Source organism: Triticum aestivum, chromosome 2A (assembly GCF_018294505.1).
Source record: "Triticum aestivum cultivar Chinese Spring chromosome 2A, IWGSC CS RefSeq v2.1, whole genome shotgun sequence".
Taxonomy (NCBI): domain Eukaryota; kingdom Viridiplantae; phylum Streptophyta; class Magnoliopsida; order Poales; family Poaceae; genus Triticum; species Triticum aestivum.
This window is the reverse complement of record NC_057797.1, coordinates 718,507,884-718,652,062: the sequence shown is the minus strand read 5'-3', so window position 1 is coordinate 718,652,062 and position 144,179 is coordinate 718,507,884. Positions and strand designations below refer to the sequence as shown.

At 47.3% G+C, this 144,179-nt stretch overlaps 5 protein-coding genes and 3 pseudogenes across 6 annotated transcripts; 6 read left to right on the top strand and 2 right to left on the bottom strand.

Annotated features, from left to right (window-relative positions):
- Nucleotides 1-2,002: 2,002 nt before the first annotated feature.
- Nucleotides 2,003-3,877, top strand: LOC123186171 (BTB/POZ and MATH domain-containing protein 2-like; annotated as a pseudogene).
- Nucleotides 3,878-49,994: 46,117 nt separating this feature from the next.
- On the top strand, nt 49,995-101,810 carry LOC123191915 (BTB/POZ and MATH domain-containing protein 3-like; annotated as a pseudogene).
- Nucleotides 101,811-107,041: 5,231 nt separating this feature from the next.
- Nucleotides 107,042-108,135, top strand: LOC123191914 (BTB/POZ and MATH domain-containing protein 2-like; annotated as a pseudogene).
- Nucleotides 108,136-110,535: 2,400 nt separating this feature from the next.
- Nucleotides 110,536-110,913, top strand: LOC123186169 (BTB/POZ and MATH domain-containing protein 4-like). Its single transcript, XM_044597955.1, has one exon. It carries the CDS (start codon nt 110,536-110,538, stop codon nt 110,911-110,913), a length of 378 nt encoding a protein of 125 aa, XP_044453890.1.
- Nucleotides 110,914-111,006: 93 nt separating this feature from the next.
- Nucleotides 111,007-111,480, top strand: LOC123186168 (BTB/POZ and MATH domain-containing protein 2-like). Its single transcript, XM_044597954.1, has one exon. It carries the CDS (start codon nt 111,007-111,009, stop codon nt 111,478-111,480), a length of 474 nt encoding a protein of 157 aa, XP_044453889.1.
- Nucleotides 111,481-119,398: 7,918 nt separating this feature from the next.
- LOC123186167 (BTB/POZ and MATH domain-containing protein 1-like) lies at nt 119,399-120,841 on the top strand. Its single transcript, XM_044597953.1, has one exon. The coding sequence runs from the start codon at nt 119,435-119,437 to the stop codon at nt 120,509-120,511; it is 1,077 nt and encodes a 358-aa protein (XP_044453888.1). The 5' UTR covers nt 119,399-119,434; the 3' UTR covers nt 120,512-120,841.
- A 1,402-nt stretch (nt 120,842-122,243) lies between these two features.
- LOC123186166 (uncharacterized) lies at nt 122,244-124,202 on the bottom strand. Its single transcript, XM_044597952.1, has 2 exons — nt 123,136-124,202; nt 122,244-122,598 (listed from the first exon to the last, which is right to left on the bottom strand). The coding sequence occupies exons 1-2, from the start codon at nt 124,155-124,157 to the stop codon at nt 122,589-122,591; spliced, it is 1,032 nt and encodes a 343-aa protein (XP_044453887.1). The 5' UTR covers nt 124,158-124,202; the 3' UTR covers nt 122,244-122,588.
- A 3,963-nt stretch (nt 124,203-128,165) lies between these two features.
- On the bottom strand, nt 128,166-131,594 carry LOC123190507 (uncharacterized). Of its 2 annotated transcripts, none has more exons than XM_044603159.1 (7): nt 131,417-131,594; nt 129,664-130,724; nt 129,237-129,290; nt 129,091-129,150; nt 128,931-129,011; nt 128,596-128,643; nt 128,166-128,499 (listed from the first exon to the last, which is right to left on the bottom strand). In XM_044603159.1, exons 2-7 carry the CDS (start codon nt 130,643-130,645, stop codon nt 128,423-128,425), a joined length of 1,302 nt encoding a protein of 433 aa, XP_044459094.1. In that variant the 5' UTR covers nt 130,646-130,724; nt 131,417-131,594; the 3' UTR covers nt 128,166-128,422. The 2 variants fall into 2 exon arrangements, with proteins under 2 accessions (XP_044459094.1, XP_044459095.1); XM_044603160.1 differs by having other exon boundaries at nt 129,664-130,706; nt 131,417-131,590.
- Nucleotides 131,595-144,179: the final 12,585 nt, after the last annotated feature.

Genomic DNA, 144,179 nt, shown 5'->3' with positions numbered 1-144,179 from the left:
GGTGGGCGCCAACTGTCGTGGATCTAAGACTGATAGTAGAATGGGGGGTAGGTATGAGGAGGCAAGATCCTAACTATGGAGTAGTTGTACACACGAGTTTTACGAGTTCAGGCCCTTCTCGGAGGAAGTAACAGCCCTACGTCTCGGTGCCCTGAGGCGGTCGACTGGATTATATGTGTGTGTGTGAGTTTACAAAAGTGTGAACCCTTATCCCAAAGGAGGGGGGTGGCTTATATAGAGTGCGCCAGGACCCTAGCTCCCCTCCGTTACACAGGGTTCAATGCTCGTAAAGGAAAGGCATTACTGGTAACGTCTACAGTAAAGTGTCATAAATGCTCATAATGCTATGATTTAAGTCCCAACCATTGCAGAGTGGAGGGTTCCTCATCTTCTGGTGGTCGAGTGTCTTCAAGGTGGTCGAGTGAGCGCATCTCCACGATCGAATGGATGATGGTTTCTCTTCGACTGCTTCTGATTCTTTGTAAAGATGTCCTTGGGGAGGGTATGCTGGACAGATCCATGACCCTACCCTAGGTACATAGCTTCATCACCGCCCACGTGCAATTGCATGTCCGTTGTTCATGTGCAACTTAAGTGTTTTTCTTTTTAAAAGAATATTGCCATCCGATTGGACACATATAGTCCGCATGCATTTGCAGGTCGGTCGATCATGCCCGTATGATTATTATTATTTCCAAAAATATTTGCCAGTAGCTACATATATGTTGGCCTAACGCAATTGCGTTCCGTTGGCCATGCACAATTAATTTTTTTTTGTCTGCTGTTTTTATTTCTTCATCTCATAAAACATTACAACAATACAAAATAACTTTTGAAGGAAATGATAATAAGAAAAGCAAAGGACAGGAGGAGAAAACAGAGCATGAGCGAACCGATATAAAAAAACAAATGGGCCGCGTCCGGCTCAACAAGTAGGGATCAGACATTAGTTGGTTGGCTAATGAAACTAGCGATTTCAGGGGGTGTTTGTTTACAGAAACTTATTAATGTAGGGACTTAAAAAAAATCCTTTTTAGTTCCATCTAAATTAAACAGGGGGACTTATAGGAACTTAGTATTTTAGACTTATGAAAGAAGATCCTTAAGAAGAGTTTCTTTAAAACTTTTAGTTGTAGAGACTTTTTAGTTGGGACTAAAAAGATCCTTTGACTTATGAACCAAATATGGCCTCGGTTTGTATCAACCACAAAAAAACTAGCGATTTCATCAGTTTAATAAATACTAGGACGTATCAGCTGACTGAGAAGTACTCTAACAAAGAATCCGGAAGAGCGCAAAAGAAGAAAGAACTAGGACACGATTTGTATACCAAGTATGCGATGCCCGTCGCCGAAGGGAAAGTATAGGCAAGCAAGGACAGCTTTGGTACTACTTGTATCGAAAGGAACTGCATATTAGAGCATCTCTAACAGCCGCCGAACGCGTCGCGCATTAAAAACTACTTTGTTGTGTGTCCATCGCCTGATTTGACGTTGCGGGCGGCGCTGGCTCCAGCAGCCGTGCTAAAATATAACGCGCGTAGCTCCAACAATGCGCAAAAATGCAGCGTGCACGACTCTCGCACAAACAACATATACATTCCAAAACAAAAGCAAAAAAGATCCAACACAAAAAAAAATTCAAAATAAATAGTTCAATTTTGTTATTACAACTCAAACAAACAGTTTATCGTTCAATACAACAAATAGTGCAATAAACAAAACAAATAGTTCGACAATACTATCAAACGCACAAATCATGATGCTCTTTGTCATCCATTCCATGCCCACCAGTCCTCAATGAGATCCTTCTGAAGATCATTATGCGCGGCGAGACATCGAATGGCATGATAGGAGGCAACAAAACGGGCCACCCTTCAGCCCTCCGTCGCACTCGCACGGGATGTCCCAAGAGCTCATACTGAGAGTAGTCTACATTTTGGCCACGCTCATTCTCGATGATCATGTTATGCATGATCACACAAGCGCGTATGATGTACCAAAGCATTTTTTTGATCCCAAAATCTAGCCGGTCCTCTCACAATAGCAAATTGGGCTTACAAAATCCCAAAAGCTCTCTCAACATCTTTTCTAGCCACCGCATGAGCATTGTGGAAATCAAGATTTTTCTTTCCTTCCGGCTTTTTAACGGCTTCACAAAGGTTTGCCATTTTGGATAGATGTCATCCGCTAGATAATAGCCATAGTTGTATGTACGGCCATTTGTTACAAACTGCACCAGTGGCAAATCACCATTTGCAATCTTATTCATCAGTGGTGACCTGTTGACAACATTGATGTCATTCAAAGATCCAAGCATTTCAAAGAATGCATGCCAAATCCAAGTTTTTTGATCCAGGCATTCAAAGATCCCGGGCGCTGTTCGTCGAAGGACGGACGCGCGCGAAGGGAGGCGGTGACTAGAGAGGGGCGGCGTCGCGGCTGGAGGGGGTGAGTTGCGAGCGAGCGCGCGAGAGTCCAGCGCGCGGGAGCGGGCGCAACAAATAAGTGGCGCACGATGAAGTTTCGGCCCGCGCGCTGAACTAGATATGCCGTGCGCACGGTTTTTACGCGTCCACTGGAGGTACTATATCGGTTACGCGCACGTTAAAATGGGCAATTTTGCAACGCGGTGCTTATTTGACGCGGCTGTTGGAGATGCTCTTAGCAGGGCACACGAGCGGTTAATAACGAGTTAAACATCGCGTCATTGTGCTATAAATATCCCGTGATTCTCCCCGCGGAGGAATCACTTTTCGCCTACGGCATGGGCAACTTCATCCCGAGCTCCGTGCGGCCGGCCGAGACGTCGTCGAGATGCGTGACGGACAGCGTCACCGCGAGCACGACTTCAAGGTGCACAACTACCCGCTGCTGGACGTCCTAGGCGTCGGCAAGTACGTGAGCTCCAGCACGTTCAGCGCCGGCGGCTACGACTGGTGCATCAGCTTCTACCCGGACAGAAACAAAGAGGAAAACGCCAGCTACACGTCGGCGTTCCTCAGCTGCGTCAACCCACCAGCTGATGGTGTGAGGACAAAGGTCACCATCCAGAAGAAAGAGGACATGGCCCAAGCAACCAGACTGGGTGTCCACGACAACACCTTCACCCCGGCGAGCTCCGGACCTGGCTTCCCCAAATTCGTCGAGGAATCTAAGCTAAAATCACTGTCCAACGCTGACGTCTTGACCATAAGGTGTATGGTCACCGTGGTACAGGAATCGCGCACGGAGTCGACGAGGGATCTTATCGTGGTTCCGCCTCCGGAGCTGTAGGGCCAGCTCGAGCGCGCCCTCAGGGCCGGGAAAGGCGCCGGCGTCGCGCTTGACGTCGGCGGCCGGGTGTTCACCGTGCACAAGTTCATGCTCGCCGCGCGGTCGTCGGTCTTTGACGCGCAGCTTTTCGGTCCGATGGCGGAGAAGGACACGAAGCACATAGAGATTGGCGATGTTGAGCCGGCCATCTTCGAGATGCTCCTTCACTTCGTCTACACGGATTCATTACCACCGTGCGACGGCCGGCAAGGTAATGCCGCCGCTGCCGGCATGCAGCATTTGCTAGTCGCGGCAGATCTGTACTGGCTTGACAGGCTGAAGGTGATGTGCGAAGAGAAGCTGTCCAGACGCATCGACGTGAAGACCGTCACTGTTGGCTTATGATCTTGCTAGATCAAATCACCCGGAGCTGTGTACGTACGTGCAAGCTAGCAAGACGCAGCTTGATTGATTCTCAAGCAACACAGACGTACATGTAGACGTACACGTGAACTTGACCTGGCCGGCGGCCTCGGCGGAACGTCTCGACGTAACTTTAGCGAACGGAAAAACTAATCCATGGCCAGAGGCTCGTATCGAGCCTTGCTTTACTTTGTATTGCTTTGAACTTTTCGTTGTTGTACAAAAGCTACCCTGCCGGTGCTTTATATACATGTCCACACAAGGACTAGATATCCGACTAGAACTTCTAATCCTACTAGAAAACTCCTCTAATCTACACGGACACAACAAGGTTAATCTCTACATTCACCTCCTTAACCTTGTTGATCTTCAATTACGACCTGGGTCCCAAATACGAATAGTACTACCCATAGGTATTATCCTTCGCATTGCTTTTGCCATTTCTTATAGCATTTCACGGATCGTCTTTCACTAGTAGAAAAACGACTTTCAGTACCGGTTCTTAAGGACCTTTAGTACCGGTTCTGGACCGGCACTAAAGAGTGGGGACTAAAGGTCCCCTTTAGTTCCGGTTCAACATGAACCGAAACCAAAGGCCCATCACGTGGCACGAGGCGTGCCGTGGTCTGAGGGACCTTTAATCCCGGCTGGTAAGGATTTTTTTATTTTTATTTTTGAAATAAAGCAAAAACAGCCCGCCTACTGGGTTGGCACGGCCTACATACGACTAGAAATCCAATCTCTAGTTGGGCCAGGATGCAGGCCCGTACGGCCCAGTAGGCCCCATGGTGCAGAAGACTTGCAATAGGCCCACAAAGGCCTGCTTAGAGAGGAGCTCGACATGGTAGCCACGACGAGGCTTATAAACCGGTGTGAGCTTCTCTCAACTAGCGAGGTGGGACTAAAATTGTGCACTGCGGGTGGCAGCGCACCACCTTTAGTACCGGTTGGTGGCTCCAACCGGTACTAAAGGGGGGGTGGTCTTTAGTACCAGTTGGAGCCATCAACCCGTACTAAAGACCACCACCTTTAGTACCGGTTGGTGGCTCCAACCGGTACTAAGGACCCCCCCCTTTAGTACCGGTTGGAGCCACAAACCCGTACTAAAGGCCACCACCTCTTTAGTACCGGTTCGTGGCAGCCACGAATCGGTACCAATAAGCGTCGCTCGCCTAGCTGTTGGAACCAGCACTAATGGTCACATTAGTGCCGGTTCAATTACAAATCGGGACTAATGAGTTTCACATTAGACCCTTTTTCTACTAGTGTTCACTGCCATCAGCTTGTCCAATGCTTGACGCCAACTCTTCTCCTTGGTTGCGTCGATCTTCACCTGTTCTCCGATGCTTGGTAGATTGTCCTTTGGATTATCGAAGGGACATCTTTTGAACCCGTGTGAGACCAAACTTCGGTCTAGCTTTGAGTTCCAAGCTCTTGGCGCTTGCTTCGGCTCGTAAAGTGCCTTCTTGAGCTTGTAAACTTCTTTTTCTTCGCATTTTTTCTCATAGCCGAGGTGTTGTTCCACGTACACTTCTTCTTTGAGGTCGCCTTTGAGGAAAGCGGATTTCACATCCATATGATGAACCTTCCAATCCTCTTGTGCTGCCAAAGCTAGGAGCACTCTCACCGTCTCGATTCGAGCAACCTGTGCAAACACCTCTTCATAGTCAACTCCTTGACTTTGTACGTAGCCCTTTGCGAAGAGTCTTGCCTTGTACTTCACAATAGCACCCTTCGTGTCCTTCTTTAACTTGTAAACCCACTTCAAACATATTGCCTTTTGGTTCGGAGGTCGGGTTACCAAAGTCCATGTGCCATTGCTCTCGATCGCCTTCATCTCCTCATCCATGGCGTGCATCCAACTTGAACTTTTGCTCGCCTGTATGAAGTTCGCCGGCTCCTCAACTCCGAGTAAACACAAATCGGAGTACTCGAGCATAACTGGCGTTCCATACTTGTAGACTTTCTTGAGGGTCTTGTAGCGACGAGGCCCGGAAGAATCCATTGTGGCTTGCGAAGGAGGTGACACAAATTGTGTCGGCGTCGATGCACTTGAGGAAGATGGTTGAGTCTCGGGCGTGGTAGATGTCGGGTCATTGGCATCCGAGTTGTCGGCGTAGTCGTCGTGATCGTGACCATCATCTTGATTGTCATCATCACTATGCGCCTCGTTGTCGATGTCGTTGCCGAGATCTCTACCTGTCTCTTGCGCGTCGTTGTCGCTATCACCTTGCGACCCATGCACGTCGTCGTCGGTGTCGGGACCATGATGATCACTACCATTGTGGTCACCTTGGTTGAGTGTCTTGCCAACCACCTGGACGTCCTCCCCTGCATCATCATCAGTTGGAAATTCAACTGTGAATATGTTACCGTTTGGAGCATCATTGGCTACTGCGCTCCAATTCCACACTTGATTTTCTTCAAACACGACGTCGTGTGAAATCCGTAGACGCTTGGTTCGTGGATCGTAGAAGCGGTATGCCTTGGTGCCGGAACTCCTCTCGTATCCGATGAACACCATCTCACTACTAGGGAAAAGCCTAGCAGTAGCGCGGGTAAAATGCTTATTAGTAGCGCGGGCAGCTGCGCTATTGATATGACGCTACAGCTAACGCTTAGCAGTAGCGCATGCTGACCCGCGCTACTGCTATCTAGGGATAGCAGTAGCGGTCATCGTAATAACGCGCATCTACTAATATCTATAGTGCCCTAGTATAAAAGACACTACTGCTAAGACCTCGCTGCTACTAAAGCCATACCCCGCGCTACTGTTATTAGTTTCTGAATTTTTTTCTGCTCCATATTTTGTGCTGCTGAATTTTGTTTAGTGTTTTATACAATAGTCTCTAGCATATCATACACATACAAATCTGGTCATATCATACACATACAAATAGCCTCATCAAATCGATCATGTCATCACCATAATCATCATCCAACACAAAATGACGTCTCTCTCGAAATAGCGATACAAGTTATGAGATGCCTCAAATACTTGCAACTACATCTTCATCCATCTAGACAATGATATAGACAAGAAGAGCTATCACTATGAGTGAGAGCGGAACTATGCAGTACATGAGACGGCGGTTATGAGTCCTCTCTCGCGTTAGCGTAAACCTCAAGTAACTAGCTTCTGCTTCATGTCTGCTTTTGAACCATTTATGGCTGGCGCCCGAGAACCGCTCGGATCATTTACCCTGCACATAATCATCATTTTCTGAATATAACATGTCCAAAACATCACATGTACAAATATGACATGTCCAAATTCCAAATGTGACATGTCCAAATCACATGTCCACATATCACATGTCCACTTCAAATTTGCATATAGCAGGAAGAAAAATATAGAACTTGAAGAAAAATGCAATGAGTTTTTTTAAATAGCAACAATTGCTTTAACTAAAAAATAATAAATAGCAACAATTGCTTTAATTAAAAAATAGCAATAGTTTGAAACCTAGGGTTCATACTAAGTACCACTAAAAAATAGCCAATAATCTGTCCTAGGTTTTTTTAACTAGGGTTCATACTAATTGTAATTAACTAGCTAGCACTAAAAATAGCCTAGGGTTCATACTAACTAGCACTAAATAGCTAGGGTTCATACTAACAGAGAGAGAGAGAGAGAAGAGCAGAGAGTAGAGAAGAGGGGAGGGGAGAGTGCTTACAGAGGGCGGAGAGAGAGATTGTTGGGGAACGTTGCAGAAAACAAAAAAATTTCCTATGTTTTCACCAAGATCCATTTATGAGTTCATCTAGCAATGTTTGATCGGATGCATCTACATACCTTTGTAGATCGCGAGCGGAAGCGTTCAAAGAACGGGGATGAGGGAGTCGTACTCGTCGTGATCCAAATCACCGGAGATCTTAGCGCCGAACGGACGGCACCTCCGCGTTCAACACACGTACGGTCAGCGTGACGTCTCCTCCTTCTTGATCCAGCAAGGGGGAAGGAGAGGTTGATGAAGATTCAGCAGCACGACGGTGTGGTGGTGGATGCAGCAGTCACCGCAGCAGGGCTTCGCTGAGCTTCTGCGAGAAGGAGAGGTGTAGCAGGGGAGAGGGAGGCGCCAAGACTTCGGGGTGCGGCTGCCCTCCCCCCCTTTATATAGGCCCCCCTAGGGGGTGCGCCGGCTCTAGCAGATGGGATCTCCTAGGGGGGCAGCGGCCAAGGGGGTGGAGTGCCCCCCAAGGCAAGTGGAGGCGCCCCCTCCCCTAGGGTTCCCAACCCTAGGCGCATGGGGTCCCAAGGGGGGGGCGCACCAGCCCACTATGGGCTGGTTCCCTCCCCACTTCAGCCCATGGGGCCCTCCGGGATGGGTGGCCCCACCCGGTGGACCCCCGGGACCCTTTCGGTGGTCCCGGTACAATACCGTTGACCCCCAAACTCTCTCGATGGCCGAAACTGCACTTCCTATATATAATTCTTCACCTCCGGACCATTCCGGAACTCCTCGTGACGTCCAGGATCTCATCCGGGACTCCGAACAACTTTCGGGTTACTGCATACTCATATCTCTACAACCCTAGCGTCACCGAACCTTAAGTGTGTAGACCATACGGGTTCGGGAGACATGTAGACATGACCGAGATGACTCTCCGGTCAATAACCAACAACGGGATCCGGATACCCATGTTGGCTCCCACATGCTTCTCGATGATCTCATCGGATGAACCACGATGTCGAGGATTCAAGCAACCCCGTATACAATTCCCTTTGTCAATCTGTACGTTACTTGCCCGAGATTCGATCGTCGGTATCCCAATACCTCGTTCAATCTCGTTACCGGCAAGTCACTTTACTTGTACCGTAATGCATGATCCCGTGACCAGACACTTGGTCACTTTGAGCTCATTATGATGATGCATTACCGAGTGGGCCCAGAGATACCTCTCCATCATATGGAGTGACAAATCCCAGTCTTGATCCGTGTCAACCCAACAGACACTTTCGGAGATACCCGTAGTATACCTTTATAGTCACCCAGTTACGTTGTGACGTTTGGTACACCCAAAGCACTCCTACGGTATCCAGGAGTTACACGATCTCATGGTCTAAGGAAAAGATACTTGATATTGGAAAAACTCTAGCAAACGAACATACGATCTTGTGCTATGTTTAGGATTGGGTCTTGTCCATCACATCATTCTCCTAATGATGTGATCTCATTATCAATGACATCCAATGTCCATAGTCAGGAAACCATGACTATCTGTTGATCAACGAGCTAGTCAACTAGAGGCTTACTAGGGACATGTTGGTGTCTATGTATTCACACATGTATTACGATTTCCGGATAACACAATTATAGCATGAATAGAAGACAATTATCATGAACAAGGAAATATAATAATAATCCTTTTACTATTGCCTCTAGAGCATATTTCCAACAGTCTCCCACTTGCACTAGAGTCAATAATCTAGTTACATTGTGATGAATCGAACACCCATAGAATTCTGATGTTGATCATGTTTTGCTCTAGGGAGAGGTTTAGTCGACGGATCTGCGACATTCAGATCCGTATGTACTTTACAAATATCTATGTCGCCATCTTGAACATTTTCACGAATGGAGTTGAAGCGACGCTTGATGTGCCTGGTCTTCTTGTGAAACCTGGGCTCCTTGGCAAGTGCAATAGCTCCAGTGTTGTCACAGAAGAGTTTGATCGGCCCCGACGCATTGGGTATGACTCCTAGGTCGGTGATGAACTCCTTCACCCAAATTGCTTCATGCGCTGCCTCCGAGGCTTCCATGTACTCTGCTTCACATGTAGATCCCGCCACGACGATCTGCTTGCAGCTGCACCAGCTTACTGCTCCACCATTCAACATATACACGTATCCGGTTTGTGACTTAGAGTCATCCAGATCTGTGTTGAAGCTAGCATCGACGTAACCCTTTACGACGAGCTCTTCGTCACCTCCATAAACGAGAAACATGTCCTTAGTCCTTTTCAGGTACTTCAGGATATTCTTGACCGCTGTCCAGTGTTCCTCGCCGGGATTACTTTGGTACCTTCCTACCAAACTTACGGCAAGGTTTACATCAGGCCTGGTACACAACATGGCATACATAATAGACCCTATGGCTGAGGCATAGGGGATGACACTCATCTCTTCTATATCTTCTGCCGTGGTCGGACATTAAGCTGAGCTCAATTTCACACCTTGCAACACAGGCAAGAACCCCTTCTTAGACTGATCCATATTGAACTTCTTCAATATCTTATCAAGGTATGTGCTTTGTGAAAGACCTATGAGGCGTCTTGATCTATCTCTATAGATCTTGATGCCTAATATATAAGCAGCTTCTCCAAGGTCCTTCATTGAAAAACTCTTATTCAAGTAGGCCTTAATGCTGTCCAAAAGCTCTATATCATTTCCCATCAAAAGTATGTCATCTACATATAATATGAGAAATGCTACAGAGCTCCCACTCACTTTCTTGTAAACGCAGGCTTCTCCATAAGTCTGCATAAACCCAAACGCTTTGATAATCTCATCAAAGCAAATGTTCCAACTCTGAGATGCTTGCACCAGCCCATAAATCGAGCGTTGGAGCTTGCACACCTTGTCAGCATTCTTAGGATCGACAAAACCTTCCTGCTGCATCATATACAATTCTTCCTTAAGGAAACCATGAAGGAATGCCGTTTTGACGCCCATTTGCCATATCTCATAATCATAGAATGCGGCAATTGCTAACATGATTCAGACGGACTTCAGCTTCGCTACGAGTGAGAAAGTCTCATCGTAGTCAACCCCTTAAACTTGTTGATAACCCTTAGCGACAAGCCTAGCTTTATAGATGGTCACATTACCATCCGCGTCTGTCTTCTTCTTAAAGATCCATTTATTTTCTATGGCTCGCCGATCATCGGGCAAGTCAGTCAAAGTCCATACTTAGTTTTCATACATGGATCCTATCTCGGATTTCATGGCTTCCAGCCATTTGTCGGAATCCGGGCCCGCCATTGCTTCTTCATAGTTTGAAGGTTCACCGTTGTCTAACAACATGATTTCCAAGACAGGGTTGCCGTACCACTCTGGTGCGGAACGTGTCCTTGTGGACCTACGAAGTTCAGTAGCAACTTGATCTGAAGTTTCATGATCATCATCATTAACTTCCTCTCTAGTCGGTGCAGGCACCTCAGGAACATTTTCTTGAGTTGCGCCACTTTCTGGTTCAAGAGGTAATACTTCATCAAGTTCTACTTTCCTCCCACTTACTTCTTTCGATAGAAACTCTTTCTCTAGAAAGGATCCATTCTTGGCAACAAAGATCTTGCCTTCGGATCTGAGGTAGAAGGTATACCCAATAGTTTCTTTAGGGTATCCTATGAAGACGCATTTTTCCGACTTGGGTTCGAGCTTTTCAGGTTGAAGTTTCTTGACATAAGCATCGCATCCCCAAACTTTTAGAAATGACAGCTTAGGTTTCTTCCCAAACCTTAATTCAAACAGTGTCGTCTCAACGGATTTCGACGGAGCCCTATTTAAAGTGAATGCGGCAGTCTCTAAAGCATAGCCCCAAAATGATAGCGGTAAATCGGTAAGAGATATCATAGATCGCACCATATCTAATAGAGTGCGATTACGACGTTCGGACACACCATTACACTGAGGTGTTCCAGGCGGCGTGAGTTGTGAAACTATTCCACATTTTCTTAAGTGTGTACCAAATTCGTGACTCAAATATTCTCCCCCACGATCTGATTGCAAGAACTTGATTTTCCTATCACGTTGATTCTCAACCTCACTCTGAAATTCCTTGAACTTTTCAAAGGTCTCAGATTTGTGTTTCAATAAATAGACATACCCATATCTACTCAAGTCATCAGTGAGGGTGAGAACATAACGATAGCCACCGCGAGCCTCAACACTCATTGGACCGCACACATCAGTATGTATGATTTCCAATAAGTTGGTTGCTCGCTCCATTGTTCCTGAGAATGGAGTCTTGGTCATTTTACCCATGAGGCATGGTTTGCACATGTCAAATGATTCGTAATCAAGAGACTCTAAAAGTCCATCTGCATGGAGCTTCTTCATGCGTTTGACACCTATGTGACCAAGGCGGCAGTGCCACAAGTATGTGGGACTATCATTATCAACCCTACATCTTTTGGTATTCACACTATGAATATGTGTAGCATTACGCTCGAGATTCATTAAGAATAAACCATTCACCATCGGAGCATGACCATAAAACATATCTCTCATATAAATGGAACAACCATTATTCTCGAATTTAAATGAGTAGCCATCTCGAATTAAACGAGATCCTGATACAATGTTCATGCTCAAAGCTGGCACTAAATAACAATTATTGAGGTTTAAAACTAATCCCATAGGTAAATGTAGAGGTAGCGTGCCGACGGCGATCACATCGACCTTGGAACCATTCCCGACGCGCATCGTCACCTCGTCCTTCGCCAGTCTCCGCTTATTCCGCAGCTCCTGCTTTGAGTTATAAATGTGAGCAACTGCACCGGTATCAAATACTCAGGAGCTACTACGAGTACTGGTAAGGTACACATCAATTACATGTATATCACATATACCTTTCATGATGCCGGCCTTCTTGTCCGCTAAGTATTTGGGGCAGTCCGCTTCCAGTGACCACTTCCCTTGCAATAAAAGCACTCAGTCTCGGTCTTGGGTCCATTCTTTGGCTTCTTCCCGGCAGCTTGCTTACCGGGCGCGGCAACTCCCTTGCCGTCCTTCTTGAAGTTCTTCTTACCCTTGCCTTTCTTGAACTTAGTGGTTTTATTCACCATCAACACTTGATGTTCCTTTTTGACTTCTACCTCTGCTGATTTCAGCATTGCAAATACTTCAGGAATGGTTTTTTCCATCCCTTGCATATCGAAGTTCATCACAAAGCTCTTGTAGCTCGATGGAAGCGACTAAAGGATTCTGTCAATGACCGCGTCATCCGGGAGATTAACTCCCAGCTGAGTCAAGCGGTTATGTAACCCAGACATAGTGAGTATGTGCTCACTGACAGAACTGTTTTCCTCCATCTTACAACTGAAGAACTTGTCGGAGACTTCATATCTCTCGAGCCGGGCATGAGCTTGAAAAACCATTTTTAGCTCTTCGAACATCTCATATGCTCCGTGTCTCTCAAAGCTCTTTTGGAGCCCCGGTTCTAAGCTATAAATCATGCCGCACTGAACGAGGGAGTAATCATCAGCACGTGTCTGCCAAGCGTTCATAACATCTTGTTCTGCAGGGAGAGCAGGTGCTTCACCTAGCGGTGCTTGTAGCACATAATCTTTCTTGGCAGGTATGAGGATGATCCTCAGGTTCCGGACCCAGTCCGTATAGTTGCTGCCACCGTCTTCCAGTTTGATTTTCTCTAGGAACGCGTTGAAGTTGAGGACAACGTTGGCCATTTGATCTACAAGACATGTTGTAAAGATTTTTAGACTAAGTTCATGATAATTAAGTTCATCTAATCAAATTATTCAATGAACTCCCACTTAGATAGACATCCCTCTAGTCATCTAAGTATAACATGATTCGAGTTGACTAGGCCGTGTCCGATCATCACGTGAGACGGACTAGTCAACATCGGTGAACATCTTCATGTTGATCGTATCTTCTATACGACTCATGCTCGACCTTTCGGTCTTCTGTGTTCCGAGGCCATGTTTGTACATGCTAGGCTCGTCAAGTCAACCTAAGTGTTTGCATGTGTAAATCTGTCTTACATCCTTGTATGTGAACGTTGGAATCTATCACACCCGATCATCACGTGGTGCTTCGAAACAACGAACTGTCGCAACGGCGCACAGTTAGGGGAAACACTTTCTTGAAATTATTATGAGGGATCATCTTATTTATTACCGCCGTTCTAAGTAAACAAGATGCAAAAACATGATAAACATCTCATGCAATCAAATAATAGTGACATGATATGGCCAATATCATATAGCTCCTGTGATCTCCATCTTGGGGCTCCATGATCATCTTGTCACCGGCATGACACCATGATCTTCATCATCATGATCTCCATCATAGTGTCTCCATGAAGTTGCTCGCCAACTATTACTTCTACTACTATGGCTAACACGTTTAGCAATAAAGTAAAGTAATTTACATGGCGTTTCTCAATGACACGCAGGTCATACAAAAAATAAAGGCAACTCCTATGGCTCCTGCCGGTTGTCATACTCATCGAAATGCAAGTCGTGATTCCTATTACAAGAACATGATCTCATACATCACATATATCATTCATCATTCATCACAACTTTGGCCATATCACATCACAAAACACTTGCTGCAAAAACAAGTTAGACGTCCTATAATTGTTGTTGCAAGTTTTACGTGGCTGCAAGAGGGTTCTAGCAAGAACGTTTTTTTACCTACGTTAAAGCCACAACGTGATTTGTCAACTTATATTTACCCTTCATAAGGACCCTTTTCATCGAATCCGCTCCAACTAAAGTGGGAGAGACAGACACCCGCCAGCCACCTTATGCAACTAGTGCATGTCAGTCGGTGGAACTGGTCTCACGTAAGCGTACGTGTAAGGTTGGTCCGGGCCGCTTCATCCCACAATACGGCTGAAGAAAAATAATACTAGTAGCGGCAAGAAAGTTGACAACATCTATGCCCACAACAAATTGTGTTCTACTCGTGCAAAGAGAACTACGCATAGACCTAGCTCATGATGCCATTGTTGGGGAACGTTGCAGAAAACAAAAAAAATTCCTACGTTTTCACCAAGATCCATCTATGAGTTCATCTAGCAACGAGTGATCGGATGCATCTACATACCTTTGTAGATCGCGAGCGGAAGCGTTCAAAGAACGGGGATGAGGGAGTTGTACTCGTCGTGATCCAAATCACCGGAGATCCTAGCGCCAAACGGACGGCACCTCCGCGTTCAACACACGTACGGTCAGCGTGATGTCTCCTCCTTCTTGATCCAGCAAGGGGGAAGGAGAGGTTGATGAAGATCCAGCAGCACGACGACGTGGTGGTGGATGTAGCAGTCACCGCAACAGGCCTTCGCCGAGCTTCTGCGAGAGGGAGAGGTGTAGCAGGGGAGAGGGAGGCTCCAAGACTTCGGGGTGCGGCTGCCCTCCCCCCCTTATATAGGCCCCCCTAGGAGGGTGCGCCGGCCCTAGGAGATGGGATCTCCTAGGGGGGGCGGCGGCCAAGGGGGTGGAGTGCCCCCCAAGGCAAGTGGAGGCGCCCCCTCCCCTAGGGTTAGTAACCCTAGGCGCATGGGGGGCCCAAGGGGGGCGCACCAGCCCACTATGGGCTGATTCCCTCCCCACTTCAGCCCATGGGGACCTCCGGGATGGGTGGCCCCACCCGGTGGACCCCCGGGACCCTTCCGGTGGTCCCGGTACAATACCGTTGACCCCCGAAACTCTCCCGATGGCCGAAACTGCACTTCCTATATATAATTCTTCACCTCCGGACCATTCCAGAACTCCTCGTGACGTCCGAGATCTCATCCGGGACTCCGAACAACTTTTGGGTTACTGCATACTCATATCTCTACAACCCTAGCGTCACCGAACCTTAAGTGTGTAGACCCTACGGGTTCGGGAGACATGTAGACATGACCGAGACGACTCTCCGATCAATAACCAACAGCGGGATCTGGATACCCATGTTGGCTTCCACAGGTCCTCGATGATCTCATCGTATGAACCACGAAGTCGAGAATTCAAGCAACCCCGTATACAATTCCCTTTGTCAATCGGTACGTTACTTGCCCGAGATTCGATCGTCGGTATCCCAATACCTCGTTCAATCTTGTTACCGGCAAGTCACTTTACTCGTACCGTAATGCATGATCCCGTGACCAGACACTTGGTCACTTTGACCTCATTATGATGATGCATTACCGAGTGGGCCCAGAGATACCTCTCCGTCATATGGAGTGACAAATCCCAGTCTTGATCCGTGTCAACCCAACAGACACTTTCGGAGATACCCGTAGTATACCTTTATAGTCACCCAGTTACGTTGTGACGTTTGGTACACCCAAAGCACTCCTACGGTATCTGGGAGTTACACGATCTCATGGTCTAAGGAAAAGATACTTGACATTGGAAAAACTCTAGCAAACGAACTATACGATCTTGTGCTATGTTTAGGATTGGGTCTTGTCCATCACATCATTCTCCTAATGATGTGATCTCGTTATCAATGACATCCAATGTCCATAGTCAGGAAACCATGACTATCTGTTGATCAACGAGCTAGTCAACTAGAGGCTTACTAGGGACATGTTGGTGTCTATGTATTCACACATGTATTACGATTTTCGGATAACACAATTATAGCATGAATAAAAGACAATTATCATGAACAAGGAAATATAATAATAATCCTTTTATTATTGCCTCTAGAGCATATTTCCAACAGAGATGGGGTCGGTGGAGACGACGGCACCGAGGCGCGGCGAGGAGGAGTCGGGGAAGACGGTGGTGAGGCGGGGTCGGGGGAGATGGCGGCGAGGCAGGGTCGAGGGAGACGGCGGCGAGGGCGGGTCGAGGGAGACGGCGGCAGAGAGCGAGGGCAGGGGCTCCGGCAAGGTCGAGGTCGAGGGGGAGGAGCACAGGCGCACAACGACATCGAGGGCAGACTCCGACGAAGAGCGAGGGCAAGGGCTCCGGCGAGGGCGAGGGCAGGGGCTACGGCGGAGGTGACGAGGGGAGAAGAGAGAGTGGGGAATTGGGGGAGAAAGCAGAGGAGTGAATCCCACATGGGGGTTATGTCAAAATAGCTTTAGCCGTAGCATGGGAAAAGAAAATGCGTTGCTGCTAAAATCCGTAGCAGTAGCGCGCTCCTCACAAACTCGCTACTGCTAAGCTGGGCCCGTCCTGTGGACAAGTTCAAACTTAGCAGTAGGGCCCTACCCTAAAAGCGCGCTACTACTAATTTGATAGCAGTAGCGCGGTTTGTCGAAGGGCGCTACTACTATACCTAGCATGTCGGCAACGGTGTGGGAATTATAGTAGTAGTGTGCTTTATTCCTGCCGCGCTACTGCTAAGTGGATAGTAGTAGCGCCCTTTCTGACCACGCGCTACTGCTAAGTGACAGTAGCGCCTCATTTTAACACGCGCTACTGGTAAGATTCTGTGTATAAGGTTTTTCCTAGTAGTGTCTTGGTGCTGCGATCAACAAGCTTTGAGAGATGCGGCTCTGACGTCTTCACATGTGCCACACACCCAAACGGTCCTTAGATGAGACACATTCAGCTTCCGTCCGTAAATTGCTTCATACGGAGTCTTGCCGATCACTGCCTTCGTTGGAGCCCGGTTGAGAAGATAGACCGCCGTCGAGACAACTTCTCCCCAAAAAGTTCCAGGCAGGTTCTTGCTCTTGAGTAAACTTCTCGCCATGTCAACGACGGTTCGATTGCGCCTTTCAACAACCCCGTTCTGTTGTGGTGTATAAGGTGTTGTGAGGAACCTCTTTATGCCAATCTTCTCACAGTAGTCGTTGAACTCGTTTGACGTAAACTCTCCGCCGCGATCTGTCCGTAGAGCGCGAACCTTCAGCTTGTGTTCCATCTCCGTTGCAGCCTTCAACTTCTTGAACGCTTCAAACACCTCATCTTTAGATCGTAGGAGAACGACCCACATGTATCTCGAGTAGTCATCTACCACAAGGAAGTACTTCTTTCCTCCGTGAGTTGCTGGGGTGATAGGTCCACATAGATCACCATGGAGCAGCTCGAATGCATCACTTGCACGATAGGTAGACTGAGCAGGAAACGGCCTGCGGTGTTGTTTTCCAACCAAGCACCCATCACATACTCGATCAACATGGTCGATAAACGGCATCCCAGATACCATCTCCATCTTCGACATCTTCTTCAAGGCGTAAAAGTTGACGTGTCCAAATCTAACATGCCATAACCATGAATCATCATCACTCTTGGCGAGCCAACACTCCGGTTGAGATTGATCAAGGTTGAGGATATAGTGCCTGTTCCGTGTGCGATTAATACGGGCTAGCACGTTTCGGAGGTTGTCGAAGATCGTCATCACTCCGTTCTCAATATCCACCTTGCATCCATTCTCGTCAAGTTTCCCGACAGAGATGATGTTGTTGCGAAGCTGTGGGATGTAGTACACTCAGTTGGAATATGATGTTCAAGGCTCGGTCAATTTGGGTGATGGTTCAAATGTGGATCTAATCCTACACGGACACAACAAGGTTAATCTCTACAGTCACAAGTACAATGGCGTTGGCTGATCGGCACTACTGCCGGCTGCTGATGGATGCCTGCCTGGCGTTCATATCACCGCCGGGCGTAATGCGTGCCGTCGTGGGGACCGATGGGTTCAAGCACATCACGGGAAATTGCCCGCTGCTAGCATTCAAGGAGGAGCTCCATGAAAAGTAATCCAAGCCACTAATTGTGGTGTCATATGGACATCTAAATTTTCATAAGCAGTTACGCACGAACCAAATCTAGTTGAAAATTGTGCCTGTGTTCGGTCATATGTTGTTCCTCGGTTGTTTAAACAATGTTGATTTTTGTGTTAGTGTTGTTGTGAAAACTAGAGATGATATCCCGCGCTGCTGGAATTGGCAGCAATTATTTCAAAATATTTTGGTTGTATAAAATATTGTATAGTTGTAGAATATTTACTGAATATAACTAACAGGCATAATGGATGTTTAAGGTGGGTTCCCTGCAAAAAAAAAAGAGAAGATGTTTAAGGTGGGTCTTTCCAATGCAGGGTGATATGCCAACTATTTAGGTATACATGATACTTGTATAACATTTCATCAACTGAACTATAATGTGTCGTTCGGAGCTCATCTGATCAATGGTTGAGAAAATATAAACATGATGCTTAAAAGAATGACATTCACCAGTTACTTCGGTAACCGTACTCAACGCACACCCCACCACAACAGTCCGACAACTAGGCCGACCCATATAATGTGATCGGTTTATGTTTGTTTAGCTTTCTGGGCGGTTTTCAGAAGCTTCACACCGGTTTTGGAAAGATCCTAGAAGCTTTTGACCAGTTTTTATTTCTTTTTTCTTTTTTTTCCTTCCTTTTCATTTTGATTTTAAGTTTTCATTAGAAAATTAAATCCGTGATTTTTTTTCAAAAATAACAAACAATTTTTAAATTCATGAACCTTTTCCATTTTTTGTGAACAATATTCGAATCGGTGTTCTTTTTACACGCCAATAAAACAATATGTTTAGCGCACACATATAAACGGCTTCCTTGAGGAATTAACCTTTTGCTGGATGGTTAGGAGGACAGAGGAGAATATCAGGTGATACCATGACTCAAATGCTGCCATGATACCATTTTGAAAATTTCAATTTTAGATGTGTCAAAAAAAATTTAAAAAGTTGTGAATGTTCGTCATATATGTGTCTACAACCCCTAAAAAATTCAGATCAAAATCTGAAATACACAAAGAGAAACAAAAAAGAGAAATCCAACATAAATAGTGTTAATAAAGACAAAATGTTGAATAGTGGCAAAACGACACTATTCATATCTGGATTTCTCTTTTTTGTTTCTCTTCAGGGGCTACAGACACCTATGTGATGAACGTTCACAAATTTTTTCGACTTTATTTTGACTCATGTAAAATTGAAATTTTCAAAATGGTATCATGTGAGCATTTGAGTCATGGTATCACCTGATATTCTCCCAGGACGATAGTACTATCCCAGCCCACCAGTCACCAGAGTTCATGTTTTAGGCTTGACACCATGCTTGCATTTTTCTGAATTTATTTCAGTCCTTCTGGCTATGTGTGTTCTGTGAGAGTAGACTTTCCCGTTGACTACGAAGACTTTTGTGAAGATTTCATCAATTTTAAGATGATTTGCCCTCTTAGTATCTTAGAGGTGCTCATAGGGTAGGATGTACGTGCTTGTGTTCATAGGAATGAGTATATGTGCATATGTATGAGTGTGTGCCTATGTACTACTATGTTCAATTATTATTATTTATTATTTTGCCCATGCCACTTCGTTGACAAAATAAAATCGCAGGGCATGCACAGGCAAAAATCGTGGGGCAGGCGGATAAAAAATACGCACGTTCCATGCAAGACAATCAGCAACGAAAAGGAAAGGAAACGGCACATGTCCCGTAGGAATAGTGTACGCGAGTGCTTGATCGGGAGCACGAATCTTGAAGGTTCAGATCATGCGGCTGAGAGATTAGATGTGACTTTATTAATATCTCGTGTAGATGAAAAATTAGCAAATCCATTGTTACCACTTATTAATTAATGGAGATTATGACCAAGGACAGTCAGTATGCGGGCAATGCAGCAGCCATCATTGATGATTGTTACCACTTGGCATGTGAGTTTAGTTCAATTCGGTTTGAATTCCGTCCTAGAGAAGCAAACGTTATTGCTCATGAATTAACTAGTGTAGCTAGATCTAAATTCTGCAGTGAGTGGATTGAAATGGCTCCTAGTGAGCTTCTTCCTTTTTTACTTAAAGATGTAAGTGTTATCACCAATGAATAAAGAAGAAACTTTAGTTGTCAAAAAAAGAGAAGCAAATCCATTGTTACAACTTACAACATGGAATCCCCTCAAAAAAAAAAAACTTACAACATGGAATCTAACTGAATCACGACGACCCTAGGCTACATATAGGTGTATGCATATATCCCTAGATATCCGGAGGAGAGACATCCCATTAGTTGACCGATACCGTTTTCGCTCGTTTGCCATGGCTCACAACTGGACCTCTCCAGCAAGTCACGTCGAGTTACTGGAGACGTCGTCGAGATGCGTGACGGAGAGCAGGACGCACAACTTCGACGTGGCCGGTTACTCTCTCGACGGCATGGGCGTCGGCAAGTACATTAGATCGAGCAGATACAGCGTCGGGGGCTACCACTGGTGCATCAGATTCTACCCAGACGGAGAGAGCGTGAACGATGCCGGCAACACATCGTGCTTTCTGTTCTGCGTGAGCCAGAAGGAGGTGAGAGTCATGTTCACCCTCAACATGCTGGAGACATGGCGCCGTACAGGTAACCAACCACCGTGCGCTAGAGCATACTATCTGTCCGCCACATTATAATTATGGCCTCCCTTATTTCGTCGAGAAATCGAGGCTAATATCGTCGGCCCTCGCCAAGAATGGCTACGTGACGATAATGAAGAGGAAAAGTTTGCTATGGGATTCAACACACGCTTGCATTAGCTCTGCGGCTCAAGTTATATACAGTTACAGAGATGATCGTGTGCCACTACCAGCAGGGACGTGGGCTGGCTACATAACCACTAACTCACGCGCGTGCACTGACCATAGGTCGTGCTACATACACTGTACATACGTAGGAGAATACATACACTCTAACCCACCCCCCACCCCCCCCCCCCCCCCCCCCGCGCGCGCGCAGTCTTGGCGTCGGCCGGCTCGACGCAAAAGACTGGCCCGGAACTGGAGGTAAATGTCCGTGGGCAAGCCTTTGGTCATGACGTCGGCGAGCTGTTGCGTGGTGGGGATGTGAAGGACGCGGAACTCGCCCAGTGCCACACGCTCCCGCACAAAGTAGATATCGAGTTCGACATGCTTGGTGCGCCGATGGTGCACGGTGTTCGCGGAGAGGTAGCAGGCGGAGACGTTGTCGCAGTACACCACAGTCGCCGTGCGCACTGGCAGGAGGAGCTCGCCGAGGAGTTGACGGAGCCAGACGCATTCTGCAACGACATTGGCGACACCACGGTACTCTGCTTCAGCGCTAGAGCGAGAAACCGTGGCTTGCCGCTTCGATGACCAGGATATGAGTGTGTCGCCGAGGTAGACGCAGAACCCAGACGTGAAGCGACGGGTGTTCGGGCAGCCGGCCCAGTCAGCGTCGGTGTAGCCGCGAAGACCCATTGTAGACGAGGCGCGCAGGTGGAGACCGTGAGCGGGCGCCCCACGCACGTAGCGCAGAACGTGCTTGACGAGAGCTTGATGACATGCCCGCGGATCATGCATGTGTAAGCAGATCTGCTGCACGGCGTAGGCCAGCTCAGGCCGGGTGATGGTGAGGTACTGCATAGGCCCGGCGACGCTGCGATACTCCGACGGGTCATCCACACGCGGTCCTTCATCCTGAGGAAGTTTGACCTTGGTGTCGATCGGCGTGGGCGACGGCTTGCAGGTGCCCATGCCAGCGCGCTCGAGGACGTCCTCAGCGTACTATTGTTGGCAGAGGAAGAAGCCAGGGGCGGTACGCGTCACCTGGATGCCGAGGAAGAAGCACAGAGCGCCCAAATCCTTCATGGCAAACGCACCGGTGAGCCAGAGGACGATCCGTTGAAGAAGTGCCGGGGTCGATGCGGTGAGCACAATGTCGTCGACATAGAGGAGGAGGAAGGCCGCGTCCGCACCATGAGTGTAGGTGAACAGCGAGGAGTCAGAACGTGTCGCGACAAAGCCGATCGTCTTGAGGAAGCCGGCGAACGTCTGAAACCAGGTGCGCGGGGCCTGTTTGAGCCCGTACAGCGACTTGGCGAGGCGGCAAACATGATGAGGTCGCTGTTCATCGACGAAGCCAACAGGTTGGAGGTAGTACACCTCCTCAGCAAGCTCCCCGTGCAAGAAGGCGTTCTTCACGTCCAGGTGATGAACCGGCCAGTTGCGGGAGGCAGCAATGGTGAGGACGGAGCGTATCGTCGCTGGCTTGACCACTGGGGAGAAGGTCTCACCATAGTCGGCGCCGGCGCGTTGGCGGAAGTCGCAGACAACCCACCGCGCCTTGTAACGCTCGGGCGAGCCGTCGGCGTGGAATTTATGCTTGAAGATCCATTTGCCGGTGATCAAGTTGGCGCCAGGCGGTCGTGGACCAAGCTCCCAGGTTTGGTTGGAGGTGAGCGCGGTGAATTCCTCGCACATCGCAGCAAACCAGTGAGGGTCGCGCATGGCGGCGCGCACGGAGCTGGGCAGTGGCGAGAGCGTGGTGGGTGATGAGACGATGGCGGCGTCGTAGTACTTGGGGTTCGGCCGAAAGACGCTGGACTGAGCACGCGTAACCATGTGGCGCGGCGGATCGGCTGGACCAGGCACGGCGGTCAGAGGACAGAGTTCTGAACTTGAGCGGGAGCTCGCAGACGAACCTGACGACGGGGAACCGCAGCCGTCGGATGCGGAAGGAGTGGTGCAGTTTGAACGAGCTGAGCGCGCGCTTGGGGCGGTGTTGTGGGAGCCGTCCGATGTCGATCCAGCAGCCGAGTTTAAAGGCTGCAGAGATGCGGGTAGCTGCGAGGTAGCGATGCCGTCGGAAAGTGATCCAACGACCGTGTTGGAGCACGGTGGTGCAGCAGGGAGGATCTGTAGAACTGACGGCGAGCTCAGCGGCGGTGCGGGCAGGGTGTCAGTTGCATGGGTGGTGAAGGGAAAGATATCCTCATGGAAGTAGACATGGCGCAAGGTGAGAACACGTTTGGACTGAAGATCAAAACAGCGGTACCCACGATGATCGGCAGGGTAGCCGAGGAAAATGCAGGCCACGGAGCGGCAATCGAGTTTATGACGCGCGGTGGAGGCGGTGTTTGGATAGCAGAGGCATCCGAAGAAGCGCAGGATGCTGTAATCAGGAGCGACTCCAAGCAAAAGCTCATGGGGCGTGCGCGGCGTGCTGTGGTGACGGGGACGCTGGTTCAGCAAGAAAGTGGCGGTGTTTCAGAGCTTCAACCCAGAACCGCGGCGGCAGCGACGCATGGAAGAGGAGAGCGCGCACACTGTCGTTCAGAGTACGAAGTGTGCATTCGGCCTTGCTGTTCTGTTGGCTAGTGTAAGGACATGACAGGCGAAGCACGGTGCCGTGGCGAGGAGCTCACGTGAGGCATGGCTGTCAAATTCCCGTCCGTTGTTAGTTTGGACAGAGAACACTGGCATCTGAAATTGGGTGCGAGCATAGGCGTAGAAATCACGTAGAATGGGCAAGATATCAGATTTGTGTTTAAGTGGAAACATCCAGACGTAGTGTGTGTAGTCATCAAGGATTACTAGATAAAACTGATAACCAGAGATGCTCGAAACTGGTGACGTCCATACATTGAGATGCAGTAGTTGAAAGGGAAAATAAGTACAACTGTCTGAATGCGAAAATGGGAGGCGCACATGCTTGCCAAGGCGTCAGGCATGGCAAGGGTGTGGCGCACTTTTGCTGAAAGAAAAACTATTGTCGATAAGCCGGAGCTGTGCAGAGCCAAGGTGACCAAGCCGCTGGTGCAGACGGGCAGTGGTGACGACGCCGGCAAAGGGAGAGGCAGTGTGTTGGGGCGTCGTCACTGAGTAGAGGTCGCCGGTGGAATCACAACGCAGGATCACCGCCCGAGTTCGAAGGTCCTTGGCAGAGAAGCCAAATAAGTCAAATTCAACTGAAACGGGATTGTCACGACAAATTTGACGAACGGAAAGGAGATTTTTTATCAAAGAGGAAGAGACAAGTATATTGCATAGTTGGATGGGTGAGGTACCGGAGATGAGCGAGTCGGTGCCCATGTGTGTGATAGGAAGATGCTCGCCGCTACCAACTATAATGTGAGAGTAGGAAGTAGACGGGAGAAGAGTGTGGAGAGTACCAGGGGAGTTCGTCATGTGCGATGCCGCGCCGGAGTCCATGTACCACTCGGGAGCGCTCCTAGACGACGACGGCCCTGCGGTGGCACTGTGGAGCGCGGCCTGAAGGGAAGTCATGTCGAGGGGCTGCTGTGGCGCTCTAGGAGGGGTGGCGTAGGCGGGCGGCGGCCCATAGCCGTACGGTGGTGCATAGCCGTAGCCGTATGCACCAGGAGAAGTTGGGGCCGGAGCAGCATACATCGCCTGTTGGGGTGGAGTCCCAGGGAGAGGCCCAAGAACACCAGAGCCCGGAGCGCGCCATGGCATCGGCCACGCCTGGACGAGGCCGGTCCATGAGTTGGTGCTTGGTGCAGGGGCGGGAAGGCCAGGGACGCGGGAAGGAGCGGACGATGGTGGTGCACTACTGTTGCCGCGGCCGCGACGACGCCCACGCCCACCGCGCGCACGCCCACCGACGGTGGCATCAGGCACGACAGGGGGGCGACAGGTGGTGAGGGAGGGGGCGGCGCGGCGCCCGGCGAAGAGCGCGTGCGCGCCCTGGAGGCGCGCTGTCTGCTCGGCCCGGTGCTCTTCGAGAAGAAGGAAGGAGCGAGTCTGGAGGAGCGAGTCTGGAGGAGCGAGGGCAGCGGCGACTGCGCCATGATGTGCGGGATGGTGCTGTGGTATTGGCGGTTGAGGCCGCGCAGGAGGTGGAAGACCTGCCGTGGCTCTGACATCGGCTGACCGAGATCCCGAAGCTGATCAGTGCACGCCTACAACTTGGTGCAGTACTGCATGATCGTCAGATCGCCTTGTACCACGGCGTGGTACTCGGCATCGGTGTAGATGGCCCGGGCAAGTTGGTTGTCTTGGAAGATGCCATCGATAGCCGTCCAGACGGTGAGGGCGGTGTCTTCCTACGCCATCACGGTGTCTAGCAGGTCAGGCGCGACGGTTGTGTTGAGCCAGTGAACAACGGTGTGGTCCGCCATCGCCCAGTCAGGGTCGTCGAAGCGTGGGACGGCAACAGCGTCCACATGTTCGCGGAGACCGAACATCCCGATCGCGGTGTCGAAGTGGCGCCGCCACTTCACGTAGTTGCCTGCAAGCAAGTCAAGAGTGACAGAAACGTGGCGGCGAATATCGATGGTCTAGAGAACATACGAAGCGACGGTGACCACGGGCGATAGGGCAGCAGGCCGGGTAGCAACAGAGCCAGCCGCGGCAGCAGCATCGGTGGAGACGGGGGCGACCGGAAGGAGAGCGGGAGCTGGTGGAGACGGCGGAACAATGGCAGGAGTGCCGGAGTCGTCAGAGGCCATAGTTTGAGGGGAGTCGGGGTTGCCCATAGCGGCGGAAGCGGGATCGCCCATAGCGGCGGAAGCGGGATCGACGGCCGGAGCAAAGGGATTGATCCGGGCGGCGGTATCTAATACCATGAAGAGGAGAAGTTTGCTATGGGATTCAACACACGCATGCATTAGCTCCGCAGCTCAAGTTATATACAGTTACAGAGATGATCGTGTGCCACTACCAGCAGGGAGAAGGGCTGGCTACATGCCCACTAACTCACGCGCATGCACTGACCATAGGCCGTGCTACATACGCTGTACATACATAGGAGAATACATACACTCTAACAGATAAGGTGTGCCCTCACAGTGATCAAAGAGCCGCCCGCGGAGCCGGAGTGCGAGGAGAAGCGTCTCATGGTTCCTGTAAAGAATCAGTGCGATGAACAGTAATGATCGCTAATCCATTGATAATGATGTTGTACATATTTATACCTCCTGAAGAGGCGCATCGCACAAGCGCGATGGTTACAGAGAACGGGAATAGAGGGACGCGTCCGTTAGATTAGGATCGCGACTGTTCAGAAAGAAAACCGCATGTCGGTTCCATAAAACAGAGATTTCCTTAATTAAACTAATTAATTAATCCGAACACTCCCCCTAATCTCTGCTTCAATTATTCTTGTAAACATCATCATCAACATCTTGATCATCATCATCATGATGATTAGTCTCCTCCAAAAACCCTGTAGGAAAAATATGAGGAGATATGTACAATATGCCATCAAAAACTCCTTCCAAAAACCCAGTGGGAAAATAAGGAGAAACTAACATATCACAATGCCTGCATTACTATTGCCTCATTAAAAACCTTCCATAAGAAACCATTTAGGAAAACTTATAAAGGAAAGGAATGCAGTATTAAAGATCCGAGGATCACAAACAGATTTCATTCAGGGAGACACTCCCCCTGAACTTTGCAAATCCCGAAGTCGTTTCATACCAATTCCATTGATGTACTTCTCAAATAAAGAACTTGGTAATGACTTTGTAAACAAATCAGCAAGATTATCACATGACTTCGTTTGCAAAATATTTATCTGCCTGGTCTGCTGTAACTCATGGGGATAAAATAACTTAGGAGAAATATGCTTTGTAATATTACTCTTTATATAACCTGTTTGCATCTATGTAATACATGCATCATTATCTTCATAGATAATAGTGGGTGATTCCAATGATCCAATCCCACTTGAACTTTCAATAAAGTTAATCATTCTGCGAAGCCATGCACATTCACATGATGCTTCAAACAAAGCAATAATTTCAGAATGATTCATGGATGTAGCCACCAGAGTTTGTTTTGTCGACTTCCAAGAAAAGGTCGTACCTCCACTCAAGAAGACAAAACCAGTCTGTGATCTGGCATTATGAGGATCCGATAGGTATCCAGCATCACAATATCCCACCATGGTCTTATCTTGATTTTTCCGATAGAACAAACCAAGATCTTTGGTGCCTTGATATCTGAAAATGTTCTTCACACCAACCCAATGCCACTTTGTTGGTGATGCACTGAATCTAGCCAATAAATTTACTGCAAATGATATATCTGGCCTGGTGCAGTTTGCTAGATACATTAGTGCTCCAATAGCACTGAGGTAAGGAAACTCAGGCCCTAATACCTCTTCATCATCACCCTTAGGTCTAAATGGATCTTTATCTCTATCAAGAGATCTAACAACCATCGGTGTTTTTGATGGATATGCTTTATCCATATTAAATTTCTCAAGAATCTTTTGGATATAAGCAGACTGATGAACAAGTATTCCTGAAGGAATTTGTTCAAGTTGTAAGCCCAGAAAAAATTTAGTCTTACCCAGATCTTTCATCTCAAACTCCGTCTTAAGATGATTACTTGCCTCATGTATTTCTTGTGTAGTCCCAATGATATTTAGATCATCCACATACACAGAAATAATGCAAAATCCATTCTTAGATTTCTTAATAAACACACATGGGCAATCACTGTTGTTTGAGTAACCCTTCTGAAGAAGGAATATACTCAGTCGGTTATACCACATTCTTCCCGACTGCTTCAAGCCATGCAATGACTTCTGAAGCTTTACGCAATACATGTTGTGATTAGCCTTTGGATTCGGAAGCTTCATTCCCTCAGGAACTTTCATATAAATATCCAAATCCAGTGACCCATATAAATATGCAGTCACAACATCCATCAGTTGGATAGACAAATTCATTTTCACTGCTAGTGATATTAAATATCGGAATGTTGTTCCCCTCATAACAGGAGAATATGTTTCATCACAATCGATGTCGGGTCTCTGCATGAACCCCTGTGCTACAAGCCTTGCCTTATATCTCACCACCTCATTGTTCTCATTCCTCTTACGAACGAAAACCCATTTTTCTCCCACAGGGAACACATGCTGAGGAGTGGGCATTACTGCAGTAAATACCCCTCTTTTTATGAGCGATCACAATTCATCCTCAATTGCTGCCTTCCATTTGGACCAGTCTGAGCGCTTCATGCACTCTGCCATGGACTTAGGTTCTCGATCCAAATGAAGGCCTTCTGCAATTCTAGAGGCGAAATAAATGTCGACAACTATAGTCTTTCTATTGTATGATTCTCCTGAATGAATATAATTAATGGATATTTCATCAATACCTTTTGATCCTTCGTGATTTCCCTCAACAATTGGATCAAGGTCTTCCGATGTCCCAACACCAAAATTTGTGTGCACACTCGTGTTGGGTTCTGGATGTCCAACATCCTTCAGGTGTCCTTCAACCCTAGGTTGAATATCAACATCTTGTTGACTTGCATTTACTTTTTGAGGATTCCTCATTCCCCTTGGACGCTTCTATAAAGCCTTGTCCTTTGTGTCCAGATTACTCCCCCTCTAGGGTGGCTGAGTTGATCTATGGGTCACATCCACTCTCTCTGGCACATTCATAGCAGGAACATTTGATTTTGTGACACCTTTCTAATCAGTAAATGCATCTGGCAGATTATTTGCAATATTTTGCAAATTTATAATCTTCTGAACCTCCAGTTCAGACTCATTCGTACATGGATCTAAGGACTGGATGCCTTTCACATCCCAATCTATTTCTCGGCATTCTTTGTGGTTATTCTCTCCCCCTAATGCCGGGAAATTGTCCTCACCAAAAATGCAATCAGTGTACCGGGCTGTAAACAAACCCCCTGTCAGGGGTTCCAGGTACTTAATGATTGACGGAGAATTGTACCCCACATAGATCCCCATTCGTCTATGAGGTCCCATTGATGTACGCTGCGGTGGTGAGATCCGTACATATACCGCGCAACCGAATTGCCACAGATGGGAAATACTTGGTTGGTTTCCACATACTAACTGCAACGGGGAGACTGTATGTGTTGGAAATTTGCCCTAGAGGAAATAATAAATTAGTTATTATTATATCATATTTCATTGTTCATGATAATCGTTTATTATCCATGCTAGGATTGTATTGATAGGAAACTCAGATACATGTGTGGATAAATAGACAACACCATGTCCCTAGTAAGCCTTTAGTTGACTAGCTCGTTGATCAATAGATGGTTACGGTTTCCTAACCATGGACATTGGATGTCGTTGATAACGGGATCACATCATTAGGAGAATGATGTGATGGACAAGACCCAATCCTAAGCCTAGCACAAGATCGTGTAGTTCGTTTGCTAAAGCTTTTCTAATGTCAAGTATCATTTCCTTAGACCATGAGATTGTGCAACTCCCGGATACCGTAGGAGTGCTTTGGGTGTGCCAAACATCACAACATAACTGGGTTGCTATAAAGGTACACTACAGGTATCTCCGGAAGTGTCTGTTGGGTTGGCACGAATCGAGACTGGGATTTGTCACTCCATGTAAACGGAGAGGTATCTCTGAGCCCACTCGGTAGGACATCATCATAATGTGCACAATGTGACCAAGGAGTTGATCACAGGATGATGTGTTATGGAACGAGTAAAGAGACTTGCCGATAACGAGATTGAACAAGGTATCGGGATACCGACGATCGAATCTCGGGTAAGTACAATACCGCTGGACAAAGGGAATTGAATACGGGATTGATTGAATCCTCGACATCGTGGTTCATCCGATGAGATCATCGTGGAACATGTGGGAGACAACATGGGTATCCAGATCCCGCTGTTGGTTATTGGCCGGAGAGTTGTCTCGGTCATGTCTGCATGGTTCCCGAACCCGTAGGCTCTACACACTTAAGGTTCGATGACGCTAGGGTTATTAGGAAGACTTTTATGTGATTACCGAATGTTGTTCGGAGTCCCGGATGAGATCCCGGACGTCACGAGGAATTCCGGAATGGTCCGGAGGTAACGATTTATATATGGAAAGTTGTTGTTCGGGTTCCGGGAAAAGTTCGGTTTTTTCAGGTATTGTACCGGGAAGCTTCCGGAAGGTTCCGGAGGGGTCCAAAGGTCCGGAAAATGTTCCACCACGTCCAATACAGCAACATGGGCTGTAGGGGGCACCCTAACCTTAATGGGCCAAGGGCACCAGCCCCCCAAGGCCCATGCGCATGGGAGAGGGGAAACCCTAAGGGGGAGGGCCTCCACTTGACTTGGGAGGCACTCCTCCCCCCCTTGGCCGCCGCCCCCAACCCTAGAAGGGATCTAGGGGGGCCGGCCCCCTCTCTCCCCACCTATAAATATTGGAGGGGTGGGAGGGCGGCCACACCCTTGAACCTGGCGCAGCCCCTCCCCTCCAATACCTCTCCTCCTCCGCGTGAGCTTGGCGAAGCCCTACCGGAGAACTGCCACTCCATCACCACCACGCCGTCGTGCTGCTGTTGGACTGTCTTCCTCAACCTCTCCTTCCTTCTTGCTGGATCAAGGCATGGGAGACGTCTCCGTTACGTATGTGTGTTGAACGCGGAGGTGCCGTCCGTTCAACGCTAGAATCATCGGTGATTTGGATCACGACGAGTACACCTCCATCAACCCCGTTCACTTGAACGCTTCCGCTTAGCGATCTACAAGGGTATGTAGATGCACTCTCCTTCCCCTCCTTGCTAGATTACTCCATAGATTGATCTTGGTGATGCGTAGAAAATTTTAAATTTTTTCTACGATCCCCAACAGTATGATATGCAGTTGGTCGAATTTGTATCAAGTCTGCAGCATGTAAAACTGCATGACCCCAACATGAAGCTGGAAGATTACTATTTTGCAGGAGCGGTCTTGCTATCAACTTGATCCTCTTCATAAGTGATTTCGCAAGACCATTCTGGGTATGTACATAAGGTACTGAATGCTCCACAGAAATGCCCAAAGCTAGACAGTAATCATTAAATACTCGTGAACTGAATTCTGCAGCATTATCCATTCTGATGGTTCTTATCATATGCTCAGAATGATTTGCTCTCAATTTAATGATCTGCGCAGTTATCTTTGGAAAAGCATGGTATCTTGTTGAAAGTAGACACACATTTGACCATCTTGTTGATGCATCAATTAGGATCATGAAATATCTAAATGGTCCAGATAACGGTTGTATTGGACCACAAATATCTCCTTGAATGCGTTCAAGGAAATTAAGCGACTCATCCTTTAATTTCACATAAGATGTCCTTGTGATCAATTTCCCAGTTGCACATGATGTGCATACAAAATCCGATAATTTTGGGAACTTTCTATCCATTATGTTGTGTAACAGAACCATCAATAATTTTTCTCATCATCCCAATACTAGGATGACCCAGGTGACCATGCCAAATCTTGAATTTATCAAGACTCTGAAAAACTATCTTGTACGCCATATGCGTCTCTGGTTTAATGTATGTATAATACAACCCAGTAGATAGAGAAGGCAAATTCTCAAGGACTTCATTTCGAAATCCCTTTTGCTGAGTTATGAGTAGGCATTCAGCCCCACTCTCTTCATTAGTTTCCACATGGAAACCATTTTTGCGGATATCCTTAAAACTCAGCAAGGTACAAGTAGAATCTGGATACAGTAGAGCATCCGAGTGTAATTGTGGCTTGACCAGAACCAACAATTACGGTGTCTCGACCAGCAATTGTCATGACACTTCCATTACTCTTCTTGAGTGTCTGGAAATACTTCATCTCCCTAAGTATCGTGTTAGTAGATGCACTATCCATTAAACATATTTCCTCCTCCATTGTATTTGTCCTTGGAGTTCTATAGAGTAAAAGAACAAAGTTCAGTATATAATCAAACTCATATTGAATCAGTACATACATTACAAACTATATATGTCTTGTACTTATTACAAGCCCTATGTCACATGACATAGTTAACACATTATGTCTAAGAACATAATTTATTTTACAATAATAGCATTATTACAATACTTAGACAAATGAGACTAAATCTGGTCTCCATATATGTTAGTAGACCCAAATTCCTTTAGCATGTCATCAACATCTAGTATTGGATCTTCCACTTGCTGATTCTGCTCCTGGTTGTCCATGTTCAGAGAATCCTCTCGAGAACCATCAACCGTAGGGGTACCATCTTCATTGCCAATGAAGTGTGCTTCATATTGGTTCCCCTGAGCCTTCTTGCCCTTTCCAAGTGACTGTTGGTACAGTTCCACCAAATGCTTTCAAGTGTCACACTTGTTTGCAATATGTTCCTTACAACCACACCTGAAGCAACCAGTGTTGCTAGCCCTTTCATTCTTCTTGAAAGAACCTTTGCCCTTTTGGACTCCATACTTATTCTGCTTCTTATTACGCTTCCACTTTCCATTGAATGTCCTACGGTCCTTTTTGGAACCATTGAACTTTTGAGTATTCTTAGAGTTGAAGTGTGATTCAGGCAGAGGCATCGTTCCTATTGGACGAGCCAAATTGTTCTTCTCAAGAAGCTCATTGTGCTTCTCTGCCTGAAGCAGCGAGTAAATCAACTCAGAATACTTCTTATACTTTTGCTGATGATACTGTTCAGCAAGTATCCTCATAGAAGGATGGAAAGTAGAAAGCGTCTTTTCAATAAGATCAACATCAGAAACTGCACTATTACAGAATCTCAACTTGGAGTTGATCTTATGAACAGCTGAATTGTATGCAGCTACAGACTTAGAGTCTTGCAATCAGACTAGTGCCCATTCCCGTTGCGCTTCAAGCAACATCACCGCCCTTTTTTGATCATATCTCTCCTTTAAGGAGTTCCGGAGTGTCAAAGGGCTCTCCTCCATCAGATACTCTGTATTTAGGTCAAGGTGAAGATGATGTCGAATGAAGTGCAACGCTGAATACCTTATTATGTCCGTTACGGATGCAGTCCCTTGGGCAGGTGTGGTTATAGCGGAATTGAGTCCCTTGGCCGTCAAATTGATTTTGACATCCATTGCCCATGTCAAATAGTCAGAACCATCGACGACAAGTTCAGCAAACTCTTTTTTAGATATGTCAGCCATATCCTGCATGCAATCATCATGCTTATTAATTTACTCTCATAGCAAATTAATTGTGTTGTAAATAAAACAATACATGTATATTGATCAACATATAGCAATTGCCAAATTGCCAGAACATATTCGTTGACATACATTGTACTTGTAGCAAGTCACAACTTCGAACTGCTAGTCAAAGAACTAACACTAGTAGAAAAATGGTCAAACGTGAAGCACATTAGTGCCGGTTTGTATTTGAGCCGGCACTAATGTATACATTAGTGCCGGTTCCATCGGATAGCCTGGCCGCTTTCATTAGTACCGGTTCGTGGCGAACCTTTAGCACCAGTTCGTGCCACGAACCGGTACTAATGAGAGTGGTGGCAGGATGTTGTCAGAGTGGGGCCCCTCCAGCACCTTTAGTACCGGTTCGTGCCACGAACCGGTACTAAAGGTCGTCCTATATAAACCCTTCGTCCACCAGCACTCTGTTCTTCTCCCTTTCCCCTCTCCGGCCCTCTCCTCTATTCTTTCCTTCTTCCTCTCGAGTTCATCACAAAATTTGCCCAAAATTTGTCAAGATTTGAAGGCCCTCATCCATTCAAATGATCACAAAGGTTAGCAACTTTGTCCTTTCATCTCTCATTGCTAGATTAGCTCTTGCATTGGTTTATATAGTGATTAATTTGTGAGTTTAGTAATTTGGGAGGATATATATATATGTGCTAGTATTTGATTTATATGCAATTTGAGGTCAAAAATAACACTTAGTTTGCATATGTAGGTGTGGTTTACTTAGTGCCTTCTAAATCTCCATCGTAGCCACCGTCGATCGCCCGCACCGTCCCGTCGCCGGCACCACCTTGTGGTGAGCCTCTTGTTCATGAAATTTTATATAAAAATTGATGTTTGTGTGATTTGGATATATAGTTACTCGTATAATTATCTTACCCGTACGTTGTTTGTTATACATATAGTGCCATGGTTTTGATATCCGTCCCCGTCGGCCCTAGTCCTTGTTATGATTCGGATGTGGTATGTATATTCTCTTTTAAAACTAGTTGCATTTCGTGTTTATGACAAATTATGCCCATCAAGTTGACATAGAAATTTTTTCTAGGAGGTATCTGAACCGGAAATTCCAACCGACCCTATTGCCGAGAGGTTAAATTTAGTTGAAAGAGAAAACGAGTACTTGAAAGAAAAATTGAAAAGAATTGAGGGGGAGAAGATGGAATTGGAGTTGCATGTTGCCGATGTCGTCGATGATCACAAGATCAAGATGGAGAAAATGCGCTTGAAGATTAGAAAGATTAGAAAATATGCCATCGATAGTGAGGCTTGGTATCATTATGCTGTTGGATCCATTGTTACCTTAGTTGCGATCTTGATCGTATTTGTTGTTGCATTTAAATGCTTTAGCTAGAGAGTTATTTGTTTGTTGCATTTAAGTGTTGTATGAACTTTATGTATGAACTTGTATTAATTTGGTCTATTCGGTGTTGTGTAATGAAGATGAGCCGGCAATGGATGTACGATGACCGATGCTCTCCCCAGTTCGTTGAGGGCGTGCGTACTTTTCTGCTTGCGGCTGAGGCAAACAAGCGGGCGGATGGTTTTATGCCTTGTCCATGTGCTCGCTGTAAGAATGGTCACAATTACTCTACGTCAAGAACCATTCACGTCCACCTGTTTAAGACCGGTTTCATGCCCCATTATAATGTTTGGACCAAGCACGGAGAAAGAGGGGTTATGATGGAAGACAATGAAGAAGAAGAGGACGACGACAGCTATCCTGGCCATGGGTTCCCTGAATACGATGATACAACAATGGGGGAAGAAGCTGAGCCGGTAATGCGGGAAGAAGCTGAGCCGGCAATGCGGGAAGAAGCTGAAGAAGAGGCATCAGATGAGCCCGTTGATGATCTAGGTCGGGCCATTGCCGATGCAAAGAGAAACTGCGCAAGTGATTTGGAGAAGAAGAAGTTGCAGCGCATGTTAGAGGATCACAAAAAATTGTTGTACCCGAATTGCGTAGGTGACAAGAAAAAGCTGGGCACCACACTGGAATTGCTGCAATGGAAGGCAGAGAATGGTGTATCTGACAAGGGATTTGGAAAGTTGCTGGTAATGATAAAGGATATGCTTCCAAAGGACAACGAATTGCCCGAGAGTACGTACGAAGCAAAGAAGGTTGTCTGCCCTCTAGGGTTAGAGGTGCAGAAGATACATGCATGCCCTAATGATTGCATCCTCTACCGCGGTGAGTACGAGGATTTGAACGCTTGCCCGGTATGTGGTGCATTGCGCTATAAGATCTGCCGCGATGACCCTGGTGATGTCGAGGGCCGGCGCCCCAGGAAGAAGATTCCTGCCAAGGTGATGTGGTATGCTCCTATAATACCACGGTTGAAACGTTTGTTCCAAAACAAAGAGCATGCCAAGGCGATGCGATGGCACAGAGAAGACCGTAAGAAAGACGGAAAGTTGAGAGTACCCGCTGACGGGTCGCAGTGGAGAAAAATCGAAAGAAAGTACGGGAAGGAGTTTGCAGATGACGCAAGGAGCGTATGGTTTGGTCTAAGCGCAGATGGCATTAATCCTTTTGGGGAGCAGAGCAGCAACCATAGCACCTGGCCTGTGACTCTATGTTTGTATAACCTTCCTCCTTGGTTGTGCATGAAGCGGAAGTTCATTATGATGCCAGTGCTCATCCAAGGCCCTAAGCAACCCGGCAACGACATTGATGTGTACCTAAGGCCATTAGTTGAAGAACTCTTACAACTGTGGAATGGAACAGGTGTACGTGCGTGGGATGAGCACATGGGGGAAGAATTTGACCTAAAGGCGTTGCTGTTCGTGACCATCAATGATTGGCCTGCTCTCAGTAACCTTTCAGGACAGACAAACAAGGGATACCGCGCATGCACGCACTGTTTGGACGGTACTGACAGTATATATTTGGCTAATAAGAATGTGTACCTGGGACATCGTCGATTTCTTCCGAGCAGGCATCCCGTAAGAAAGAAAGGCAAGCATTTCAAAGGTGAGGCGGATCACCGGACGAAGCCTCGCCACCGTACTGGTGCTGATGTACATGATATGGTCAAGGATTTGAAGGTGGTCTTTGGAAAGGGTCCTGGTGGACAACCTGTTCCGAATGACGCTGACGGACGCGCACCCATGTGGAAGAAGAAATCTATATTTTGGGACCTGCCCTATTGGAAAGACCTCGAGGTCCGCTCCGCAATCGACGTGATGCACGTGACGAAGAATCTTTGTGTGACCCTGCTTGGCTTCTTGGGCGTGTATGGGAAGACAAAAGATACACCTGAGGCACGGGAGGACCAGCAACGTATGCACGGAAAAGACGGCATACATCAGGGTCATGCAAGCTACGCTCTTACCAAAGAAGAGAAGGAAATCTTCTTTGAATGCCTGCTCAGTATTAAGGTACCGTCTGGCTTCTCGTCGAATATAAAGGGAATAATAAACATGGCAGAGAAAAAGTTCCAGAACCTAAAGTCTCATGACTGCCACGTGATTATGACGCAACTGCTTCCGGTTGCATTGAGGGGGCTTCTACCGGAAAACGTTCGATTAGCCATTGTGAAGCTATGTGCATTTCTCAATGCAATCTCTCAGAAGGTAATCGATCCAGAAATCATACCAAGGTTACAGAATGATTTGGTGCAATGTCTTGTCAGTTTCGAGTTGGTGTTCCCACCATCCTTCTTCAACATCATGACGCACGTCCTAGTTCACCTATGCGAAGAGATTAACGTTTTGGGTCCTGTATTTCTACACAATATGTTCCCCTTTGAGAGGTTCATGGGAGTCTTAAAGAAATATGTTCATAACCGTGCTAGGCCAGAAGGAAGCATCTCCAAGGGCCGTCAAAATGAGGAGGTCATTGAGTTTTGTATTGACTTTATTCCTGACCTTAAGCCGATTGGTGTTCCTGAATCGCGGCATAAGGGCAGACTGGATGGAAAAGGCACGCTAGGAGGGGAACAAATAATATGTATGGACGGACATTCTCTCACTGAAGCACACTACACAGTTCTACAGAATTCCGCCTTGGTGGCTCCGTATATGGATGAACACAAGAATTTGCTACGCTCCAAACACCCGGAGCGGTCTGATGACTGGATTACACGTGAACAAACCAGGAGTTTCGCCAGCTGGTTGCAAGCACGTACCATGCATGACACCTCTATTGAAGATGACCTGTACTTGCTGTCCCAGTTACCATCTTCGAATATAATGACTTTCAAAGGGTACGAGATAAATGGTAATACATTTTACACGATCGCCCAAGATAAGAAGAGCACCAACCAAAACAGTGGTGTCCGCTTTGATGCAGAAACCAAGACGGGAAAGGAAACATATTATGGTTATATACAGGACATATGGGAACTTGACTATCGACGTGGTTTGAAGGTCCCTTTGTTTCGGTGCAAATGGGTCAATATGACACGAGGCGGGGTAACGGAAGACCCGCAGTACGGAATGACAACAGTGGATCTCAACAATCTTGCGTATGCAGACGAACCATTCGTCCTAGCCAATGATGTGGCACAGGTTTTCTATGTGAAGGACATGTCTACCAAGCCAAGAAAAAGAAAAGATAAGGAAGCAAATGCATCGTACGATGAGTCAAAGCGGCACATAGTTCTTTCTGGGAAGAGAAACATCGTGGGAGTGGATGACAAGACAGACAAGTCAGAAGATTATGAAAAGTTTGATGAAATTGCTCCATTCACAGTGAATATTGACCCGAGCATCCCGTTAAATGATGAAGATTTTCCATGGCTACGACGCAAAGGGACACACGCGAAGAAAAAGTTTCACACCCAAAGATCTGGGATGTGATCGGCTTAACTATCATCACTTTCTTCTGTGTTTCACACCCAGGAGGGAATCTCTGTAATAGTTAGGGTAGCTAGTTATGTGTTTTGGCATTTGAAACGCGAAGAAATTTTATGTGCAAGCAAATTCTTTCACGCATTTATTGATTTTTTCAGCTAAATGACCCTGAAATTGAAAAGCATTTCAAATGAACTCAGAAAATGATGAAAGTTGGCATGGTATCATAATTTCACCCACATAGCATGTGCAAAAAAGTAGAGAGGGTTACCGCAAAAACTGGATGCACTTCGTGTACAAAATGGACAATCTGTTTCGAAGTATCAGGGTTTCGGACGAAAACTCATCCGTTACAAAGGCATTTCATTTTTAAATAACTTAAGCATTATCAAATTGAATATAATGATAAAACGCACTAATATTAAACATAAGAAAAAGAATCACTGGAAAATGTATTTTTAAAGTTAAGTTATTCACAAACTAGTGATTCACACAAATTTCAAATAATTCAAAATTTAAACTATTCAAATTTAAAAACTACCGGCACTAACTGAAAGTTTCTAAAAACTATCAAAAATATTCACATAGAAACTCTAAATACAGCAAAAAACAACTAAAAATAAATAAAAGAAAATAAATAAAGGAGAAAAGAAAAAACTAAATGAAAAAAGCCCACCTACCGGGCCACAGCGGCCTGCATACGACTAGAAACCCAACCTGTTGTTGGGCCAGGTTGCAGGCCCGCAAGCCCAATAGGCCCCACAGGGCAGAGTAGCAGAGGTAGACCCAGAAGGCCTGCTTTAGAGAGGAGCTCAAGACAGCAACGGCGGCGGGGCTTATAAGCAGGTGTGAGCGCCCTTCGGCTAGCGAGGTGGGACCAAACTTCTGCGCCCCTCGCCTGGCAGCGCACACCCTTTAGTACCGGGTCGTGGCATCAACCGGTACTAAAGGGGGGGGGCCTTTAGTACCGGTTGGAGACACCACCCAGTACTAAAGGGGGTCGCTTCCCGCCGCTTGGGCTAGCCAAAACAGACATTTAGTACCGGTTGGTGGCTCCAACCGGTACTAAAGGTGCCTTTTATATATACAACACTTCGAAAATTTTCATTCTCCCCCTCTGTTTCTTCCCGATCGATCGACGCCGCCCCCGTCCTACGCCGCCCCCGTCGCGCGCCGTTGCCGTCGCCGCCCCCATCCTCGTCGCCGCCCTCATCCCCGTCGCCGCCCCTGTCCCCGTCGCCGCCCCCGTCGCCCCCGTCGCCGCCCCGGGCCCGTCCCGTCCACGTCGCGCCGTCCCCGCGTCGCCACCCCATCACGCCCCGGGCCATCGCCTCACCGTCACCGTCGCCCCGATGTGAGCTCTCCCCCTCTAACCCCTCTCCGATCCCTCGCCCCCGGTGGCCGCCGCCCCTCCCCAAGCCCATACACACACACAAGCATGAACACACACACACACGCACATTTCCTTAATTAAGTTAATTAGTATATACATATTTTGTATGTTTAATTAGTTTAGATTTTTCAGATTATTATTTTTTCACTAGTATATATGTATGAATGCATGTTAGATGGATGTATAGAAGTTGTTTTTTCTGTTTTTAGTGTTAGATGCTTAATTAGTATGAAATAGCATATAGAATTTTGACATATGCAATGATAGCATAATTAGTGTTACATTTGCATATAGTATTTGTTGTCGACGATGCCCGGCCCGCATCCTCGCCATCGACCCGTTCGCGACGACGTCCTGCTTCAGAGGACCCATGTCCGGGACTGGGCTCCGCCGGGCTGGCACTGGGAGGTGCTACCTTCAGGGGCGCGACGCTTGGTGAGGAACACGGCCCCGGGTCCCGTCGTCGACCCTCATCTCCTTTGGTGTCATTCGCGTGTGCCACTTTCGGTGCGGAGGGAGCCGGCCCCGCCGGAGGTGGTACGTCGCCGTTTCAGGGAGGAGGACGAGCATGTCCATCGCTACATGGCTGCTATGGACGTCAGGTTCTCCAATACCTGGCAGGTTCTTTGGGGAGATCACCCGAGCTATGATCCAGTGATGGTTCCTTCACTTTGGTTGACCACCGCCTAGATTACTCTCTAGTATTCGATCTTTATTAGCTAGCTAGCTAGCTAGTGATGTATTCGATATATAATATTCGAGATGATTTATTCGAGATTATATATATTATTTGAGACGATGTATTCGAGATTATATCTATTATTCGAGACGACGTATCGAGATTAAATCTATTATTCGAGACGATGTATTCGAGATTATATCTATTATTCGAGACGATGTATTCGAGATTATATCTATTATTCGAGATTATACTAAATTGTTTTATATTTCTTTTGGCATAGTTAAATAAAAGCTATGGCGGACAATACCGACAGAGAGAGAGAACAGACCATGTTCGATATCATACGCGGGCCAGATGATGATCAGAATGAAGAAGATTTTGACGGCTCCGAATTTCTAAACAACACCGGAGAGGGTGATATGATATTCGATCGCGACGACCGAGAAGATGAAGTCATGAACTACGACGAAGAACATGTTGATCCTGAAACAACAAACACCGGCGAGGTATATATATTTATATAAGCAGGAATCTGGTGATCATCGCATGTTTTAAATGAGTTGAAGATATATTAACGAATCGATCTTTCTTCTTTCAGCCATCCGGATCGAGCAAATCTTCAGGCAAAAGGACGAAACGAGGCCCGAACAAAAAGTTGAAGGAGGGCGTAAAGTACAATATCGAGGCATTCAAACCTAATGGCGAACCATTAGCGCCTAAGAAGATTGCGGACAAGTTCGTTCGTCAGTGCGGAGTTCTTGTGAAGGACCAACTCCCGATCTCCCTTCAAGAATGGAGAAAGCCAGCAAATCCACGTCCAGATGTTACTTTTGTCGACGAGAATCAAAAAAATCTGCTTTGGGATACTCTCATGGAACATTTCACCCTACCAGATAATTTCACAGAAGCAGATGTGCGGAAAGTCAAGGACGCTGCTTTTAGGAAGATGGCGGTTGCATTCAAGAACCACAAGAGAATGACGTGGGAGAAGTACGTCAAGGGAGGAAGGAAGACTCCAGTATTCGAGGGGATACTAGAGAATCAAAGTGCTCATTGGGACGATTTCGTGAAATTCAAGGATTCAGAATTAGCTAAGGAACGGTCGAGAATAAACAAGAAGAATGCCGAAAAAAAGGATAAGTTCCATAAGCTGGGGCCAGGTGGCTACGCGGTGGCAATGCCTAAGTGGGATAAGTCTGAGAAAGAGATGGAGGATGCAGGTGTCACTCCGGTTACTAAGAGCTGGCCCCCCAGGTGCAGGACTTGGTTCTATGCGCATGGGGGGGAGTTGGACCCGAAGACAGGCAATGTTTCGACGAAGGCATGTCTGAACGGAGCCGACGATGCGCTACTTGTTGCAATAGAAGAGGCTCGATCGGGGGTGTTCCAGCCCAACAGAGAGAACGACGAGCTTACGCGTGCCTTGGGAAATCCTGAACACCCGGGAAGAACACGAGGCAAGGGCGCTCTTCCGTGGTATGAGGGGTTTTCGGACTGGAACGCCGACTACAGAACCCGTGCGAGAAAGAAGATTGCGGAGGAGAAGAAGAGGAAGATGGAGGAGGAGCAGAGGAAGCGGGACTATGAACGCCTTCAAGGCCTAGAAGCAAGTCAAGCGGAATTGGCAGCTAAATTCCAGCGGCAGCAGGAGCAGATCGACTCACTTAGCCAGCAAAGGGGGTCTCAGCATCTGCAGCAGCTAGCGGATGATCCAGCATTGGATACCACCGCCCCATCCATGCCGAGAAGCAGCGTGGGTTCCACCCCGGGCGACGCAGTAGTGCTGGATAGATACCCCGTGGATGACATCACGGAGAACACTAACTGCGAGCTACACTTCAAAATGAAGAACATATCCATGAAGGTGGCGGACGCCGTTGCTTTTTCAAATTCCCCCGAGGCAACCTTCCATTGCAACCCGATTCCAGCGGGCTATGCTCGTGTCTTGGTTGATGAGGTGGTGGACCCATATTCGGAGCTACAGCTTGACATTCCTGGAGGTGACGACGAGCACACATTGGGAGAGGCCATACATCGTGTCATCCTATGGAGAAAGGATTGCATCATCTTTCGAAGGCCACCGACACCGCGTCACCTGACTCCTCGTCGAAGTCCGCCACCGAGTCAGCAGACTCCCGCTCCTCCAAGTCCACCAACGCGTGAGGCCACTCCTCCTCCTCCAAGTCCGGCAAAGTGTCAGGCCACTCCTCCTCCAAGTCCGACACAGCGTCAGACGTCCACTCCTCCTCCAAGTCCGGCACAACCTCAGGCCACTGCAAGTCCGGCACAGCTTCAGGCCACTCCTCCTCGTCCAACTCAGCCCCGTCAGTCGTCTCCGCCACCTCAGGAGTCGCAGAAGAGACACCCCACAGATATGGTGCGTAGCGGTACGAGTTGAGGTCATAGTACAGGAAGTACGGGCGGAGGCAAGCGATATAAATATGGTCCAAACCTCACTACTCCTCTTCCTGTGAGGGCTTACGACAGGACCGAGGAGCAAACCAATGCCATAGTGCAGGCAGAAGTCGACGCCCATTTTGGACCGAAACCGCCACCGCCGCCAAGGGAGAAAGTGCCTGTGGAAGTAGTTGACCACTTCATTCGTATGGCTCAACCACCAGCTCCTAAGCCTATTGACTCAGACTATGAGCGCCACATCAGGAAGTTACATCGACGACGTCTACAGAAGGAGGCGAGCTCGAGCTCGAGCAAACAACAAGCAGCTGTCAAAAAATGCAGGAAAACCGTTGCCCAGCTGGGAAAACAGGCGGCGCAATCGACCCCCCCCGCTTGTTGTGCCGCCAACAACACGTGACAGTACGCGCGCCCAATATTATTGTGGCCAAACAGTTTACGTTCCCGAGGTGGGCGATGTGGTAATAACCCAGGAGCATATAATGCAGGCTGAAGAACTCAAGATCACTGTTGGACAACTCCTCGAGATCGAGGACATGCCTGGGATTACAGAGGAGGAAATAAAACGGAAATATGTCCGGGGCCAACCTTTGGTCGAGCCAGAAGATGTCAACAAGCTCCCAACGAGAATGTATGAATTGCATCAATGGTACATGGACATTACCAAGAGATCCAATCGAGAGTCCCTCATGGTGAATGTCAAGAAGGATGATTACTACCATGAGAAAGCTGTGGCCGTTGAGTATCCTGAACTGTTTCAGTTATACAATCAAGACGCACTCGACAAATCTATCGTCAGTTGCTATTGTCTGTAAGTGATTTCTTTCTGTAATTTAAGTCTCAAGCTAGCTGTAGTGATCCTTTTGATCAATCATTACCTGTAATTATCCTCACTATATTCTTTTCTGTGGTATTATGCAGGATGAAGATGTATGAAATGAGAAAAGGTGGACGCTATGGCATTGGGTTCATTGACCCAAACACCGTTAATGAATACACATGGAAAATGAACAAGCATCAAGAAAAAGAGGTAGAGGACAGCATGCTAGAGTTCTTGAAGCGCCTCAAATACAATGAAGATATACTACTTCCTTACAACTTCCAGTGAGTCACACTTTCTTGTACTACAAATTCTCTGTTTTTGCCTACTAGCTAGCTACATGTTTTTGCTTACATATGCCCGCTTAATTAAGACATGCAAACGTGTGTGCATGCAGATTTCACTGGATCTTGTGTATCATTAAAGTTGACGCCGGAACAGTTGAAATACTGGACTCGCTACTCAAAGCAAATAGTGACTATAACATCTTGTTTGGGATAGTCAACAGGTAATTTCAATCATTATTAACTATATATCTCGGCCTATTTAGTTCGTCATTAATTTCATGATATGAACTATTTAATAACCCCTTTATTCATTTTCTTTGTCGGCGGGCAGGGCTTGGGCAAGGTTCATCAGCGTCACGGAAGGCGAATGGAAACCAAAGCTGAAATGGTTTCGATCCAAGGTAAGTAATTAAGTAGTACTAGCTAGCTAGCTAGCTGCCATCTCTTTAATTATCATGCTTGATTAATTATTATCTGATCAAATTAAATTCCATTCTCGTAATAAAGGCCCTGAAGCAGGCGCAGGGGACTGATCTGTGTGCATTCTGCGTTTGCGAGAACATTCGCATGATGGCGTCCGAAAGGAGCAGATCTCAAAGACAGGAATGGGTACGCTTGTCAGAACACTATTCACAATTTTTACACCATTATCGATATCTAGTCACACAACTAATACACATGCATATTGATCTCCTTCTTAACAGTTCAAAGAGGTGCGGGACAAGCTCCTACCAACGGAGCGCGTAGAAGCACTTCAAGAGGAAATAGCGGGATTTTTGCTCGACCAGGTCATAAATCCGAAGGGAGAATACTATTACCCGCTACCGCCCCCATGAACCACTTCCAATTGTCATCGTGCTCCGAAGGCACCAATTAGGCTAATGCCACTGGCTCCGAAGGCAACATGCATATGTAGGAGAAATTGTATATAGCTATACATGTGTGTATGTGTAAATTAATATGGTGGTTTGTGAGACATTGATGATATATATATATATATATATATATATATATATATATATATATATTATATATATATATATATATATATATATATGCATAACGTGTACAATGTGTAGTACCGTAAAATACCAGCAAACGAAAAAGAATTAAAATGGAAAACACAAAATTAAATGAAAAAGAAATCATAAAACAAAAAACCCCACAACCATTTAGTACCGGTTGGTGTTACCAACCGGTACTAAAGGGCTCCCGGCCCCCGGAGCTAGCTCGTGCCACGTGGATCCCCTTTAGCACCGGTTCGTGCTGAACCGGTACTAAAGGGGGGTGCCTTTAGTGCCGAAACTTTAGTGTCGGTTCCTAAACCGGCACTAAAGGGCCTTACGAACCGGTGCTATTGCCCGGTTCTGCACTAGAGGAAATAATAAATTAGTTATTATTATATCATATTTCGTTGTTCATGATAATCGTTTATTATCCATGCTAGGATTGTATTCATAGGAAACTTAGATACATGTGTGGATAAATAGACAACACCATGTCCCTAGTAAGCCTCTAGTTGACTAGCTCGTTGATCAATAGATGGTTACGGTTTCCTGACCATGGACATTGGATGTCGTTGATAATGGGATCACATCATTATGAGAATGATGTGATGGACAAGACCCAATCCTAAGCCTAGCACAAGATCGTGTAGTTCGTTTGCTAAAGCGTTTCTAATGTCAAGTATCATTTCCTTAGACCATGAGATTGTGCAACTCCCGGATACCGTAGGAGTGCTTTGGGTGTGCCAAACGTCACAACATAACTGGGTGGCTATAAAGGTACACTACAGGTATCTCCGAAAGTGTCTGTTGGGTTGGCATGAATCGAGACTGGGATTTGTCACTCTGTGTAAACGGAGAGGTATCTCTGGGCTCACTCGGTAGGACATCATCATAATGTGCACAATGTGACCAAGGAGTTGATCACGGGATGATGTGTTACGGAACGAGTAAAGAGACTTGCCGATAACGAGATTGAACAAGGTATCGGGATACCGACGATCGAATCTCGGGTAAGTACAATACCATTGGACAAAGGGAATTGAATACGGGATTGACTGAATCCTCGACATCGTGGTTCATCTGATGAGATCATCGTGGAACATGTGGGAGCCAACATGGGTATCCAGATCCCACTGTTGGTTATTGGCCGGAGAGTTGTCTCGGTCATGTCTGCATGGTTCCCGAACCCGTAGGCTCTACACACTTAAGGTTCGATGACGCTAGGGTTATTAGGAAGACTTGTATGTGATTACCGAATGTTGTTCGGAGTCCTGGATGAGATCCCGGACGTCACGAGGAGTTCCGGAATGGTCCGGAGGTAAAGATTTATATATGGAAAGTTGTTGTTCGGGTTCCGGGAAAAGTTCGGTTTTTTCAGGTATTGTACCGGGAAGCTTCCGGAAGGTTCCGGAGGGGTCCGAAGGTCCGGAAAATGTTCCACCACGTCCAATACAGCAACATGGGCTGTAGGGGGCGCCCTAACCTTAATGGGCCAAGGGCACCAGCCCCCCCAAGGCCCATGCGCATGGGAGAGGGGAAACCCTAAGGGGGAGGGCCTCCACTTGACTTGGGAGGCACTCCTCCCCCCTTGGCCGCCGCCCCCAACCCTAGATGGGATCTAGGGGGGCCGGCCCCCTCTCTCCCCACCTATAAATAGTGGAGGGGTGGGAGGGCGGCCACACCCTTGAACCTGGCGCAGCCCCTCCCCTCCAATACCTCTCCTCCTCCGCGTGAGCTTGGCGAAGCCCTGCCGGAGAACTGCCACTCCATCACCACCACCCCGACGTGCTGCTGTTGTACTCTCTTCCTCAACCTCTCCTTCCTTCTTGCTGGATCAAGGCGTGGGAGACGTCTCCGTTCCGTATGTGTGTTGAACGCGGAGGTGCCGTCCGTTCAGCGCTAGGATCATCGGTGATTTGGATAACGACGAGTACGACTCCATCAACCCCGTCACTTGAACGCTTCCGCTTAGCGATCGACAAGTGTATGTAGATGCACTCTCCTTCCCCTCGTTGCTAGATTACTCCATAGATTGATCTTGGTGATGAGTAGAAAATTTTAAATTTTTGCTACGATCCCCAACAGTATGATATGCAGTTGGTCGAATTTGTATCAAGTCTGCAGCATGTAAAACTGCATGAACCCAACATGAAGCTGGAAGATTACTATTTTGCAGGAGCGGTCTTGCTATCAACTTGATCCTCTTGATAAGTGATTCCGCAAGACCATTCTGGGTATGTACATAAGGTACTAAATGCTCCACAGAAATGCCCAAAGCTAGACAGTAATCATTAAATACTCGTGAACTGAATTCTGCAGCATTATCCATTCTGATGGTTTTTATCATATGCTCAGAATGATTTGCTCTCAATTTAATGATTTGAGCAGTTATCTTTGGAAAAGCATGGTTTCTTGTTGAAAGTAGACACACATTTGACCATCTTGTTGATGCATCAATTAGGATCATGAAATATCTAAATGGTCCAGATAACGGTTGTATTGGACCACAAATATCTCCTTGAATGCGTTCAAGGAAATTAAGCGACTCATCCTTTAATTTCACATAAGATGGCCTTGTGATCAATTTCCTAGTTGCACATGATGTGCATACAAAATCTGATAATTTTGGGAACTTTCTATCCGTTATGTTGTGTAATAGAACCATCAATAATTTTTCTCATCATCCCAATACTAGGATGACCCAGGTGACCATGCCAAATCTTGAATTTATCAAGATTCTGAAAAACTATCTTGTACGCCATATGCGTCTCTGGTTTAGTGTATGTTAATACAACCCAGTAGATAGAGAAGGCAAATTCTCAAGGACTTCATTTCGAAATCCCTTTTGCTGAGTTATGAGTAGGCATTCAGCCCCACTCTCTTCATTAGTTTCCACATGGAAACCATTTTTGCGGATATCCTTAAAACTCAGCAAGGTACGAGTAGAATCTGGATACAGTAGAGCATCCGAGTGTAATTGTGGCTTGACCAGAACCAACAATTACGGTGTCTCGACCAGCAATTGTCATGACACTTCCATTACTCTTCTTGAGTGTCTGGAAATACTTCATCTCCCTAAGTATCGTGTTAGTAGATGCACTATCCATTAAACATATTTCCTCCTCCATTGTATTAGTCCTTGGAGTTCTATAGAGTAAAAGAACAAAGTTCAGTATATAATCAAACTCATATAGAATCAGTACATACATTACAAACTATATATGTCTTGTACTTATTACAAGCCCTATGTCACATGACATAGTTAACACATTATGTCTAAGAACATAATTTATTTTACAATAATTGCATTATTACAATACTTAGACAAATGAGACTAAATCTGGTCTCCATATATGTTAGTAGACCCAAATTCCTTTAGCATGTCATCGACATCTAGTATTGGATCTTCCACTTGCTGATTCTGCTCCTGGTTGTCCATGTTCAGAGAATCCTCTCGAGAACCATCAACCGTAGGGGTACCATCTTCATTGCCAGTGAAGTGTGCTTCATACTGGTTCCCCTGAGCCTTCTTGCCCTTTCCAAGTGACTGTTGGTACAGTTCCACCAAATGCTTTCAAGTGTCACACTTGTTTGCAATATGTTCCTTACAACCACACCTGAAGCAACCAGTGTTGCTAGCCCTTTCATTCTTCTTGAAAGAACCTTTGCCCTTTTGGACTCCATACTTATTCTGCTTCTTATTACGCTTCCACTTTCCATTGAATGTCCTACGGTCCTTTTTGGAACCATTGAACTTTTGAGTATTCTTAGAGTTGAAGTGTGATTCAGGCAGAGGCATCGTTCCTATTGGACGAGCCAAATTGTTCTTCTCAAGAAGCTCATTGTGCTTCTCTGCCTGAAGCAGCGAGTAAATCAACTGAGAATACTTCTTATACTTTTGCTGACGATACTGTTCAGCAAGTATCCTCATAGAAGGATGGAAAGTAGAAAGCGTCTTTTCAATAAGATCAACATCAGAAACTGCACTATTACAGAATCTCAACTTGGAGTTGATCTTATGAACAGCAGAATTGTATGCAGCTACAGACTTAGAGTCTTGCAATCGGACTAGTGCCCATTCCCATTGCGCTTCAAGCAACATCACCGCCCTTTTTTGATCATATCTCCCCTTTAAGGAGTTCCAGAGTGTCAGAGGGCTCTCCTCCATCAGATACTCTGTATTTAGGTCAAGGTGAAGATGATGTCGAATGAAGTGCAACGCTGAATACCTTATTATGTCCGTTACGAATGCTCTCCCTTGGGCAGGTGTGGTTATAGCGGAATTGAGTCCCTTGGCCGTCAAATTGATTTTGACATCCATTGCCCATGTCAAATAGTTAGAACCATCGACGACAAGTTCAGCAAACTCTTTTTTAGATATGTCAGCCATATCCTGCATGCAATCATCATGCTTATTAATTTACTCTCATAGCAAATTAATTGTGTTGTAAATAAAACAATACATGTATATTGATCAACATATAGCAATTGCCAAATTGCCAGAACATATTCGTTGACATACATTGTACTTGTAGCAAGTCACAACTTCAAACTGATAGTCAAAGAACTAAACAGAAAAAGAAAAACGAAAAAATGGTCCTGGGTCGCAACAGATCGACCCAAACCAGTAGCACAACCCACTGCTACAGTACTGCTACAGTAAATTTCAGCCCGGGGCGGGGCGCGGGCCGAAGCCCATCTGGCCTTCAGCCCGTCAGGCCCGGCACCGCTTTTATCACTGCATAAAGGAGTCGACAGATAGGGTTTCCCCTACCGCCCCCACTCCATTTCCAGGCGGCGCCGCTCACCCCTGTTCTTGTCGCCACGCTGCACGCGCGCTTACTGGCGAGCCACCGGTGGTCGAGCAGAGAAGTCCTCCTCGTCCGACGAGGGGGTGTAGTCAGGGATCTCCACTCCATTCTGGAGTTCATTTGCGAGGCCGAGCGACGCCGGGTTCCAGGCTCCCTGACGGCGTCCAGGGCGACGATTGTCGGCGGTGACGGAGCGCCCGAAGAGAAGATGGTGGCTCGCGCCAGTGCCGGGCGGACCTGCGCCGCCGCTTGTGCTAGCGACGTCCGTGGCGGGCGTCCCACCAGTGCCGAAGATGGAGACGTACTGCTCGCCGGGAGGAGCAGGGGAGTGGCCGAACGCCCATGGGGCGCTGCTTGTCCCCGCGATGTACACACCAAGCCCTGGACCGGCGCTGCCACTTGCTCCGGCAGCGGTGACCGCGCCCGCCGTGGCCATGGCGCGTCCTGGAGTCGGGATGAAGACGAGGCCGTCGCCGCCGGCGCCGGCGACACGCGTCGGAGCTGGACTGTAGCCGCGTGTAGGTACGTCGACGACTATCACCCGTTCCTCCTCCTCTATCGGCGTGGGTGACGGCAGGCGTGTGCCGATGGCAACTGCAGGTCCTGGCACACCCATATCGGCGCTCAGCGGTGGAGGGGCACTCGGTCCGGCGACAAGGCTTGGGTCCAGACCCTGGCGGTTGTTAACCGGCATGGCCAGGCGTCGGTTCACCGGCATGGCCAGGCGTCGGTTCACTGGCGTGGCATGACGACGGAGTCCAGCGGCCGCGTGATGGCGGCGTCCAGCAGCGAAGTTCTGGCGGCGGTTAATGCCGAGGCCAGACACTTGTGGTTACATAAAATTCTTGAGGACCAGGTGGTTAGCCTTACGCTGCTGGCTGCTGCTATCTACTCCCTCCGTTCCGAATTACTCGTCGCAGGTATGGATGTATCTAGATGTATTTTAGTTCTAGATACATCCATTTATGCGACGAGTAATTTGGAACGGAGGGAGTACAAGTCATCTGTTTGAATCCTCGCGCGTACCAATTTTTTTTGGAAGGCTGGCAAGCGGACCCTTGTGGCCGTGTCAGTATTTTCATGAGAAAAATATTTAGTTATTTTTTTGCAAAATAGCAGGCCAATGTCCACTTTGCCATCCAGTCGCTGACAGTGGGTCTCATGCCATGTTGGCGTGCCTAATCAGCACTATGTTTGTATAGAAACGTGATTTGCATCATATATGTACATCAAAGCCAACTTGCCACACCAGTTTAATGTATTCCGCAACTTTTAGAACTATTCGTGCCAAGTTGTGACACAAGTGGTGTAATTGACTCTAGAAATAACTTTTGGGCCATCAACGTGCATTCGCATGGACTTGCAATACAGAGTATATGTGTTAAAATGTGTTAGATAACACATAATGACGCTTCCTTTGTTCTTTTCTCGCGAATACGCAAATAAAAGAAGAAAAATGAGCACAAACGCAAACCGGCGTGGACATGGTATCCGGAGCAGAGAAACAAGGGATGCTCAACCCGAAGACAAGAAAAACCACAGCTAAACCCACTAAGCCTATACTGGCAGGATGTTGAACATCTCCAAAGCCGACACCGGGGACGCCGCGAGCAAGCAAGATAGCCCCTTCAAGAAGGGAAGCCACGTGATTACACCGCAGACATCCAATCCAAAGAACCGGACCAAGGGTTTGCCCGGTGCTCGAAGAGGGGCGCGGATAAAGGCCATGGGAGCGCCTCCAAGAAGGAAAACAAACACCCGTAAGTATCGCCATTGCCAACATCAGCAAGCCGATAAGGGATTACGCCCTGGCCTGAGTCCGAACAATCCCATTGGCACTAGATCAGGGTCCGTAGATGACAAAGTTAGTCCACAAGTTGAGACTACCACCACACAAGGGTGGGGCGGGGTTGCGTCTGTCGTCGGAGAGTGGCATCGGACGCCACATAAAAAAAGAGCTTTGGGCCGGCATGGCATTGAGGTGAACGGGGAGTGTCGGTGTCAAAACCGACAGACCTCGAGTAGGGGGACCTGAACTGTATGATTGGATCGATGGGTAACAGGAGACAAAAGACACAGTGTTTACCCAGGTTCAAGCCCTCATGAGGAGGTAAAACCCTACGTCCTGCTTTTGCTTATATTGTGGATGTATCAAAATACAGAGTTGATCTACCTTGAGATCGTAAGTTGTGGACTAAACCCTAAGGCGAATGATGATGATAATTGATGTCCCTCTACGGGCTAAACCCTCCGGCTTATATAGGCACCGAGGGTATTTAGGGTTACACATGGTCGGTTATCATCAAGGGGTTACATACGAACCAAATGGACACATATGGAGTACATGTCAAGTCTTCGGCGGAGCCTACATGATCACACCACAGGTTTGAGGCCTCCGGAGTCCTCCTTCAGCAATGGGCTATTAGCCCGGCCCATGGACTAGACTAGCTAGGCCGGGACCCCCTAATCCAGGACACTGTCAGGCAGGCAGCTGGTTAGAGAGAGCCGATGCAGAGGGTGGGATGGCAACTGACACCACCAGCAAACTGGAATCGAAAGGGGACGCAGCTCCCGAGCTCCGAGCTATTCGGGGCAGAGCCGCTGGAGCCTCGGCGAGCCGAAGGCCGAAGAGGACGCAGCAATCGGAGCGCCAGGTCCGGCACCGCAACTGCAGAGGACGCCAGCAAGACGCGAATGCTAGAGAACGCGGGTCCATGGCTACCCAGACCGGAGCAGTGCCGGCAAAGGTCCCCCACGAGGCCTCAGCCGCCCGCCAAGACGAACATTGTGACCACATAAATTCGCAAATGCTGGAACCACAGCTCAGAAGAGGCGCCGTTGGGGACTAGGAGCGGCCTGCGGCGAGGCCAAACCGAGACCCAACTCGCCCGGCCTCCTCATGGACCTCAAGCACTCCCAACTAATAGCAGCACACCAGGAGAGAGCCGCCCCTTCGGGGAGCAGGAATCATTCGACGGAGGAGCAGCCAAGGTAGAGAGCTGCGCTGGACTGGCAGAGGAGGCGCAACAGCCGGAGAGGAGCACCCCCATGACTCACCAGATCAGACCTGGGGAAGGGGGAGGGGTTCCGCGCACAGGACGGAGCCGCCCTGTAGTCGCCCTCCGAGGGCGAAACGCGGCTTCGCTGGTAGCAGCGTTTTGAATTTCGGTTTGGGATTTTTTTCGCCCTAGGCCGAGATGGCCGAATTCCAGTCATTTTCAAAACTTTCGGCTGAAATTTGACTGATATTTGACTAAAATTTGATTAAAATTTACCAAATTCGACCAATTTCGGCTGAAGATAGATTTCGCCCCAGACCGAGAGGGCCGAAATTTGGCAGAAATCCATTTTTCGGCCGAAAATCAAAACACAGGCTGGTAGCCCTCTAGAGACGACGATGTGGAGGAGGGGCGGACACCCTCTCCTCTGCGCTGGGTTGGCCCATCTACATTTGTTTTTGTTTTAACCCCCAAAAAACCGTGCCCAGTGTTGGTCCTACGTATTCTGCGTTAACCACCCTCACCTGAGGTGTTCAGTTACATGTTTTTTTCCTTTTTCCTTTTCTCCTTTTCTTTTTTTTCTTTTTTTCTTGTTCCTTTTTTTCTTTTTATTAGAATAGATTTTTTCGGGTTTTTTCTTTTTATTATTCTTATTTTTTTCCTTTTTCTTTTTCTAAATTAAATAAGTTTTTTTTCCAAAATTGATTGAACCTTTTTAAAAATCAGTTAACTTTTTTTTCAAAATTGAAGGAACTTTTTTCAAAATTGATTATTTCTTTTCATTTTTGTGAACTTTTATTTAATTTACCATTTTTTTGAACTCATGAACTTTTTTGATTTTTGTTAAGATTTTTGAAAAAAATGCATATGTTTTTCAAAAAGTCAATGGTGAACTAGTCAACAGTTGACCAGAAAGGTATCACAACCTCAGGTCGAGTACTCCTAGGCCAAGGAATACAAGTTTACGGTATGTTCCTCTCCGTATCCTCCTAGGCCAAGGAGTCCGTGATCGCTTCGTATTTTCCACAGCCTTTACAAGTCCCTCTCTCTCTCCTCCCCATATAACACGGCTAGGCGTGCAAAAGCTTACGGCCAACTGATTACCTGCAGCTAAGGCCCCGCTTGGTTCGTCGTTTTGGAGCGATTTACACCGGTAAAATATGCAAGTGTAAAACAAAACGAGCCGTGTTGAGTTATGCGGTTGGTTCGTCGGTTTTGGGTGGTATTTTTTACACCGGTTTTGTCAAATACACTTGTATTACACCGGTTTTGGATACAGACCTGGGCCCGACGTTTTCTGCCTCCGCATTCTCTCTCTCTCTCTCTCCAAATCGTGGAGGTGGGCACGCGCCGCCGGAGCAAGAAAGGGGTGAGGCACCAGCGGCAAAGGCTGCGACGGGGCCAGGTGTCGCCGCCGGCGCCCGTGCCAGTGACCGTGACCGTGAAAGAGACGAGGGGCGCTGTCGACCGCGACCACGCCGGGAGAAGCTGCTGCGGAGACATCCGGAGCTTCTCGGAGAGTAGCCGGCCGAGGACCCAGTCCCGCTAGCGATTGAGCGGGCTGCCGGCAGAGGCGGCGAGCGACGGACCGCCAGAACGCCCACCTCGATGAACACGGAGGAGATGGGTTGGATCTTGCCGGATAAACTGGAGAGTCGTGCCCTCCAACGAGGACATCGCCATGGCCTGGAGCAGCTGGACGGTGCAGTTCCTATCGAGGCAGAGCATGATGACCGGGCTGTGGCAACGCGATAGATCGCGCATGGCGAGGTGGTGAGGTTGCCGAGCACCAGGAGCGCCCACAGCGACCGGGGACAGATTGATGGCCGGCGGCCCGGCGGTTGAGGCAGAGGAGTGAGACGATGACCAGGAGGGGGATGAGCAGCAGGTAGAGCGGTAACTTGGTCGCACGGGCCCTGGCTTTGTGTGCTTGAATACGGTGGCATTACAACCTGGGAGCCAAGCGCATGTTACAACCGGAAATTATTTACACCAGGAATTTGTTGGAGGTGGGTAATATACAGGTGTAAAATGTTACCGGGGTAGCAAAAATACAGCATTCCAATCGGGGCCTAAAGGGCATGGGGTCGGCGGGTTCGTTTCCTCGTCCGTCTTCAAAGTCGGCGGCTACAAGTGGGAGATCAACTTCTACCCAGATGGGGCCAGCCACTACAAGTGTCGGGACAACGCCTCATGCTACGTTCGCTACCTCGGCGGAGCCAAGGATGTGAAGGCCAAGTTCGCGCTCACCATGCTGAGGACCAGCTGTTAGGTTGATCTCTCTCCTGTTTGAATCCAACGGGTCAAACGGGTCCCTGACTCGCGTCCTGATCGGAGGCGCCCAATCAAACCATGGTTGGTGGGCCCCTGTGACCCGCGCTATATAAATAGAGGTGGGGGCTAGGGCACGACTTATGAGGTTAATCGCTGCCACAATCTACATCGACACTCCCTTCCGATCTAGGGTTAACGTGGCGCTCATGGGAAGCACACCACCGCCGCCATCTCTGTCCACATCGCCGCCGTCACCACACCACCATGGCCGACGCTGGATCGAGCTCATCCACACCTAAAGAAGGTAGGTTCACCGGATCTACTAGCCTACTCCGATCTAAGGCCTATCAATGGTTTCAGAGCTAGATCGGGCTAGTTGATTTCGGTACAAAGAAGAAGAGGAAAAAAGGAAAAGAAAAGGAGATCCCCTCCCCAAGAACCCTAATTAATCAGAGGGCAAAGGAAAGTTCATCGGCAGAGGGCCTCGGGTCTCGCCGGCAAAGTGCGCCGCCACTTCGGCCGCGCCGTTCCTCTCGATCCCCACACGCATCGGCAAGCCCAGGTGCGGGGAAGAAGAACACAGCCTCCCAACGGGGCAAAGGGCATCGCGAACAAACCGCTCGACGGCGGCGCGCTCACCGCAAGGTAGACGCGCAGCCGACGAGGGGGATGGTCACGGCGCCGCATAGGAAGCCCGCCGGATCTCTCTCTCTCTCTCTCTCTCTCTCTCTCTCTCTCTGTTGTTGTAAGCAGTGGCAGAGAAGAAGAGAAGAAAAGAAAGGGGGAGATGAAACAGAGGGTCGGGCGCGCGGCGTGGTGGCTTCAGGTCGCCGTCGCCGGCGGCTAGACCTAGCTCGCCGGTGGCCTCGGGCACCGGGTGAGGAGACAGATCGGAGGACGGGCTTCTCTCTCTCTCTGCCACAGGATCACACAAAGAGAAAAAGGGGGAGGGAGAAAACTCGCGGGAGCGGTGGCTATCAGCCCCGTCTCTGGTGGCCGGCGGCCGGCCTGGTACCGCGTCGCGGTGGCCGTCTCTGGTGGCCGGCGGCCGGCCTGGTACCGCGTCGCGGTGGCCGTCTCCGGCGACCGGGCTTGGTGGCTCGACGACCTGGACAGGGGTCGTTGCCGCTGCGAGAAAAAGGATGAGCGGCGCGTGGGAGGAAAGAATGGCTAGGGTTCGATCAAGGGGAGCTGGATTGGGTGTTTTGTTCAGCCGATCTAGGCGCTGGACCGTCGGATGAAATCCGACGGCCAGGCCGCAAACCCTAGCCAGCCACTGGGCCACTGGGCTTAAAAGGAGCCAAGGCCGCCGCAGCAGGCGCAACCCACACGCTGGGCTGAGGCCGGCTGCCGCAGCGCGCAGGCCGTGGGCTGCGTTGCTCGGGCCACAGCCGCGCGGCGCGCAGTAGCAGGTTGTAGGGTTTCTCTGCTATTTTTTCACAGCAGAGTTTTGATGAACTTTGTCCAGCTTTTGGGCAGATCTTATATATAGTTTCTATGCAGATTTTTCCAACGAAAATTTTGTTTAGAAAATAGAAAAGTTTCCGAATATGAAAATAGAAAATTTTCCGAAAAGAAATGTTCATGAATTTTTATAAAGAGAATAAGAAAGTTCATGATTTTTTATTCGGTCAAAGAAAAGTTTCTGTAAATAATAAAAGGTTCATGAATTTTTATTCATGTTTTTCTGTTGCGTAAATAATTAATGCTCTTTTACACAGAAAATAAAAGTTTATATAGTATTATGTTTTTAAGAGCATGTTAAAGTGATTATTAGAATGAATATGATTATGTTATGTTTATGACCAACGTTATTAATAACATGATCATGTTTTATTATTGAAATTTAAAGGTGCATTTATTTCTATTTTTTGCCCAACTGTAATATAGATTTAATTGCATAGACAATTATATGTTTAATTTGACCAACATTAGATTAATGCATATGATTGTTATATTGATGTCACTTAAATTGTGATTTCAGGAGGCTTTCACTTGATGAGTTGCCTAAAAGAAGTTCCGACACTCAGAGGTGACAATCACACTGAGTGGAGGAAGAAAGTTGAACTAACATTTGTCTGTGCTGATCTAGACTGGGTTCTGGATGAACCACAGCCGGTCAGACCTATAGAGCCAGTAAGAGAGACCACTGATGATGATGATGCATGGGCTAAAAAGATGGGGGATTATGCTCTTTTGGAGATGTCCTACATCATAGACAACCAAAAGTGGGTCAATGCAAACAAAAAGTGCATGGCTTTATAAATAATACAATTGAGAGCACCATTGTGGGCTCCATTGCAGAGTGCACTTCCACAGGGGAGTTGCTCACAAAGATAAAGAGCCAGTTCACTGGCTCTTCAAAGATATATGCCACCCAGGTGTTAAAACAACTGGTGACAGAACAATACACAGGTGGTGGAATAAGAGAGCACATCCTCAGGATGAGCAATATGGCAGCAAAGTTAAAGCCCATGGATGAGGATCTGGATATCAAACCAAAGCTCCTGGTCCACCTGGTCATGGCTTCACTGCCAAAGGAGTTTGAAACTTTTGTTGTGAACTACAATATGTCACGTGGAACATGGGACATTGAAAAGACAATTGCAATGTGTGTCCAAGAAGAGGACAGACTAGAAGCCTCACATGGTGGTACACTCAACTATGTGAAGGATCACAAGAAAAAGAAGTACAATCCAAAAAACAAAAGTTCTCCTTCAAAGCCACAAGGAAAAGCTCCCTATCAGCATCAGCGTCAGCAACAGTCTTTCCCAGTGGACAAAGACACTTGTCTCCACTGTAAGCAGACCGGGCATTACAAGAAAAACTGCCCTGTTTGGCTGAAGTCCTTAATGGCAAAGCAAGGTAACAACATTGTTTCCTTAGTTAATGAATCCTTGTACACATAGTTTTTGAAATCTACTTGGTGGATTGACTCAGGGGCAACTGTTCATGTTGCAAATTGTTTACAGGGATTCCATTCGACCCGGACTACGCTAAGAAGAGAAGGAGGCATTCAAGTAGCCAATGGAATAAAAGCGGAAGTTGAAGCTGTCGGCGACATCTCCTTGGAGTTAGCTGATGGCTTCAAGCATCTACTTAGAGATGTTCTTTATGTTCCTTCATGTAATATAAACTTAATTAGCGTTTCATGTTTGGACAAAGAAAATTATGAGTGTTATTTTGGACATGGCAAGTGTGCCATATGGTATAATAATGCTTACATGGGTAATGCTTTACTACATGATGAGCTTTATTTGTTATCACTTCGTGAAAAAGTGCATTCTGTATGCAATGTGAATGAACATGTTTCCGCGTCGAATAAAGAACAAAAGAAAAGAAAGAGAACATTCGACTCATCAAAATTATGGCACTGTAGCTTGGGCCATATTTCGAAGGGGAGAATAGAAAGATTAGTCAAAAGTGAAATTCTTCCACAGTTAGAATTCTCAGACTTAGAACAATGTGTAGATTGCATTAAAGGAAAGTATATAAAAAAATCAAAAAAGGTGCAATCCATAGCACAAGCACACTAGAAATCATCCACACTGACATTTGTGGACCATTTCCGGTGAAAAGTGTGGATGGATATGACTCGTTCATAACATTCACATATGATTACTCTCGCTATGGTTATATTTATCCAATCAAAGAAAGATCTGAAGCGCTGGATAAATTTAAAATATTCAAAGCTAAAGTTGAAAATCAGCATGATAAAAGAATAAAGATAGTAAGGTCTGACCGTGGGGGAGAGTTCTACGGTCAGCACACTCCATATGGCCAAGTCCCTAGACCTTTTGCAAAGTTCTTGCAGGAGACTGGCATAGTAGCCCAGTATTCAATGACGGGCGAGCCTCAGCAAAATGGAGTAGCTGAAAGGCGCAACCGTACACTTATGGATATGGTGCACAGCATGATGAGTTATTCCAACTTGCCATTGGGATTATGGATGGTGATGAAGGAATGTACCTAGGGTAGGGTCACGGACCTGTCCTAACTGCCCTACCCAAGGACACCTTTAGAATAAATCACCTTTCAATCAAATTGGAGGTGTTCCACTCGATAGACTCGAAGACATTCGACCAAGAAGCAATTACTCGACCAAGATCCAACCACTCGACGGCCAGGAGACCGAAAGTCACTCTGCACGCTAACGGTCGGTCATTAAGTAGCCTTCATGGTCATCATAGCACTTTATTACTAGCGTTATCAGTAACGTCCTGCCTTAATGTACATTGAACCCTTCGTAACGTGGGCTGGCCGGGGTCCTGGCGCACTCTATATAAGCCACCCCCTCCTCCGAGACAAGGGTTCGCACCTCTGTAACTCATACACACATAATCAACTCGACCGCCTCCGGGCTCCGAGACGTAGGGCTTTTACTTCCTCCGAGAAGGGCCTGAACTCGTAAACCTTGCGTCCTTACAACCTCTCCATAGCTAAGACCTCGCATCTCGATACTTACCCCCTACATTACTGTCAGACTTAGAACCACGACAGTTGGCGCCCACCGTGGGGCAGGTGTTTTAGCGTGTTGTTGGAGGAGTTGCGATCTTTTTCGACCCGAATCATCATGGTTTTCGACGGAGTTTTGGTGGAGGGCCGCGAGATCCGTCTCGGCATGCTCACGTTCATCGTCGATGACTCCGCCTGGCTTCAGGAGGCTCCGCTCGACGTGGACGCGCTCCCTGTCCGCGGGGCAACGCACTTTATTGCGTGCGTCCGCGGCGTTCTCCTGCGGCAACCGTCGACCCCCTACCGGTCGGCTCCTGTGCTGTCCTCCCTCCCTGTTTCCCACCGGCGCAAGCGCTCCGGTCGGTCGAGACTTCAGCGGTGGGTGAGACACGCAGTGGCCCGTCAGTCGGCCACCCCTCAAGTCGTGGCGATCGAGCCCGACGAATCCCTCTACGACCTGTACGACCTGTCGACTGGCTCCGAAGAGACTGCATCCGAGTGCGACAGCAGCGAACCGGTGGCGGAGGTCTGTTGGTAGATGGGCCGCCCAGTCCCCCGGTTTTACCCGCACCGACGGAGGCGCAGGAGGAGGTGACCCATCGTGTCCCCATGAGGAATATCTTCCCGAGCCTCTCACGTCACTGCAGAGAGAAGAACTTCGCCGCCGGAACATGGATGCTCTGCACACTCCTATCGTTGGGGAAACCCCCGAGGCTCGCGCCTTGGAGGACGCGCGCCTGGCAAACTTGGCTGAGCGCACTCGACTGGAGAACCTCCAGCGAGCACTCGACGAGCGTGCGCGACAACGGATTCCCGAATCCAGTCGACGTCAGCTCTTCCCGCCCCCGCAGGTATATCGGACTCCGATTCAGAATTTAGCAGCTGCGGCCCGTATAGCGGAGTCGATTCAGCCTTCCCAGTTGGAGGCTGGCAGAGGCTTGCTGAAGATCAGAGCGTTACTCCGGGCAGCAGGAGATCAGAATTCTGCTGTTTCTTAGTCGCGGAACAGAATTCACAGCAGATCCATTGCCGCGGACACAGTCAAGTTGGCTCACAGCCCGAGATCGCCCCGAGAGGCATGAGGGATGTGGTGACCGGCGTGACCAGTATGGGAACCATGAGCAGTATGATCACTGAGTCGATCATGACGGTCGACATCGAGTGCCCATGCCTCCCCCAAGGAGCGGGTCGTATGTGCCTCGCCAGCAGGATGACAGGCGCCCTCATAGTGGTGGGCGAAGGATTCCAGTCGACCCCAGAGGGCCAGGCTTTGACGCGATATCCATCCTCGTCCAGGGTCTGGTCGACAGGAACAGAGCTCACCGAGAAGGCCACGACAGAGATGCGCCTGCCAGCAGCAGAGTACGTGTTTTGGGGCCAGAGTGCTTTAGTAGAGCCATCAGGGCTGCTGTGATTCCTCCCAATTTCAGGTTGGCGACTGGAGTCAGTAAGTTCACTGGCGAGTCCAAGCCCGATACTTGGCTCGAGGACTACCGAGTGGCCGTCCAGATTGGCGGCTGCAATGATGAAGTGGCCATGAAGCACCTGCCTCTCATGTTAGAGGGCTCGGCCAGAGTGTGGCTAAACCAGTTAGCGCCTTGCAGCATTTACACTTGGGAAGATCTCTCCCGAGTGTTCGTCACCACATTTGAGGGCACATGCAAGCGACCAGCAGGACTGACGGAACTACGGTCTTGTGTGCAAAAGCCAAATGAAACTTTGAGAGATTACATCCAAAGATGGATCATGTTACATCACTCGGTGGAGAATGTGCCTGACCACCAAGCAGTTTGTGCCTTCAAGGAAGGTGTCAAGTACAGAGAGCTGAATTTGAAATTCGGTCGAACTGGAGATATGTCCCTGAATCGGATGATGGAGATTACCACCAAGTATGCTAATGGTGAAGATGAGGATCGACTCAAAAGTGGCAAGCTCAAGTCAGTCGCCCAAGAAACCGGAGGCAATTCCAATCGGAAACAGAAGCGGAAAGCCGAGCCAGCGGCTCCCGGGGAAGCCCTAGCTTTGGCCCAAGGAAATTCTAAAGGGAAACCTAAAGGGCCTTGGAATCCCAAAAAGGTTAAAGACCAGGAGGGAAATGATGTGTTGGACTTACCATGCCTCGTCCACACGAAGAAAGATGAAGAGGTAATTTTATTTACCCGAAACATACCACTCGGCAGTGTCGACTCTTGATCCAGCAGTTTCAGGGCAAGCAGCCCAAGGGTAAGGAAAAGGAGTTAGACAAGGTAGAGGACAAAGAGGACAGTGATGATGGATACCCTCAAGTCAATTCCACCCTGATGATTTTTGCTGATGTTGAGAGCAAAAGTCGACTGAAAGTTATTAACCGAGAGGTGAATATGGTCGCTCCGGCGACACCTAGTTACCTGAAATGGTCTTAGACTGCCATAACATTCGACCAGTCCGACCACCCAACGCACATCGCCACCCCTGGGAGGCAAGCTTTGGTTGTTGACCCAGTTGTTGAAGGCACTCGACTGACCAAAGTCCTGATGGATGGTGGCAGTGGTTTGAACATATTATAGGTTGAGACGTTGAAGGGGATGGGCATTCCGATGTCCAGAATTAGTGCCAGCAACATGAGTTTCCATGGAGTCATTCCTGGGAAGAAGGCTGAATCACTCGGCCAGATTGCTCTTGTTGTGGTTTTCGGTGATTCCAATAATTACCGCAAAGAAAAGTTGACATTTGAAGTTGTAGACTTCCAGAGTGCCTATCATGCTATTTTGGGAAGGCCGGCTTATGCACGCTTCATGGCCCGACCATGTTACGTGTATCTCAAATTGAAGATGCCTGGCCCCAAAGGTGTGATCACCATTACGGGCAATCGGAAGAAAGCGGAAGAATGTTTTCAGAAGGGTTCGAAGATCGCCGACGCGCAGATGGTTGTGGTGGAGTTGCAGGAATACCAGAAGACTACAGATCCGAGTGATCTGTTACGAGCCAAGAAGCCCGCTACAGAGTCAGCTTTCCAGTCGACTGGCGACATGAAGACAGCTAACATCCACCCGACCGACACCAGCGCCGCCCTGACTCATATCTCGACAACACTCGACTCCAAATAGGAAGAAGCGCTCATCCAGTTCCTCCGTGAGAACTGGGACATATTCGCATGGAAGCCTTCTGACATGCCATGTGTTCCCAGGGAGCTGGCTGAGCATTGCCTGAGAGTCGACTCAAAAGTAAAACCTGTCAAGGAACATCTTCGACGGTCCGCCGTCCAAAAGAGAAAAGCTATTGGCGAAGAGGTGGCTCGGCTCTTAGCAGCGGAGTTCATCCGAGAAATCTACCACTCCGAGTGGCTCGCCAACATTGTCATGGTCCCCAAGAAGGACAAGTCACTTCGCATGTGCATTGACTTTAAACATATCAATCGGGCCTGCCCGAAAGATCATTTTCCTCTCCCCCGCATCGACAAGATAGCCGACTCAACTGCGGGATGTGAACGACTGTCTTTCTTAGACACCTATTCCGGGTACCATCAGATCCATCTGTATGGACCTGACGAGATCAAGACAGCTTTCATCACTCCATTCGGGTGCTTCTGTTATGTTACCATGCCGTTCGGCCTCAGGAATGCCGGAGCCACATTCATGAGGATGATTTAAAAGTGTTTACTCACTCAAATCAGTCGGAACGTGGAAGCATACATGGACGATATTGTGGTCAAGTCACGAAAGGGTTCCGACCTGATGACTGACCTTGCTGAAACCTTTGCCAACCTCAGGAGGTATGATATCAAGCTTAATCCATCAAAGTGTACACTCGGAGTCCCTGGCGGAAAGTTACTCGGCTTTCTCGTTTCCGAATGGGGAATCGATGCCAATCCAGAAAAAGTTGGCACTATACTCCGAATGAAAAGCCCTGTGCGAGTGCACGACGTCTAGAAGCTTACTGGTTGTTTGGCTGCCCTAAGTCGATTCATATCTCATCTTGGTGAAAAGGCATTACCTCTTTACCGATTGATGAAGAAGTCTGACAAGTTCGAGTGGACTCCTGAAGCTGATGCAGCGTTTGCAGAGCTCAAAGCTCTGCTCTCCACCCAGTCGGTGCTTGCTGCCCAATCAGCAAAGAGCCTTTGCTGCTTTACATTGCAGTCACAGGTCAAGTCGTCAGTACGGTACTTACGGTCGAGCGGGAAGAAGAAGGGAAAACCTTCAAGGTTCAGCGCCCGGTATATTATATTTCTGAAGTCTTGACCCCATCGAAGCAAAGATATCCTCACTATCAGAAGCTTGTATATGGGATTTATATGACCACCAAGAAAGTTGCTCACTACTTCTCTGATCATTCCATTATAGTCGTCAGTGACGCTCCATTGTCAGAGATCCTGCATAACAGGGATGCAACCGGTCGAGTGGCAAAATGGGCGATCGAACTCCTTCCCCTAGATATCAAGTTTGAGGCAAAGAAAGCTATCAAGTCCCAGGCAATCGCGGATTTTGTCGCTGAGTGGATTGAACAACAACTGCCGACTCAGGTTCACTCGGAGCATTGGACCATGTTCTTTGACGGTTCCAAGATGCTAAATGGTTCCGGTGCCGGAGTGGTGTTGATCTCCCCTAGAGGAGATAAACTCAGATATGTTCTTCAAATCCACTTCGATTCCTCTAATAACAAGGCAGAATACGAAGCACTTTTATATGGGTTGCGCATGGCCATTTCACTCGGCGTCCGTCGCCTCATGGTCTATGGCGACTCAGATTTGGTGGTCAATCAAGTGATGAAGGAATGGGACGTCAGAAGTCCAGCCATGGCTGGTTATTGCAATGCAGTGAGAAAGCTGGAGAAGAAATTCGAGGGGTTAGAGCTTCACCACATACCTCGACTGAAAAATCAAGCAGCTGATGATCTGGCAAAAATAGGTTCCAAAAGAGAAACCATTCCCAGCAATGTGTTTCTGGAACATATCCACACACCATTAGTCCAGGAGGATCCCTTCACGGAAGAGGCCCCGCAGCCAAAAAGCGCCACGGATCTGACTAAAGTTGAAATTCCAGCTGTGGCCGACTTGATAATGGAGGTGCTGGTTATCACTCCTGTCTGGACAGAACCGTACATCGCGTACATCCTAAGGAAAGAACTCCCAGAAGACGAGGAAGAGGCTCGACAGATCGTCCGTCGATCCAAGGCCTTTACAGTCATAAAGAGACAGTTATATAGGGAAAGCGTGACTAGGGTCGGCCAGAAGTGTATCACACCAGAAGAAGGTCAGATGATCCTTAACGATATCCACTCGGGGACCTGTGGTCATCATGCGTCCTCTCGGACCATTGTGGCTAAAGCATACCGAGCGGGGTTCTACTGGCCAAGGGCCAATGAGATGGCTAAAGAGATAGTCGACAAATGTGAAGGACGTCAGTATTACTCCAATATGCCGCACAAGCCCGCAGTCCACCATAGTCTCGGGGACTACACCCGAGTGCCCTTCGCTATTTGGGGGCTGGACATGGTTGGACCACTAAGAACAGGCAGGAGTAGCTTCACTCACGTGCTAGTAGCAGTCGACAAGTTCACCAAATGGATTGAAGCCAATCCTATCAAGAATCTTGATGCTTGCACCGCTATCAGTTTCATCAGAGAGTTGATATTCAGATATGGAGTTCCACACAGCATCATCACCGACAACGGGTCAAACTTCGATTCCGACAAATTTAGGGCCTTCTGCGCCTCTCAGGGCACTCGGGTCGACTATGCTTCAGTCACTCACCCCCAGTCGAATGGGCAAGCTGAAAGGGCAAACGGCCTAATTCTCAAAGGACTGAAAGCCCGATTGATCCGCGATCTCAAGGACGCAGCAGGTGCATGGGTCGACGAGCTTCCATCAGTCCTTTGGGGATTGAGGACAACCCCGAATCGATCGACCGGAAGAACCCCATTCTTTCTGGTCTACGGAGTCGAGGCGGTCTTACCGAGTGACCTGCTTCACAACGCTCCCAGAGTCGAGCTCTACTCAGAAGATGAGGCAGAACAAGCCCGGCAGGACGCAGTCGACCTCCTAGAGGAAGAAAGATAAATGGCCTTGATTCGATCGACCATCTATCAGCAAGACTTGCGTCGATTCCATGCCAGAAACGTGAAGAGCCGAGCCTTCCAAGAAGGAGACTTAGTCCTCCGAGTGGATCAGCAGAAACCACACAAGCTCGCTCCTACTTGGGAAGGCCCCTTCATAGTCACCAGAGTCCTCCACAATGGAGCATACCACCTCTACAATGTCGATCGCCAGATTGATGAGCCACGAGCCTGGAATGCGGAGCTACTCTGCCCCTGTTATACTTGAATTCTCACTCGGATGACATGTAATAAGAAAAACTCCTGTAGTTTATTTATCAAAGACAAGAGCGTTATAATTTTCCCAGTGATTATTATTGTTTTTGTTTGCATAAGAAATCCCCCAGTGGGTGGCTTAGCTACGAATCCGCTTCGCCTAAGTTTGTAAAAATAGTTTCCTACCGAGTAGCGAGCCAGCCTCCCACTCGGGGGGCTTAGTTGCGAATCCGTTTCGCCTAAGTTTGAAAAAATCCTACCGAGTGGAGAGCAATCCTCCCACTCGGGGGCTTAGCTGCAGTCCAATACTCGCCTAAGTTCTCCCACTTAGAGACTTAGCTGTAGTCAGGCACTCGCCTAAGTTTGAAAAAATCCTACCGAGTGGAGAGCAATCCTCCCACTCGGGGGGGCTTAGCTGCGAATCCGTTTCGCCTAAGTTTGAAAAAATCCTACCGAGTGGAGAGCAATCCTCCCACTCGGGGGCTTAGCTGCAGTCCAGTACTCGCCTAAGTTCTCTCACTTGGAGACTTAGCTGCAGTCAGGCACTCGCCTAAGTTTGAAAAAATCCTACCGAGTGGAGAGCAATCCTCCCACTCGGGGACTTAGCTGCAGTCCAACACTCGCCTAAGTTCTCCCACTTAGAGACTTAGCTGCAGTCAGGCACTCTCCTAAGTTTAAAAAAAATCCTACCGAGTGGAGAGCAGTCCTCCCACTCGGGGGCTTAGCTGCAGTCCAGTACTCGCCTAAGTTCTCCCACTTAGAGACTTAGCTGCAGTCAGGCACTCGCCTAAGTTTGAAAAAATCCTACCGAGTGGAGAGCAATCTTCCCACTCGGGGGCTTAGCTGCAGTCCAGTACTCACCTAAGTTCTCCCACTTAGAGACTTAGCTGCAGTCAGGCACTCGCCTAAGTTTGAAAAAATCCTACTGAGTGGAGAGAAATTCTCCCACTCGGAGGCTTAGCTGCAGTCCTGTACTCGCCTAAGTTCTCCCACTTAGAGACTTAGCTACAGTCAGACACTCGCCTAAGTTTGAAAAAATCCTACCGAGTGGAGAGCAATCCTCCCACTCGGGGGCTTAGCTGCAGTCCAGTACTCGCCTAAGTTCCCCCACTTAGAGACTTAGCTGCAGTCAGGCACTCGCCTAAGTTTGAAAAAATCCTACCGAGTGGAGAGCAATCCTCCCACTCAGGGGCTTAGCTGCAGTCCAGTACTCGCCTAAGTTCCCCCACTTAGAGACTTAGCTGCAGTCAGGCACTCGCCTAAGTTTGAAAAAATCCTACCGAGTGGAGAGCAATCCTCCCACTCGGGGGCTTAGCTGCAGTCCAGTACTCGCCTAGGTTCTCTCACTAGGAGACTTAGCTGCAGTCCGGCACTCGCCTAAGTTTGAAAAAAAATCCTACCGAGTGGAGAGCGATCCTCCCACTCGGGGGCTTAGTTGCAGTCCAGTACTCGCCTAAGTACGAAACACATCTCAATCCTCAAGGACGACGAGGGGCGGGTCGACTGCCACCTTCTCCTGGAGAGCTTCGCCACAAATACAATGCGCGATTCATCCCGCTCAATAGTAACGAAGTGCGGGTCGACTGCCACCTTCTCCTGGAGAGCTTCGCCACAAATACAATGTGCGCTCCGTCCCACTCTGCAGTAACAGGGTGTGGGTCGACCGCCGCCTTCCCTTGGGGAGCTTCACCACAAATACAAGACATGGGTCGACTGCTTCCCTCTCCTTCGGAACTACGCTGCGAGTGCAAAAGTTGTCTCGAATGCAGAATGGGTTCACTCAGCAGGAGATTCATAAAGATATTCAACGGTAAACCAAGTTCAGATAAATTCTAAAGATTCCAGACCACAGATCGAAGTACTCGGGCATGTAGCCCGAAGAAGTTTAACGGTTACAAAAACCACTCGGCATTCCAAGGCAAATTTAAGGTGGGACATAAGAGTTTGTTCACTCCGCGGGAGGAGGGCTGGCAGGCTCGACGAACTCATCCAGGTCGACGCCGTCGGCTATCCGAGTGGCTGCAGCGATGAAAGTCTCCATAAAGGTTTGGAAGTCATGCTTCTAGGTGTTGGCGACCTTGATTGCTGCCAGCTTGTCTTGTCGCACCTCCTTGCAGTGGACACAAACCAAGGACAGAGCCACATCAGCGCCACACCGAGCAGAAGACTTCTTCCACTCCTGCACTCGGTCAGGGATTCTGTTAAGTCGAGTCATCAGAGACTCGAGATCGTTTTGGAGCGTAGCCTCTGGCCAAAGTGCCGGGTCAATCCGTGACATGGCGACCTTCAGTCGAGCCAAGTAGTCCACGGCACCGTCGATGCGAGATTCCAGTCGGAGCAAATTCCTGGCAGTTTCATCTTTCACCGGAGAGTTGATTGGATCCAAACCTGGTTCGATCCGCCCAGTCTCCTCTTCAAAGTTCTGGCAAAACTCTGCATTCACGATCCAAGGATATGTCAATTTTCATACACTGAGTCGACACAAAAAAAAAACACCAGTCAGAACTAAATGTGCACCTTCAAGCTTGATGTACAACTTCTTGGGAAGGCTCCTCAGGTAGCTCTCCAGATCGTCCCTCCTGCGAGCGATGCCTTCCATCTTTTCGTTCAGGTTGAGGTTATCCTTCTTCCAGCGTGTACACTCCCTATTGGCTTCATTCGGAGCGGTCTTCAGCCTACTGTTCTCTTCTTCTAACTGGCCGACCGAAGCCAGCTTCTGTTCGGCCAGAGCGGTCTTGTCGTCAGCCTCCTTACGAGCAGCAGCCAAGTCCTGATCCTTCTTCGCCAGAGCTTCTCTCAGTTTTTCTGCAAAGAAATGATGATTGATTTGGAAATAGCAGAAGGGTACTCTAGCCTAAAACTAACCAGTCGACAAAATCGTCCTACCTGCGGCGCCGTCTCTGACCTTTTGCGGCTTTGTCCTGGCCAGCTCCAAATCAAGGTTCAGTTGAATCTGCTGCTTCTCCAAGTCAGCAAAGCGAGCTCCAAGATCACAAGATTTCTGAAATCAAAGGGGAGAAGTTATTTTTACAGCAAAAAACAACAAAGGCAATAAATACTAAGACTACGGTCAACTGCCCGCAGTCCACCATAGTCTCGGGGACTACACCCAGTGGGTGCACTTAGCGTGCCCCCACCGGTTCTGATCCCACTCGACCGGCCCGCCAAAGTCGAGTTCAAAAAAAAGAGAGAGAAAGAAAATAGAACTCAGATTACAGTCGACTGCCAGCAGTCCACCGTAGTCTCGGGGACTACACCCAGTGGGTGCACTTAGCGTGCCCCCACCGGTTCTGATCCCACTCGACCGGCCCGCCGAAGTCGAGTGGAAGAGACAAACTACCAGTTTGGTTTATACATTCGGCAAAATACAAAGACTACAGTCGACTGCCAGCAGTCCACCGTAGTCTCGGGGACTAGACCCAGTGGGTGCACTCAGCGTGCCCCCACTAGTCCAAAACTTCAATCGATGCACCCAGTGGGTGTACAGACGCAAAGATTTACGGAAAGAATCTTCAGATAGCCGACTAACCTGAACGTTGCTCTGGAGAGCCGAGCTGGCATCATAGGCGGCTTGGCTGGCGTCCCGCACCATCTTCATCTTCTCCATCATAATGCCCGCCTGGCGTATGGCTTCCCTAGCAGCATTCACCTCATCCTTTGGGACATGATGGGTCGCAAAAACTGAAGGCGGGTCGATAGGGGCCTGAGCAGTCAAAGAAGAAGGCAAGGCACTCGGCAGGGGCTCCGCGAAGGTAACAGAACCCCGATTGACGTCACCAGTGTCCTGAACGACTGGTTCCGCCCTTGGCGTCGACTGTAGCGCCTCACTTCCAGGAGCTCGCCTACTCTTCCTCGTCAAAGGCCTCTCGGGCTCTTCATCATCATCAGGGAGGTCAATAATGTTGGGAGCTGCGCAAAGTTCAAATTGCCAAAATCACGTCACCCAATGATGCACGATGCATTTGAATCGACCGAAGAAAGATAGTATGGCAAAAATCATACCTGGATTAGAAGTGACCGCATCCTCCATCACCTCATCATCATCCCTGTAAGCTGAGGTCCGGGAAGTGGCAGCGCTAACAATTCCAAAGTTCGTCCAGTTAAAACAAGAAAAACAAACAGCGCGGAGCGTCGAATGAATACAAGGAGAGACACTCACGCGGAGGCGACAGGGATATCGATCTTGATTTTTGGCAGCGCCTTCCGAGTCTTCGGCTCTGCAACTTTGGGGTGCTTTGGCGCCTTCTCAGTCGGGGTTGGTGAAGAGATCCAAGGACGCTTTGAAGACTGACCAGCCTGAGCAGTTGCCTTGTCGCGGGCACTCGGCCGTTCTTGGTCAAGCTTGGATCGCCTCTCTATGCGAGGAGGCGACTCGACTTCTTCCCCATCACTTGAGTCGTCGCTTCCTCCATCCCCTTCACCATCGGAAGTCCACTCGCCACTTTCGCCACCACTCGCCTCGCCTTCCAAAGCTTGCTCTTGCTCCCCGTTGGGCATCGAATACATTTAAATAATGGCCTGCAAGAAAGCAGGGAGAACAAAGTCAGTCGACGCAATACAGATAGCTACGCGAGTGAATTCAGATTACAAGCAAAAACTCAGAATCAGACCTACTCTGGTGCACGCGGCTGGTCGAATGGGGGAACTCTCCTGGCTCCTCTGGGATTGTCCTTGTTCCCGGTAATGCTCGACAGCCACCTCTCCAGCGTGTCGTCATCGACCTCCTCCGGGTGGATCCGAGTGGAATCTTCTAGACCCGAATACATCCACATCGGGTGGTCTCGGGCTTGGAGAGGCTGGATGCACCGCTGAAGGAAGACCTCCAAGAGATCCATACCAGTGACCCTGTCGCGAATGAGCTGGACCACTCGGTTGACCAACACCTTCACGTGCGCCTTCTCCTCCGGGAGCACCTTCAAAGGGGAGGGTTTTTCCACTTGGTCCATGGTAAAGGGAGGGAGGCCAGTCGATTGCCCTGGCGTCGACTGGTCTTTGCAGTAGAACCAGGTCGACTGCCATCCGTGAACCGAGTCGGGAAGAATCATGGCCGGAAAGGAGCTTTTTCCCCTCGTCTGGATACCAAGACCCCCACACATCTGGATCACTTGGGTCCTATCGTCACTCGGATTAGCCTTTTTCACTGTCTGGGAGCGACAAGTGAAAATATGCTTGAAAAGACCCCAGTGAGGTCGACAACCCAAGAAGTTCTCACACAAGGAAATGAACGCGGCAAGATAAACGATTGAGTTGGGGTTAAAATGGTGGAGTTGAGCCCCAAAGAAATTCAGAAACCCTCGGAAGAAAGGATGAGGAGGCAAGGAAAACCCACGGTTGACGTGGGTGGCAAGAAGAACGCGCTCACCCTCCCGGGGTTGCGGCTCGGATTCCTTCCCCGGAAGCCGCGCCGAGTCGTAGGGGATCAGCCCTCCCTCGGCCAGGTCATCGAGGTCTTCTTGGGAGATCCTCGAGTGGATCCAGTCGCCCTGGATCCAACCCTTCGGCAGGCCAGTCCGTGAGGAAGATCCACCCCGGCTCGTCGCCTTCCCCTTTGACCTCGCTGTTGCCTTCTTTGCCCGCTCCAGAGCCGCTGTCTTCTCCTTCACCATTGTCGCCGACGAGGCGCGTGTGGCGCGGTGGCGCTGGAGCGAGAGCAAGCGCAGAGGAGAGGCGTGAGGAGGAGAAGAGATAATGGGGTGCACTGTTCGGGAGACTCCGGTCCAATGCCTTATATGAGGCCGCTTCCGAGTGGCTGACAGGTAGGCCTAGATGGCTCTATCAAATCCCGTAACGACCGCACGAGCGATATGTGGCGAAAAAGGTGGCGCGGGGATCGAGGCGGCTCCGCTCTATCTCGTCCGATTACTGCGGCCTTCCCCGTCCCGCGCGCTTCCCAAAATTCGGATCCCACTAAATCCGCGGGCAGCAAATAACTTGTCAGACCAAAGATCTCCTCCGCACTGTCACTCGGAGCCTTACAAGTAAAGAAACTCACTCGGTGAAGAAATAAGAATGGATCAAGGCGACTGAAAAGGGAGTTGCTGTCATCACTCAGGTCCGTTGATCCAAAACAAGATATGCTCACGGCATAGAAAACGAGTCGGAGAAGTCCTCAACTCCTTCCCCACTCAAACCTCGATCCATTCGGGGGCTAATGATGAAGGAATGTACCTAGGGTAGGGTCACAGACCTGTCCTAACTGCCCTACCCAAGGACACCTTTAGAATAAATCACCTTTCAATCGACTTGGAGGTGTTCCACTCGACAGACTCGAAGACATTCGACCAAGAAGCAATTACTCGACCAAGATCCAACCACTCGACGACCAGGAGACCTAAAGTCACTCCGCACGCCAACGGTCGGTCATTAAGTAGCCTTTATGGTCATCATAGCACTTTATTACTAGCATTATCAATAATGCCCTGCCTTAATGTAAATTGAACCCTTCGTAACATGGGCTGGCCGGGGTCCTGGCACACTCTATATAAGCCACCCCCTCCTCCGAGACAAGGGTTCGCACCTCTGTAACTCATACACACATAATCCAGTCGACCGCCTCCGGGCTCCGAGACGTAGGGCTTTTACTTCCTCCGAGAAGGGTCTGAACTCGTAAACCTTGCGTCCTTACAACCTCTCCATAGCTAAGACCTCGCCTCTCCATACTTACCCCCCTACATTACTGTTAGACTTAGAACCACGACAGATGGAGGCGCTTAAAACCGCCATTCACATTCTCAATAGAGTACCAAGCAAGTTGGTGCCCAAAACACCATACGAGTTATGGACAGGAAGGTTTCCCTCCCTACATCACGTCAGGGTGTGGGGGTGCCCTGCTGAGGCCAAAATATTTAATCCAAACATTACAAAGTTAGATCCCAAAACAGTAAGTTGCCACTTCATTGGCTATCCAGACAGATCAAAAGGTTTTCGTTTCTACTGCCCAGACAGATATACAAAGTTTGTAGAAACGAGACATGCAGTCTTCTTTGAGGACGAAATGATGAGGGGGAGCTTGGTAGCTCGGAAAATTGATCTTGAGGAGAAGAGGGTGCATGCACCTAATCCGATGATTCAGGAGCCATTTTTCTCACTACCAGTTGCAACTCCACCCATGACAACTATGGGAGCAGACCCGGAACCTGTCCGTCAGGAGCGACTGAACCCGTTGTTGAGCATGAAAGGGAGGTGCAACAGAAAATTTTAGAAGAAGTGCCAGAAGTTGAGGCAGAGAATGTGCCAGAAACTGAGGCCCTTAGAAGGTCTACAAGACCAAGAAAGTCAGCTATTTCTACTGACTTTAAAGTTTATAACACAGAAATGGTTCATATGGAAAAAAATCCCACCTCATATGAAGAAGCCATGATAAGCTCTCATTCATTGAAGTGGATGAAGGCAATGGAAGACGAGGTGAAATCGATGAGTTCCAAAGATGTTTGGGACTTAGAGGAAATTCCTAAAGGAGCCAAAACTGTAGGATGTAAATGGGTCTATAAAACTAAGTATGACTCTAAAGGGAATATAGAAAAGTATAAAGCACGACTCGTGGAAAAAGGATTTACACAAAGAGAAGGGATAGATTACAATGAGACATTTTGTCCCTCTCATGTAAGGATTCCTTCAGAATCATAATGGCATTAGTTGCTCATTTTGATTTAGAGTTACATCAAATGGATGTTAAGACAACATTTCTGAATGGTGATTTAAAAGAAAAGGTCTACATGAAACAACCCAATGGTTTTATCATGGAAGGCAAGGAAAATATGGGATGCCGCCTAAAGAAATCCATTTATGGATTAAGACAAGCCTCTCGGCAGTGGTATCTAAAATTAATCAAACGATTAAAAGTTTTGCATTCAAAGAAAATATTGAGGATAATTGCATTTATACAAAGTTTAAAAATGGGAAATATATTTTCCTAATCTTGTATGTAGATGATATCTTGCTTGCTAGCAGTGATGTTAGTCTACTACAAGAAAAAAAGAAATACTTATCCTCAAATTTTAACATAACAGATCTTGGTGAAGCATCATATGTTTTGGGCATAGAAATTCACCGAGATAGGAACAATGGAGTCTTAGGACTATTGCAGAAAGCATATTTAGAAAAGGTTCTTAAAAAGTATAATATGCATGCGAGTAAAGCCACACCTGCTTCTATAGTCAAGGGCGATAGTTTTGGGAAATTCCAATGTCCCAAGAACCAGTACGAGATCGATCAAATGAAAGTAGTACCATATGCTTTGGCAGTTGGTAGTTTACAGTATGCACAAGTGTGCACTCGCCCTGACTTAGCTTTTATCACCGGGGTACTCGGTAGATATCAAGAGAATCCAGGCATGGAGCACTGGAAGATGGTAAAGAAAGCATTGTGTTATGCGCAAGGCACGAAGGACTACATGCTAATATACATGAGAAGTGATTCCCTAGAGATAAAAGGGTATTCAGATGCAGATTTTGCAGGGGACAGAGATGATAGAAAATCCACGTCAGGATACGTCTTCACTCTTGCTGGGGGAGCTATTTCGTGAAAAAGCTCCAAGCAGTCGATAGTTGCATCATCCATGATGTATGTAGAATTTATAGCATGCTTCGAAGCCACGGGGCAGGCGATATGGCTAAAGAAATTTGTACCCGACTTGAAAGTGGTAGATTGTATTCACAAACCACTAAAGATGTACTGCGACAACCAACCCGCAGTATTTTACGCTCACAACAACAAGTCGAGTAATGCTGCCAAAACAATAGAGATAAGGTATTATGTTGTGAAAGATAAAATCCAGGATCAAACTATAAGTCTCGAGCATATAAGGACAAAGGATATGCTTGCGAATCCGCTAACAAAAGGCTTGAAGGAAATATGCCCTAGAGGCAATAATAAAGTTATTATTTATTTCCTTATATCATGATAAATGTTTATTATTCATGCTAAAATTGTATTAACCGGAAACATGATACATGTGTGAATAGATAGACAAACAGAGTGTCACTAGTATGCCTCTACTTGACTAGCTCGTTAATCGAAGATGGATATGTTTCCTAACCATGAACAAAAGAGTTGTTATTTGATTAACGGGATCACACCATTAGAAGAAAGATGTGATTGACATGACCCATTCCATTAGCTTAGCACCCGATCGTTTAGTATGTTTTTATTGCTTTCTTCATGACTTATACATGTTCCTATGACTATGAGATTATGCAACTCCCGTTTGCCGGAGGAACACTTTGTGTGCTACCAAACGTCACAACGTAACTGGGTGATTATAAAGGAGCTCTACAGGTGAACCCAAAGGTACATGTTGGGTTGGCGTATTTCGAGATTAGGATTTGTCACTCTGATTGTCGGAGAGGTATCTTTGGGCCCTCTCGGTAATGCACATCACATAAGCCTTGCAAGCATTGCAACTAATGAGTTAGTTGTGAGATGATGTATTACGGAACGAGTAAAGAGACTTGCCGGTAACGATATTGAACTAGGTATCAAGATACCGACGATCGAATCTCGGGCAAGTAACATACCGATGACAAAGGGAACACTGTATGTTGTTATGCGGTCTGGCCGATAAAGATCTTCGTAGAATATGTGGGAGCCAATATGAGCATCCAAGTTCCACTATTGGTTATTGACCAGAGACATGTCTCGGTCATGTCTACATTGTTCTCGAACCCGTAGGGTCCGCACGCTTAAGGTTTCGATGATAGTTATATTATGAGTTTATAAGTTTTGATGTACCGAAGGAATTCAGAGTCCCGGATGAGATCGGGGACATGACAAAGAGTCTCGAAATGGTCGAGACGTAAATATTGATATATTGTACGACTATATTCGGACATCGGAAAGGTTCCGAGTGATTCGTGTATTTTCGGAGGTACCGGGGAGTTACGGGAATACGAGGAAGAAGCAATGGGCCTTAATGGGCCTTAGTGGGAAGGACCAGGAGGTGGCGCGCGCCCCTCCCAAGCCCAGTCCAAATTGTACAAGGGGTTTGGGGCGCGGCGCCTCTCTCCCTTCCTTCCCCTCTTCCCCCCTTTCCCCCCTTCTCCTAGTTGGAATAGGAAAGGAGGAAACCTACTCTAACTAGGAGTAGGAATCCTACTCCCCTGGCGCGCCTCTCCTAGGGCCGGCCTCCTCCCCCCTTGCTCCTTTATATACGTGGGCAGGGGGCACCTCTAGACACACAAGTTGATCTTCATGATCGTTCTCTTAGTCGTGTGCGGTGCCCCCCTCCACGATCGATAATATTGTAGCAGTTCTTAGGCGAAGCCCTATGACAATAGAACATCAAGATCGTCACCATGCCGTCATGCTGACGGAACTCTTCCCCGATACTTTGCTGGATGGAGTCCGGGGATCGTCATCGAGCTGAACGTGTGCTAGAACTTGGAGGTGTCGTAGTTTCGGTGCTTGATCGGTCGGGCCATGAAGACGTACGACTACATCAACCGTGTTGTCATAACGCTTCCGCTGTCGGTCTACGAGGGTACGTAGACAACACTCTCCCCTCTCGTTGCTATGCATCACCATGATCTTGCGTGTGCGTAGAATTTTTTTTGAAATTACTACGTTCCCCAACAGTGGCATCCGACCCTGGTATTATGTGTTGATGTTATATGCATGAGTAGAACACAAGCGAGTTGTGGGCGATATAAGTCATACTGCTTACCAGCATGTCATACTTTGGTTCGGCGGTATTGTTGGATGAAGCGGCCCGGACCGACATTACGCGTACGCTTACGCAAGACTGGTTCTACCGACGTGCTTTGCACATAGGTGGCTGGCGGGTGTCAGTTTCTCCAACTTTAGTTGAACCGAGTATGGCTACGCCCGGTCCTTGCGAAGGTTAAAACAGCACCAACTTGACAAACTATCATTGTGGTTTTGATGCGTAGGTAAGATTGGTTCTTGCTTAAGCCCGTAGCAGCCACGTAAAACTTGCAACAACAAAGTAGAGGACGTCTAACTTGTTTTTGCAGGGTATGTTGTGATGTGATATGGTCAAGACATGATGCTAAATTTTATTGTATGAGATGATCATGTTTTGTAACAAAGTTATCGGCAACTGGCAGGAGCCATATGGTTGTCGCTTTATTGTATGCAATGCAATTGCGCTGTAATGCTTTACTTTATCACTAAGCGGTAGCGATAGTCGTGGAAGCATAAGATTGGCGAGACGACAACGATGCTACGATGATGATCAAGGTGTCGCGCCGGTGACGATGGTGATCATGATGGTGCTTCGAAGATGGAGATCACAAGCACAAGATGATGATGGCCATATCATATCACTTATATTGATTGCATGTGATGTTTATCTTTTATGCATCTTATCTTGCTTTGATTGACGGTAGCATTTTAAGATGATCTCTCGCTAATTATCAAGAAGTGTTCTCCCTAAGTATGCACCATTGCGAAAGTTCTTCGTGCTGAGACACCACGTGATGATCGGGTGTGATAGGCTCTACGTTCAAATACAACGGGTGCAAAACAGTTGCACACGCAGAATACTCAGGTTATACTTGACGAGCCAAGCATATACAGATATGGCCTCGGAACACAGAGACCGAAAGGTCGAGCGTGAATCATATAGTAGATATGATCAACATAGTGATGTTCACCAATGAAACTACTCCATCTCACGTGATGATCGGACATGGTTTAGTTGATTTGGATCACGTGATCACTTAGAGGATTAGAGGGATGTCTATCTAAGTGGGAGTTCTTAAGTAATATGATTAATTAAACTTTAATTTATCATGAACTTAGTCCTGGTAGTATTAGCATATCTATGTTGTAGATCAATAGCTCGCGTTGTTGCTTTCATATGTTTATTTTGATATGTTCCTAGAGAAAATTGTGTTGAAAGATGTTAGTAGCAATGATGCGGATTGGATCCGTGATCTGAGGTTATCCTCATTGCTGCACAGAAGAATTATGTCCTTGATGCACCGCTAGGTGACAGACCTATTGCAGGAGCAGATGTAGACGTTATGAACGTTTGGCTAGCTCAATATGATGACTACTTGATAGTTTAGTGCACCATGCTTAACGGCTTAGAATCGGGATTTCAAAGACGTTTTGAACGTCATGGACCATATGAGATGTTCCAGGAGTTGAAGTTAATATTTCAAGCAAATACCCGAGTTGAGAGATATGAAGTCTCCAACAAGTTCTATAGCTAAAAGATGGAGGAGAATCTCTCAACTAGTGAGCATGTGCTCAGATTGTCTGGGTACTACAATTGCTTGAATCAAGTGGGAGTAATCTTCCAGATAAAATAGTGATTGACAGAATTCTCTAGTCATCATCACCAAGTTAGTAGAACTTCGTGATGAACTACGATATGCAGGGGATAACGGAAACGATTCCCAAGCTCTTCGTAATGCTGAAATTGACGAAGGTAGAAATCAAGAAAAACATCAAGTGTTGATGGTAGACAAGACCACTAGTTTCAAGAAAAGGGCAGAGGGAAGAAGGGGAACTTCAAGAAGAACAGCAAGCAAGTTGCTGCTCAAGTGAAGAAGCCCAAGTCTGGACCTAAGCCTGAGACTAAGTGCTTCTACTACAAAGGGACTGGTCACTGGAAGCGAAACTACCCCAAGTGATTGGCGGATAAGAAGGATGGCAAAGTGAACATAAGTATATTTGATATACATGTTATTGACGTGTACTTTACTAGTGTTTATAGCAACCCCTCAGTATTTGATACTAGTTCAGTTGCTAAGATTAGTAACTCGAAACGGGAGTTGCAGAATAAACAGAGACTAGTTAAGGGTGAAGTGACGATGTGTGTTGGAAGTTGTTCCAAGATTGATATGATCATCATTGCACACTCCCTATACTTTCGGGATTAATGTTGAACCTAAATAAGTGTTATTTGGTGTTTGCGTTGAGCATGAATATGATTTGATCATGTTTATTGTAATACGGTTATTCATTTAAGTAAGAGAATAAATTGTTGTTCTGTTTACATGAATAAAACCTTATATGGTTACACACCCAATGAAAATAGTTCATTGGATCTCGATCGTAGTGATACACATATTCATAATATTGAGACCAAAAGATGCGAAATTAATAATGATAGTGCAACTTATTTGTGGCACTGCCGTTTAGGTCATATTGGTGTAAAGCGCATGAAGAAACTCCATGCTGATGGGATTTTGGAATCACTTGATTATGAATCACTTGGTGCTTGCGAACCATGCCTTATGGGCAAGATGACTAAAGACTCCGTTCTCAGGAACAATGGAGCGAGCAACTGACTTATTGGAAATAATACATACTGATGTATGCGATCTGATGAGTGTTGAAGCTCGTGGCGGGTATCGTTATTTTCTGACCTTCACATATGATTTGAGCAGATATGGGTATATCTACTTGATGAAACATAAGTCTGAAACATTTGAAAAGTTCAAAGAATTTCAGAGTGAAGTGGAAAATCATTGTAAAAAGAAAAATATGGTTTCTATGATCTGATCGCAGAGACAAATATTTGAGTCACGAGTTTGGTCTTCAATTAAAACTATGTGGAATAGTTTCACAAATTCGTGCCACCTAGAACACCACAACATAATGGTGTGTCCGAACGTCATAACCGTACTTTATTGGATATAGTGCAATCTATGATGTTTCCTACAGATTTACCAACATCGTTTTGGGGTTATGCATTAAAGACATCTGCATTCATGTTTAAAAGGGCACCATCTAAGTCCGTTGAGACGACACAATCTGAACAGTGGTTTGTTAAGAAACAAAAGTTGTCGTTTCTTAAAGTTTGGGGTTGTGATGCTTATATGAAAAGGTTTCATCCTGATAAGCTCAAACCCAAATCGGAGAAATATGTCTTCATAGGATACCCAAAGGAGACTGTTGGGTACACCTTCTATCACAGATCCGAAGGCAAGTTATTCATTGCTGAGAATGGATCCTTTCTAGATAAGGAGTTTCTCTCGAAAGAAGTGAGTGGGAGGAAAGTAGAACTTGATGAGGTAACTGTACCTGCTCCCTTATTGGAAAGTAGTTCATCACAGAAATTTGTTCCTGTGACTACTAGACCGATTAGTGAGGAAGCTAATGATGATGATCATGTAACTTCAGATCAAGTTACTACCGAACCTCGTAGGTAAACCAGAGTGAGATCCGCACCAGAGTGGTATGGTAATTGAGGGAGTCCTGGATTAGGGGTGTCCAGATGGCCGGACTATACCTTCAGCCAGACTCCTGGACTATGAAGATACGAGATTGAAGACTTCGTCCCGTGTCCGGAAGGGACTTTCCTTGGCGTGGAAGGCAAGCTTGGCGATACGGATATATAGATCTCCTACCATTGTAACCGACTTTGTGTAACCCTAACCCTCTCCGGTGTCTATATAAACCGGAGGGTTGTAGTCCGTAGGACAACATACAGAACAACAATCATACCATAGGCTAGCTTCTAGGGTTTAGCCTCTCCGATCTCGTGGTAGATCTACTCTTGTACTACCCATATCATCAATATTAATCAAGCAGGACGTAGGGTTTTACCTCCATCAAGAGGGCCCGAACCTGGGTAAAACTTCGTGTCCCTTGCCTCCTGTTACCATCCGGCCTAGATGCACAGTTCGGGACCCCCTACCCGAGATCCGCCGGTTTTGACACCGACATTGGTGCTTTCATTGAGAGTTCCTCTGTGTCATCGCCGTTAGGCTTGATGGCTCCTACGATCATCTATAGCGATGCAGTCCAGGGTGAGACCTTCCTCCCCGGATAGATCTTCGTCTTCGGCGGCTTCGCACTACGGGCCAATTCACTTGGCCATCTGGAGCAGATCGAAAGCTATGCCCCTGGCCGTCAGGTCAGATTTGGAAGTTTAAACTACATGGCTGACATCCGCGGGGACTTGATCTTCGACGGATTCGAGCCACCGCCTAGCACGCCGCACTGTCACGACGAGCATGATCTAGCTCTGCCGTCGAACAGTGCCCTGGAGGCCGCACCCGCATTGGCTTCGACCCTTAATTCAGAGCCAACTACGCCGATCGAGGATGGGTGGTTGGACGCCGCCTCGGGGGCTGCGATCCCAACGGCGATCGAGCCGAACACCAGCCCTGCACTCCGCGAGACTCATGACTCCAAGGAGCCGAACTCCACTCCGGAATCCGAACCCTCTGCGCCCCTGCCGATCGAATCCAATTGGGCGCCGATCATGGAGTTTACTGCCGTGGACATCTTTCAGCACTCGCCTTTCGGTGATATTCTGAAGACACTAAAGTCTCTCTCTTTATCAGGAGAGCCCTAGCCGGACTACGGTCAGCAAGGTTGGGATACGGACGATGAAGAAATTCAAAGCCCAGCCACCACCCACTTTGTAGCCACTGTCGACGATTTAACCGACAAGCTTGACTTCGACTCCGAAGACATCAACGGTATGGACACCGATGCAGGAGACGATGAAGAACCAGCACCTATTGGGCCCTGGAAAGCCACCTCGTCGTACGACATATACATGGTGGACACCCCAAAAAAAGGAGATGGCGATGGAACAACGGAGGATGACCCCTCCAAGAAACAGCCTAAGCGCTGGCGTCAGCGGCGCCGCTCAAAATCCCGCCAAAGCAAATACGGTGATTCCAGCACAGGAGATAATAAAACTCCGGAGAGTGCCGAAGAAAACCCCCTCCAGCAAGATTCAGCACGGGAGGATGGAGAAGCCAGCCCTCATGAGAGAGCGGCAGACAGAGAGGTCGAGGACGATAATTATATGCCTCCCTCCGAAGACGAGGCAAGCCTCGACGACGACAAATTCATCGTGCCAGAGGATCCCGTCGAGCAAGAGCATTTCCAACGCAGGCTCATGGCCACGGCAAGAAGCCTCAAGAAAAAACAGCAACAACTTAGAGCTGATCAAGATTTGCTAGTCGACAGATGGACTGAAGTCCTTGTGGCCGAAGAGCATAAACTCGAACGCCCCTCCAAGAGCTACCCAAAGTGCAGGTTGCTACCCCGATTAGAGGAGGAAGCACTTAAAGCTACATCACCAGCACTTGATACGGCCGACTGGCCACCTCGTGGCCGCGACAGAGAGGCCTCTCGGCCCTCCACTCAAGCCGCACCCCGTACCAAGGCACAGGAAAATGCGCCAGACCTGCGAGATATGTTGGAGGACAAGGCAAGGCAAACAAGATCGATCTATGGATCGCGTGGGTGCACCACGACTCGAGACGGTAACCGTCACGCCGGACACAAATCCAGTAGGGCCGAACACAGTAGGCGCTGCACACCCACTATGCTTCACAGATGAAGTAATGGATCATCAAATCCCTGAGGGTTTCAAACCCGTAAACATCGAATCATATGATGGCACAACAGATCCTGCAGTATGGATTGAGGATTATCTCCTTCATATCCACATGGCCTGCGGCGATGACCTCCACGCCATCAAATACCTCCCACTCAAGCTTAAAGGACCAGCTCGGCATTGGCTTAACAGCTTGCCAGCAGGATCAATCAGTTGTTGGGAGGACCTGGAAGCCGCATTCCTCGACAATTTCCAGGGCACTTATGTGCGACCACCAGACGCCGATGACCTAAGTCACGTAATTCAGTAGCCAGAGGAATCGGCCAGGCAATTCTAGACACGGTTCCTAACAAAGAAAAATCAAATAGTCGACTGTCCGGACGCAGAGGCCCTAGCAGCCTTCAAGCACAATATCCGTGACGAGTGGCTTGCCCGGCACCTTGGACAGGAAAAGCTGAAATCTATGGCAGCACTCACGACACTCATGACCCGCTTTTGCGCCGGAGAAGACAGCTGGCTTGCTCGTAGCAATAATATGACCAAGAACCCTGGTAATTCGGATACCAGGGACAGTAGTGGCAGGTCGCGTCGCAACAAGCAGAAGCTCCGCATTAACGACGACAATGCTGAGGATACGACAGTTAATGCCGGATTCAGAGGCTATAAATCAGGTCAGCGGAAAAAGCCATTCAAAAGAAATCCTAGGGGCCCGTCCAGTTTGGACCGAATACTCTACCGCTTGTTCCAGATACATGGCACCCCCGAAAAGCCAGCCAATCACACCAACAGGGATAGTTGGGTGTTCAAGCAGGCATGCAAGTTAAACGCCGAAAATAAAGACACGGGGCTGCATAGCGATGACGACGAAGAGCCCTGGCCGCTGAACAATAGTGGACAGAAGTGTTTTCCCCCACAAGTGTGGACGGTGAACATGATATACGCAACCCACATCCCCAAGAGGGAGCGGAAGTGCGCGTTAAGGGACGTAGACGCGGTAGAGCCAGTCGCCCCAAAGTTCAACCCATGGGCCTCCTGCCCGATCACCTTTGATCGAAGGGACCATCCCACTAGCACCCGTCATGGTGGATTCACCGCATTGGTTCTAGACCCAATTATTGACGGATTTCATCTCACTAGAGTCCTTATGGACGGCGGCAGTAGCCTGAACCTGCTTTACCAGGATACAGTGCGGAAAATGGGCATAGATTCCTCGAGGATTAAGCCCACCAAAATGACCTTTAAAGGCGTAATACCAGGTGTAGAGGCCAACTGTACAGGCTCAGTCACACTTGAAGTGGTCTTCGGATCTCCGGATAATTTCCGAAGCGAGGAGTTAATCTTCGACATAGTCCCATTCCGCAGTGGCTATCACGCACTGCTCGGGCGAACCGCATTCGCCAAGTTCAATGTGGTACCACACTACGCATACCTTAAGCTCAAAATGCCAGGCCCTCGAGGAGTAATTACGGTCAATGGAAACACCGACGCTCTCTCGAACGGAGGAGCACACGACTGCCCTTGCAGCAGAAGTACAAAGCAGCCTCTTCAGGCAGTTCTCCAGTCCGGCCATTAAACGACCGGACACCGTCAAGCGCGCCCGGAGTAACCTACAACAAGACCGCCTGGCACATTCCGAGCAGGCGTAACAATGTGGCCCCAACCCCAGCCCTCGCAAAAATGCGACACCAGTGCTTCGCGTACATAACTACGCTCTAGAAATACCATGGGTATAGGGAGAGGGGCACCATCACGGCACGCCGTAAACACGGCTTAAACCGCACCAGGGGCTGCTGATTTTTTAATTTTCTCTTACTTTCAGGACTCCATTCTTCGGAAGGCCTGTTCGGCAGTTCAACTGCCGCACAAACGATGCAAGAACTAGGGAAGCAGACAAGCCATGCCGCATTACGGAACTCCCAGGTGGTCTCTATCATGAGCAGTATACCTGTTTTGCATACCATTCCGCAGCCTGCCCCTGGAACGGACATGTTAAATAGTCCAACCTTTTTCTTATCGCATTATTTGTATCATTCTGCTTTGATCGTAGCCCTTTTTAATAAACAATGCATAGCTTCTGTCTATTTTTGAATTACTTTTTTTACAAATATATGTTCCTTAACGACATGTTGCACCCGTACACTTTGGTACGGCCAAAATACGCTAGGGGCTTTACTACCCCTCAATATGGTGTGAGAAGTCCGAACACTTTAACAAGTGCGGCACCCCGAACTTATAGCATTATATGCATCGGCTCCGAATCATGTCTTGGGTCAATAGTTGGGTTTGCCCGGCTCCTATGTTTTGGTGCCTTACGTTCCGCTGTGTCGGCTAAGGTAGCACTAGGAGAACTACTGCGATTGTGGCCTAGTTGAGTTGGGTCGAGCACCTTAGTAGAGAAAGCTAAAACTGACTGTCATGATGAAGCGAGAGTTGGTCGCTATTCGAGAGGTTTTTCGAGTCCCTAAAGACTTATGCCGCTTAGAGCGAGGAGTCGGCTCTGTCCGGCCAAAGCGTGGATACCGCCCCGAACTCGGTCTTCCGAATACCAGGGGCTTCGCCGAAATTTAAAATTATAGAATTCTATGGCTAAGTGAGAGTGTTCACACATTATAGTCCGATTGCCTTGTTCGTTGTGCTGAGCGCCTCCCTCGAAGGACCCAAACATGGGAAAAAGAGCGCTTGGGTTTATCCCCGAACATCCTAGCACTAGCGGCACGGGGGCAGAAGCCGACGACTCGCCATCTCTCAGAATTGATAAACAGCCGCACAAAAGGTAATATTTTAAATTCCAACAGCATTGCTTAGCGCATATGAACAAGTTTTCAGCACACAGGACAAAACTGTTGGGGAACGTTGCAGAAAACAAAAAAAATCCTAAGGTTTCACCAAGATCCATCTATGAGTTCATCTAGCAACGAGTGATCGGATTGCATCTACATACCTTTGTAGATCACGCGCGGAAACGTTCAAAGAACGGGGATGAGGAAGTCGTACTTGACGTGATCCAAATCACTGGAGATCCTAGCGCCGAACGGACGGCACCTCCGCGTTCAACACACGTACGGTCAGCGTGACGTCTCCTCCTTCTTGATCCAGCAAGGGGGGAGGAGAGGTTGATGAAGATCCAGCAGCACGACGGCGTGGTGGTGGATGCAGGGGTCACCGCAGCAGGGCTTCGCCGTTCTACTGCGAGAGGGAGAGGTGTAGCAGGGGAGAGGGAGGCGCCAAGACTCAAGGGTGCTGCTGCCCCTCCCTCCCCCCCTTTATATAGGCTCCCCTAGGGGGGGCGCGGCCCTAGGAGATGGGATCTCCTAGGGGGCGGCGGCCAAGGGGTGGAGTGCCCCCCAAGCCAGGTGGGCGCCCCCCCCCCCCCACCCTAGGGTTCCCAACCCTAGGCGCATGGGGTGGGCCAAGGGGGGCGCACCAGCCCACTATGGGCTGGTTCCCTTCCCCACTTTGGCCCATGGGGCCCTCCGGGATGGGTGGCCCCACCCGGTGGACCCCCGGGGCCCTTCCGGTGGTCTCGGTACAATACCGTGACCCCCGAAACTCTCCCGATGGCCGAAACTGCACTTCCTATATATAATTCTTCACCTCCAAACCATTCCGGAACTCCTCGTGGCGTCCAGGATCTCATCCGGAACTCCGAACAACTTTCGGGTTACTGCATATTCATATCTCCACAACCCTAGCGTCACCGAACCTTAAGTGTGTAGACCCTACGGGTTCGGGAGACATGTAGACATGACCGAGATGGCTCTCCGGTCAATAACCAACAGCGGGATCTGGATACCCATGTTGGCTCCCACATGCTCCTAGATGATCTCATCGGATGAACCACGATGTCGAGGATTCAAGCAACCCCGTATACAATTCCCTTTGTCAATCGGCATGTTACTTACCTCGTTCAATCTCGTTACCGGCAAGTCACTTTACTCATACCATAATGCATGATCCCATGACCAGACACTTGGTCACTTTGAGCTCATTATGATGATGCATTACCGAGTGGGCCCAGAGATACCTCTCCGTCATACGGAGTGACAAATCCCAGTCTTGATCCGTGTCAACCCAACAGACACTTTCGAAGATACCCGTAGTATACCTTTATAGTCACCCAGTTACGTTGTGACATTTGGTACACCCAAAGCACTCTTACGGTATCCGGGAGTTACACGATCTCATGGTCTAAGGAAAAGATACTTTACATTGGAAAAACTCTAGCAAACGAACTATACGATCTTGTGCTATGTTTAGGATTGGGTCTTGTCCATCACATCATTCTCCTAATGACGTGATCTCGTTATCAATGACATCCAATGTCCATAGTCAGGAAACCATGACTATCTGTTGATCAACGAGCTAGTCAACTAGAGGCTTACTAGGGACATGTTGGTGTCTATGTATTCACACATGTATTACGATTTCCGGATAACACAATTATAGCATGAATAAAAGACAATTATCATGAACAAGGAAATATAATAATAATCCTTTTATTATTGCCTCTAGGGCATATTTCCAACAGTCTCCCACTTGCACTAGAGTCAATAATCTAGTTACATTGTGATGAATCGAACACCCATAGAGTTCTGGTGTTGATCATGTTTTGCCCTAGGGAGAGGTTTAGTCAACAGATCTGCTACATTCAGGTCCATATGTACTTTATAAATATCTATGTCTCCATCTTGAACATTCTCACAAATGGAGTTGAAGCAACGCTTGATGTGCCTGGTCTTCTTGTGAAACCTGGGCTCCTTGGCAAGTGCAATAGCTCCAGTGTTGTCACAGAAGAGTTTGATCGGCCCCGACGCATTGGGTATGACTCCTAGGTCGGTGATGAACGCCTTCACCCAAATTGCTTCATGCGCTGCCTCCGAGGCTGCCATGTACTCCGCTTCACATGTAGATCCCGCCACGACGCTTTACTTGCAACTGCACCAGCTTACTGCCCCACCATTCAAAATATACACGTATCCGGTTTGTGACTTAGAGTCATCCAGATCTGTGTCGAAGCTAGCATCGACGTAACCCTTTACGACGAGCTCTTCGTCACCTCCATAAACGAGAAACATTTCCTTAGTCCTTTTCAGGTACTTCAGGATATTCTTGACCGCTATCCAGTGTTCCTTGCCGGGATTACTTTGGTACCTACCTACCAAACTTACGGCAAGGTTTACATCAGGTCTGGTACACAGCATGGCATACATAATAGAACCTATGGCTGAGGCATAGGGGATGACACTCATCTCTTCTATATCTTCTATCGTGGTCGGACATTGAGCTGAGCTCAATTTCACACCTTGCAACACAGGCAAGAACCCCTTCTTAGACTGATCCATATTGAACTTCTTCAATATCTTATCAAGGTATGTGCTTTGTGAAAGACCTATGAGGCGCCTTGATCTATCTCTATAGATCTTGATGCCTAATATATAAGCAGCTTCTCCAAGATCCTTCATTGAAAAACTCTTATTCAAGTAGGCCTTAATGTTGTCCAAAAGCTCTATATCATTTCCCATCAAAAGTATGTCATCTACATATAATATGAGAAATGCTACAGAGCTCCCACTCACTTTCTTGTAAACGCAGGCTTCTCCATAAGTCTGCATAAACCCAAACGCTTTGATCATCTCATCAAAGCGAATGTTCCAACTCCGAGATGCTTGCACCAGCGCATAAATCGAGCGTTGGAGCTTGCACACCTTGTCAGCATTCTTAGGATCGACAAAACCTTCCGGCTGCATCATATACAATTCTTCCTTAAGGAAACCATTAAGGAATGCCGTTTTGACGTCCATTTGCCATATCTCATAATCATAGAATGCGGCAATTGCTAACATGATTCGGACGGACTTCAGCTACGCTACCAGTGAGAAAGTCTCATCGTAGTCAACCCCTTGAACTTGTCGATAACCCTTAGCGACAAGCCAAGCTTTATAGATGGTCACATTACCATCCGCGTCTGTCTTCTTATTAAAGATCCATTTATTTTCTATGGCTCGCCGCTCAACGGGCAAGTCAGTCAAAGTCCATACTTCGTTTTCATACATGGATCCTATCTCGGATTTCATGGCTTCCAGCCATTTGTCGGAATCCAGGCCCGCCATTGCTTCTTCATAGTTCGAAGGCTCACCGTTGTCTAACAACATGATTTCCAAGATAGGGTTGCCGTACCATTCTGGTGCGGAGCGTGTCCTTGTGGACCTTCGAATTTCAGTAGGAGCTTGATCAGAAGTATCTTGATCATCATCATTAACTTCCTCTCTAATTGGTGCAGGCACCACAGGAACATTTTCCTGAGTTGCGCCACTTTCCGGTTCAAGAGGTAATACTTCATCAAGTTCTACTTTCCTCCCACTTACTTCTTTCGAGAGAAACTCCTTCTCTAGAAAGGATCCATTCTTAGCAACAAAGATCTTGCCTTCAGATCTGAGGTAGAAGGTATACACAATAGTTTCTTTAGGGTATCCTATGAAGACGCATTTTTCCGACTTGGGTTCGAGCTTTTCAGGTTGAAGTTTCTTGACATAAGCATCGCATCCCCAAACTTTCATAAACGACAGCTTAGGTTTCTTCCCAAACCATAATTCATACGGTGTCGTCTCAACGGATTTCGACCGAGCCCTATTTAAAGTGAATGCGGCAGTCTCTAAAGCATAGCCCCAAAATGATAGCGGTAAATCGGTAAGAGACATCATAGATCGCACCATATCCAATAGAGTGCGATTACGACGTTCGGACACACCATTACGCTGAGGTGTTCCAGGCGGCGTGAGTTGTGAAACTATTCCACGTTTTCTTAAGTGTGTGCCAAATTCGTGACTCAAGTATTCTCCTCCACGATCTGATCGTAGGAACTTGATTTTCCTGTCATGTTGATTCTCAACCTCACTCTGAAATTTGAACCTTTCAAAGGTCTCAAACTTGTGTTTCATTAAGTAGACATACCCATATCTACTCAAGTCATCAGTGTGGGTGAGAACATAACGATAACCGCCGCGAGCCTCAACACTCATTGGACCGCACACATCAGTATGTATGATTTCCAATAAGTTGGTTGCTCGCTCCATTGTTCCTGAGAACGGAGTCTTGGTCATTTTACCCATGAGGCATGGTTCGCATGTGTCAAATGATTCGTAATCAACAGACCCTAAAAGTCCATCTGCATGGAGCTTCTTCATGCGTTTGACACCTATGTGACCAAGGCGGCAGTGCCACAAGTATGTGGGACTATCATTATTAACCTTACATCTTTTGGTACTCACACTATGAATATGTGTAGCATTACGCTCGAGATTCATTAAGAATAAACCATTCACCATCGGAGCATGACCATAAAACATATCTCTCATACAAATAGAACAACCATTATTCTCGGATTTAAATGAGTAGCCATCTTGAATTAAACGAGATCCTGATACAATGTTCATGCTCAAAGCTAGCACTAAATAACAATTATTGAGGTTTAAAACTAATCCCGTAGGTAAATGCAGAGGTAGCATGCCGACGGCGATCACATTGACATTGGAACCATTCCCGACGCGCATCGTCACCTCGTCCTTTGCCAGTCTCCGCTTATTCCGCATCTCCTGCTTTGAGTTACAAATGTGAGCAACTGCACCGGTATCAAATACCCAGGAGCTACTAGGAGTACTGGTAAGGTACACATCAATTACATGTATATCACATATACCTTTCGTTTTGCCGGCCTTCTTGTCCGCTAAGTATTTGGGGCAGTTCCGCTTCCAGTGACCACTTTCCTTGCAATAAAAGCACTCAGTCTCGGGCTTGGGCCCATTCTTTGGCTTCTTCCTGGCAGCTTGCTTGCCGGGCGCGGAAACTCCCTTGCCGTCCTTCTTGAAGTTTTTCTTACCCTTTCCCTTTTTGAACTTAGTGGTTTTATTTACCATCAACACTTGATGTTCCTTTTTGACTTCTACCTCTGCTGATTCCAGCATTGCAAATACTTCAGGAATGGTCTTTTCCATCCCCTGCATATTGAAGTTCATCACAAAGCTCTTGTAGCTCGGTGGAAGCGACTGAAGGATTATGTCAATGACCGCGTCATCCGGGAGATTAACTCCCAGCTGAGTCAAGCGGTTATGTAACCCAGACATAGTGAGTATGTGCTCACTGACAGAACTGTTTTCCTCCATCTTACAGCTGAAGAACTTGTCGGAGACTTCATATCTCTCGACCCGGGCATGAGCTTGAAAAACCATTTTCAGCTCTTCGAACATCTCATATGCTCCGTGTCTCTCAAATCGCTTTTGGAGCCCCGGTTCTAAGTTGTAAAGCATGTCGCACTGAACGAGGGAGTAATCATCGGTACGTGTCTGCCAAGCGTTCATAACGTCTTGTTCTGCAGGGAGAACAGGTGCATCACCTAGCGGTGCTTGTAGGACATAATCTTTCTTGGAATCTATGAGGATGATCCTCAGGTTCCGGACCCAGTCCGTATAGTTGCTGCCATCGTCTTTCAGCTTGGTTTTCTCTAGGAACGCGTTGAAGTTGAGGACAACGTTGGCCATTTGATCTACAAGACATATTGTAAATTTTTAGACTAAGTTCATAAAAATTAAGTTCATCTAAATCAAATTATTCAATGAACTCCCACACAGATAGACATCCCTCTAGTCATCTAAGTATAACATGATCCGAGTTAACTAGGCCGTGTCCGATCATCACGTGAGACGGACTAGCCAACATCGGTGAACATCTTCATGTTGATCGTATCTTCTATACGACTCATGCTTGACCTTTCGGTCTTCTGTGTTCCGAGGCCATGTCTGTACATGCTAGGCTCGTCAGGTCAACCTAAGTGTTTGCATGTGTAAATCTGTCTTACACCTGTTGTTTGTGAACGTTGGAATCTAACACACCCGATCTTCACGTGGTGCTTCGAAACAACGAACTGTCGCAATGGTGCACAGTTAGGGGGAACACTTTCTTGAAATTATTATGAGGGGTCATCTTATTTACTACCGTCGTTCTAAGTAAACAAGATGCAAAAACATGATAAACATCACATGCAATCAAATAATAATAGTGACATGATATGGCCAATATCACATAGCTCCTTTGATCTCCATCTTGGGGCTCCATGATCATCTTGTCACCGGCATGACACCATGATTTCCATCATCATGATCTCCATCATCGTGTCTCCATGAAGTTGCTCGCCAACTTTTACTTCTACTACTAAGGCTAACATGTTTAGCAATAAAGTAAAGTAATTTACATGGCGTTTCTCAATGACACGCAGGTCATACAAAAAATAAAGACAACTCCTATTGCTCCTGCCGGTTGTCATACTCATCGACGTGTAAGTCGTGATTCCTATTACAATAGCATGAACATCTCATACATCACATATATATCATTCATCATTCATCACAACTTTGGCCATATCATATCACAAAACACTTGCTGCAAAAACAAGTTAGACGTCCTCTAATTGTTGTTGCAAGTTTTACGTGGCTGCAATAGGGTTCTAGCAAGAACGTTTTCTTACCTACGTGAAAGCCACAACGTGATTTGTCAACTTCTATTTACCCTTCATAAGGACCCTTTTCATCGAATCCGCTCCAACTAAAGTGGGAGAGACAGACACCCGCCAGCCACCTTATGCAACTAGTGCATGTTAGTCGGTGGAACCAGTCTCACGTAAGCATACGTGTAAGGTTGGTCCGGGCCGCTTCATCCCAAAATAACGTTGAAGCAAAATAAGACTAGTAGTGGCAAGAAAGTTGACAACATCTACGCCCACAACAAATTGTGTTCTACTCGTGCAAAAAGAACTATGCATAGACCTAGCTCATGATGCCACTGTTGGGGAACGTTGCAGAAAACAAAAAAATTCCTACGGTTTCACCAAGATCCATCTATGAGTTCATCTAGCAACAAGTGATCGGATTGCATCTACATACCTTTGTAGATCACGCGCGGAAGCGTTCAAAGAACGGGGATGAGGATGTCGTACTCGACGTGATCCAAATCACCGGAGATCCTAGCGCCGAACGGACGGCACCTCCGCGTTCAACACATGTACGGTCAGCGTGACGTCTCCTCCTTCTTGATCCAGCAAGGGGGGGAGGAGAGGTTGATGAAGATCCAGCAGCACGACGGCGTGGTGGTGGATGCAGGGGTCACCGCAGCAGGGCTTCGCCGTTCTACTGCGAGAGGGAGAGGTGTAGCAGGGGAGAGGGAGGCGCCAAGACTCAAGGGTGCTGCTGCCCCTCCCTCCCCCCCTTTATATAGGCTCCCCTAGGGGGGCGCCGGCCCTAGGAGATGGGATCTCCTAGGGGGGCGGCGGCCAAGGGGTGGAGTGCCCCCCAAGCCAGGTGGGCGCCCCCCCACCCTAGGGTTCCCAACCCTACGCGCATGGGGTGGGCCAAGGGGGGCGCACCAGCCCACTATGGGCTGGTTCCCTTCCCCACTTTGGCCCATGGGGCCCTCCGGGATGGGTGGCCCCACCTGGTGGACCGTCGGGACCCTTCCGGTGGTCCCAGTACAATACAGGTGACCCGCGAAACTCTCCCGATGGCCGAAACTGCACTTCCTATATATAATTCTTCACCTCCGGACCATTCCGGAACTCCTCGTGACATCCGGGATCTCATCCGGGACTCCGAACAACTTTCGGGTTACTGCATATTCATATCTCTACAACCCTAGCGTCACCGAACCTTAAGTGTGTAGACCCTACGGGTTTGGGAGACATGTAGACATGACCGAGATGGCTCTCCGGTCAATAACCAACAGCAGGATCTGGATACCCATGTTGGCTCCCACATGCTCCTTGATGATCTCATTGGATGAACCATGATGCCGAGGATTCAAGCAACCCCGTATACAATTCCCTTTGTCAATCGGTATGTTACTTGCCCGAGATTTGATCGTCGGTATCCCAATACCTCGTTCAATCTCGTTACCAGCAAGTCACTTTACTCGTACCGTAATGCATGATCCCGTGACCAGACACTTGGTCACTTTGAGCTCATTATGATGATGCATTACCGAGTGGGCCCAGAGATACCTCTCCGTCATACGGAGTGACAAATCCCAGTCTTGATCCGTGTCAACCCAACAGACACTTTAGGAGATACCCGTAGTATACCTTTATAGTCACCCAGTTACGTTGTGATGTTTGGTACACCCAAAGCACTCCTACGGTATCCGGGAGTTACACGATCTCATGGTCTATGGAAAAGATACTTGACATTGGAAAAACTCTAGCAAACGAACTATACGATCTTGTGCTATGTTTAGGATTGGGTCTTGTCCATCACATCATTCTCCTAATGATGTGATCTCGTTATCAATGACATCCAATGTCCATATTCAGGAAACCATGACTATCTGTTGATCAACGAGCTAGTCAACTAGAGGCTTACTAGGGACATGTTGGTGTCTATGTATTCACACATGTATTACGATTTCCGGATAACACAATTATAGCATAAATAAAAGACAATTATCATGAACAAGGAAATATAATAATAATCCTTTTATTATTGCCTCTAGGGCATATTTCCAACAAAAACGAGCGATTTTTACTCGAAAATTACATCCCTGGAACATTCATCCGCCACAAGGTGGACACCCTTCAGAACATCCGTATAATAATTCTCGGGCTTGCGATGCTCTTTCCCCGGAGGTGGCCCGTCCTTCACAAGCTTCTCAACATCCAGCTTGCCCCAGTGCACCTTAGCACGGGCAAGGGCCCTACGGGCACCTTCAATGCAGACGGAGCACTTGATGACTTCGAGCCTTGGACAGGCCCCCACCAGCCGCCGCACCAGCCCGAAATAGCTCCCAGGCAGAGCCTCTCTAGGCCACAGCCGAACAATGAGGCCCTTCATGGCCTGTTCGGCCGCCTTGTGGAGCTCGACCAGTTGCTTCAGCTGGTCGCTCAGGGGCACGGGGTGTCCGGCCTCAGCATACTGAGACCAGAACACCTTCTCTGTCGAGCTGCCCTTCTCGGCTCGATAGAATGTGGCGGCATCGGACACGCTACGGGGAAGATCTGTGAATGCTCCTGGAGAGCTCCGGATTCGGGTAAGTAACAAGTAAGTCACGTTTATGTGTTTGCTTTGCATAAAGAATGCCTTACCCGCCGCTATCTTTTTCACCGCATCCAACTCCTGGAGGGTCTTCTGGGATTCGGCCTTGGCAGACTTGGCATTTTCAATAGCCATCGCGAGCTCGGACGCTCGCGTCTTTGAGTCAAGCTCCAAACTCTCATGTTTTTTCATGAGAGCCTGGAGCTCTTGCAGCACCTTGCCAACCTGGGCCTCATACTTCTCCCGCTCGGTGCGCTCCGTGGCCACCCCATTCTCGGCCTCGACCAGCGCTTGCTTAAGGGTCGCCACCTCAGACGTGGCCCCTACAATAGCCACGATAATCCTGTCATTTTTTGCAATTGCACTTTATATATATATATATATATAAACAAGGTATTTCTTACCTTCCTTGTCCTCGAGCTGCTTCTTGGCACACCCGAGCTCTTGCTCGGACTGCTCGAGGTTCTGCTTTAGCGTGTCCACTTCCGCAGTCAGTGCGGCGGACGCCAGCAGAGAAGCCTGCATACGCATATTGACTCCTTTTTGTTAGACTCCTACGAATTTTATTTGATCCTCTATTCGGCTTTTCTTCCCGAACGCCAAACAGAGCATCAGGGGCTACTGTCTATGCGGTAATATTATTTACACATTCTTTACTTACCTCAAAGCCTATTAAAAGGCTAGCACAAGCTTCAGTCAGTCCACTCTTGGCGGACTGAACCTTCTGGACCACCGCACTCATAATGGTGCGATGCTCCTCGTCGATGGAGGCGCCTTTGAGCACCTCCAACAGATTGTCCGGCGCCTCCGGTTGGACGGGGCTCACCGGCACGGTGGGCTTGCTCCTTTTGGAAGGAGGTCGCCTGCCGGATTCTGGAACCTTTGAAGGTTCCGGAGCGGTGTCCGGCCTAGAGCCGGACTTGGAGCCCTGGGGGGTTTTATCCCCTTTACTCCTGGAGTCCGGGAGGTCGCCTTGCGGCGCCTCCAGGATCACCTCCTCCTGGCTTGGAACCTGTTGGGACAACACTTCGGCGTCGTCCGTACTGCGGGGGGAGGTAGCCGTCGGAAGCGAATTCACATCCGACGAGTCCAGTGAACCGCTCGACGACGCGTCGAGCCGGTCTTTGGGTGGGCTGCATAATCATATTCGACATAAGGGAAAGCTGTGCAATAAAGGAATACTATGAATTACTCTGGTATCCGGATACTTACGATTTAGCCAGGGGCTTGGCCCTGAGCGGCCACTCCTCTCCGCCGTCGTCGGTGTCGGTGGAGTAGTCCGGAGGAAGGGTTTTCCCCTTCTTAGACCCTTCGGCCTCCCCAATGAGGGCGACCTTCCTTTTCTTCTCTCCCCCTGCTGGAGGGGGAGAGGTCTCTTCTTCCTCCTCCTCGTCTTCATGGGAGGAATGCGCCTTGGAGCCGTCGGATGATGAACCCGACACTCCTGGCGCCGGGCACTTTTTCAAGTCCCCGTGGCCTTCTTTGTGGCCTTCTTCTCCGGCACCACATAGGGTGCCGGAACCAGCAGCTTCACCAAGCGGGCATCGGCTGGGTCTTCGGGCAAAGGAGCCGGACAGTCGATCTGTCCAGACTTCGCCTGCCAATCCTGTCAAAGGTAAGGGAGCTTAGATCCCGCATAGAGTTAAACTATGAAAAACTAATACCCTGTAAAAGGTACAAACAACTTACCGCGCTAGCATGACGCTGCGCGCTGAATCCACGATCCTCGGTAGCGGATGCAGGAGCCTCGACGCCCTTGAAAAGCACCTTCTAGGCATCTTCGTACGTTGTGTCGAAAAGCCTGCTCAGAGTTCGGTGCTGCGCTGGGTTGAACTCCCACAGATTGAAGGCCCGTTGTTGACACGGGAGGATCCGGCGGATGAGCATAACCTGGACTACGTTGACAAGCTTGAGCTGCTTGTTCACCAGGGTTTGGATGCATGTTTGCGGTCCAGTCACCTCTTCTTTGCTGCCCCACGACAGGCCCGTCTCTTTCCAGGACGTGAGCCGCGTTGGGGTTCCGGACCGGAACTCGGGGGCTGCGACCCACTCAGGGTCGCGCGGCTCGGTGATGTAAAACCACCCCGATTGCCACCCCTTCAGGGTCTCCACAAAGGGGCCCTCGAGCCATAAGACGTTGGGTATCTTGCCCACCATGGCGCCTCCGCACTCCGCCTGGTTGCCGCGCACCACCTTCGGCTTGACATTGAAAGTCTTGAGCCATAGGCCGAAATGGGGTCGGATGCGGAGGAAAGCCTCGCACACGACGATAAACGTCGAGATGTTGAGGATGAAGTTCGGGGCCAGATCATGGAAATCCAGGCCGTAGTAGAACATGAGTCCCCGGACGAATGGGTGGATAGGAAACCCCAGTCCGCGGAGGAAGTGGGGAAGGAACACTACCCTCTCATGGGGCCTTGGGGTGGGGAGGAGCTGCCCCTCTTCGGGAAGCCGGTACGCGATGTCGTTGGACAAGTATCCGGCCTTCCTCAGTTTTTTGATGTGTCCCTCCGTGACGGAGGAGACCATCCACTTGCCTCCCGCTCCGGACATGGCTGGAGAAGGTTGAGGTGGGGAGTGCGGACTTGGGCGCTGGAGCTCGAGTGCGCGAAAATGGATAGGCAAAGGAGGAAGAAGGCGTAGGTGAAAAGGTGGATCCTTATCCCCTTATATGGGTGGATGCAACTACGTGTCCCCACCAGCCTGGTAAAACTCGCTTATCTCCAAGCGCCATAATCAATGGCGCGGTTGGGTTGCCCACGCCCGTATTGATGAGAATCCCGGAATAAGGGGACACGATCTCTGCTTTAACAAGACATGCCAAGGAAACCGCCTCGCATGACACGCTGAGGTGGGACAATAAAACGATTCGAATAAAGGCTTGGCCATGGTGCGATGCCATACTACGGAATACGTCAGCAGATTAGATTTGTGTAAATATTATTCTCTCTATGGCAATATGTGGAAACTTATTTTGCAGAGACGGACACTATCTTTGTGTTCAAAATCTTCTATGATGTGCTTGGAGGAGGAACCCGCCTTGCAATGCCGAAGACAATCTGCGCGCCGGACTCGTCGTCATTGAAGCCTGGTTCAGGGGCTACTGAGGGAGTCCTGGATTAGGGGGTGTCCGGATGGCCGGACTATACCTTCAGCCGTACTCCTGGACTATGAAGATACAAGATTGAAGACTTCGTCCCGTGTCCGGAAGGGACTTTCCTTGGCGTGGAAGGCAAGCTTGGCGATACGGATATATAGATCTCCTACCATTGTAACCGACTTTGTGTAACCCTAACCCTCTCCGATGTCTATATAAACCGGAGGGTTGTAGTCCGTAGGACAACATACAGAACAACAATCATACCATAGGCTAGCTTATAGGGTTTAGCCTCTCCGATCTCGTGGTAGATCTACTCTTGTACTACCCATATCATCAATATTAATCAAGCAGGACGTAGGGTTTTACCTCCATCAAGAGGGCCCGAACCTGGGTAAAACTTCGTGTCCCTTGCCTCCTGTTACCATCCGGCCTAGACGCACAGTTCGGGACCCCCTACCCGAGATCCGCCGGTTTTGACACCGACAGTAATCCAGTTCTGGAGGTCATGTTACTTGACCATGACGAGCCTACGAACTATGAGGAAGCGATGATGAGCCCAGATTCCGCGAAATGGCTTGAGGCCATGAAATCTGAGATGAGATCCATGTATGAGAACAAAGTATGGACTTTGATTGACTTGCCCAATGATCGGCGAGCCATTGAGATTAAATGGATCTTCAAGAGGAAGACGGACGCTGATAGTAGTGTTACTATCTACAAAGCTAGAATTGTCGCAAAAAGATTTTTGACAAGTTCAAGGTGTTGACTACGATGAGAGTTTCTCACTCGTATCTATGCTCAACTCTGTCCGAATCATGTTAGCAATTGCCGCATTTTATGAAATCCGGCAAATGGATAAACAAAACTGCATTCCTTAATGGATTTATTAAAGAAGAGTTGTGTATGATACAACCAGAAGGTTTTGTCAATCCTAAAGGTGCTAACAAAATGTGCAAGCTCCAGCGATCCATCTATGGACTGGTGCAAGCATCTCGGAGTTGGAATATGCGCTTTGATGAGATGATCAAAGCATATAGTTTTATACAGACTTGCGGTGAAGCCTGTATTTACAAAAAGTGAGTGGGAGCACTACAGCATTTCTGATAAGTATATGTGAATGACATATTGTTGATCGAAAATAATGTAGAATTATTCTGCAAAGCATAAAGGAATGTTTTGAAAGAAGTTTTTCAAAGAAAGACCTCGGTGAAGTTGCTTACATATTAAGCATCAAGATCTATAGAGATAGATCAAGACGCTTGATAAGTTTTTTCAATGAGTACATACCTTGACATTATTTTGAAGTAGTTCAAAATGGAACAGTCAAAGAAAGAGTTCTTGGCTGTGTTACAAGGTATGAAATTGAGTAAGACTCAAAGCCCGACGACGGCAGAAGATAGAAAGAGAATGAAAGTCATTCCCTATGCCTCAGCCATAGGTTCTATAAAGTATGCCATGTTGTGTACCAGATCTATTGTATACCCTACACTGTGTTAAGCAAGGGAGTACAATAGTGATCTGAGAGTAGATCACTGGACAGCGGTCAAAATTATCCTTAGTGGAATAAGGAAGTATTTCTCAATTATGGAGGTGAAAAAAAGGTTCGTCGTAAAAAGTTACCTTGATGCAAGTTTTGACACAGATCTGGATGACTCTAAGTCTCGATCTAGATACATATTGAAAGTGGGAGCAATTAGCTAGAGTAGCTCCGTGCAGAGCATTGTAGACATAGAATTCGCAAAATACTTACGGATCTGTATGTGACAGACCCGTTGACTAAAATAATCTCACAAGCAAAACATGATCACACCTTAGTACTCTTTGGGTGTTAATCACATAAATGATGTGATCTAGATTACTGACTCTAGTAAACCCTTTGGGTATAGGTCACATGACGATGTGAACAATGGGTGTTAATCACATGGTGATGTGAACTATTAGTGTTGAATCACATGGCGATGTGAACTAGATTATTGACTCTAGTGCAAGTGGGAGACTGAAGGAAATATGCCCTAGAGGCAATAATAAAGTTATTATTTATTTCCTTATTTCATGATAAATGTTTATTATTCATGCTAGAATTGTATTAACCGGAAACATGATACATGTGTGAATACATAGACAAACAGAGTGTCACTAGTATGCCTCTACTTGACTAGCTCGCTAAACGAAGATGGATATGTTTCCTAACCATGAACAACAGAGTTGTTATTTGATTAACGGGATCACATCATTAGAAGAATGATGTGATTGACATGACCCATTCCATTAGCTTAGCACCCAATCGTTTAGTATGTTGCTATTGCTTTCTTCATGACTTATACATGTTCCTATGACTATGAGATTATGCAACTCCCGTTTGCCGGAGGAACACTTTGTGTGCTACCAAACGTCACAACGTAACTGGGTGATTATAAAGGAGCTCTACAGGTGTCCCCAAACGTACATGTTGGGTTGGCATATTTCGAGATTAGGATTTGTCACTCCGATTGTCGGAGAGGTATCTCTGGGCCCTCTCGGTAATGCACATCACATAAGCCTTGCAAGCATTGCAACTAATGAGTTAGTTGTGAGATGATGTATTACGGAACGAGTAAAGAGACTTGCCGGTAACGAGATTGAACTAGGTATTAAGATACCGACGATCGAATCTCGGGCAAGTAACATACCGATGACAAAGGGAACACCATACGTTGTTATGCGGTCTGACCGATAAAGATCTTAGTAGAATATGTGGGTGCCAATATGAGCATCCAGGTTCCGCTATTGGTTATTGACCGGAGACATGTCTCAGTCATGTCTACATTGTTTTTGAACCCGTAGGGTCCGCACGCTTAAGGTTTTGATGATAGTTATATTATGAGTTTATAAGTTTTGATGTACCGAAGGAGTTCGAAGTCCCGGATGAGATCGGGGACATGACGAAGAGTCTCGAAATGGTCGAGACGTAAAGATCTATATATTGGACGACTATATTCGGACATCGAAAAGGTTCCGAGTGATTCGGGTATTTTCGGAGGTACCGGGGAGTTACGGGAATACGAGGAAGAAGCAATGGGCCTTAATGGGCCTTAGTGGAAAGGACCAGGAGGTGGCGCGCGCCCCTCCCAAGCCCAGTCCGAATTGGACAAGGGGTTTGGGGTGCGGCCCCTCTCTCCCTTCCTTCCCTTCTTCCCCCCTTTCCCCCCTTCTCCTAGTTGGACTAGGAAAGGAGGAAACCTACTCCAACTAGGAGTAGGAATCCTACTCCCCTGGCGCGCCTCTCCTAGGGCCGGCCTCCTCCCCCCTTTCTCCTTTATATATGGGGGCAGGGGGGCACCTCTAGACACACAAGTTGATCTTCATGATCGTTCTCTTAGCCGTGTGCGGTGCCCCCCTCCACCATAATCCTCGATAATATTGTAGCGGTGCTTAGGCGAAGCCCTGCGACAATAGAACATCAAGATCGTCACCACACCGTCGTGCTGACGGAACTCTTCCCCGATACTTTGCTAGATCGGAGTTCGGGATCGTCATCGAGCTGAACGTGTGCTAGAACTCGGAGGTGCCGTAGTTTCGGTGCTTGATCGGTCGGGTCGTGAAGACGTACGACTACATCAACCACGTTGTCATAACGCTTCCGCTGTCGGTCTACGAGGGTACGTAGACAACACTCTTCCCTCTTGTTGCTATGCATCACCATGATCTTGCGTGTGCATAGGAAAATTTTTGAAATTACTATGTTCCCCAACAAGGCTTACCACCCAATGTGTTCAAGGAACACTTAGCCGGCATGGGTTTAAGGGAAAGACTTATAATTCCTGGATAGGCCCAAAAGGAACCGAATTTGTTTATGAACATAACGTATGTTGTAGTTCTATGATTCTATCGGCAATTAAGCTGTGATGATGAAACATGCTCTATGTACCAATATGTGATGAAACAAATAAACTAGAAAGTATAAACTTAAAAGTAAAGTTGAAATCAAGGGGGAGAATGTTAGGTTGATCTCTCTCCCGTTCGAACCCAACGGGTCGAACGGGTCCCTGACTCGCGTCCTGATCGGGGGCGCCCAACCAAACCATGTTTGGTGGGCCCCTGTGACCCGCGTTATATAAACAGGGGTGGAGGCCGGGCACGACTTACGAGGTTAATCGCTGCCACAATCCCCACTGACACTTCCTTCCGATCTAGGATTAGCGCGGCGCTCACGGGAAGCACACCACCGCCCCCATCTCTGTCCACATCGCCGCCATCACCACACCACCATGGCCGGCGCTGGATCGAGCTCATCCACACCTAAAGAAGGTAGGTTCACCGGATCTACTAGCCTACTCCGATCTAAGGCCTATCACCAGCAGCCAGGCAGAGGTGGTCAGCTGGCGCGCGAAGGAGCACGTCTTCTCTCAGCGGAATGACGAGCGGGGCCGCCGCAGGTTCGTGAGCAGGTGGAGCCTGAAATCCCTGTCCCGCGAAGGCGAAGGCGACGGCTGCTTCACGATACGGTGCGTGCTCACCGTCAGGAAGGAGACTCCGCTGGTGCTGCAGGGCGACCTCGAGCCCTGTATCGGTGACCCGACAGGCGCGGACGTCACGTTCCGCGTGGGCGGCCAGGAGTTTCCAGCACACCGGTTCCTCCTGGCCGCGCGGTCGCCAGTCTTTCGAGCTCAGCTCTTTGGACCCATGGCGGAGAAGGACATGGGGCGCGTCAAGGTCGTGGATGTGGAGCCGGCCATCTTCCAAATGATGCTTCACTACATCTATACGGATTCGCTGCCACCGTGCGATGACAGAGACGGGCACAGCATCGCGACGCTGCAGCATTTGCTGAGGCTCATGTGCGAGAAGGAGCTGTGTGAAAAGATCGATGTCAAGACTGTGAGGTCCACGTTCGCATTGGCGAATCAGCACAAGTGCGAGCAGCTCGAGTGATTGCCTGTGGTTTATGTCATCGCCAAAAGTCCTTGGCGCCGTCTTAGAGACCGAGGGGTTCAAGGAGCACTTCATGCCGAGTTGCCGCCCAATGGCCTTGGAGGAGGGAACTTCAGGGAAAAAATGTAGACGCCGAGAGGAAAAAACTGATCCAAACAAGAAAAAGATCAAAAAGATCCGTACAAAGCAGTGATCTTACTTTCATTTTGCATAACTAATAGTATTTTGTAGGGGAGCCAAGTGCCTCATTGCACATGACAACGTCTGTAAGGTAGAAGAATTCAATGGTTAAGGTAATAGTGAAAAGTTAACGCTCAAGAAAACTTTAGAAGGCTCGTCGTAATGGGAGTATCATAAGAGCAAGTACAATAGAGCTGAGTCAGTGTTGGCAAAATATCACCAATCTCTCGCTCTCACTGCTCTCTAGATTCACCGGAGGTGAGGAAGAAGATGAACAAAAGGTTTTGCGCCGCGTGAACTTTGCGACTTTTCTAGTTTTCATTCCTTCTACTTATTCAGAGTACAGCAACAGAAAACGGGCTCGTGGCCCCCTAACTACGCGCCACCACAGATCGTGGTGCTCATGCCATCCCACGAGCGATCGGTGAGGGCGCCAGAAACGCTCCACACTCTAACTGACTCGAGCTAAGCTCGCTAACAGAAAAACCTGAACCTACTGACGAAACTGAAGAAAGACTGAAACTGACGAAACTGAAAACAAAACACTAGCTACTGCAGACTTGGGTTTATTCAACAGTCAGCGGGCTATAAGGAATAAATTAGTATATTTGTTCTTAGTTGGAGAAAAAAGAAAAGAAGAGAGATGGTAAGCGGGCTCTTCGTGAAGAGCCAGCTCTAGCACATGCTCCTAGGCACTTTGTGAGAATGAAAAGTGGGCCACATAATAAAAAAGTAGTACACTCTTTTGATCTACTATTATACATGTTGACTATAAAATAGACTATAGATGACATGGCACTAGCTTATAGCCAGCAGCTGGCTATACTATTAACCATGCTCTAAGTACTATCTTGCATGCCAACTAGACTTTTTGATTGAGGCGACACACAATAAAATGAAGAAAGAGAGGATGTGGCAGCATATCATGATATTGTATCACATTAAATGTTGTACTACTTTGTGTCATGTATGACAATTAATAAGGCAACCTAATTAAGATGCTAACTTACTCCTCATTACAAAAGTATGATACTATGCATTACAAAAGTATGTTGTATTACTTTGTGTCATGTATGCTAACTCACTTGTATTATATGCATGATACTCCCCATTACGATCAACCGAACCCCATAAACCATATCATAGTCACCGGCAACTTCTAGTTTGCCCGTGGCAATGGATCCTGCCATTAATTAAAGAGCTCCAAATTCAAAAAGGGTTGCCTTCTTATGACATTATCATATTAAATATTGTGTTCCTTCTCATTTCGCCTTTTGATGATGCATCATGCATAGTGATTTCTTCCAAGAAAAATGCCTCATAAAAGGGAACTTTATAAGACAATCAACTTAAAAATGGTTAATTTTCAGAAGATATATAGATAGTTATCATATCAATATCTTCTCTTTTATACTATGTAAAAAACCTCGTTGAATACCCTTCCATGAGAAGATATTGATATGATAACTATCAATACTATTTCTTCTCATGTTTAGGTATGATGACTCTCTTTTCTATGGGACATTTACATTTTTTTTCCCAAACTCGAACCCACTATCGATATTACACCAAAATTTTTACTGTGCTCAAGTTTGCCCATTTTTCGCCTGATGGACTTGCAGGAATACCCTTCCATGTTGTTATGTCCTGTCAAAAGGGTTTGACCATCTACAAGACATCTTCTAGACAATTTTTCCCATGTCATATGTCCCTTACATGTGGGACCAATGCATGTCGTCCCGCGCACAGGGTCTTGGGAAGGATCTGACCATTTTAGGTCTATGGTACCCAGCCTTTCCTTATATTTCTGCAAGAGATTGTTTATAGGACTCGAACCGGTGACCTCATGGTCACAAGGAAACAGTTTTACCATTGCTCCAAGGCTCCCCTTTCATGTGAGACCCATTCTAACAAAAAGGAAAGGAAAAACTCCCTCTCCCCTCCCTCTAACTTACACGAGGGACCCCACCAAAGAAAGAGAAAAACTCTATTTACGTGAAGTATTTGCACCCGAGCTCAAATGCTCTTGGTGAACAGTAAAATCGGAAAAAATAGTAAACAAATTCAAAGAAGTCTGATTTTTTGTTTGCGGTAAACTTTGACGGATGTTCTATGTGCTTGCAAAAATTAATCATGAATGAATATTCCTGGAAGAGAACGTGGCAAAAAAATGTTATCATGACTTCAAGGGATGTACTCCAAACATCCTATTTTTTAAAAGCATTTTGGAGTACAAATTTTTTTTATCATGACTTCAAGGAATGTCATCCTGTGATGAACATTTTCAAGCATAGAAAACATTTGTCAAAGGTTGTCGCAAAAAATATTCAGATTTTTTTTCATTTTTTTCATTCTTTTGATTTTACTATTCACCTTAGCAAGAACACTTTCGCTGATAACTTTGTCTCTCTCGCGGCCTCATCAGACTCTCCGATATCCAATCTCTTTCTGTGGGGTAGGCCTAGCGTGAGTGAGACGCCGCCGTGTTACCTGTGTCTGGTGGTCTCCAGCGAGCTCGGGCAAGGACGCTTGGATGGCACATTCTGCCCTCCGACGCCCCAGCACCCACCGCACGCACAACCACCATATGGCCATGGATTTCGGACTGCGATCGCGATGGACCGAGGAGGGATAAGGTGGTGCTCCCTCCAACTTTGCGACCCACGCGGTCGTCGCCATAGACCTCCATCTTCCCCGTCGACTACCGCGAGGAGCTCGAGACATAATGCCGGCCCTGAGGGGGGGCAGGGGGGGCAGCCGCCCCGGGCCCCCAAGATCTAGGGGCCCCCTCCCAGGTGTAATATACGTATAAAGGTAACTATAGTAGCAGGCCATAGCTTCACGTAGAAAAAAGAAGTAGCCCAGCTCAAGAAGGTAGCAGCGAACGCACATAAATCAAGGTACGATCATGCGGAAACAAATCAGCGTACACACATAAATCACGTCGGCTCATTCTCTTTATATTCCATAACTATCGTGAGACATTCTCCCTCCAAAAGAAAAATAAACGATCGTGTGACGTGAGGTCATTCCTAATTCCCTCTATTCTCTGTTCTCCGCAAGCTCCAAACTCCAGATCCCAAATCGCTTAGGGGTGACTAGTCTCTGTTAGGTTGATCTCTTTTCAGTTCGAGCCGAACGGCTCGACGGGACCGTGCACCGCTGACCCCCACCAACATCCCTACCAATCTAGGGTTACCGCGAGCCGATGGGAAGCTCCACTGCATCCACCCTAGCGCACACACAACCCCACGCCGACGACTCCACCATGGCCGTCGGCGCTGGTTCCTCGAGCCAAGGAGAAGGTGATCTCCTCCCTCCGCCATCAATCCTAGCCTACCCGATCCCATAGCATCTATCAGTCTCCGGGCACTGTATGCGGCGACGACACAGCACGAACATCACCTACCCCAGAAAATTGACATTGCCGGCCCGAGCGCACATGTACATCCTCGAGTGTCTGCCACCAGAAATCCACGTCACATCATCGCCGAGCGTCCAATGACTGACGCCGATCTAATCAATCTCAGGTATGTCAATAGTACTATTCCATACAGTTTAAAGTAAAACTTCGTGCTTTGAGAAAGAAAGAATTTGATAAAAGTAGTTGCCATGAAGAAATTCTATAAGCTGCGGATGATTTTTTTTGCATGTTACATATCTGTTTGTTTTGGTTGATATGAATCACTTCATTGAATAAAGGATATAACTCACTGTGTTGAAAGATTGTTCAGATTCACGGTGCATGTGATTGTTGCATCAGCTAAAAGAAGCTTTTTCAAATTTAAAATTATTGAAGAACCATTTGGGATAAACAATGAACTAAAAGAGCTTAAATGGTTAGGTAACATTATGCATCGATAACAAACTATTGGATGATATTGACATTCACACAATCACAAGTGATTTTTCATCGAAGAATCTTACAAGAAAATTTAAAGATATGCATATTATGTTTATAACAAGGGGCCCCAAATTATACTTTCTCCCCGGGCCCCCAAAATCTCAGGACCGGCCCTGTCGAGACCCCGCCAGCCATGGATGCACACTCTCGCGCCCGACCGCCGTGGATGCATGCCCGATCGCACAATCGCGCCCCAGCCACCATAGATGCACGCCCGCAACCTGCTCACTCTCTTCCTTCGATTCGGAGTCAGGGAAGGACGCTGGTTGCAATAAATGTTTGCAAAAAATTGTAAAAAAAACTGAAGTTTTCAAAATATTCTACTTTTCAAAACAATATCAAGTTTATTTGGAAATCCAAAATAAAAACTAATTCAAAAGTAACAAATAAAATAAAAAAAGGAACAGGTAAAGGAAATGCTCACTGTTGGGCTTGTGCTATATGGGTTGGCCCGCGCGAGTACTCCATGTGCAAATGCTCGACTGTTTGTTTATAGTTTGCATCAAATTGCGAAACTTCACTCCCCATCTTGTGAGGCACTGACAAATGACGCACTGCATGTGTGCCAGTTGTCACAACCTATAAGTTCCTTTTTTTGTATATTCGTTTATTTAAAACGTTTTATCTCTTGAACAGTGCATCCAAATCCCGAGCAACCCGTGGCACAAGCACGAGGACGGTGTTTTGTATCGTTTTGTTGGCTTTCAGCCAATTCTGGTATTGTTTGAAGTTGTCCAGCCGATTTTTTTATAGATTATTTTACTCCAACATTTTTTGGCCTTCTTTTTAGTAAAAGCTTTTCATGGGTTAAAAAATATACAAGGAATTTAAAAAGTTCGTAAATTAGAAAATATTCACAAAGTTTGAAATCTTAGAGAATTTTAAAAAAATGTTAACAAGTTTTAAAAAATCTTCATGGATTTTCAAAATGTATGCTCAGTTGAAAGTTTTTTCATGAGTTAAAAAATCTTCATGATTATTAAAACGTATCTTCTGAAATGAGAATTTGTAAAATTCATGAGTTTAACATTTTTTGAATTAAAAACAAAAACAAAAAAATAAAAAAATTCAAAAATAATGGCCAAGGAAATTATGAAAGAAAATAATAAGAAGAAACCAAGAAAATCAACACAAAAACACAGAAACAAAGAAAAAATAAGACCTGGGACAGAACATTCTAGCACCTTCATATAACTGTTTGGAAAGTGCTAAAAAAACTGTTTGGAAAGCCAAAAAGAGTGCGTGACATTGGCCGGCCAATTGCTCCACTATTTTGTTGCTGCAGGCGGAACAAAGAATTTACAAAGCGAACCGGTATCCCTTGGGTAGTGGCCGATTGTATGGGCTCTGAGATCACATCGTCGAGATGCATCCCGGAGAGCACCGTCACTGGGACTCTCAGCTTCGAGGTGGCAGCTGCTCATTGCCCCAATCTCGAAGCCATGGGCGTGGACGAGTGCGCTAGATCAGACGTCTACAGCTTCGGCGGCTACCATTGGGGCATCGAGTTGTACCCGTACGGGTGGCGGGACGCGAACCATGCCATCAATGCCATGGCCTACTTGTGGTTTCTCAGCCCTGCCGGGCCTGTGCATACCAAGTACACGCTGAGCGTGCTGGGTAACGAGGGAGAGGAACCGGTAGCCAGCTTCGGCGTGTTGGAGGGAGTCTTTTCTCCGGTGGAACCCAACAACTGCTGGGGCACAGAGCTGAAACCGCTGTCCGAGCTCGGGGACGGGGGGACGGCGGCTTCACGTTACAGTACGTCCTCACCATCATCAACGTCGAGTCCCGGCCGATGGAGCTACCCGGCCACCTCGAGCGCATGCAGGTGAACGGAAGACGCGCGGACGTCCGGTTTCGGGTGCGCGGCCGAAACTTCCGCGCGCAAAGCTCTATCCTGGCGGAGCGGTCGCCCGTCTTCGAAGCGCAGCTCTTTGGCCCCATGGCGGAGAAGGACATGCGGCACATCAAGGTTGTCGGCATGAGGCCAGCCATCTTCAAGATGATGCTTCGCTATATCTATACGGACTCACTGCCGTCATGCAACGACCAAGGCGGCCGCAGCGCTGCGGTGATGCAGCGTTTGCTTGTCGCGGCGGACAGGTACGGGCTGGACAGGCTGAAGCTCATGTGCGAGGAAGAGCTGTGCCGGAGGATCGACGCACAGACCATCATGTTCATGCACGCGCTCGCAAATCGGCACCATTGTCATCGGCTCAAGCATGCATGCCTCCAGTTTCTTACGTGGTCGCCGGAAGTCCTAGGCACCGTCCTTGAGAGTAGCGGGTTCAACGAGCTCTGCATGACAAATTACCGACCATTGCCTCTGGAGGGGGATCATGTCCCGGGGACAAATAAGCGTGGCCATCCAGAGGAAGAAACTGATCCAGGCCAGAAATTAAAAACGGACTGCAGTTTCTTAGGAAGTTGATATCCCCTCCGCCCGAAAATACTTGTCGAAAAAATGAATGTATCTAGATATATTTTAATTCTTAATACATTCATTTTTATTCTTTTCTGCGATAAGTATTTCCAGACAGAGAGAGTACTACGTATGTTTTCCTTTTGACTTGCAAATACTTATATTTTACATGAGCTATTGCCGCATTGACTGATGAGGTCATGTTTTTAAGACCACAATTTTTTTATATGTATAATAAAGACCCTTGAACATCAAGAGTCCTTTGCGCCATGGAGAAGATCGATCGGCCCCAAAGGACCCTTGAACATCAAGAGTCCTTTGCACCACGGAGAAGATCGATCGGCCCCAAAGGACCCTTGAACATCAAACTTTTTTTTTGCATGAAAACTTCCAATCTACTCATCTCCAATCATGGTAGTACAACGAACATTAGAAATAAAAATTACATCCAGATTCATAGACCACCTAGCCACGACTACAAGCACTGAAGCGAGCCAAAGGCACGCCACCGCCATCGCTCCTCCCTTGACGGAGCCGGGCACAACTTATTATCATAGACAATCAGGGAATCGTAGTGCTAAGGCCCTAAAGGACCAAAGCACCAGACCAACAATCACATGAAATGTAGTAGACCCCACTGTTACAAACTGGCTGTAAAAAAACTTGGCTGGTACTATAGCGGGTGAAAGAGTGAAACATTGTTGTACCAGAGCAGTTTATCAGGGCTGACAGAACAAATCACGTCTTCTCCCCTGCCCCCGCGTCGCCTTAGGCGACACGGGGGGCGAGATCTGCCGCCGGCCCAAAGGCCTCCTCCCACGTCCTCTCTCCCCTGCCGCCACCAGAGGCCACGCCCGTAGCCTGGCCGATGATGGCGGCGACGCACGGAACTGCGGGTTCCCAGCGGCGTGGAGCGGCGGGTTCCCGGCGGCGAGTGTGACAGCACGATACCGCGGCAGAGGAGCCCCTGTGGGTTTAGGCTAGATGGGTTTCGGCTGGCCGGCGGATCTGGTGAGCGTCTATAGGCGGGCATGGTGGGCCTGACGACGTCGGCCTAGGCACCATGGTGGCGCCATGGCCGGTCAGGCGGCGGCGGCCTGGATTCTCCGTCCAGTCCCCGGCAGTGATGGTGGCGGTTCGTGTACAAGTTGCTTGATGGAGGTCCTCTGTTCTGATCCGGGTGAAAACCTGGCCAAGGCCGGCGGTGACGGCGCTGGTATGCGGTGTTTCCTTCTTGAAGGCATCGCCAAGGAGAAGTTCAAGACATCTATCTACTACCTCCTGGGGAAACCCTAAATCAGTAGATCGGATGACGGTGGCGCATTGGTGTCGTTTCCTCCTTTGGGGCGTCATTCTTGGAGGCGTACACGGGATCGAGGGACCAGTGAGTGGCTTTCTTGGTGGAGTGGTGCTTCATCCTACACATTGATGTGGCGCAGTGGAGACTCAACGCCCGATGTACGAAGATGGACTAGCGCAGGAGGACGACACTGTCTGGCGTCGATGGCAGAGAGACCTGGCACAGTAGATGCAACAGTACAACTCTGAAGATGGATTGGTGGCAGATGGCTGCGGCGGCCTCATACCCGGCAGGCGTCCTAGTTGAGAAGTGTGACGGACTGGTGGGTGACCCATACCCGGCAGGCGTCCTGGTTGGGACCTTAGGTCTTAGATGTTAGGTTTGGCTGCAAGGTCTGTTTGGTATTAGGCCCAGACTATCAGCATCCCTACATCAACTGGATAGGAGTAGCGACAGATGTTGCCTAGGCGGTGGCTTTAGGCTTACTTTTGTATGACTTTGTAAGGTTTTGTTGAATTTTTAATAAAGTGGTTGCATGCATCGTCCGGATGCAGAGACAGAGGGTCTTCCTCCATTTCAAAAAAAAAATCGTTGCTCCAATCCAATTGCAGCCTCTTTACGGACCTCTTTGAAGTATTTTTTTTTTCAAGCAGAATATGTTTCCAAGATTTCATTGTAATTCTTAGTCATAGGAATTATTATTATTTTTGGATTTTAGATCCAAATCAGTGTATCTGTAATTGTTACGAGTATAAATAAAATTGCATGTGTTTCTAAAAAAAAAGCAAGAGGAATCCAATTGTGCGGGCGGGGTCAATCGGATGGGGCACGCGGCGGCCGGTCGACCGGCGCCTAGTGCTGTCCATTGAGTATAGACCCTGGCTAATGACCTTCCTACCACGAGTATTTGGGTGACCATACAAAACCTACAGTTTTGGCTCTTTACGGTGCCTACCAGACCGATATCGTATAGGAGTCCTTTTTTTTTTAGGGTCCGTATAGGAGTCCTTGGGTTGATTAATTCCATATAATCTGTTCTTCCTTTCCAAGTTATTTATTTGGCTCGATCGTGTTTGCCCGTGATCCGTCGTCGATCGTCTACCTTCGCCATGGGTAAAAGCTCGACCACGGCAGTGGTGCGTGTACGGGAGACCATGTCGTCAAGCAGCTTCAAGGAGCACACGGACACACTCAGTTTGGAGGTGCCCGACTACCTGCAGGTTAAGGACATGGGCGTCGGCGAGTTCGTTAGCTCGCGCGTCTTCCCGGTCGGTGGCTACGAGTGGGAGATGAGGTTCTACCCAGGCGGAAAAGACTGGCACTGTGCCGGCAACGCCTCCGCGTACGTGTTCAGCCGCAGCCAAGTCAAGGACGTGAGCACCCGGTTCACGTTGAGCATGCTGCACACCAAGGGCCAGGTGCAGGTAGCAAGCTTCGACCCGAGGAAGCGCGTCTTCTCGCCAAAAGCAACGAGATACGACGAGTGAGGCCACCCCAAATTCGTGGAGAGGGCCAAGCTGGAATCGCTGTCGCAGCTCGGGGATGGCTGCTTCACGATACTGTGCGTCCTCACCGTCGTCATGGACGAGCCACCGTCTCTGGAGCTGCACAGCCACCTCGAGCGCATGCTCGAGGACGGGAGGGGCGCCGACGTGACGTTCAGCGTGGCCAACCAGGAGTTCCGCGCTCACAGTTTTCTCCTGGCGGCGCGATCGCCGGTCCTGGCGGCGCAGCTATTTGACCTAATGGAGGGTGTGCGGCGAGTGGAGATCGTGGACGTGGAGCCTGCCATATTCAAGATGATGCTTCACTACATCTACACGGAGTCGCTGCCACCGTACGACGATCAAGGCGGAAACAACATCAGGGTGATGCAGCATTTACTGGTGGCAGCAAATAGGTACGGCCTAGAAAGGTTGAAGCTGGTATGCGAAGAAGAACTGTGCAAAAGAATCGACTCAGAGACCATCACAACCATGTCGGCGTTGGCAGATCAGCACCAGTGCAAACGCCTCAAAGTTGCATGCATGAAGTTCAAATCATCACCCAAGTAATGGCTGCCCGTCTTGGCGACCGATTGATAAGTTTCTTGGAGCACTTCCCCGCAAGTCACAAGGTTTGCCCGGTTCTGAGCGATGATGGCGGCACGCCTTCAACACGCTCGTTTATAGTCGTCGCTAGGTGAACATGAATCTGAATGTAATTTTTACTTTTGGTATTTTCTGTACCGCTTTGACAGTTGATGAATAGATTGAATATTTTTCTCGAAAAAAATTGTCTTCACACGGGGCTTTGGAGGGGGAGATTCAAGGACCAAAGTAGTAGTCGAGAGGATAAAATTGATTAAAAAGATACCTACAAATGTTAATGGTAATTGTTCTTTGTTTTGCATAACAATTATTTTGTGCGGAGGTGTTCTTAAAAATGAATTTTGTACTAGATATTTCTAAACCACAAATGTTGAAACACCATCTTCAGCACCATATCTGAAAGGACTTGAATCACATATAGCCTTTGTAGAAAGACACGTGCAAAACAAATTTAAAAGTAATAGAGGTATATGTACGATATTTCTTTTTTGGAACAACATGTATGATTATTTATTAGGTATTAAAGACCTTAAAGCTCTATTACTCCTTCGATCCTTTAGATGTTGGAAGAAAATACTTTTGCCGTGATGGCTTTATTTATAAAGCCGAGCATTTGCCTTTTCTATTAAAAACTCAAAAATTTGATCTTGATCGGGGGTTTTTAATCTCTGTCAGGCAAAAGTCCATAATGAGCTCTTTTATGGTGATTGGCGTAATACTCGGAATACTACTTACCCGTATGATTTTTACTAGCCGTCCAATCTGATGGGGGTTAAAAAGGGTTAAATTTAATATGTTTATTCCAAGAAGAGCATAATGGTCCAGGATAAAATATCTTCTTTTTTGCAACCGATCACCTCCATGACAGAACCACGTCTAATAGATCCAGATCAAGGTCGTCCTCACCGTCGCCCTCGCCCCTTCACTGTTCTTGTCAATTCACCGCCGTCGTCCTCGCTCTCCCCTCCTCCCCCTCATTGTCCTTGACATCCCCGGCGATAAGAAGAAGAATAAGACACCACATATGCGGCGGTTGAACCGGCAGCGACGTGGGCGGCACTATAATCTGCAGGAACTCGACGCCGGCCGATCCCATCTCTTCTCGGCTGCCATCCTATGGTATGAACCTGACTTCTTGGATCTGTAGCCTCCACTTCCTACTTATTTAGTTTAGTATTCATGGAGAGGAGAGACGGTGGCTTTACAATGGACAAGATGGAGAGGAGGCGGGGTGGTTTTGCAATGGAGAAGAGGGAGAGGAGCGTGTGGCGGCGGTTTAGGATTGAATGAGAGCGGCGGTGCATTGTGATTGGATCTAAATTAAATCAATCTTATCACTAATTTACCCCTCAATTAAGAAGCGCCCTCACATTAACCTAAGTACTGACACCTCGCGGTTTCTAGTACTTTCTTCTAATTACTATGTATCTAGTAGTTGTTAGGATGATCTTCACCGTGTGGGCCCAACGGCCCACCGGGCCCTTAGATCCTCGCCCTGATCGGGGGCGCTCAACCCACTATGGGTGATGGGCCCCTGTCACCTCCACTATATAAAGAGGTGGGGGCCGGCGGCTCGCATCACGAGGTTCGTCACGACGCCGTACACCCCACCTACACCCCCTACCGATCTAGCGTTAGTGCAGTGCTGATGGGAAGCGCCGCCACCACTTCACCCACGATCTGCCATCACCACCGCCGCCATCCACCATGGCCACCCCATCGAGTTCATCCGGACAGGCAGAAGGTAAATCACCAGATTGATCTAAGCCTACCCGATCCAAGAGGTCTAACAATGGTATCAGAGCCATCTAGGCTAAGAATTTTGGGACAAAGTGCATACACGGAAAGAAAATTCCTCCCTCCCTCCCTCCCCCCCGAAGAACCCTAGCAGGGCAAAGACAAACAACAACAAAAAAGCAGAAAGTTCACCGGCAGAGGGCCCCGGCCCCCGCCGGCAAAGTGCGCCACCACTCCGGCCGCACCAGTTCCTCTCGTTCGAACGGGCATCGGCAAGCCAAGCCATCCAGACGAAGAACGACCCCGCAAGGGGCAAAGGGCACTGTGATCAATCCGCTCGACGGCGGCGCGCTCACCGCAAGGTGGACGTGCAGCCGTCAAGGGGGAAGGCCACGGTGCCGCTGCCGTTCGCTCCGCTGTCGTCGAACACATGGGGAGCCGAGGAAATCTTTGTCCGCGACTCTCTCTGCTGCTGGAGGTGGAGAAAGAAGCATGAGGGGAAAGGGAAAAGAGAGGGCAGCCCACGCAGTAAGGTGGCCGGTCGCCGCCGTCGCCGGCGGACGACGCGGGCGGCCGGGGCGCTGCCCCTAGTTTTCCGTCGGGTAGCAAGACGGCAGAGAAAGAGAGAGACAGGTAAGGGCGGCGACGCGATGCGAATGGGGGCTAGGTTTCGGGATCAGGGGACTTCCGATTTTGTCCAACCGAAAACCCCGCTCGGCCGTCCAATCTAAAAGAACAGCCAGGATCAAAGACCTAGCCCCGCCCCGGGCCAAGTGGGCCGAAAGCGTGAACGCACCAGGCCGATGCCGCACTGCCGCGGTGGGCTGTGGGCCGATGAGCTAGGGCGGCCGAACGGCGCTCGGCCAGCAGGCCGTGGGCCGCGCAGGGGCGTGCGCTGGGAGCCGTTTGTTCGGCTGGCGGTTTTTTATTTTTCTGTCCAGTTTTGGGCAAACTTAAATACAGTTTTTTCTATCCAAATTATTCAGAGAAATTTTTTGTTTAGAAAATAGAAAAGTAAAAGTAATGCTTTTGAAAAGCAAAAAGTTCATGAATTTTTAATTCATGTTTTCCGCTGCAAATAAAAATAAAGTGCTCTTTTAAAAGTGACTAGAACTAAAGTAAAAGATTAAAATTGTTGCTTCTCTAATGCTTTTTCGAACCGATTAAAATTGCTTAGAGAGTAAAAGAGTACAGAATTGTTTCTAAATAGATTCAGAAAGTTTCCGCTGCAAAGTAAAAGTTTTATCCTCCATTTAAATTGAAACCAACGGGAAAATTTAATTGGAAGAATTGTTCTAAGCAATGTTTTTCCCCTGTGGGTGAAATGAGATGCAGATAGTTTCTGCTATGACAAAAGAAAGATATATTTTTTAAGTTAAAATATGATATTGTTATTTTCTGACCAACGTTGTTGATAACAGTGCTATAATTCTATGAGTCTTATGTTCAAAGCTTAAATATCTTATAAATTTTGTATCAAAGTGATCAGTTTTCAGAGAAGAGATAAAGATCAAGTAACGCTCTTGAACTAGAGAGATGTATATTTCTTGTTCCCACTGCAATAAAGTTGATGATGATGATTATTTCTTTGGAAAGTTGTTTAATAGAAATACTATCATCATATTGTTTATGAGTTATATGCATTATTTTCATTTCCGCCCAACGGTGATATGCAATTAATGTAGAAGGATGATGTTTTAGAAGGGCCAATTCCATTTTCCCCCTAACTTTGTCCCGACCTCATCTTTACCCCTAAATAAAAACAGTGCTCAACTTTGCCCCTCTTCCGTTAGGTGCACTTATAGAAATGCCCTTCCATACATTTTCCGTCCAGTCAAAGGCCTTTGACCGTTAGATTTTTCTATACGCGCACTTAACGGTCAAAGGCCTTTGACTGGACGGAAAATGTACGGAAGGGCATTTCTATAAGCACACTTAACGGAAGAGGGGCAAAGTTGAGCACTGTTTTTATTTAGGGGTAAAGATGAGGCCTGGACAAAGTTAGGGGGAAAAATGTAAATCTCCCTTTATTCTAATTCTGCCCAACGGTGATTTAGAATATAGAATAAGGTTTTAAAAGTTTAATGTGCATATATTTTAACCAGACCAACATGGGATTATTTTTTATGCTCAATATTGTTGATTATTGGATATTTTTTTCTCAGATTAAAAGTTTTCCATGCTTTCATTCGTGAAAGCGAATGGCTGGGTATTCGTGACTCGAAAGATGACCAAGAAAGGTCTTAACATGAGGGAGTATCTTCTCTCTAAAGAATGGCTTCAAAAGAAAAGAATTCTTGGATATTAATCCAAGAGAAGAAAACAAATAGATCATTGAGAGTCTTGGTTGATGAATGTCTTTCATGTATTCTATATGAAGAAGATTTATCAGTCAACATGATTTGAGATGAAACAAGCAACATGCATGTTTAATTTGACCAACGTCAGATCAAGCATGTGTGTCAAAGAGCATTAGGATTTATTCCTAAATTTTATGATTGAATAATGCAGTCAAAAGAGTCAATTCTTGCATTTAAGTCCCTTACAGGGAATTACCCGCATAGCGGGAGAAGATGATTATCATAAAACCTGCATGGCGGGAAAATTCTAGGAATATACCGGCGTAATTAACGGGGTAAAGTTGACATATTATTATGTCAAAAATCTTGTATGGCGGGAGAAATTCTGGCAAAGGACTTATCCTGTATGACAGGAGAAAGATATGATGACTCATGTGCTTTTAATGTGTCCCACTCTGGGAGAAAAGTATGGAGTAGCTATTATGCCTTCCTAGTATCGACCGTACACCTTATGTGTAATGGTCATTAAGCACTCAACAAATCCAAAGGGAATAAAAGTTACAAACGAACCTAAAGATAAGAATGATATGCAAGTGTGACTTGCAAAAGTACTAATGATACAGAACTCTGTTGAGTTTCTGAAATGGAATGAGGAAAAAGTACTCCCATACTAGTTAAAAGATAACTTCATTTTGTATGAAGAGATAACTTCATTTCGTATGAAGTAATCTGATGAATGAAGTAGATAATCGAAGTTTCCTCAATTCACAAGAGTTATCAATGGTTTTCGGAATTGTGGCAGAAAAGTTCTTGCCACATTTCGAGGGGGAGAAAGATATATGAGATAAATTAAGAATGATGAAACTCCCCTATACTTTAGATAATGTGATGAAGAATGTGATCGTCTGGGGGAGTACGACGGTCATATTAATACCCCTAAAGAAAAGAAATAGTTGTATTTCTGGATCTTTTACAGTTCGGAAAGCAGGGTAAGGAATACTAAGATGGTGCTTAAAGTGCCATAAAGAAGAAAGTTTTAACAGAATAAACCCAAATTATAAAGTTTAAAGATACGCCATTTTTAGTGAAGATGGAGTAATCTGGGGGAGCATGTTGTATGACCTATACAACACATGTTGTTAGTTCTATAAAAGATGAATGAGTAAACATGGATCTTGTGATACAGGTCCCTGTAAAACCTATTGCCTCTTGGAAATGAAAGACTATAGAATTAGTTTGCCTCTTGCAATGACAGAGCAAGAACATCCCCATATGAAAGAAGTGCCAGTACCTGAGACACTGATGGTCTCAAGGAATGAGAAAATCAGATACTTCTGATTACTATAAAGTCTATGTTAGTGAAATTCAAATGGAGGTTGATCCCACCTCATTTAAAGCGCTCATTCGAGCTTTGAGAAGTGTCTGCTTATCTAAATGATAAGAGACTATGTGAGATGAAATGAAATTGGTGAATCCCGACGATGTTTGGGACTAATGAGTAATTTCCAATGGAGCCAAAACAATAGGCTGTAAAGAGTCTACAAGGACAAAGTGACTCCAAAGGAAATATGTAAAGGTGTAAAACACGACTTAAATCGGAAGGTTTTTGCGCGTTTTGCACTGAATAGATTACAATGAGTGTTGGTAGCACATCATGATCTAAGTTACATCAGATGAAAGATATTATGATCTGAGTTACATCAGATGAAAGTAAAGAACACGGGGGATACTGCCTGAAGAAGTCTTTTATGGACTAAAGCAATCAAATGTTGTTTTGGGTTAAAGAAAATGAGAGGACAATTGTATTCGTGCAAAGTTATAGAATGAGAAATTCATTTCCTAATCCTGTGCATGTGGATGACATCCTACTTGCTAGTGGTGATGTCAACCTACTGCAGGAGGAGAAAAGAAGTTCTTGTCCTCAAAGTTTAAAAGAATGTTCTCGGTAGAGCGTCTCTCGTTATAAGTATCAAGATTCACGAAGAAAAGAATAAAAGGGGGTATTAGGGATGTCGAATGGACATGCTAAGAAAGGTCTCTAGAGTATGCATGCGAGAAAACCTACGCCTGTTCTTATAGTCAAGGGTGATGGAAGTGGAAACTATGGTGTTCCACAAGTTGACGATAAAAGATTGAAACGGATATGGTACCATATGTTGTAGCTGTTGGAAGCTCAATATATTGCCCTGACACAGTTCACATATCCGAGTTGTTTTGGCAATGTCCAGTCCATATATAGATCACTGGAATGGAGTCAAAGATATCGGCCTCATGCCGAAAGAAATAAGTGCTCTCAAAAGATTGTGAGTATAAAGACATGACTTGTGAAATGTATAGCGAAATCCACACTTGTCTCTAACTTTCATACTTGGAGGTTTTTGTGTGGAAAAGCTCAAAAGAATGAAACAATTATCATCAATGTGATGCAAAGATATTTTATAGCTTGATATGAGGCTGAGGGACAGGCAAAATGGTTAAGGAGACTTGTACCCAGAGTTGATAATGGTTGACAACAGCGATAACCATTTTAAGTTTTTCGCTCCTATGATAACGAGTCAAGTGTTGATGCCAAACACACTGACACAGTGTTATGCGTTGTAAAGGAGAAAGTCCGGAATTATGTAGAATGCTTGAAGCATAAAAGCAACAGACAAGTGTTTGCAGATCTGCTTATTAAAGGCTTACCGCTCTGTGTGTTCGGAGAACACACAGTCGACATGGGTTTTATGGTATAGTCTAACATTTCCGGACAATAAAAGGGCCCAAGGTTAAAGAATTTGTTTCAAAACAGAAAGATACGTTGTGGCTGTCTGATTCTATCGGCAATTGAGCTGTGACGATGAAACATGTTCTATGTATTGATCTGTTATCAAACGAGTAAAGTAAAAGTATAAGGTCAAATGTAAAAGTTGAGATCAAGGAAGAGAATGTTAGGATGATCTCTACCGTGTGAGCCCAACGGCCCACCGGGCCCTTTGATCCTCGCCCTGATCGGGGGCGCTCAACCCACTATGGGTTACGGGCCTCTGTCACCTACACTATATAAAGAGGTGGGGGGCGGCGGCTCGCATCACGAGGTTCGTCGCGACGCCGTACACCCCACCTACACTCCCTACCGATCTAGGGTTAGTGCAGTGCTGATGGGAAGCGCCGCCACCACTTCACCCACGATCTGCCATCACCACCGCCGCCATCCACCATGGCCACCCCATCGAGTTCATCCGGACATGCAGAAGGTAAATCACCGGATTGATCTAAGCCTACCCGATCCAACAGTAGTAGCTAATTATCTACAGTTAAATCCAGAATAACATATGGATTAATTAAAATAATGCCGACCACCCAATGCCCTTTCGGAAATGGCCAAATCGCCCTCAATGGATGGTCAGGCCTGTTTGGAACTTCGGTGTTTATTTTGGGAGTAAAAAATACTCCTTCATTTTTTTTGAACACAGTACAAACACATGCACTCATACATACGCGCATACACTCATTACTATGAACGCACACACACACCCTACCTAGTGCGGGTACCAGGATTTGAACCCTGGTGGGCTGGAATACCATTGTGCCTCTAATTATCCAATCATAGGTTGGTTTGCAATAATCCTTCATTTTTTGTTTGGAAATATCTCGTATAAAATTTAGGCTGAGTACAGGTCAAAATTTCCGCCCATGCCCTTGACCTTTACGCCGGGTCTACAGTTTTGCCTCTTTACGGTTCCCTACGACTCTACGAGTCCAATCGATCAGAGTCCTTGATTTCTTTCCATGGTTTGATCTTCCTATCCAAGTTCTCTACATGTTTCCAAAAGAAGACGCCTAGTCCTCCCTTCAGGTTGTTTTCCCGTGAATGCGTTCTCGCCTACCTTCTCCGATCCATGGCAGGAGAGCGCGTACCTGAGAAGATAACGTCGTCCAAGATCTTAGCAGAGACCACCGCGACTCTATCTCTCGAGGTGACCAACTACCTGCAGCTCACGGGCATGGGCGTCAGCAAATTCGTTTCTTCCCCGGCCTTCAGAATCGGCGGCTATGACTGGCGCATCGACTTCTTTCTGGACGGAGAAAACGAGGACTGTGCCGGCAACGCCTCAGCGTTCCTGACCTATCTTAGCCAAGACGTGGACGTGAGCACCAAGTTCAGGATGAGAATGCTGGAGAAGAAGGGCCGGTCACCGCCGGTAGCAAGCTTCGACGTGTCGAAGCGCGTCTTCTCTTCGGGGCCATACAAGGACGATAGCTGGGGCCACTACAAATTCGTGGACAAGGCCAAGCTGGAATCGCTGTCGCAGCTCGGGGACGGCTGCTTCACGGTACTGTGCGACGTGACCGTCACACACGATTCGCTGCCGGTGGAGCTGCCTTTCCACCTCGGACGCGTGCTCAGAGACGGGAGAGGCACGGACGTTACGTTCCACGTGGGCCGTCGGAAGTTCCACGCTCACAGTCCCGTCCTCGCCGCACGGCCGCCCGTCTTCGAAGCTCAGCTCTATGGCCCCATGGCGGACAAGGACATGGGGCGCGTCAAGATCGTCGGCGTGAAGCCTTTCATCTTTGAGACGATGCTTCACTACATCTACACGGACTTCCTACCGCCATGCCCCGATGAAGGAGGCTATAGCGCCGCGGCCATGCAACATTTACTGGTCGCGGCTGATAGGTACGGGCTTGACAGACTGAAACTTATGTGCGAGGAAGAGTTGTGCAAAAGAATCGATGCGGAGACCATCGCAACCATGTCGATGCTGGCAGATCAGCACCACTGCAAGAGGCTCAAGGATGCATGCCTAGAGTTGTTTCCGGCTGCCGCACGTGGGCGTCCTCGAGGTAAACGTGTCAAGTCAACCACACCCATCGTCAGCAACAAGCTCCGTCGTGGTCTAAGAAGTGACACCAAGCTCCGTCGTGTTCTTAGAAGTGACAAGGAAGGATATGTTGAGATGGCGCTCCCATGAACCTCTTCTAGCTAGGCGTAAGAAATCCGATGTGCTCACGGCGAGTGCAATTGTTTCAGCGGAGCTCACGGAGGGAGGAGCATCCTCTTCGCCAACCCCTTAGTGCTCGTGTCTTTTCTCAGTCTGTCGTTTCAGTTCAGGGTATGGCGTCGTCGTCGGTCATAGATCTGTTTTGAAGAACGTTTCCCTGTTGGTCTGAATGTCAATTTCAAATGGCCTGCGCCTAGAAATAAGATTGAAGAAAGTGCCCTCTCGGTCGTGTGTTTGCAATAGACTAGGAAAAGTGTTTTGATTGCTCGTTAATTTGCAAATTTGTATTCGTTTGATCATTTTCCTTGTGTTTCTGTGTTGTTGCCGCGCCCCTTCTCCCTCACTCACCGGAGCTCTACCTCTATCTCTCTCTCTCTGCACTCGAGGAAGAACTGAACTGGAGGAAGAAGAAGTTCACAGGGACACAAGTATTTTCCGGCGCACGTACACCACCCGCCGCACGAACGGCGTTCTCTTTTTTCCTGAGCACGAACTCAGTCCAGCTGCTTCAGCAATACACAGAGGGGTAGGGGAGCCTTATACGCCTACGCACATACGCCAGGCCGTGCCCACTCAACCCACTCACCACGTCCCACAGATCCTGGCTCGCGCACCCGCCGCGCTCCTACACGGACGATGCGACCACTCCCATCACGGGCGACGCGGTCACACCTCCTGGCTCCTCGCCAACCAGCTCACACACGCACGCGCGCACGTACACGTGCTGCTACACACACACACACGCACGCACACTTGCCACTGACTGGGCGCGGCCACGGACTCGCATCCAGCACACTCACCGCACACGCACGCACCCGTACACTAGCTGGACTAAGCCTAGACACAAGCCAGACTAACCCTAGATACCAGTCGGACTATGCCCAGACCATGGCCAAGCCATACAATAGTCGGACACAACCCAGACTATGGTCAGACAAGTGCCCCGCCGTGGCTTATTTGCTAACAGTCTGGTGGGCTTTTTGTTCGATGGAACATCAGGTTTCTCTCTGGTCGTATTATATCGCGGAAAACTTTTGGCATTTTGATTGATGTTACATGTATTGCTTTGTCAGATGTCAAAACATGGGTAAAACGTTTAGGCCCCTCATAGTGGGAGAGTAAATATAAGTAGTACTAACATGCATGCTACATAAGCAAAAAAGATGATATCTCAAGTAGCTAATGAGGAGAGACAAATTGAGTAACATAATATGTTACGATCAATAGCAGTTTTCAATGAAAAAATGATTCTACAAAGTAATAACTAAAGTTCTCTATGTTTTTTTGCGGGTAAATAAAGTTCTCTATGTTATCATACATATAACACTAATCACTAAATAGTAGCATAGACTAGTAACATGTACATGTTACTGGTCTAAGTTACTCACCACTATGACCAGCCTTGTGGACCTAGTGATGAGCCTCGGTGCTCGAACTTTGTACATACTAGAAAATTCCCCACGCGTTGCAGTGGAAATTTTTGTCGACTTCTTTGAGACATATTGTAACGGTATATGTATGTATTTTACACATCATAATATGCATCCAAACAACTGAATGGACATATATAGGCATTATGGTAGTAATAGGTTTTCTTGTAGCTTGAACCCTCAGACACATGTTAGGTAGGATAACCATAGTTTTTTGATCCAGTTGTTGCATCTTGATTATTGAAAACAATGGACAAAAAATCTATTGTGGATGGACAGCATGCAATATATATGTTCAATCTGGGGGGTTCTACAAAACATTTAGATAAAAGATCAGAAGTTCTTTCCTGGATTAGTTACTGTTAGAAGCTGTAGCAGAAAATCCACTCCAGGAAAGATTGACAACCCAATATGCAGATAGAGAGAAAAGTAATATACTTAAAAAGGGAAAATGTCAGAACAGCAAACTAGCTGCATGTGTCGGCTTATTTCATTGCTTCATGGATGGAACTTACAATATGCATGTGTTTGTGATATGAAAAACCTGTTGATTTGAGTAGATCGATTCCGGAAACCAAATTTTCTCTCCATAGAATTTAGGCCATCAAACTGGTATGCTACAACGACCTGAATAATTCAAGGAATCACCTAGTCAGTGGCAAGAATATACAATTGTAGAAATACAGTGCAAAAAGACTAAATAGGCTGCAGTAACTTTCCAGAGCAGGCAAATCTTTTTTTTGAAACGCGGTCCCTTAGGGCCCGATTCATTAAATAAGCTCGAAGAGAATTGCCCGGTTAATAAACGGAAAACCGGGCGAAAACCATCACAACTGGCCCGCAGAAACAAGGCACACAGGGCGACCTGACAACCCACACAAGAACGCACACACGCCACCGAGGGGAAGCGTCGAGGCTTGCGCCGGCCGATGCCAAACAGTCAACCACACGCGCCGGCGACCAGGCAGCTCCGACTCTGTCGACGAGCATTGCAGGAGAAGAGCGTTGGGCTTGCGCCGAGCCAGCGCCAGAGCGCGACTCCTCGAACACGCCGGAAAAGACCGACTACCAAGAACCATCAGCAAACCTGACTCCGCCCGAAGCCGCCATCGTTGCCACAAACAAGAAGCCGCGCAACATCCGCATTGCCAGACGGGCACCTACCGACCACAATGCCGCGAGCATCCATCCCATGAAGCATGCAACCGGGATCTGAAGCTCTTCAAGGCGACGCCCCAAAGAGGGAAGCGGCGATGTCGACGCCGTCGCCCGACCCAGCCGGGCCTTAGGCTTTCACCCGAAGAGCAAGATCCGAGGGCGTAAGGGGATGCCGGACTCCACAACGACGCCTCCAAGGAGGTTAAACGACGTCCACAGACGCCGACGCCGCCGGTCGGCAAGACCAGCCAAGCTTTCGCCCGGAGTATCCCCAACACCACCAGCACCCTCACGCACTGCACCTTCGCTGACCCGCCCACCTCTCGCGAAGCCACCGCGCCAGCAGCATCGGAGAGCCACCACACCTCACCTCCCCGCCGGACGAGAAGACGCCGACAGGCCAGATCCGGCCGATCTGGCATCCCACCACCGCTGCGCAACAGGAGCCACCAGAGGCCAGCCCACCACCGGCCCGACCGGGGACCGCGCCCCACAAGGCAGGCGGGGGGGGGGGGGCGCGCCCGCCCCGACGCGTCGGAAAGGAGCAGCCGGGCCGGAGGCCAGGCGCCCGCCGACGGGGCTATCGCGGCTGCCACCCGCGAAGGCCGCTGCCAGGAGACACAGTGGCCCGCCGGAGCCGCAGCAGAAGCCCCCGACGGATCCATCGCGCGACGCGGAAAAAGGGGATCGAGCCTTCCCATCCCGAGATCTCGCGGCCTGGCGAGAGGAAAACGCCCCCGCCGCCGCCGTCCGCCGCCAGGGCTTAGCCCGGCGGCCTCCTCCGGCGACGGCGAGGGGAAGAAGGAGGGGGGCGGGAGGGCGGCCCGGCGGCGCGATCGAGTCTCCGCCCGTGCCGCCTCAGCCGAGACGACGCGGGGCGTTGCTCTTTTTAGCAGGCAAATCTTTAATCTATATAGCAGTTGTAGTGTTTCAAAACAGTTGAGAAATATGAGGGAGCAGGATATGTGCAAGGGAGGCAAACAACATGTCCATCGACACCAAATTTTCATCTGAGAAACTAAATACATATTCCGTATATCTTCACGATTCCACAAAAAGAAACACAGGTCAGAAAAAAGGAGACAACCAACCAATAAGGCACCTATTAGATAGTCGAGGGAGATCCAGGGGAGCCACCACAACGCCTGACATGCTCAACATGAAAGTTATTCAAGATCTGGGGATATTGTGAGGCACCGATGTGATGCGATTGTTATATGTTTGCGGACAGATGGCCTGCCGCTTGAATGTCTGGCCGGATTTAATGATCCCATCAGTTCGTTTCCACACATGCATGAGTGGGGGGACGGAACAACAACTATAACTGAAGGCACTGACGCATAAATAGCAGCAAAAAAACACCAGTCGGAGGCTAATCAAAATAAAAAATGTGGAAAAAGACCGGAGGACGTCGCTTCAGCTTATGCATGCAAGTTTAGAGGACAAAAAAAAAGAAAAAGAAAATAATTTGTGATGTGGCATGTGTCGTGAGGTTGGGACTCACTCGATGATGTGGATAGGCTGCATGTTAAGATAAATATAATAATGAGGATGAATCTCTTAGGTATATAGGATTAGCTTTTTGAAGTAGACATAACCAGTTATGCGCTATGGATTTTCTTAGGCAACTTCAACTTGTACCGTTATGCTAAAATCGTAATAGAGATGGGGCCAATATGACTTACATATTTATCTTCAACGAGCTGGTTAGCTTGGTTTAATTGAGTTGCTCATTAAAAAGAAGCGTTTTGTTAGCCCGGTTTCATTAAGTTGCCATTAAAGGAATGGCGTTTTACATTGGAGCGACATGCAAATAGATCCTCAACCAGGGACATTAAGACTAATTTTCCCCTTCAACCGCGGGAATAATTAAGTTATAAAATACTCCCTCCGTATCAGTCCATCTTAGTTTGTGCATCGCGACCTAGACGAAGAAAAAAGAAAGAAAGAAACTTGATGTTTATTTGCTAATTACAAATACCATTTGCATGCAGAGAACTAATCACGACATTGATGTGCTATATAGTCTCAAGTCATTGAAGGCATACGCGCCTCATGTCTCGTATTTGTTGATTACTTTTTACATGGCAAGAAATAGGAACCGAGGTGGGAAATTAATGCATCACACTTAAGTGTTTTGGAATTATCCGATTTTCGTAATGTGCCTAATACGCCACCGGTACATAGAAAGTACACAAGTTCATCTGTCGGCAAGACAGCTCTGCGAGCAAAGGCGGAACTTGGCCCCAGGCTACGCAAGCAATGGCATGTGGCCTGCAAAAATTCCCAACCCATATGTAGGGAAAAGGAAAGTTAGCCTGTCGCGGAATCACTATTTAAATGGTATCCCTTGCAAAAACTCATTCCTTCCCGAAAGTACCCTTCTCAGCTCGAGCTCAAATGAGCTAGGATGAACAGTAAAAAAATCTGATTTTTTTTTTTTGCAAACTTCAACAAATATTCTAATTGATTGCAAATTTTTCTTACGAGATCACATTCGTGGAAGGCGTGGCAAAAAAAATCAGTCCTCCAAAATGCTTTCAAAAGTATTTTGTTTCACACATGACATGGAGGCCACTTGTTGCAACTTGACAGTTTCCCTTATTTTCATAGATTCATTTTTTAACGTTTTTATCTCTTAAACCGTGCATCCAAATACCCAATCATTTTCACCGTTGCATTTCTCGCGTCATGATCTTTGAAACTAAATCACATGCTAATATGCTGCGATGAACTTTTCATTTCACAAAAAAACATAAACAGAAAAAAAACAAAAAAAAATCCAAAAGACGAAAACCAAAATAAAATGGTTCGTGCAAAAATGAATACCTAAAAATGGAAGAATAAAACCAAAGCCAACAAGCACGGTTGTGGTTTTTCACTTTGTTTATAGAAGCACAAACTGTGATTTTCCTTTCTTCCTAGAGAAGTATAACTATCATTATCTATTTTCGCCCTGGTTAGTAATAATAGGAGCGATCCAAATAATCTATGCTTCGGGGAGTTGAAAATAAGCATAGATCCGGAGATTCCCAAATAGGTCAACCTTTTAAACTGCCTGCTGAATCGGGAAGCAAATATGTGATTCTTGTGGAAACTCATTTTTATTTTGTGAAACATAGTTGTGCTTTCTCATGAAAGCAAACTTGTGCTTCTCGTGAAAGCATAGTTTTTTTTTCTTTTGAAAGTCATAGTTGTGCTTCACAAAAAGCAAACTTGTGCTTTTCATGAAAGTCAAACCTGTGCTTCACAGTCTCGCTCCTCGATATACTCAAAGCATTGTGCAATAGAACGTCCAATATACATCAGCACATTACCAGAAAAGCATTCCGTGTATGTTTCATACACAGCAAAGGCCATTTTAACCACGACTTAGCGTACGCCGAGTGTTACACTCGGTTTAAACATCATGGCTTAGAGTGTTTCGGCTTAGGGTATGTAAGCCGTGTTTTAAAGATTGAAAACACAGCTTATTTGTAAGCCGAGTATAATATGCTTGTAGCCGGCGTATATAGGAGATCACAGCCGACAGCACCTAAGGTGGCGCTATGTGGCGTGGCTATAAGCCGGCACGCCCATGTAAGCCGAGTGTCGTTCCTGCTATTACGATTTATACATAAACCGAGTGCCACCTCACGATGTTCTGTGACCATCCGGGGATCCAGGTTGCTGGCACGTGTTACCTGTAAGCCGTGCATTCTGTGGACTCACACTCGGCTTATAAATCTAAACCGAGAAGAGCAATTTAGTTCTTACGGTTCTATAAGCCGAGTGTTTTTTAACTTACAAGGCAACATGTGTTTTTCCTTGTAGTGGCAGACCCATGTACTTCCTGTTGGCCGCCTCCTGTTGTAATACCAAGGTTGCCATCATCGCATGTTTGGCAGCCGCCTTAGTGTTTTTGCTGAATATGATCGATGATTTACCTCTGTTCAGCCCTGTTGAACCGTACCGTTCCTGCGTAGACTGGACCAACAGTTTTGGCTCTTCACGGTTCCTGCGAGAGCCTCCCATCGTATCATGTAGAGTCATTATTACTTCCATGTTTGTTTTCCCCTCAGCATCTACATGGCTTGGTTTGCCTGAGTTGTTCAAGAATAAAGGAAGATGAATGCTGGCCTTCTACGAGTTGCATGGCATCTTGGACCTCCGAATAAGAGCGCTTTGGCATGATAAGTGATAGCTATGGGTTTGACTTGGTTGTTCAAGCAAAAGGAAAGATGAATGCCATCCTTCTACAAGTTGCTTGGCATCTTCGACCTTGAAGAAGTTACTCCCTTCATTCCAAAATAAGTGTCGTTGATTTAGCGCTAAATCTTAGTGGATGGGTGTTCCTCCGGGGAGCGCTGTGGCATGAGAAGTGATAGCTATGTATGGCCAACGTATAACAATAGTGCATAGATTCTCTTGTTTGATCAATCAGAATTCCAATAACAGTGGGATAGTTTGATGAAACGGGTTGCCTAGGAGTAGTTTGGTATAAGAATCTCCATTTCCCTTAGTTTTTTTCGTTCCTACACCTACCTCTTAACCTCTCGAGATGGAGGAAATTCCCAGCGGAGGTCATTAAAAAACAACTACCCAAAGTGCCGGATATCACCATGGCTTCTGCTTTTCCAAACCACCTGCGTTAAAAAAAATTAGACCTTTAAGCAATCGAGGATGACACAACAGACTACCCTCTGAGGCCGAGTCCATCAATCAATCCAGGCCTACAGGTCTGCCAGCCTTTTATTTTCCTGTTGCTCGAGAATCTTTTCTCAGATAAGCAAGTATAGGGGAAACAGAAGAAGCTTAATAGCACCTGTCCGTTATACTGTATTCCCTCCGTCCCAAAATGTAAGACGTTTTTTGATACTAGTGTAGTGTCAAAAAACGTCTTATATTATGGGACGGAGGGAGTAGTTTACACTGAAGCAAACGTTTGGCAAAAGAACAATTGTAGAACCGCTGCTAACAAAGCACAAGCTCAGTAGCGCCTCTGCATTTTAAGAGAGAAATGCAGAGGATCCACTTACCATCCAGACGCTTGTATATATTCGTCATCTTCCTAAAAGGCTAAAATGTATATACATTTTTTTCCGTTCTACTCATTGCCATAAGCACTAGCTGCAAGGTCAAAAAGATTCTATGAATTTGTTTCTCCTCTGAACCTTTGACCATATAAAGTCAGAGAAGAATAAAAAATGAATGATACTAGTCTGCTCTAGGGTTCAACCATCCACAGAAAGACCCCACTTTACGTTGAGATTCCTGTAAGCTTGGCGAAACAGCATAAACCAAACAACAGGACCTATGTCGTCGTTGTCAGCCTGCTTTCTTTGCTGTCAACCTTCAGTTCGTCTTCCTTAACAGCAGACTGAACATCATCTGGGATGCAAATATTAAGGTCGCATCAGTTTGTTAGCCCTTGAAGTGAAAAAGAAGTCTATCAATTTAATTGATGTTCCAAGCAGAGTAAACTACCTAGGGGATTAGGAGTTGCACTTGAGGCCTCTGCCGCTGGTGTAGTTCCTACGAAAGAAGAAATTATGGACACTTTGACATGGCAGACAAGAAATATATTGGCATGTGCATATAACTATAGTAATTGTGGCATTGACATTGCACTATTCACGGGAGTGAAGAGAAAAAATGATCAAGATGTTTTTTAAAAAATGAAGCTTCTTATTTTGTATTATACTGTACTTTAGTCTCATACAGCCAAACAAGTCCAATCATTCATTTCCACTTTAAGCTGATCTACACAAATCTCACTCATCATAATTTTTTTGTTCATAAAAGGTCGGGTCTTGGTCTACCTGAGGCTTCTGTCGTTGAGCCATCAACTCCTTTCAGGATGCTAGATTCTGTCTTTGGTTCATCAGACAGTTCTGGGTTATCTGAATTTTCACACCCAAAGAATTAGCTCAGGATAACTGTTGAGCGCATCAACCAAATAAAAATAAAATTACATATTACCTGATGGTTCCTTACAAATATGTTGGTCGCTATTAGCAGTATTTGAGTGTTCCTTGGAGCCTACCAAAATAGCACCGTTAATTATTCATTAAGAAGCCATTTACTCATGAAGGACATGAGCAAGCATACAGGGCCTAATGTGATACCTGATGTTATCTCAGTCTCATCCATGGCAGCTGGAAAACCACGCGGAGTTTGGCCTGCCAAGATAAGATCCAAAATCATGACACATGAACTGAACTCTTTTCCATATTACAGGTAGCGTTTGTTCAAATTTTTAATTGCATGCTTCTTAACTGCATAAAACTTAGATTAACCTGGAGATTCTTTCATAACTACATCCACAAGAACAGTATTCAGTTTTTCAGGTAATAAGTGCTGAGCATTAACATAAATACAATTAAAGCTCACAAGATCAAAACTTCACATAGTACACGAAGTTTCCTGAGAGTCATGCATAACTGACAGGGTTGACAAGTTTCTGAACTTGTCCTGGGGAAGGACAGATTAGGATTTCAGGTCAATGTGGATTTTATCTGAACCACAGAAGGGCATCTAATCCAAGAAGCATACCTGATGACTCCTTGCTTCCACTTGAAGATTCAGAATCAGTGTTAAACTCAGGGACAGATTTTCCTTCAACATGCACATCTTGATCCACATGTCTGCATGATACTAATACAGGCTGGGCAGGTTTAACTGTGACTGGCACCACAGTAGCTGATGGTTCTTGGCTCAAATATCCAGTGTCTTGCTTGGGCAAAGGCCTTGATACATTCCCAGATATAACCGAAACAGGTGCTGCTGCAACAACCCCAGAACCAACGTAAGGTCTTCGAGCAGGAGGGATGATGTGCTTAGTGGTAGATGTCTCCACAGGCCTCCTCATCTGAAGAGGCTTTGCAATTGTAACGTTCTCTAAGTGGACTGGTAAGGGAGGAGCAGCTTGTCTGTGGATTGCAGATGCTTTCTTTTGAAGTTTACTTGGTTGGAGCATGGGGAGGTCAGGGGCAAGATCATCCTTCGGTGTTATTGGGCGTAGGTTAGTTTCATCTGGGATCCAACCTCTGAGCACCTGATTGTCCTTCACTCTCACCGTAATAAGAGAAAATCCAGGACATTGCTTGGTCATCTTTCCAACAAAATGCTTGCCAATGATAACATCCTTGCCTAAATTACCTTGCAGATGAGCACTACTACTGCTGGAGACTTGATTTTCACGAAACTTGACTGTGCTACCAGACTCTACAGGTCGACTGGGCCTATCACCTTGAGTCTGCTGTGCAGGCAGCACATAAACTGTGTGCATTTTAGTGTCAAGAGTACCACCTAATGTATGGTTAATATGCACCCCATCATGTTGGATATTTGGGTTATACAGCGCACTGCGAAAAGGTGGAATGCTTTGAATGGGCTGTGTCATGTGTGGCTGTTCAAATGTAGAGTACTCGTACTTCCTTGGACGACCACGCTTACGCTTTGCACCAGAGCTTGCGAGTGGCTCAATGGGCAGCGGTTCATTAGGTGCAGCAGCTTTATTCCCTTCTGATGTCATCTCTACTGGCTTGCTTCAACTTTTTGCAGCGGCAGCTTCACCCAAGAGTGCTGAGACTACCCTGTTGGTTTGAATTTACCTTCAATCAGAACAACAGATTTTCTTTATAAAAGAGGCAAGAACTCTGCCGGTAACTGAATGCAAAAAAGGCAGTTTCTCATGATACTGTTTTCAGAAGCCAGATGGCCACAGTTTGAAATCAATGATGTAAACTGCATGTTGAAAATACAAAGGTACACAAGCTAGTCAAACCGAATGCTGCTGCAAACCATTTTTGTCCATAACAGCAAATTAATAAATCCCACATTAACAAAACATAATTACTTTCCTTATTTAAAATGTTATGCAATAATCGATCCAAGTGGCTTAAATTCTTCATTTACTAATGTACCCACACATCTTAAATTCTAAACAGTGAGCTCCTAGAACATACATTTCCTGGACATAAAACGCTTGATGCTGACATCTGAATGGCAAATTCTTATCAGTATCCCATCCAACGCATTAACATGTTAGACAAAATCGAACCAATATCCAGACGAGAGGGGCACGGGTGAGAACCTCCCACCCGGTCAATCTAGAAAATCATCCCATCTCGTCCTACCATGTGGCACGGCCCAAAACATCATCGGATCAAAACAGAGGAACCAGAGTCAATCTGAGACTCGGAGAACCGATCAGAATTTTTCACAAAATAAAACTGAAAGAAACAAACCAGACATGAGCCAGCCATACATGCGTGGGCTAGTACAGATGGGAGTGAGCGATTACCCCTGAAATCACGACCTCCGTCCGCGCGCCGTCGCCTTGGGGAGGAGAGATGATCGTCCGCGGGCGGGGGAGAGGAGGAGAGGGGAGGGACGCCGCGGACAGGGCTGGCGGCGGAGGAGCTCGGGGCGCTAGGGTTCTCCTCGCTGGGGGGAAGGGAATGGCGGGGGATCGGAGGGGGAGGGGGGGGGGGGCGGGGGGGGGGGGGGGGGGGGGGGCGGACGATGTGGCTCGATTGAAACGGCAGGCAGCCTCGCCCCGCCGCAGCATACAAATCGTGGCTGGCTCCGGAGGAGGCGGAGGACTGGTGGCGCTGCTAGGTCCACCTGCCGTTGTCCGGCCCGCGAACGTGGGTACATTTCACATGGGCCGACAGTTCTCTGCAGGCCATAATTAAGGAAGGTCATCATCTTGTTCTAAAATAAAAAAAACTTTGTTATTTGTTAAAAAAAATTGCTCTCAGTTGGTTCCCAAAAATCTGCTAAATTATTATTTTTACTAAAAAGAATTATTTGTCTTCGGTTGTCGCTGAATAAACTATGGAAGCTGCTAGGCATCAGCCGACTGATCTTAGGAAATGATCAGTCGCCTAGCTAGTCGATGATTTGGGTTGGTAATATGATGTGGGCCACTTGATACGCTGGTAACACAGCCACACCATAACTTCCATCCTAATATTCCCACGCGATAATCCTAGACATATAGGCCTATTACATGCACTCCTTCGCTAAATTTCTTTTCCCCCACCTCCCCCACCAATTCCCACCGGGGTGGCCTGCTTCATTCCCCTTCTTTCCAATCACAGGCATGCCCTGTAATTAAATTCCGCCCATAAGTGTCTGTACATGTACCATTACTCATTCCATGTCTCCTCGGAGCGTCTCCAACCATCAGGTAAGCTGCAACATAACACCCCCGCTTCCCACACCACGTGCGCAGCTCGCTTGCATAGCCACAACACTCAGATGCAGAAATTGCGTCGTCGGTTAGCTCACAACAAAACACCGACGAGCTCGCCATGCACCGATCACGGCAGCAGCCCCAACGAGCTTTGGGTTGTAGCAACACCGTTGTTGCGACCACCTCTTGAACCGATGATGCTCCGATGGCCCGATGATGCACCATTGCAGCACCGACGCTTTTGTAGCACCGTGTGACACCCTCGCAGCAACCTCGTGTTGGTTCCATTAAAGCACCGACAACTCAGTGGTGCTCCATCGCAGCACCGATGACTCCTGGAAGCAAGAAAGATGTTGCGAGATGGTGAGCGAGCCCTAGTTGCAGCACTCACCACCTGCTTGAAGCATTGCGCGGAGCGCTGGTGACCCTCTATTGCAGCACCGTTGCGTGACCCCATTTGCAGCATTGGTGGTCTCTTGCATCAACAGGTATCGTCTCTCGGGTAGCCATTGAAGCACCCCACAACACCCCTTGGCATTGCACTACCCGGCGATGAGCCCTTGTGAAAGTGCGTTATATCGACTAGAGGGGGGGGTGAATAGGCGATTTTTATGAAATCTTCACTGAGGAATTTCAGGGTGAGGAAATTCCTGAGTGAAGAACTACTTGCAACGGAATAAGTACTCGGAAGTAAACATAACAGAACATGAGCATGGTCTTCATGATGAAATGAAAAACAAGCACAAAGTACAGAAAGCGTAAACACAGTATAACACAGGATGAAGACAAACAGACTGAAGAAATTGAACTGAGGAAATAGAGAAAGTCTTCAGTCAAAGTCTTCAAACAGATATGAACAAGCTCACAACACAGAAATGAGGAAATGAAGGGGTTGAGTAAATGGAACCAGGTAGCTTGGTGAAGACAATGATTTGGTAGACCAGTTCCAACTGCTGTGACAGTTGTACGTCTGGTTAGGGCGGCTAGGTATTTAAACCTGAGGACACACAGTCCCAGACACACAGTTCTGAACACGCAGTCCAGAACACTCAGTCCTACCGTATTCCCCTTGAGCTAAGGTCATACAGACCTCGCCCAATCACTCGTGGTAAGTCTTCAGGTGACTTCCAAACCTTCACAGACTCGGTCACTCGGAGATCCACAATTTCCTCTTGGATGCTCTAGACCATGAATGCACAATCTTCAAAGGTAACAAGCGTCGGATCCACACAGGATCAATCTCTTCAGTGATACTCAATCACTTTGGGTTTGGGTTTTCCTCACTTGATGATTTTCACTCAAAGTCCTCGAAGGATGGGATGCTCTCAAATGACAAGTGTCAGTTTCTCTCAGAGCAGCCAACCATCTAGTGGTTGTAGGGGGCGGCTATTTATAGCCTAGGGAGCAACCCGACATGATAAGGCATAAATGCCCTTCAATGATATGACCGTTAGGTGGGTAGATATTTAGGGACAACTGGCGCATAGCACAACAACGGTCGGAATTTTGAGTAGCAAAATCCTCAGGGCTATCATGTTCCTCACTGTGTAGGCTATCTGCACTGGCGAATTCCTAACTCCTCGGTCAGAACAAATTCCTCAGAGACAAGAAGAACTTCATCTCTGTCACTGAAGAAATTGACTAAGCTGTATGAGATTTCCAATGGCTTCACTCGAAGGGATTGGTAGCTATAGGATTTGAGTTGAGCATTACTTGGAAATTTTTCCTTAGTATTTCCTCGATCCCCTTTAACAGTACGGTGTTTCCTATGACTCAATAAAGAGAAAATGAAACTACGAAAATAAAAGTCTTCATGCTTCATGTTCCTCGAATGAATACCAAGTCTTTAGGATTACACCAATTTCTTCACTTTCAAAGTCTTCAGAAAGTCTTCAGAAATACAAAGTCTTCAGTCGAAGAACTTCATTTTTAGGGGTCGACTTTCTCTGTAAACATCAAACTCCTCATAGACTTATAGACCTGTGTACACTCACAAACGCATTAGTCCCTTAACTTATAAGTCTTCAATACACCAAAATCACTAAGGGGCACTAGATGCACTTACAATCTCCCCCTTTTTGGTGATTGATGACAATATAGGTTAAGTTTTCAACGGGGATAAACATATGAAGTGTAAATACTGATATTGAGGATTTTGATTGCAAGATATGGAAGAACTCCCCCTGAAGATGTGCATAGAAAGGAATTTGCTTTTGAAGCAATGCACACTTGAAGAGAAGAATCATGGAAATCTCCCCCTATATCTTGTAATTCATACAAGCATTTAACATATAATACGAAGAGTTTGAAATGCATGAAGAAATATGGTGACTGATGTAATTCAGCATGTGTGCATTAACATTAATGAGGAATAAGCATGCAGAAAAACTCAGCAGAAGTATCAGACCACCATAGAGTTTAAGTTTACAACTCGATCCAGCAAAGTCTTCAAAAGAACGAGAGTCGTAACTTAGAAAAAAAACACCCATATAAGTACACCCGCTTGAAGACTAACTCAAATTTCTCCCCCTTTGTCATCGAATGACCAAAAGGATCAAAAATGAGGACTAATGCCCCTGAAGAATATCAAGTTGATGGAGGAGCACCAGCGTTGTTGGGGTCGTTTGTCATTGTAGGGCCTGCCGCAGTGTCGTCCAAGCCTTCATACTCGTCGGTGTCGCGGGATGAAGAATAGGAGCTGGCCACCAAGGTAGGAACTTTGACCTTCTTGAATTTCTTTGGAGGAGGTGCAGACCAGTCAAAGTTCTCCTTGAGACCCATTTGCTTCAGATCTTCCTCGCCATACAGATGTGATAAGACAGCCCAGGTGCGACCAAAAACTTCATGGAGGTAGTATGGTTTTTCTTCACTACATTATGTGTAGCAGTCATGTTGTGAAGAATTGAACCAAACTGACGCTTAACCCATTTATGGTTGCGATCCACCTTCTGGTGAAGACTAAGACGCAGCTCATGGTCAGTCATCACTCTTGGAGCTATGGCTTGAGGAGTAGACTTGGGTGCATTTGCAGCAGAGTCATGAGTGGTAGAGTCATCATTGGTGGAATAAGATGCAACTTTGCGAAACTGACCATCCAATGGACGAATGCCTTCATCAATGACAACAGGTGCCTTCCCTTTTTCATTAGTTGAGGTAAAGGTCTGCTTGAGGACTTCAATCGGGGGCAGGTAGCTGAGGTGATTCTGAAAATCAGCCTTGTAGTTGAGTGAAGACCTTGTTCTGAGGAATCTCATAATCCAAGGAGCATAAGGCTTCAACTCAAACGGAGAGAGTGCAACATTTGCCAGAGTCCTCATGAAGAAATCATAGTAATTGACAGGAATGCTATGAATGATGTTGAATAGCAGATTCTTCATGATGCCAACAATTTCCTCATCAGATGAGTCATGGCCTTTGATAGGACTCATTGTCCTCGTCAGAATGCGATAGACTGTTCTGGGCACATAGAGTAAGTCCTTCACAAGGAATTTGGTCCTTGGGGCTTGACCGGGCTTCAGAGGCTTCATTAGAACTTGCATGTAATGAGCAGTGAGTTCAGGTTCTTGGTACAGGCAGCGAGCTCCTTCACTGGGTGGACTGATGGGCAGGGCGTGAAGTAATTCAGAGGCCGGTGCCTTATAGTGAGTGTTATCGGTCATCCAGTCCAAGACCCAGGTGTTGATATCTTCAGGATCACCTGTGATATGCAGTGTAGCGTAGAACTGAAGAATAAGCTCTTCATTCCAATCAACAATGTCAGAGCAAAAGTTGAGGAGGCCTGCATCATGAAGCACACCGAGGACAGGAGAGAAACAAGGCAACGATTCCATGTCCACGTGAGGAATATGCTCATGGTAGAAGATTTTGTCCTTGTTGAAAAGCAGTGAAGAATAGAAGTTGGCCTGGCTTGCAGTCCAGAAATGCTTCCTCCTTAGACGAGCAGAGTCATAAGGATTGTAGTCAGTGAAGAATACATGCTCGCCAAAGAAGTCATCAGCCTTGAATTTTTGCTTCTTCGAGAAGGGATCCTTTGGCTTGGGGTGAGGAGTGTCAGTCAATTGCATCACAACCTCAGGGATCTCGATCTCAGGTTCCGCAGGCTGAGGAATTTCAGGTTCTTCTTCAGTGGCAGCCTGGGACTTCAATTCTTCATTTACATTTTCTTCAGCACTAGTGGCTGGAATTTCTTCATGAACAGATGGGGTTGCATGTGGTTCTTCAGATCCCATTTGTACTTCAGTAGCTACAGGGGACTGAGGAATTTGTTGAAGAGGTGTTAACAGAGGAGAACTGGGGTGCTGACTTTCCCAAAAGTCATCATTCATCACTGGAGTAGTGCTTCCAATGTCCACATCTTCTTCTTCATCCATTTCTTCAACGCCGGCCTCTTCAGCAGTGAACTGAGGCATGGGCGATGAGATAAGTGGGGTTGAAGGGATTTCATCCACTTCAATTTCTTCATCCAACTGCTCTGACGAAGGAGCAAAAGGAATGTCATCATCTGATCTGCTTGGGATCACGTATTCTTCATCAAAAGGAACAAGGTCCTTTGATGGCATGAATGAGACAGGAACAACATCAATTGGATTGTCATAGGAACTTGTCAGTGGCTTCATTTTCTTCGAAGTTGAAGAATCCGATGCAGTTGATGCCTTCCTTTTCTTCACAGCTGCACGCTCTGCAGCCTTGGTTTCTTCGCATCTGATGCAGATGGAAGGATCGGAGTTGGTGTAGGCGCAGGAGGAGCAGAGGAATTTGGTTGAATTTCTTCAGGCGCAACTGATGTAGTTGCCCTGACTTCTTCATTTTCTTCAGGCACAACACTAGTGGTTGCCCTGGTAATTTCTTCAGCGGCTGAAATGCAGTCATCATCCCTGGAATTAGCATTTTCTTCAGCAGCCTGAGTGTCATCAGTGGTGCTGGCATTTTCTTCAGTAGGCTGAGCAGATGCAGCAGCCTGAGGAATTTCTTATTGCGATTGGGCAGCAACAGCGGAGGTGAAGTTGTCAGCGAGTCTCACAAAACGAACCTTGGCTCCCAACAAATCAGCATGGTATGCGTCAAATTCATCACTGAGTTTCTTGATCTCAGACTGCATATTGACGAGTTCTTCAGTTGTCATAGAGACAACGTTTTCTTAAGGAAGCGCTCCTTTTTATACTGCGCTTTCTTGATTTGCCTGGCCTTTTCAAATTTCCATTTCTCTTCTTGAATGAAGTGAGTCAACATATGATTTTGGCCAGGAGTTAACTTGAAATTAGGCATGGGAGTGTTGGGTTCCTTGTGCCAGAGATCAATGTAATCAAGGATCAACTTTGGATCCAAAAGCAGAGGCACACTTGTGCCTTAGGCTCTAGCGGCCTTGACTTGTCTATCCCTGATGATTTCAGCAAGTTCTTCATCATCAGCTTCGTCTTCATCAGACGGTACTTGAAAAGCGACCTGCTTTTTTTGAGGACTTGGTCGAGAGCCTCGTCCAGCAGTTGCCTTGGTCTTCAATAGAGTGGGACCATTGAAGAATGTAGTGGTGCTGAGGAACTAGCAGATACTCTTGAAGCAATAGAGATGCCTGCTGTCCTTTGGCACGTGGCGAGATGCACATGTGCTGAGGATTTGGTCGGAGCAGCTGAGGACTTTGGAGGAGCATGTGAGGGTTGAGGAATTTGCCGTGAGGGCTTTGAAGAAACTGGCCGTGAGGGCATAGCTGAGAAACTTGGCCGAGAGGGCATTTGAGTAGAAGCACTTGGCTTATGAGTCGGCTTCTTTGGCATAGCCTTCTTGGGCTTACTTGTAGAGGCCTCAGCAGTGGCGGCAGCAGCAACAGAGTCTTCATTGAATTTCCTCACTACTTCCTTAGCAACTCTGGCAAGCTTGGCCTAGCGCTTGGCCCATTCATCAGGATAATTCTCACCACGCTTGAGGCTGGTGGGATCAGCTTCTTGGCCAGGTGCCAACGGAGGTCTTGGGGAAGGAGGATGAAGAGTGAATTTCTTCATATACTTGGGAGTGACATATCTGTATTCCCTCCATTCCCGTGCTCATCTCCTCTCTATTCTTTGGATGCGCACTTTGCGCTCATTCTTGGTTTCCTTTCCATGAGTGGCCTCATCAGGAGTGCAATAATCCTTGTATATGTCCTCAGGGATTTCAAATGCAGTGTTGACTTCCAGCCTCTTTCCTCCCTTCCGAGGTTTCTTGCCATCTGCCATTTTCTTCAGCTGAGGGTTTTTAACAATTGAGTTCTCTAAAGAGGTATGCAACTTTTCTTCGAGGAACGCTGCAAATGAGTTAAGTTGATGAGAACCTAATGATTCAGCAGCGGACATCAGTACCTGTGAACAGAGTATAGGTGCGAAGAATTTGGAGAGGTCATATGTATTCTCAAAAGTTTTTGCAAAAAGAACAAGTTTGAGGAAATTGACCAGATGAGTCTTGAAGAATTTCACTAAGCATTCTTTGACTTAGGTTCCAGAGTTGTACAGATTTGAAAATCCACACAATTGAGGAATCTTGAATAAAAATACTGCTTAGAGAAACAGATCAAGAACAGATGATATGTGAGGTGTTTAGTGTGTGAAGAGTTGATGAATAAACACCTTTTGAAGATTTGAAGAAAACATCAGAATCAACAAGGGCAGTAAAAGTAACTCTTAATTACACTTGACGAAGAACACGACGAACTAGGAAGTGTAGATTTGAAGCTCGTCGGTTTAGATCTTCCATGCCCTAACTTGGCTGAGGAAGACAGCTACGACGGCGGCGGAGTGAAGAAATCCGCCTTCGGCGTGAGTACGGCGGTGACGAGGTCGAGGCAGTGAAGCTCTTCCTCACCGGCGACGATGGAGGTAGCAGCGGTGCTAGGGTTGGGAAGCTCGAGCGAGGGAGTGAGATCGAGCGGAGTAAAAGTGAAGTGAGGAAGGGAGAGGGGTATTTATAGCCGAAGTGAAAAACCGCTCGCCCAAGGAAATAGGACGAACGTGCCCCTGAACTTTCTCATTCGCTTGACATGTGTCACCCACGTATAGAGAGGTGACGATCGTGTGCGATCGTGGGTGAAAAGATAAACATCGCATAGAATGCAGAACGGTTTGAGCGGCAAAGCCGAAAATTTAGATAAGATAGGTTTTAAAGTTCCGTTCGCAATTTCTTCAGCTGACAAGAACACAGTGAAGATTTTAAACGAGATTCAACTAGAATGCACATGAAGAATTTGTGAATAGACTGGGTTGACTTTAGCATAGAGGGGGAAAGGGTTCGATCACATTCACTTAGCAGAACAAGCAACTTGAAGAAATAGCAATAAGTGAATGCTGTAGAGGACATAAACTCACATATATATATTGAAGGAAATATGCCCTAGAGGCAATAATAAAGTTTTTTTTCCTTATATCCTGATAAATGTTTATTATTCATGCTAGAATTGTATTAACCGGAAACATAATACATGTGTGAATACATAGACAAACAGTATGTCACTAGTATGCCTCTACTTGACTAGCTTGTTGAATTAAAGATGGTTAAGTTTCCTAGCCATAGATATGAGTTGTCATTTGATTAACGGGGTCACATCATTAGGAGAATGATGTGATTGACATGACCCATTCCGTTATCTTAGCACCCGATCGTTTAGTATGTTGCTATTGCTTTCTTCATGACTTATACATGTTCCTATGACTATGAGATTATGAAACTCCCGTTTACCGGAGGAACACTTTGTGTGCTACCAAACATCACAACGTAACTGGGTGATTATAAAGGTGCTCTACAGGTGTCTCCAAAGGTACTTGTTGGGTTGGCGTATTTCGAGATTAGGATTTGTCACTCCGATTGTCGGAGAGGTATCTCTGGGCCCTCTCGGTAATGCACATCACTTAAGCCTTACAAGCATTGCAACTAATGAGTTAGTTGCGGGATGATGTATTAAGGAACAAGGAAAGAGACTTGTCGGTAACGAGATTGAACTAGGTATTGAGATACCGACGATCGAATCTCGGGCAAGTAACATACCGATGACAAAGGGAACAACGTATGTTGTTGTGCGGTTTGACCGACAAAGATCTTCGTAGAACATGTGGGAGCCAATATGAGCATCCAGGTTCCGATATTGGTTATTGACCGGAGATGTGTCTCGGTCATGTCTACATAGTTCTCGAACCCGTAGGGTCCGCACGCTTAACGTTACGATGACGGTTATATTATGAGTTTATATGTTTTGATGTACTGAAGGTTGTTCGGAGTCCCGGATGTGATCAAGGACATGACAAGGAGTCTCAAAATGGTCGAGACATGAAGATTGATATATTGGAAGCCTATGTTTGGATGTCGGAAGTGTTCCGGGTGAAATCGGGATTTTATCGGAGTACCGAGAGGTTACCGAAACCCCCCCGGGGCTTAATGGGCCTACATGGGCCTTAGTGGAAATAGAGGGAAGCAAGAGGAGTGTGGGGCACGCCCCCCAAGGCCCAAACCGAATTGGTTTAGGGTAAGGGGGGTCGGCCCCCTCTTTCCTTCTTCCCCTCTCTCTTTCCTTCTCCCGAATCCTATTCCAACTAGGGAAGGGGGGAGTCCTACTCCCGGTGGGAGTAGGACTCCTCCTGGCGCGCCCTCTCCCTGGCCGGCCGCACCCCCCTTGCTCCTTTATATATGGGGGCAAGGGGGCATCCCATGGACACAACAATTGATCGTTTGATTCTTTAGCCGTGTGCGGTGCCCCCCTCCACCATAGTCCACCTCGATAATACTGTAGCGGTGCTTAGGCGAAGCCCTGCGTCGGTAGAACATCAACATCGTCACCACGCCGTCGTGCTGACGAAACTCTCCCTCAACACTTGGCTGGATCGGAGTTCGAGGGACGTCATCGGGCTGAACGTGTGCTGAACTCGGAGGTGCCGTACGTTCAGTACTTGATCGGTCGGATCGTGAAGACGTACGACTACATCAACCGCGTTGTGCAAACGCTTCTGCTTTTGGTCTATGAGGGTACGTGGACAACACTCTCCCCTCTCGTTGCTATGCATCACCATGATCTTGCGTGTGCGTAGGAATTTTTTGAAATTACTACGTTCCCCAACAGTGGCATCCGAGCCACGTTTTATGCGTAGATGTCATATGCACGAGTAGAACACAAGTGAGTTGTGGGCGATATAAGTCATACTGCTTACCAGCATGTCATACTTTGGTTCAGCGGTATTGTTGGATGAAGCGGGCCGGACCGACATTACGCGTACGCTTACGCGAGACTGGTTCTACCGACGTGCTTTGCACACAGGTGGCTGGCGGGTGTCAGTTTCTCCAACTTTAGTTGAGCCGAGTGTGGCTACGCCCGGTCCTTGCGAAGGTTAAAACAACGCCAACTTGACAAACTATCGTTGTGGTTTTGATGCATAGGTAAGAACGGTTCTTGCTAAGCCCGTAGCAGCCACGTAAAACTTGCAACAACAAAGTAGAGGACGTCTAACTTGTTTTTGCAGGGCATGTTGTGATGTGATATGGTCAAGACATGATGCTAAATTTTATTGTATGAGATGATCATGTTTTGTAACCGAGTTATCGGCAACTGGCAGGAGCCATATGGTTGTCGCTTTATTGTATGCAATGCGATTGCGCTGTAATGCTTTACTTTATCACTAAGCGGTAGCGATAGTCGTGGAAGCATAAGATTGGCGAGACGACAACGATGCTACGATGGTGATCAAGGTGTCGCACCGGTGACGATGGTGATCATGACGGTGCTTCGGAGATGAAGATCACAAGCACAAGATGATGATGGCCATATCATATCACTTATATTGATTGCATGTGATGTTTATCTTTTATGCATCTTATCTTGCTTTGATTGAGGGTAGCATTATAAGATGATCTCTCACTAAATTTCAAGATAAAAGTGTTCTCCCTGAGTATGCACCGTTGCAAAAGTTCATCGTGCCCAGACACCACGTGATGATCGGGTGTGATAAGCTCTACACTACTAGGAAAAGGGCTATAGATGGAAATGACACTAATGGCGCACCAGACATGTGGTGCGCCATTAGTATATACTAATGGCGCACCACCTTCTGATGCGCCATTAGTGTTGAAACTACTAATGGCGCACCCTGCCCACGGTGCGCCATTAGTACCAATTTTTTTTTGAACTAGTGCGCCTGTCCAAACATACTAATGGCGCACTGTGGGTGTGGTGCGCCATTACTAGTTAAACTAGTAATGGCGCACCATGCCACGGTGTGCCATTAGTAACCTTGGCCACCACTTCCACCGAATGCACCCCCCCTGGATCGCCTTTTCAGTTTTAAAAAAAATAAAAGAAAATGATAAAAATGTCAAAAAAATAAAAGAAAATAAGTTTCCCATGTGATATGTGGCCTAGTTGTTGGGAAAATTTGCAAATATGAATTTTGACTTCATTTGCAAAATCTCGCGAGAATTTGTAAAAATGGGCATAACTTTTGGATACTAACTCGGATGAAAAAGTTTTTTATATGAAAAATCATCTACTCGAAAAGTTACATCCAAATTTAACTGGGGGAACCCCGTTAAACATTTTCAAAATCCTCAAAAACCTAACAGAAAAAAGATACGGGGCTTTTAAGATCTAGAGAGGCAAAAAATCAAAAAAATTCAAACTTACTAATGGCGCACCTACCCATGGTGCGCCATTACTATCTCCCCGCCTTCAAAATTCAAAATAAGTCAAAAAAATAAAAAAAAGTTACTAATGGCGCACCTGACCATGGTGCGCCATTAGTATCTTCCCTCCTTCAAAATTCAAAATAAGTCAAAAAAAAACAATTACTAATGGCGCACCTGCCCGTGGTGCGCCATTAGTATCTTCCCGCCTTCAAAATTCAAAATAAATAAAAAAAATAAAAAAATTACTAATGGCGCACCTGCCCGTGGTGCGCCATTTGTATGCCGTATATATGGCTGGTCCTCTCCTCCTCTCTTCATTTCATCTTCCCTTCTCTCCTCCACCATACTTCTCCTCTCCGGTGACCTCCTCCTCCTCTCCGGCGACCTCCTCCTCCCTCCTCCCTCCTCCCCTCCCCTCCCCTCCCCTCCCCTCATGGTTTCTTCTCCCTCCTCTCCGGCGACCTCCTCCTCCCTCCTCCCTCCCCTCCCCTCCCCTCCCCTCATGGTTTCTTCTCCCTCCTCTCCGGTGAGCTCCTCCTCCCTCCTCTCCGGTGAGCTCCTCCTCCCTCCTCTCCGGTGAGCTCCTCCTCCCTCCTCTCTGGTGAGCTCCTCCTCCCTCCTCTCCGGTGAGCTCCTCCTCCCTCCTCTCCAGTGAGCTCCTCCCATCCCCTCATGGTTTCTCCTTCCTCCTCTCCAGCGACCTCCTCCTCCTCCTCTCCGGCGAACTCCTCTCCGGCAAAAGACCATGGCAACAAGATCCAAAAACAGGAACAAAATTTGAAATAATGTCGTGCCAAAAAACAAGCAAAAAAAACGAGCAAAAAATGGGCAAAAAATCACGATCCAGATCTAGATTCAAAATGGCGCATCACTAATGGCGCATCACAGGAGAGTGCGCCATTAGTATGCCACGGTTACTAATGGCGCATCCAGTTGTGGTGCGCCATTAGTATCCAAAGCACCTGGGTATACATGGCCCCTGGGAGGCATACTAATGGCGCACCGTGGCCTATACTAATGGCACACCAGTGGTGCGCCATTAGTATACCAGATACTAATGGCGCACCACTGGTGCGCCATTAGTAAAAATTACTAATGGCGTGCTGTTAATGGCGCACCACAGATGCGCCATTAATGGCCATACTAGGTGCGCCATTAGTAGGGGTTTTTCCAGTAGTGCTACGTCCATCTACAACGGGTGCAAGCCAGTTTTGCACACGCAGAATCCTCAGGTTAA

Excerpts from the sequence above, each read along its gene's own strand:
- LOC123186167 (XM_044597953.1), top strand. The coding sequence starts at position 119,435 with ATGGCAGGAGAGCGCGTACCTGAGAAGATAACGTCGTCCAAGATCTTA.
- LOC123186169 (XM_044597955.1), top strand. The coding sequence starts at position 110,536 with ATGGGTAAAAGCTCGACCACGGCAGTGGTGCGTGTACGGGAGACCATG.
- LOC123190507 (XM_044603159.1), bottom strand. The coding sequence starts at position 130,645 with ATGACATCAGAAGGGAATAAAGCTGCTGCACCTAATGAACCGCTGCCC. Across the intron at positions 129,151-129,236 it reads TGAGACTGAGATAACATCAG|GCTCCAAGGAACACTCAAAT; the intron begins GTATCACATTAG and ends CTATTTTGGTAG. Across the intron at positions 129,012-129,090 it reads TATTTGTAAGGAACCATCAG|ATAACCCAGAACTGTCTGAT; the intron begins GTAATATGTAAT and ends GTGAAAATTCAG.
- LOC123186168 (XM_044597954.1), top strand. The coding sequence starts at position 111,007 with ATGGACGAGCCACCGTCTCTGGAGCTGCACAGCCACCTCGAGCGCATG.
- LOC123186166 (XM_044597952.1), bottom strand. The coding sequence starts at position 124,157 with ATGTATTTAGTTTCTCAGATGAAAATTTGGTGTCGATGGACATGTTGT.